This window comes from Ziziphus jujuba, chromosome 12, assembly GCF_031755915.1.
Source record: "Ziziphus jujuba cultivar Dongzao chromosome 12, ASM3175591v1".
Taxonomy (NCBI): domain Eukaryota; kingdom Viridiplantae; phylum Streptophyta; class Magnoliopsida; order Rosales; family Rhamnaceae; genus Ziziphus; species Ziziphus jujuba.
In genome coordinates this window covers 18,089,758-18,233,936 of record NC_083390.1, presented here as the reverse complement: position 1 = coordinate 18,233,936, position 144,179 = coordinate 18,089,758, and the positions used below count along the sequence as shown (strand labels likewise).

Sequence of the window (144,179 nt, the reverse complement as noted above, 5' to 3'; positions counted from 1 at the left end):
TTTCTTTAAGAAACTAAACGTAGAAAACTAAAAAAATAAGGATCAATTCTTTGCTTGTTTTGTTGTAAGCTATGAAATTATGAAATTACAAGTAATTATCGCTTTCATCATGTTAAAAAAAAAAAAAAAAAAAGAAAAAAAACTCAAACATACAACAAAGACAAATAAAGGATTTGGGTTCAAACTAAAAAACCGATGTTCCAATCACATCCAAGTTCATTCAAAAATATTGATACAAAGATTCTACGTTTGTCCAATTGAAGGCGAAACGATAATATAACATTCAATGTAATATAAAGAGATGAAGAAATATGCTTCAATATTGTAAACAAACTATGATGAAGGTTTCACTAGCTCGGAACCTTATATTGTCAGGTAATTGTGAGGAGAAATAACAACCCAGTTAGAGACGGAGGACAGAAGAAATAGCATTTGGGATTGTAAAAGGACTCATTTATTTGCATGCTTTTGCTAATTAATCAAAGCCATACAAAAACACCAACAAAAAATATAAGGGTATTTTGCAAGAAAAAATTGGGTTAACAAATAATGTAAGAAAAGAAATAAAAACAAATGAAAAAATAATTGAGTTTAGGTATATGTGGCACACACAAGTCAATATAAACTCAAAAAAATTTAAAGCAAAAAAATCGCTTTAAAGGTTCACACTTATTTTTTTAAATCTGTTTTGAATATAATTTGACTATTAAATTTTGGCTCAGAGGGTCAAAGTAATCCTTGATTGTTATATTATTTTCCAATTCTTAAAAAGTAAATATAGTACTTAAAATATACTAATCTTATTTAACAGAGATAAACCTTGATATTCTTGTCCCACATCCACCAAGACCATCCCTGAGAGATTGTTTAAATGAAGAAAGGCCATGGTTCACAAGCTGAGGGTGAATAAGGCATGGAATTTATCTCGTGGGCCATGGTGTTTTCCTCTGCTGCTCGAAAAATGAAACGCCGAGCCTTGCAGGTGAATATTTCCACGTTGATGAAAATGCCCTCCGAGAAGTTCGTAGGTAGAGCTGCCCCTCTTTGTCCAGGTGATCCAGCGGTCCTCGCTTCTCGGACACCCTCCTTTTCCCAAAAGTCAAAGTCAAGGTGGTCCGTGGCTGCGTGTTCTACGTTGTTGCTTTTTCAATTATTTAAATCTCTAATAATATCGATGCTGAAACTTTTCTGCTTTGATGTTTTTAACAAAATTAAAAAAAAAAAAATTGATTGTTCCAGTTAAGCCAAAAAAAAAAAAAAAAAAAATTCCAATTACAATTCACATTTAAAGTCGAATTGCGGTCCCATTTTCACCATGTATAGATATACATACAAGGTTAATAATTTTATCTTGGCCAATAAAGTCTAGGTTGTATTGGAACGCAATGCATATATTATATGTTGGATATGTGTTAAAGTAATTCCATTTTTATTTCATTTTCTAAATGATAATTAATAACTTAATATAATGCGTTCATAAAGGCATTCAATTTGATAATATTATTGATCATCTTTCAAATATATACATATACATATATATATATATATATATATATATATTCTTTTGTTCCTTTGAATTTTAATACGTATTCTATGCTAGATATGCATTAAAGTAGTTGCTTTTTCATTTCATTTTCTAAATGATAATTAATGTAATCTATGCACAGAGCCACTTAATTTAATAATATTATTAGTTATCTTCATTTTTTTTTCTCCCTTTTTCTTTGAATTTTAATTATTAAATTTCTAATAATATTGATGCTGAAACTTTTCTTCTTGATTGTTCTAGTTAAGCCAAAAAAAAGAAAAAAGAAAAAAAGAAAGAAATTCCAATTACAATTCAATTATAGTCACATTTTTCAACATGTATAACAAATCTGTTATATGATGAAAAAATTTCTCAGAACCGGCTAATGAGGAACAAAATTTATTAATGGGTCGTTTTCAATATATTATTATATTTGAAAAATTATATAATATATATTGTCTAATTTTATTTGATAAAAACACATTGTTTAATTATTTAATTGGACACCAAAAAAAAAAAAAAAAGAAGATACAATATGAGATGTAAAATTATACAATGAATTGGAGTATCTTTGACACTATGACACTAAAAAGAAAGGAAAAACGATATATATTATATTGAGTTAACCGAAAGTTTATCAGAGTAAGTCTTTATTTACAACCACATAAAGTACTTTTAAGTTTTTTATTTTTATTAATTGTTTAAATTAAGTTTTTAAATTGGCATAATATATAATAAATAATTAGTAAAACATATATACTTAAAAAAGAGTTTATCATAATGTACTTTAGAAAAAAAAAAATTATGTTGAAGAGAAGAAATGGAGAAATATACTCCATTGTAAACAAAGTATGATGAAGTTTCACTTATTTGGAACCTGTTGTCAGGTAATTGGCTAAAGCTTATGCTTATGAATCAAAGCCACAAAAAACCAACAAAAAATTAAGGCTATGTTGCAAAGTTAAAAACTTAAGATAACGAATAATTTCTCTTTTTCTTCAGGATTCTTAAGAAAGAAAAAAAAGCAAATGAAAAAAATGAGTTTGGGTTTAGGTGACTCACGCGAAGCAAAGAATATCAATATTTTCACATTGACAAAAATGCCAAAGTTGTTCAAAATGTCAAAATAATCCCTTGTTTTATAATATTTTACAACTCTTGAAGTAAATGATATGTTCAGTTTCTTATAAATTAAACAAGCACGAGGCAATATAACTCATTTACACTGGAACATTTCTTCTCAACACAGTCATAAACGAAAAAAGAAACGCCGTGCCTCTTTTTAGTCATTGCCAGTTTTCTAAACGATTAAATGTTAATAACTCAAATAAAAATGCCATAAAGTTTGATATTATTATTATTCATAACTAATCAAAAAGCCACAAAAAAAAACTAAGTCCAGCTTAATACAAATCAATAAAATGCGGTTTGATTTTTGCAACACGTTTACCAACTAAATACAAATCAATTAAATGCTTTTCCAACACGTATAAGTATAATTTCCAATCTTTTTGAATGTCCTTTTTCTCAAGTTCAACCAAATACAATTCAACTAAATGCCTCCATAAAATTTAAAAAAAAAAAAAAAAAAGGCAGATTGAATTTTTCAACATGTGTACGTATACCATATAAATTCCAGTTTTTTGCAATTTCTTTTTTTTTTTTTTTTTCTTAATAAAGTTCCCCATGCTGCAAATGATAAGCGAGTAGCTTTGTCCTTGAAATTCATTGACCATTAATGGCTATCCTTTTTCTTCTTCTTCTCCAACTTCCCCTTTCCGTTGTCGTTGCTCAAACCAACGGCAAAATAAATGTTCCAACTTCTCTGACTGCAGGAAGCAATAATTATTTTTGGCTTTCACCTTCTAAAGATTTTGCATTTGGATTCCACCAGCTTGACGATGATGCCTTCGTACTTGCCATTTGGTATTACAAACTATCCGCCCAATTCACCCCAGTTTGGTATGCAAATGCAAATAAAGGTAAACCGGTTCCAAGGAATTCCAAACTGGAGCTAACTTCTGACAGTGCTCTCGTGCTCAAAAACGGTGCTCAAACATTATGGAACTCTGGAAAAACGAGTTCTGCCGAAGTAAACTATGCTGTGATGAATGATACAGGCAACTTTATGCTGTTGGATATTTTTAATAGACCCATATGGGAGAGCTTCAACTATCCCACTGATACGCTGTTGCCTTCTCAGATCATGAAGTTAGGTGGTTCTCTTTCTGCCAGAACAAGTGACACCGACTTCACACCGAGAAGATTCCAGTTTCGTTTGGCTAATAATGGTATTGCTGAGCTTATTACCATAAATTTGCCAGGAAACCAATCTTATGATACATACGATTCCAAGGGTGATACATCGGATCCTGGTAACCAAGTTGAGCTTGATTCGTCGGGCTTGCATGTATTGACAGAAAATGGAAGCAAAATCTTTGTTTCGAAACTGGAAAATCCAATCTCAGATCCTTTGGACTACTATATGAGAGTCACTCTTAATTTTGATGGGGCTCTTACCATAAACTCTCACTCCAAAGATCCGTCTGCTGCGAATGAAACATGGAGAACCTTAAAATCAATACCGAACAATGTATGCTGGAAAGTAAATGGAGCTAGGGGAGGTGGAGTATGTGGGTTTAACAGTATATGCTCAACCCAATCTGATAGAAGGGCAAATTGCACATGCCCAAATGGTTATTCTTTGGTCAATACAGATGATGCATATAGTGGCTGCAGACCAAATTTCTTACTGGGTTGTGATGGTAGTTCGAGGCAAATCTACCCGGAGAACCACTTCATGCAGGAGAAATCAGATGTTAATTTTCCATTTACCGATTATGAGGTGCTTAGCTCTACTGATAGGGAGAGCTGCAAAAATGAATGTTTGCATGATTGTTTATGTGCAGCAGTCGTTTATAGCCCCTTTGCGAACTGTTGGAAGAAGAGGCCTCCACTTTCCAATGGGAGAGTTGAATCATATACCACAACTTATATCAAAACAGCTTATAATTCGTCTCATGTAATCCCACTTCCTCCTCCAAATCCAAAAGACCCAGCAAAGGACAAGAACACATTGGTTATTGTGGTGTTGTCTGTACTCTTAGGCAGTTCTGTGTTGGTCATATTTGTGGGGGCAGCACGTATGGGTTTCTTTTGCATCTTCAATAGGAAGCTCCTTGCAGTTGAAATTTCTACAAATGACACCTCTGTCGAAAGTAGATTGCGGCAATTTACCTACAAGGAGTTGACAGAGGCCACAAATGGATTTAAGGAAGAGCTAGGCAGGGGATCTTGTGGGATAGTTTACAAAGGCGAAACGAGATCAACTGGTCTGATTCCTGTCAAGATGTTAGACAGAGTTTTCGAAGACAGCGACAAAGAATTCAAAGCAGAAGTTAACATTATAAGCCAAACACATCACAAGAATCTTGTCCGCCTAGTCGGTTATTGTGATGAGAAACAACACAGGTTGCTGGTGTATGAGTTCTTGGGAAATGGCACTTTAGCAAGATTTCTATTTGGAGATCTAAAACCCAATTGGAAACAGAGGACACAAATTGCATGTGGGATCGCAAGAGGACTTGTTTACTTGCACGAGGAATGCAGGACGCAGATCATCCACTGCGACATAAAGCCTCAAAACATACTTCTGGATGAGTATTACAATGCTCAGATTTCTGACTTTGGGTTGGCAAAGTTTTTGCTAATCAATCAAAGCCATACAAAAACAAATATCAGAGGAACAAAAGGCTACGTTGCTCCTGAATGGTTCAGGTCTGCACCCGTGTCTGTGAAGGTCGATGTGTACAGTTTTGGTGTGTTGCTGCTAGAAATCATTTGCTGTAGGAGAAATGTAGATATGGAAATTGATGAGGAAGAGAAGAGAATTTTGACAGATTGGGTTTATGACCGTTATTTGGAAGGGAAATTAGATTATCTGGTTAAAAATGACAAAGAGGCCATGGAAGATATGAAAATCGTTGAGAGATTTGTGATCGTTGCCATTTGGTGCCTCCAAGAAAACCCCCATGTAAGACCCACCATGAAACAGGTTATGCTTATGCTTGAAGGAATACTTCAAGTTTCATCACCCCCAAGTCCTTGTCCCTTCAGTTCCATCAACTGATCAGACCAGAAGTTAGTCTCAAATCGACTTTTTGGTATGTCACAAAATTGTGTTCTGTTTTTGCTTTTGTTTTTGTTTTGTTTTTTGTTATTTTGTTTTTTTGTTATAGTTTTTTTTTTTTGTTTTTATTTTATTTTATGGAAAATACCAAATAAATGGTCCTAATTTCGTGATTGTTGTAGGAACTATTCTTTATGTTTTCGGTGCTTTCAAGTGTTGCATTAAGTATTGCTCCTACTCAGAGCAATTACCCACAAATAATAGCTCAAAAACCTTTCTCTATCTATTAGTTGTAAGGAATTTGAAATCATATGCAAGTAGATCTTGCAAAAACCCTTACCAAATAATAAATTATTGTCTGTTAACCGTTTGAATTCTCTATTTAAATTTTGTTGTTCATGTTGGAATACGTGTTGGATTGATGATATATACAGTTGGCACCATATCAACTATAAAAATTCTGTTTTAAGTGTTTTTAGAGCATTTCCAAATAACTCTTTAAAAATAAACAGCATCTTTCATATAATAAAAAACATATTTAAACATAAACAGTGGAATTTTTAAAACTTCTGCAACGATACATTTTGTATCACATTTTTTATTTTTATTTTTTCAATGGATATTTATTGTTATATTTATTTCCTTCCTTTTTTTTTGTTTTTAACAATAATATTTTTAAAATATATTAATATAATATAATGGTCTTGGAATTTGATAAACATTAAATAATATTAATATAATATTAAAAATAAAAAATGTTTCTGGCTCTCAAAATTTAAAGAGCCAAACCCATTCTATATTTTAAAAAATCAAAATACAGAGTGGGTTAGACTTATTTTTAGAAATTGGTTCTTTAAAATAAAGAATATATAATGGATGAAGAACCACTTGGGGACGCACTTATACATAAAAAATAGTGTTAGCTAATGGTTGTACTTTATTGTATATTGGTCAAGCTGTTTGTCTTAAACAAAAGTGCTAAAGAGGCAAACTTCCCTATCTACTTCCTTCAAACAAAAAGTAGCTGGTATGGTGCTAGAATATTGATATAAAAACCACTGTTTCAATCACATCCAAATTGTAACATCCCGTCCCGAACTATGTCGGAATTTTTGCACGTTGACCAAAGGGGTCAAAAGTTGACTTTTTGACCCGGTTGGAATTCTAGATTGACTGAGGTACCGTTACAAAGTACACGTTGGCACGAGTTCGTAGACTGGTAGCACGTCGAAAACGGAGCTACGGTTTGAAAGTTATGGGCGAAACAAGTTGAAGTGTAAATTGTCCAAAAGGTGCCGGGAGTTGACTTTTTCTTGTGATGTAATTTTGAGTTGACTCTTGTATGGTTGTAAAGTACTCGTCGATACGAGTTCATAGATTAGCGGCACGCTTAAATCGGACATTTGGTTAAAAAGTTACGGACGTTTGAAATTCGCCAGGTACCGTATTATTTTAATATATCTGGCTTAAGTGCACAGTAACGCCACGTGTCAGCTTTTGATTGGTCCACGTGGCATGAACAGTGTCACGCAGGGGTTTTATTTGTTAAAACTCTCGGGGAAGAGAGAGAAAGAGAGAGAGGAGAGAGAGAGAGAAAGAGAGAGTCACCGGCCGCCGGTAATTTTCAAACTTTCCGGTCGAGTTACTGTACAAGCGCCGGCCAGCCAGGTTGCCCATCTCATTTCCGGCGAGTACCCGAATTTCCGGCCAGCTCCAGTCCGCTATGTTCGACCTCCTGAACCCGAATCCAGCATCCGTTTCCGCCAATTCGCGACGATTTGGGAGAATTGCAGAGCCAAAACCCGAAAAGCTTCCCGGCGAAATTCCGACCCCGTCGGGTACGATCCTTGGAAATTGAGACCGAATCTGTGATCAGCATCACTCGAGCTTCGATTCGGTATATAACTCGTAAATTCTAGATAACGTTTGTATTTGACCCCCCGGGTACCGGGTATTATTTACCCGAATAAAATATTAATTTATTTGACTGTCTGTGAATTTTGTTCTAGGAGCACCGGTGAGTCGTGAAATTGATCCCGTGGTGGATCATAGTTTAATTGCGTGCTCCAGGTGAGTGACCCACCTTCAATTTAATTTTGGGAAATTTAATTGGTGAATATATTATGTGTGATTTAAATATTTGGAATTTAATTTCTATGTGCCAAATATTTATTCAATTTATTGTGGAATTATTTATGAATTTATTGGATTTAAGAAAATGTGCATTTTGATGCCATGTGAAATTATTTTATGGTTTTGAGGATTTTGAAATTGGTGTGGTTTTAATGGTAAATTGGGCACGATTTGATTTTCAAATATTTCAAGGAAAATATTTGGTTATGTTGGTGATTTCAATTTTTATAAAATATGCCCATAAAATATTATGGGATTTGATTATGATATTTCGAGAAATTATTTATGCTTGGAAAAAATGTGGATATTTGAATTGATGGATTTGGGAGTTGGTGGATTTGAAAATCATGGGATTTATGGCATTGATTACAAAGAAATTGTGGGGAATTTTCCGGTTCAAGCGGATGGATTATGCCCGCTATGTTTATGAAAAATGTGAAATTGTTTTATAATTTAAATTGTGGATTTTACGATTTTTAGATGCACCGTGCACGTACTGGTGTTCTGATTATGTGATATGGTATATGTGATATGGATAGTGTGCACACGGATATGATTAGCGCGCAGGTGGATGTGAGTAGCGCGCAGGTGATATTATGAGGGTGTCCTGTGGATGCCATCGGAGAGGGTGGCCACCCCCCATGGCCGGGACACCAGGTTAGCAGCGGTGCAGTGGGACGCCACGCGACCGTATGCCGGTTTCTTTCTATAACCTCCTGTCTGGCGGTACCTTGGGACGCTGGGTACTATTGGCGCCACTGGTATATAGTGGGTGCATCAAATGATTTTCAGAACTGTGTTTTAAAAAAATAAAATGTTTGGAAACTGTATTGGAATTAAAAATATAATTATTACTGTTCTGGTATTTAATTGATGTCTTGGTTTTCGGAAAAATTCGAACAAAGGGTTTTGTGAAAAGGTTTAAAAGGAGAACTTTTCCAACTGAGAGAATTGTAAGGGTTTTGAGATAAATTATTATTTTCAATTAATTATTATCTATCTACTTATTACTGTGGTATTATATTGTATAGTAGATAGGGTCACTCACTGAGATGATTAGCATCTCACACTCTTAAATTCCGTTCCTCTAGGTACCAGGTTGTCGGTGTTCATCCAGAGCGGACTTGATCTTCATCGCTGTTTTACTTCGTGAAGTACCCTGTTCTTCTTTATTGCAGTTGTACTATTTCTTTCACTCTTGTTGTATTTATTTTGCACTGGATTACTGTATTTTTATTGAAGTGCTGAAATTTGTGGAACCAACTTGTAGTACCGTGGGAGGAATAAGGGGATGTTTTTAGAAGTGTGTTTTCAGTGCAGGTAATTTGTGGTAAGTAAATCCCTTAGGGGAGGCTCTGTCGGATTTTCCGTTGGAGGGTTCGGTAGGGTTTCCCTGGGATCAGGGCTTGTCTAGGGTTCCGGGGAAGGAATTCTGGACGGGTCCTGACACAAATTTATTCTAAAATATTGATATTCAGATTCTGCTTTTGTCCAATTGGAGGCGAAACGATAATATACTAGTACATTCAATGTAATATAAAGAGATAGAGAAATATGCTTCAATATTGTAAACAAAGTATGATGAAGGTTTCACTTGCATGGAACCTTATATTGTCAAGTAATTGTGAGGAGAAACAATAACCCAATTGAAAACAGAGGACAGAAATAATAGCATTGGGATTGTAAAAGGACTCATTTACTTGCACGCTTTTGCTAATCAATCAAAGCCATACAAAAGACCAACAAAAATATGTAAGGGTATGTTGCAAGTTAAAATTGGGTTAACAAATAATTCCCTCTTTTTTTCTTGAGGATTCCAAAAGCAAACCTAAATTCATTATGTAAGAAAAGAAATAAAAACAAACGAAATAAGAACTGAGTTTGGATTCATGAGGCACACACAAGTCCATTTGAACTCAAAAGAATTCAAAGCCAGAAAAAAAAAAATCACTTTAAAGGTTCACACTTATTATTATTATTTTTATATGTTTTGAATATATTTGACTACTAAATTTGATTCAAAATGTCAAAGTAATCCTTGATTTTTATACTATTTTCTAACTCTTAAAAATAAATATATTACTTCAAACATACTAATCTTATTTAACACAGATGAACTTTGGTATTTTGAGTAGTTCTAGTTCCACTACCATGTGGAGTCTATACAGTTTCATTATTGATTTACATTTTTATCTCCATTTAAAATTACTATTAAGGACATTTGTTAACTAAATCTATTTAAATAATTTCTTTATATAGTCTCATTCTTCCTCTCAAGTAATACGTTAAATATATCCATTTAATTTATACTCCATTAAAAATTATGATTGTAGATACAAAAATTATTTGTAAATTATGAAAGCTCAAAACTATGAAACAGTAAGATGAATTTAGTTTGTTTCTTTATTTTTTTTTCATATTGTGATGATTGCTTTAGTTTGGATTTTTTTTCCTATCTCTTACCAACGAATAGGTCGGAACAACACTCTTATATTTGATTTTGATATATTAAAATTCATCTTTTATTTGAAAGTTTAAATCTGAATATTTTTTAATTGTTCAGAAGCGTTAATCTAAATATTATTAAAATGTTTAGAATTCATTTTTTATGCAAAGTTTAAATATGAACACTTTTTAATTGTTAAGAAGCATCTATCTAAATATTATTAAGATGTTTAGCTTTTATCTATCGAATATTGTATGTATATACAAATATGCCAAATTTTTTTGAATCATTGATAATTTATATATAATTAAATGTAAAAAAATATGCAGGATGAAAAAGATGTAGATAATAAAATTGTCTTGAAAAATGAGATAGAAAAATAATAATAAAACTTTTTGGTCTTGAAAAAAGAAATTATCTTGAAAAATGAGATGGTCATGTCAATTCCAATCTCCAATACCCTCCATTGTTAGTTAATTTTTTGTTTTCAAATAAATAATTTTTTATGTCATTAAAAAAATAATAAAAATAAACAAAAATCAATCCTAATTCAAAATAAAAAATAAAAAAGAAGAAAATAAAAATATTTTAGTAAAATTTATTTTTATGAAACTATATATAGTTATTTTATAATTACAAAAAAATATTTTTATTTATAAAAATATATAATTTTAAAATAATATAAATTAAAAATATTTTAAAAATAAATAATATAATATTAAATAATTTTTTATTTTTTATATATTTAAATAATAATATATAAAGCCATTTTAAAATTGTAAAACGAACCGCTCATTCTTTTCCCACACCGACCAAACCCATCCCTCAGAAAAATAAAAGAATGCCCATGGCCCACGAGTTGACCAGGGTGTAAATAAGGTATGGAAATAATCACGCGCGAAAATAAATGGCTGAACGTTGAACGCTGTCGTTTCGAACAGAGAAAAGTGGGGTTGTAATCCGGTGTTTTCTCCTGCGGCCCAAAAAATGAAACGCCGGGCTTTGCGCATGAATATTTCCACGTTGACAAAAATGCCCTCCGAGAAGTTTGAAGGTAGGGTTGCCTCACTTTGTCAAGTCCAGCGGCTTTGGTTACTGCTCGCTTCTCGGACAGCCTTTTTTTTCCAAATGTCAAAGTCAAGGTGGTCCTTCGTAGTGTGTTCTACGTTGTCGCTTTTCCATTTATTAAATCTCTAATAGTCAAAGTCATGGTGGTCTGTGGCTATATGTTCTGCATTGCCGCTATTCCATTTATTAAATCTTTAGTAATATTGGTACTGAAAATTTTCTGCTTGATGCTTCTTAAATAAAAAAAATAAAAAAAAAAGTTAGATTGTTCCAGTTAAGCAAAAAGGAGGAAAAAAAACAAAAAAGTCCAATTTCAATTCACATTTGAAGTCCAATTGCAACTTTTTCCGCTTGATGCTTCTTAAGCCACAAAAAAAACCAAAAAAAAAAAAAAAATAAAAAATGAAAGAAATGATTATTCAAATCCAATTACGATTCACATTTAAAGTCCAATTGCAACTTTTTCTGCTTGATGCTTCTTCAACCAAAATAAAATAAAATAAAATAAAATAAAATAAAATAAAATTGTTCAAGCCCAATTACGATTCACATTTAAGGTGAATTGCTAGATTATAATGGATGAAAATATCCATATTAATGAAGTGAGTGGTTCTAATGGTAAACATCCTTGTCTGTACCCTCGAATGCACATGTTCGAGTCATTTGGGTGGGGAGGGCTTAGAGGATAGGGAAAACCCCCCCCCCCCCCCCCCCCCCCCCCCCCAAAAAAAAAAAAAAAAAAAAAAGAGAACACCAGTATTTTTTATTTATTTCTTAAGTGATAATTAATATAATGCGTATATATTTTCCTTTCCTTTGAACTTTAGTTATTAAATCTTTAATAATATTGATGCTAAAACTTATATGCTTGATTGTTCCAATTAAGCAAAAGATAATAGTAATAATAAAAAAAATCCAATTACAATCCAATTGCAATCATATTTTTCAACATGTATAGCTATATATATTGGGATGATAATTTTATCTTGGTGATATATATACTTGTGTTGGATACATGTTAAAGCAATCCCTTTTTGTTTTGTTTTCTATATGATAATTAATATAATCCATATACAAAGCAACTCAATTAGATAATATTATTAATTATCTTAAAAGATATATACATATACATATATACATATATACATATACACATATACATATATACATATACACATATACATATATACATATACATATATACGTATATATATATACATATATATATATATATATTTTCCTTTTCCTTTGAATTTAAACTATTATATCTAATAATATTGATGCTGAAACTTTTCTACTTGATTGTTCCAATATTTTGGTGGATAAAGCCTAGTTTAAGTTGGACAGCAGCATACAAATCCTGTGCTGGATACGCATTAAAGCAGTTGCTTTTTTAATTCATTTCCTAGATGATAATTAGCGTAATCTATACATTGAGCGATTCAATTTGATAATTTTATTGGTCATCTTCAAAGATATTTTTTTTCCCTTTTCCTTTGAATTTTAATTATTAAATATTTAATAATATTCGTGCTGAAACTTTTCTGCTTAATTGTTCCTGTTAAGCAAAAAACAAAAAAACTTTAATTACAATTCACTTGTAGTCACATTTTTCATCATCTGTAGCTATATATATTGGGATAGTAATTTTATCTCGACGGATGGACTTCAACGTATATTGGACGGTAATTTAGGATATATATATATCCTTTAGTCTATACTATAAGCGAGAAGGGCTTCTAAGTTTTGGTCATGTTTTATTGTTTAAAATGGTTAAAAAACGACTGCTTTTAGTGCGTTTTGGCTTTTCTTTTTCTTTTTATTTTTTTATTTTATTTTTTTATTTTTTTTACAATTTCATTTATCCAAATCTACATTTTTTTGTTTCTTCTACAATAGTATGCCAAGGATAAAATAGATATTTCATTTCTATTAAATACAAAATTCCTAACTGATGACTTTGAGATCACACTGACACGGTATGGCTTCTATGCAATATATTTCAAGCAAAAAAAAAAAAAAAATTTTTGAAGCAATTTTGGCAGCAAGACCAAACACTAAAAATAAAAAAATATTTAAATTTTGGTATTACAATATGCTTTCATTAGTTTCTTATAAAATTGGTATTTCTCTACTAAAATTGTATTAATTGAAATGATCTTTTGTTTTAGGTAAATTAAAAAAATAATTTTTAATTTTGATTTATTTCTCTATAATATTAGCAATGTAATTTTAAAAATTAAATGCAATATATTTCAAGCAAAAAAAAATTAAATATTTTTAAGCATTTTTGGCAGCAAAAACAAAATGTAAAAATAAAAATAAAAATAAAAAGATAAAAATAGATTTTAATTTTTTTAAAAAAAAATTATCGCCAAAAGGGAGAAAAATCGACGCTTTTCTTAAAAATAATAACTATTATAAACATTTTTAGCGATACTTTTTAAAAAAACTTCGATAAAAATCTATACATAATAAGTGACGCTTTTACAAAAAAGGATGGCCATAGCTGAAAACCTATTTTTTATTTTTTATTTTTATTTTTTCGTTTTTTATTTTTAGTTCTTGCTGCCAAAACAAAGAGCAAATTGGAAATCTGAGAAGAGAAAAGGAGGGGCAAATGAAAGAACGAGATAGGTCATGATTATTTCCAGGTAAATTCTCACATTTATTTATTTATTTATATATTTATTTGTAAATATTATGAATTTTGATTATAAATTATCTATTTTGAAAATAATAATCATACTAATTAATATAAAACAATCTATGATCATACTAATTAATATAAAACAATGATTAATAACACTAACATATTACACATCAATACACGTGCAAAGCACGTGGGCCAAACCTAGTATATATATATATATATGCGCTACCATGGCGGGCTCCATCGCTTAAAATATATATATATATATATATATACACTAGGAAGTTATAAGGCGTATGAAAAAGTTACTTTAATTTTCAGTTTAAGCTCTTGGATTTTCAATTTGCAACCTTAGCTTTCCTTTGTGATGGCTTTAAGCGCTTTAATAATAATAATAATAATAATAAACTTGTAGAGCAGTATCATATATATATATATATATATTAGTATATATATATATATATATTAGTAGAAACACGTACAGCCTATAATTCCAATCTTTTGCAATCTTTTTTCTTCTTGTAGTTCCCCATACTAGAAATGATCAGGTAGTAGCTTTGTCTATGAATTTCATTGACCATTAATGGCTACATTTTTCTCTTCTTTTCCTTCTTCTCCATCTTCCCCTTTTCCTTGTTGTTGCTCAACCCAAGGGCAAAATAACTGTTGGAACTTCTCTGATTGCAGGAAGAAATAATAATTTATGGCTTTCACCTTTGAAAGATTTTGCATTTGGATTCCAGCAGCTTGATAATGATGCCTTCATACTTGCTATTTGGTATTACAAACTATCCGGTCAACTCACCACAGTTTGGTATGCAATTGAAGGTAAACCAGCTCGAAGGAATTCCAAACTGGAGCTAACTTCTGACAGTGCTCTCGTGCTAAAAAACGATGCTCAAACATTACGGAACTCTGGAAAAACAGGTTCTACTGAAGTAGCCTATGATGTGATGAATGATACAGGCAACTTTATACTCCTACATACTAGTTCTAAACCCATATGGGAGAGCTTCAATCATCCCACTGACACGCTGATGCCTTCTCAGATCATGAAGTTAGGAGGTTTTCTTTATGCCAGAACAAGTAACAACGACTTCACATCGAGAAGATTCCTGTTTCGTTTGGATATTGATGGTATTGCTAAGCTTATTACCATAATTTTGCATGGAAACCAATCTTATCATACATACTATTCCGCTGGCGATACATCGAATCCTGGTTACCAAGTAGTGTTTGATTTGTCGGGCTTGTATGTATTGACAAAATCTGAAAGCAAAATCTTTTATTACGAAACCGGAAGTTCCGGTCTCAAATCCTTTGGACTACTATTTAAATGATTGTGATTTGTGAATGCTATTTAAGTAATTGTGATTTGTGAATGATGTGATATTTTTTTATCAATTTATTTTGAATTTAACTTATCACTACGCGAAAATTAAGCTCTAGCGACACACTATTAGCGACACTACGAAATAAATGCGTTTAAAAAAAAAAAACCGCGAGTCTGAGGTTAATGCGTCAGTAAAATTCGACCAATAGACGACGCATACAAAAAATGTCAGCGTCAAGAAGTCGCGAGAAACAACAACACGCCACGCATCCGTTAAGAGTAGCTGAATATTCAGTACAACAGAGTCGCCTTTAAGAGAGTGTGTATATTTTATATCAATTGTATTGTTTAAATGCTACACTAAAGAAAATTGTTAATCAATCTGATTTTCTTTCAACTTTACAAATAGGTGAAAATATTTAAGAAAACTTACAGAGCTATATTTTAAATTATTTTTCGTTCCACATTATAAATATCCGGCGACGCATAACAAACTCTACGCGTCGTCTATTAAATTATTATTTTTTTTGAATTTTTATAAATATTAATCAGTTGATTTTCTTTCAACTTTAAATAACAAGTGAAAATATTTAAGCAGCAATAGAAAGATAATTTTTTTTTTCCAAAAACATATACATTCGGCGACACATAGGCATATTGTGAGTCGCCTGATGCCTTTACATTTATTTATTTTCATTTTTCATAAAATATTAATCAATATGATTTTCTTTCAACTTTAAAAACCAGTGAAAATATTTAAGAAAAATAATAGTGCTGGATTTTTAATTTTTTGGAAGACACATTATTGATATCAGGCGATGCGTAAATAGAATTCTGCGTCGCCTATTAATTAATTATTTTTTTTTGGTTTTTTGTAAGTATTAAACAGTTGATTTTCTTTCAACTTTAAATAACAAGTGAAAATATTTAAGCAGTATCATAGAGCTTTTTTTTGTTTTTTCCAAGAAATATTTGTATCAAGCGACGCATGGGTATATTTTGCGTCGCCTTATTCACATATAAATATATTTTTTTTTTCATAAAATATAAATCAATTTGATTTTCTTTCAACTTTGAAAACCAGTGAAAATATTTAAGAAAAATAACAGTGCTGCATTTTTAATCTTTTGGAAGACATATTATTGATATCAGGCAACTCATAAACAATATTATGAGTCGCCTATTAGTTTATTATTATTTGTTTTTTGGTTTTTGTAAGTATTAAACAATTGATTTTCTTTCAACTTTAAATAACAAGTGAAAATATTTAAGCAGCAATAGAAAGATAATTTTTTTTTTCCAAAAACATATACATTCGATGACACATAGGCATATTGTGAGTCGCCTGATGCCTTTATATTTATTTATTTTCATTTTTCATACAATATTAATCAATCTGATTTTCTTTCAACTTTAAAAACCAGTGAAAATATTTAAGAAAATAATAGTACTGGATTTTTAATTTTTTGGAAGACACATTATTGATATCAGGCGATGCATAAATAGAATTCTGCGTCGCCTATTAATTAATTATTTTTTTTGGTTTTTTGTAAGTATTAAACAGTTGATTTTCTTTTAACTTTAAATAACAAGTGAAAATGTTTAAGCAGCATCGTAGAGCTTTTTTTTTGTTTTTTCCAAGAAATATTTGTATCAGGTGACGCATAAGTATATTTTGCGTCGCCTTATTCACATATAAATATATATTTTTTTTTCATAAAATATAAATCAATTTGATTTTCTTTCAACTTTGAAAACCAGTGAAAATATTTAAGAAAAATAACAGTGCTGCATTTTTAATCTTTTGGAAGACATATTATTGATATCAAGCAACGCATAAACAATATTATGAGTCGCCTATTAGTTTATTATTATTTGTTTTTTGGTTTTTTGTAAGTATTAAACAATTGATTTTCTTTCAACTTTAAATAACAAGTGAAAATATTTAAGCAGCATCAGACAGCTTTTTTTTTTTTGTTTTTTTCAAAAAATATTTGTATCAGGCGACGCATAGGTGTATTTTGCGTCACCTTATTCCCATATATATATATATATATATATATATTTTTGTTTTTCTCATAAAATATAAATCAATCTGATTTTCTTCAAACTTTAAAAACCAGTGAAAATATTTAAGAAAAATAACAGTGCTGGATTTTTAATTTTTTGGAAGACACATTATTGATATCAGGCGACGCGTAACTAGAATTCTGGGTCACCTATTTATTAATTATTTTTTTTTATTTTTTGTAAGTATTAAACAGTTGGTTTTCTTTCAACTTTAAATAACAAGTGAAAATGTTTAAGCAGCATCACAGAGCTTTTTTTTTTTTTTGTTATTTCCAAAAATATTTGTATCAGGCGACGCATATGTATATTTTGCGTTGCCTTATTCCCATATAAATATTTATTTATTTTTCATAAAATATAAATCAATCTGATTTTCTTTCAACTTTAAAAACCAGTGAAAATATTTAAGAAAAATAACAATGCTGCATTTTAAATTTTTTGGAAGACATATTATTGATATCAGGCGACGCATAAGCAATATTATGCGTCGCCTATTAGTGTATTATTTTTTTTTTGGGTTTTTTGTAAGTATTAAATAGTTGATTTTCTTTCAACTTTAAATAACAAGTGAAAATGTTTAAGCAGCATCACGCTGCTTTTTTTTTTTTTTTTGTTTTTTCCAAAAAATATTTGTATCAGGCGACGCATAGGTGTATTTTGCATCGCCTTATTCCCTTATATATATATATTTATTTGTTTTTTTTGTTTTTCTCATAAAATATAAATCAATCTGATTTTCTTTCAACTTTAAATAACAAGTAAAAATGTTTAAGTAGCATCACAAAGCTTTTTTTTTTTCCCAAAAAGTATTTGTATCAGGCGACGCAAAAGTATTTTTTTGCGTCGCCTTATTCCCTTATATATATTTATTTATTTTTTCATAAAATATAAATCAATCTGATTTTCTTTCAACTTTAAAAACTAGTGAAAATATTTAAGAAAAATAACTGTTCTGGATTTTAATTTTTCTGGAAGACATATTATTGATATCAGGCGACGCATAAGTAATATTATGCGTCGCCTATTAGTGTATTAATTTTTTTTTTTTTATGTTTTTGTAAGTTTTAAACAGTTGATTTTCTTTCAACTTTAAATAACAAATGAAAATGTTTAAGCAGCATCACAGAGCTTTTTTTTTTTTTTTTTATTTGTATCAGGCAACCCTCAAGCATTTTGTGCGGCACCTGTTCACCTTTTATTTAAATATTTTTTTTTCTTTTGGTTTTATAAAAATATTAATCAATCTGTTTTACTTTTGGCATCAAATAATCTATTAAAATATTAAAGCACATAACTGTGATGGTTTTTGTTTTTTTTACATTATTTGTATCAGGCGACTCTCAAGCATATTTTGCGTCACCTGTTCACCGTTTATTTTAATTATTTTTAATATTGTTTGAAATTTTGTAAAATTGGTATGTTTAAAACCAAAGTTCATTCAAAACAAATATTACCTTATGAGCAATTTTCACAAATTTGTCTACGATATTTTATATGTACAAACAAAAGCTATTAACAAAAGCTAGCTATTTCACTACCATGCATAGATATTCATTGGTTTTAGATACTTGTGATCATCGCTGTTGCCCATTCATCTCTAAATTCGTTGACATTTTCAGCTTGTAACCAAGTGACACCTTCGTACTGAACATGAGAAACTTATGTTAATACATATACAAATAATCATGAATATTAATTATTACATAATAGAAATATGATGAAATCATTAAATTAATAATAATTAACCATTCCTCTTAAGTCCCGGGGAGGAACTTTGTGCCTAATGATATCTCACATTATCATCATAATATAATAACCGCATTCCATACTCCCGGGCTGCATCAGTGTCTAAATTTGGAAACAGTAAATTATGTGTAATATTAGATACGAATATATACAAGTATTTAAATTAACTAACAACTAATAATGCTAAGTTTATATATAATAATTACCTTAGTATTTTACCACCGAAGTTTCTTTTCAAATGTCTTTCCTTGGTTCCATGCAGCGAAGGAACTATATAGAAATATAAATATTGTATAAGATTATATAGTCGCTTCAAAAGTACAAATCCAATATAAGAACAATTAATTAAAAATATTAGAGTTATTAACTTACTCGTCGATCAAAGTTTTTAGATCCTTATCAATTAATATTCTTATGAGTCTTCAAAGAATCAAAAAACCATGCTACTGCTTTGTATAAATCAACAACACATAGCATCCAATGATTCCTAAAAACACCAATAAATATTTTAGTTAATATGATGTTTTTCGAAATTAATATTTTCATAACAAAATTCAATTAAAACTAACACAATATTACCTTGCATAGTAGGGAAAGAACCATAGTTGATTATTTCTTGCATCTTGCCATCTACTCAATATATTTATCATCCGTTCATGAGGGTTTGGATGACCAACCGAAGCAATAATATCCGGATGAACAAAGCAATAATTCCCTTCGAAGGAGCCCGTCAATCCCTTACATAAATCCCTACATAATCCGATTACAAGTTATTATAGTGTTTAATTAATTAAATTAAAGAATTAGTTATAAAGACATCCAAATTTAGTTTACCTTATGTAGAACAAGATGCATTTGGAAGATAATTCTTGCATGTAACAAAAATCATTTATATCGCTCCTCGCTATGCCTAACTGTTGTTGTTCCCCAAAGATCTCTTTTTTCATATTAAAAAACCATAAATGATCGCTATCGACGTCCTTGATCCAACGTAGCAACTCTCGGATCGTTGGGGTAACGACTACGGGATCAACATTATCATCTTGATCATTCTCAACATTTGACCTATTCGAGCTTCCCTACAAATATCAACAAACAACATTTAAAATAGACCAAAAATGAAATTATTTTAAACTTCATTAATATATATAGCTGCATCGAACAATACCTCCTCAGATGGCAAGATAACAAGATCTCTTGGCCATGCAACAAATGCACCTTCAGCATCACTGACACGTATGATGTCAAATGACGGAGTAGGCAAAGGTGCAAATCCATCAATAACGTCATCAACAGTGATCTTATAATTTGCTGCACCTAGCTTCACACCATGGCACATATCCGTTGGCAGCGAAGGTACCAAAGTGCCACGTGCTACTATATGGCCAACATTGCCTTGTGCAAGATTGCATTTTACACCCTACAAAGTTTAAAAAAAATAAAAAAAAATAAAAAAAAATAAATATATGTTCACATGACAATATTCCTTCAACTTAAAGACTCGATCCCATGACCTCATGGCGGTAGGTAAGACTCTTCAACCATGGGAGCTATATAGATAATAATAACCCATTTAAACATACATATATATATATATATATATGAAATAATTACCTCATGATAGATCCGAAGAGCATCAATCCAAGATGTAGATTGGGTCCCATGAGCAACAACATCATCGAATTGGGTCCCAGGAGCAGCAACATCATCGGCTGGGGGGGTCCCATGAGCAGCAACATCATCGGCTTAGGTCCCAGGAGCATTAACATCATCGACTGGGGGGGTCCCTTGACCAGCAACATCATTGACTTGGGTCCCAGGAGCAGCAACAGTATCGATTGGATGAGTGAGTGACGGAATGTCAATACCACATGCTGATATGAGCGCTTAAACTTAGGTAGCGCTGCTGCTGCTTGAATTTCTGACGATCGCCACCAGACCTTTGAGCAGCATCTCATAGATTGCATTGTTTCCACTTCCCTCCGACTTGGTCTTTTTTTGTGAACTCGGCTTAGGAGTATGGAAAAAGTTATTCACCGTGTATCCTTTGCCTCAACCCCTAAGCCTGCCTCCATACTCCTCTTTTTCCAAAGCTTGTGTGAGGATATCCACCGGAGGTGAAGGCCGAATTTCTCCTTCTGTTGCCTTCTTCTTTAAGTCATTCTACAATATATTGTTTAAATGATTGAATATATCTGTTTATATAATAATGAACTAAATAATAATATATGCAACAAATATTCATAAAAAATACAATACTCATAATTTTTTCCGCTCCATGTTCAGTTTCTTCATTTGCATATTTTCCATCCTTCCCCATACGTGCCTATATCCAAAGGTCATCTCGGTCTACATAATCTTTAGTGCCTCTTTCAAGTTGCTTCCAAATTACAAATAAATTAATTTTAATAATGCAAGTGATCAAGTAACAATGACAAAATTAATATGGTTAAATGTAAATAAAAATAAATTGCATACAATGGCTCTTTCTAATCTCGCATAGCCCATGGAACCCATCCTATGTGGATACTTGTTTAATTGCTGTTTTTCCGAATATTTTTGACTTAATGCCTACAAAAGTTATAAACATACATATTAGAAAACCCAAATAACATAAGTCACCATAACAAATTTTAATTTTTATATAAATAATGGCAGCGCAATTTAATACAACATTAACATGCAGTAAATAAAACTATACCTGGAATTTATCCGACAACCTTTGTTGTACAAAATCATCCCACACCTCTTGGCTTATGAATTCATAAATTGATGGTCGATGCTTCAACTTTTCGGGTGTGTCAATATATGGTCGAACAAAATATCTATATAAGTAATTCTTGAATTTTCTCCATTTGTCACAACAATCTTTCAAAGTTGCCTTCCTAAAACTATCATCCTTACCCGTATATTGCTGCAAAATTAAAATATATATATATATATATATTTAGTAACATTGATTGACAAGTAAATGTGGTAAGTTAGAAATGCAAGTAAAATGCATATACAAGCTACAAATGCAAAAAAGGAATTATAAAATCTTCATCAATTAAATATTATTCATAATAAACAATATTTAACAATAATGCACTCCGTACCTTTATTGATGCCCATAGGTTATCTTTTAACCTATCGGACACATCTCTCCAATTAGGTATATTAATTGGTATTGTGCTCCTAGCCAACGAGCCCTCCAAATTGTTTAGTCGAACGGCCTCAGAGTTGATAGCAACTCCAACCTCATTATATTGAGGTTCCAAGCTTTTGTTTCCGGCAAATACTTCCTAAGGCCTTTCATTGTTGTAGCCCTCATTTTCTACGCCTTGTGGATGACGTATTCAGCCTTTCCATATCACTGGATGGTGATCCAGCACCATCCCCATCTGAGAGGACATGTTCATTAAAAGGATCCATAATTCTACAAACAAAAAACATAAACACAAATTAATATTACTAACAATATGAACATAGGGTGTAGTATAATGAATAAACCATTAATAACAATAATAAATGATAAATTCATGTAATTTATTTATCAAGTGATGCCGTAATAGTATCTTCTCTTAACATCTATCCTCTTTAACAGTCATTAACATTTTCAAACTTTGCATCCGGCGACTAAATCACTAATGGATTTTGAGCCGTACAAACGACGTCGTTTTAAGACCCGTAACAGAGCACCATCTCTGACATTTCCCACGCAATTTATAAAGGCTATATCTTGAATTTAACCATATAAACACATAATACAAATATTAGCATATCATTTTGCTTTACATACAATCGAACCCCACTCAATAAATATAGCTATTTTTCCAGCAAACACATATACCACCGAACCCCAAAAGGGATGAAAAACAGCACACCTTAACAAATCCAGCAATCAAGAGGAACTTCAAGCCACCACAGCAGCCGACGGCGACGGCACGACAGAAACCCAGCAACCCAATCCCGGTGACGAGACGGCAAAAATCCCAGCCACCCACCTCGACGGTGAAGTACACAACCCACCGAACATGGCGACGGTGACGGCGACGGCAAAAGGATGAAGTGCTTCCAACCCAACCACCGATAAGAAGAAGAAGCAGAGGAAGAAGAAACTTTGAAATTTACTAAAGAAACCCACAAAATCCTTCAAACCCTTGAAAGAAACAAGAATGCCTAATGAGAGTGTGATCCTTCAAAATCTTCTCATACCTCCTAGATTGCTTCCAACTCTCAAGTTTTCATACTTGGGGTTAATTGTTGAAAAGAAAGCCCATCGATTAATGTGCCATTTTATTTCTAATATTTCCTGAATATTGGGGAATAAAAAATGGTTATTAAAAACATTTTAGGGGCAAATAAAAATACTCAAAGACACAGACAAAAGAAAAAATGGAAATACAAAAAAAAAAACAAAAAGAAAAAGAAATTAGAACGCGCGACGTATAAAGAAGAAACTACGTTGCCTATAAAAATTAAAAAGCATATAAATTTTAAGTGTTTTGAAATGTTAAATAAAAAATAAATATACTTGAAAGAAAATCAGATTGATTAAAAAAATAAAAAAAAAAACTCATTCATATTGTTTAAATATTTTCACTGGTGATTTGATGCTGAGAGAAAATCAGATTGATTAAATAGAAAGATCACACACCAAAAAATATTATTTGCTAACATTAATTTAAAAAAATAAATTGTTAATTTAATAAGTTGTTTAAATATTTTAACAGGATATTTGATTTTATAAAGAAAATCAAATTGAGTTAAAAAAAAGAACCAAAACAAATTTATATTTGATTATAGGCGACGCATAAGAGTGATTATGCGTCGCCTATTACTTATAATTTAAAAAAAAAAAAACTATTTTATCTTGTTTAAATATTTTCACTGCTTATTTGATGCTGAAAGAAAATCAAATTGATTAAACAGGAAGATAATACAAAAAAAAAATTATTATTTTCTAACAAGCGACGCCTGTTAACATGAATTTAAAAATAGAATTTGTTAATTTAATAACTTGCTTCAATATTTCCACAGGATATTTGATGTTGTAAAGAAAATCAAATTGAGTTAAAAAAAAGAGATAAAAAAAAACTATACTTGATTATAGGCAACGCATAATAGTAATTATGCGTCGCCTATTATTTATAATTTAAAAAAAAAACTACTTTATCTTGTTTAAATACTTTTCGCTGGTTATTTGATGCTAAAAGAAAATCAAATTGATTAAATAGGAACATAACACAAAAAAAAAATTTATTATTTTCTAACAAGCGACGCATAAGTACTTTTATGCGTCGCCTGTAAACATTAATTTAAAAAAAAAATTGTTAATTTAATAAGTTGCTTAAATATTTTCACAGGATATTTGATTTTGTAAAGAAAATTAAATTGAGTTAAAAAAAAGAACCAAAAAAAAAAAATTTATATTCGATTATAGGCGACGCATAAGAGGGATTCTGCGTCGCCCAATACTTATAATTAATAAAAAAAAAACTAGTTTATGGTGTTTAAATATTTTCACTAGTGATTTGATGCTGAACAAAAATCAGATTAATTAAACAGAAAGATCACACAAAAAAAAAATATTAATTTTGCCAACAAGCGAAGCACAAATTCTTTTATGAGTCGCCTGTTAGAATGATTTAAAAAAAAAAAGATTGTTAATTTAATAAGTTGCTTAAATATTTTCACAGGATATTTGATGTTGTAAAGAAAATCAAATTGAGTAAAAAAAAAAAGAGACAAAAAAAAACTATATTTCATTATAGGCGACGGATAATAGTGATTATGCGTCGCCTATTATTTATAATTTAAAAAAAAAACCCTACTTTATCTTGTTTAAATATTTTCATTGGTTATTTCATGCTGAAAGAAAATCAAATTGATTAAACAGGAACATAACACAAAAAACAATTTATTATTTTCTAACATGCGATGCATAAGTACTTTTATGCGTCGCCTGTTAACATTAATTTAAAAAACAAATTTGTTAATTTAATAAGTTGCTTAAATATTTTCACAGGATATTTGATTTTGTAAAAAAAATCAAATTGAGTTAAAAAAAAAGAAGCAAAAAAAAAAATATATTTGATTATAGGCGACGCATAAGAGGGATTCTGCGTCACCTAATACTTATAATTAATAAAAAAAAAATTAGTTTATGTTGTTTAAATATTTTCACTGGTGATTTAATGCTAAATGAAAATCAGATTGATTAAAAAGAAAGATCACACACAAAAAAAAAAATAATATTAATTTTGCCAACAAGCGAAGCATAAATGCTTTTATGAGTCACCTGTTAGAATGATTTAAAAAAAAAATTGTTAATTTAATAAGTTGCTTAAATATTTCCATAGGATATTTGATGTTGTAAAGAAAATGAAATTTAGTAAAAAAAAAGAGACAAAAAAAAAAAACTATATTTCATTATAGGTGACGTATAATCACTCTTATGCGTCGCCTATTACTTATAATTTAAAAAAAAAAAACCCCTACTTTATCTTATTTAAATATTTTCACTGGTTATTTGATGTTGAAAGAAAATCAAATTGATTAAACAGGAAGATAACACAAAAAATAAAAAAATTTATTATTTTCTAATAAGTGACGCAGAAATAATTTTATGCGTCGCTTGTTAACAATAATTTAAAAAAAAAAATGTTAATTTCATAAGTTGCTTAAATATTTTCACAGAATATTTGATTTTGTAAAGAAAATCAAATTGAGTTAAAAAGAAGAACCAAAAACGAAAATATTTGATTATAGGCGACGCATAAGAGTGATTATGCGTCGCCTATTACTTATAATTTAAAAAAAAAATCCTATTTTATCTTGTTTTAATATTTTCACTGATTATTTAAACGCTGAAAGAAAATTAAATTGATTAGACAGGAAGATAACACAAAAAAAATTTTATTATTTTCTAACAAGCGACGCATAAATACATTTATGCGTTGCCTGTTAACATTAATTTAAAAAAAGAATTTGTTAATTTAATAAGTTGCTTAAATATCTTCGCAGGATATTTGATTTTGTAAAAAAAATCAAACTGAGTTAAAAAAAAGAACAAGAAAAAAATTTATATTTGATTATAGGCGACGCATAAGAGGGATTCTACGTCGCCTAATACTCATAAGTAATAAAAAAAATAAAATAGTTTATGTTGTTTAAATATTTTCACTGGTGATTTGATGTTGAACGAAAATTAAATTGATTAAACAGAAAGATCACACACAAAAAAAAAAAAAATCATATTAATTTTCCCAACATGCGAAGCATAAATTCTTGTATGAGTCGCCTGTTAGAATGATTGAAAAAAAAAAATTGTTAATGTAATAAGTTGCTTAAATATTTTTACAGGATATTTGTTGTCGTAAAGAAAATCAAATTGAGTAAAAAAAAAGAGACAAAAAAAAAACTATATTTCATTATAGGCGACGCATAAGAGTGATTATGCGTCGCCTATTACTTATAATTTAAAAAAAAAAATCCTACTTTATCTTGTTTAAATATTTTCACTAGTTATTTGATGCTGAAAGAAAATCAAATTGATCAAACAGAAAGATAACACAAAAAAAAAAAAGAATTTATTATTTTCTAAGAAGCGACGCATAAAATTATTTATGCGTCGCCTGTTAACATTAATTTAAAAAAAAATTTGTTAATTTAATAAGTTGCTTAAATAATTTCACAGGATATTTGATTTTGTAAAGAAAATCAAATTGAGTTAAAAAAAAGAACAAAAAAAAAAATAATATATTTGATTATAGGCGATGCATAAGAGTGATTATGCGTTGCCTATTACTTATAATTTAAAAAAAAAAACCCTACTTTATCTTGTTTAAATATTTTCACTGGTTATTTGATGCTGAAAGAAAATCAAATTGATTAAACAGGAAGATAACACAAAAAACAATTTATGATTTGATTATAGGCGACGCATAAGAGTGATTCTGCGTCGCCTATTACTTATAATTAAAAAAAAAAATAACCCTACTTTATCTTGTTTAAATATTTTCACTGGTTATCTGATGTTGAAAGAAAATCAAATTGATTAAATATGAAGATAACACAAAAAAAAAATTATTATTTTCTAACAAGCGACACATAAATTTTTTTATGAGTCACCTGTTACCGTGAATTTAAAAAAAAAAATTTGTTAATTTAATAATTTGCTTCAATATTTTCACAGGATATTTGATGTTGTAAAGAAAATCAAATTGAGTTTAAAAAAAGAGACCCAAAAAAATAAATTATATTTTATTATAGGTGACGCATAAGAGTGGTTATGCGTCGCCTATTACTTATAATTAAAAAAAAAAAAAAAACCTACGTTATCTTGTTTAAATATTTTCACTGGTTATTTGATGCTGAAAGAATATCAGATTGATTAAACAGAAAGATCACAAACCCACAAAAACAAATTATTTGCTCATAAGCGACTCATAAATATTTTAATGCGTTGCTTGTTATTTGAAATGTCCTTCCCCAAATGTAATCTATTAGTTTATTTGAGTTCAAATAAACTATCACTGATAGCCAAAAACATGAAAGTGCAACTCGTTGAACATACTTACTTCGAGCAATTGGACTATGGGTCTTTGCTTTAGACCAATTTACAATTGTTATATCCTATTTCAAATTATGTCGTGAGATGTGTTTTTGTGTTTGTGTATACTCATATATGTGAATAATTGAAAAAGGCATTGATAGAACTGTTTTATATTTTTAGATTAATTGACTTGGTGTTCATTGGAATGCTATGTGGAAATATTTTTAGATGTAATTTTAAAAAAAGTAACTAAAATTAAAAAATAAATTTTAATTACTATTGGATAAGGCGACCCTTTTATATGTAAATGCATCGCCTGTTTATCTCAATGAGTTGCTAGATCATCTAGTTTTTTAAACGAAAAATTACAATTTTAGAGTTATTGTCAAAAGTTTAAGAAGGAAATAAACAGTACTTGGAGAAACTTTTTTGTTTTAAAAGAATTAAAAAAAGGGCGTCTATGAAACTATTTATCCTTTAGCGACACAGTTTGTCTAAATACGTCGCCTGTTTATCCATTTTCTTAAAATTTTTGGCTCGTTTTCAAAATTTAAGTGGGATTTTGAATACCATTTCTTTTCACAAAATATGTGTTAGTACACTTCATAATAGGTGTTAGAATTGGAAGCAATCTAAAAGAGACTTGAAGAGTGGGATATTTCATGTTTAATTTTCCATTTGCTTACGTTGCTATTTGGAAGTTGGATTTCTCTGTGTCGCCCTCGTGGTTAGCTTGGCTTCTTCTTTCTTCGTCTCCATGGTTTCAATGAGTTTCTTTTGCTTTATGATTGGTGGTGACATGTGGTGGATTGGGTTATTTTTTATTTATTTATTCATTATAACCGAAGGTTAGGTTCGCTGGGTTTTCTAATCTTGTTTTTGTGGATAATTTGTTTGCGATGGGTTTTCTTAATTTTGCTATTGTCGATAATTTGTTTGCAATAGGTTTTCTTAATCTTGCTTTTGTCGATAATTTGTTTGTGATGGGTTTTCTTAATCTTGCTTTTGTCGATAATTTGTTTGCGATGAGTTTTCTTAATCTTGCTTTTGTCGATAATTTTTTTTGTGATATTGTTTGATATTGTTTTGCTTAGATTGGTAAGGAAATGGATAAATCGTGGATAACGAAGGATAGAACCTCAAGCAATTTTGCTAAGGGGGTGAGTGAATTTTTGAAATTTAGCATGGAAAATGCCAATGATTGTAATGCCATACGGTGTCCTTGCATGCAATGTGGGAATATGAAAATCCATACTATTAGGGATATTAAAGGCCATATATATTGGAATGGGTTTGATGTTAACTATCGGCGATGGATTTGGCATGGTGAGTCATGTGCTGATGGTATTGGACCATCTTCTCATTCTGGGAATATTAATGTAGAATATAATGAAAATGATAGTAGTAGTAAGGAAGACGTGGCTTTCAATAGCTTAGACATGACCCGTGCTGCATTAGAAACTTTTGATAATGATCCTAATGAATTTGCTACCTTATTGGAGGATGCGGAGAAACCTTTGTACCTAGGTTGTACCAAATTTTCCAAGTTGTCGGCCTTGGTTAAATTGTACAACTTAAAGGTAAGATATGGATATTCTGATAAGAGCTTTGATGTACTGTTGCAATTGTTATCCGAGATGATGCCAAATGATAATGTGTTGCCAACCTCCATGTACAATGTTAAGAAGACTTTGAGTGCTTTGGGAATGGAGTCATCAAGATTCATGCCTGTCCTAAAAGTTGTATTCTGTTTAGGAAGGAATATGTGGTGTCAGGACCCGTCTAGAATTCCTTCCCCGGAACCCTAGACAGCCCTGATCCCAGGGAAACCCTACCGAACCCTCCAACGGAAAATCCGACAGAGCCTCCCCTAAGGGATTTACTTACCACAAACTACCTGCACTGAAAACACACTTCTAAAATTCATCCCCTTATTCCTCCCGCAAACTACAAATTGATTCCACAAATTGCAGCACTTCAAAATAAAACAACAGCAGCAACCCAGTGCATAAATAACCACCACACGTCCAATACAGTATTCAGAGCATTATACAGATACATGCGGAATTTATAAAATGACAGATAAAGAAATAATACAAGATTAAGAGGAAAAAGGGAAGAAAAACTTCTTGAACTTCGGCAACGAACTGAGACGTTGGGCTCGCCCCGGACAATCAACGTCTCCAACCTGGACCTAGGGGAACGGAATTTAAGAGTGTGAGATGCTAATCATCTCAGTGAGTGACCCTATCTACTATACAATATAATACCACAGTAATACAGTAGATAGATAATAATTAATTGGAAAATAATAATTTCTCTTAAAACCCTTACAATTCTCTCAGTTGGAAAAGTTTCCCTTTTAAAACATTTTCACAAAACCCTTGTACGTACTTCCCAAAAACCAAGGAATCAAACAAATTAATAAACAACAAATAAACAAATAAATAAATAAACACCCCAAATATAAATAAACTGCAATAAATTATAATAAATAATTTCAGAACACCTTTGGGGTTTAAAACATTATTTGCAATTTACACCGACGCACCACACCATATACCGGTGATGCCCTCCGATACCCAGCGTCCTGAGCACCGACTGGCGGGGGGTTAAAGAGAGAAACCTGCAACGGTCACTTCGGCGTCCCGACAGTACCGCTGCTAAAACCATCAACCCGGCCAAGGAGGGGGGCGGCTGTGCACAACAATAACCTTGCCTGCCCACGGTCCAATGGCAACTCACGGGTGAAGTAATAACCGTGCGCTAAACCACATAATAACCGCGCACTACCACGTGTCCATACACCATACACCAGAACACCAATACTGTATGAGTGCGTCTAAAAATAAACATTAACAACCAACCGTACCGTTTTACAAAATTACCGTGGGAAGTATACCAAATTTTCACAAAACACCATCCCACATATTTTTATTCAACAACCTGGTATGAAAACATCGATAACAGATAAAACCATATCCTTTCTCGTAATACGAGATTCAACAATTGAAATACCGCGGGCATAATTTATAAAATTAAACCACCAACTTAAACAAATATTTTCATAAAATATTTAACCCAATTATGCCCGAAATTTATATAAAATCCAAACACAACGAATTACTGAAAATACTTACTCATGTGTAATAAATATCATTTAATCACAATAAAATAATAATCGGGAATTTCTTAATGACCCCAAAATTTCATTTAGCACCAATGGGTAATTATATATATAAAATAATATTTTTCCCGATTGTATTTAAAATACACCACATGAGCACAAATTTCAGATATCAATTTAATACCACATAAATACAATTAATTGCCCCAAAAATATTTTTAAAGGTGGGTCACTCACCTGGAGCACGCAATTAAACCATGATCCACCGTGGGATCAATTTCACGACTCACCGGTGCTCCTAAAACAAAATTCACAGACAGTCAAATAAATTAATATTTTATTCGGGTAAATAATACCCGGTACCCGGGGGTCAAAACACAAACGTTAACCAAAATAGGCGAATAATATACCGAATCGAAGCTCGTGGAACGAGAATTACCAATCCGGTCTCCATCGACCCCAATTCCGCCGGAGGTGGCCGGAATTTGGCCGGAAAGCTTCGGCCGGTTTTGATCTTGAGGGATCTTTCAAACGGTGGGGATTTTGGGCAATCTAACCCCGGAAATGGACTCAGAGGGGTCGAAAATAGTGGGATAGAGGTATGGGATGGGCTGGGTTGGTCGGAAACGGCGAGAATCGCCGGAAAATTTCAAGTCGCCGCCGCGACTTCGCCGGCCCGATCTGGGCGCGTCCGGCGGCGGCTGGCAGGGAAACTTGGTGGCCGAGGTCTCGAGGTGGCGGCTTCCTTGGTGGCCGGCGCGTGAGGACTATGGGTGGCCGGAAAAAGTGCAGCAAGGAGAGAGAGAGGGACGGCCGGTGGGAGAAAAAACTGTGTTTTTGTGTTTTTGGTCTCTCGGGCTCGGGGAAGAAGAAAGGAAAAAAAAAAGAAAAAAAAGAAAAAAGGAAAAAGAATGGTGTTTTCCCACGTGGGGAAAAGAAAAAGAAAAAGAAAAGGAAAAAGAAATAAAATAAAATAAAATAAAATATATAAAAATAATTAAATACTAATATTATTATTTAAAATAATAATAAAAATAATTTGATTTTACACATGGTTGACATGTGGCATTTCACCATGGTGACACATGGTCACCTTCAGTAAGTCACACGTGGCACATCGTTACGCGTTTAAAAATAATATTAAAATAATACGGTATTTGAAAAACTTTACAGGTCCATAACTTTCAAACCACATGTCCAAATCGGACGTGCCGCTAGTCTACGGACTCGTATCGATGAGCACTTCACAACCATGCATGAGTCAATGCTCAACCTTGCATGAATAAAAAGTCAATTCCGGCACCCCTTGGACAGTTTGGACCTCAACTTGTTTTGCTCATAACTTTCAAAACCGTAGCTCCGTTTTCAACGTGCTACCAGTCTACGAACTCGTGCCAATGTGTACTTTGTAACGGTACCTCAATCAACCTAGAATTCGAACCGGGTCAAAAAGTCAACTTTTGACCCCTTGGGTCAACGGTCAACAGTCAACCTCGGTCAACGTGCAAAAATTCCGACATGGTTCGGGACGGGGTGTTACATGTGGACCTTACTGAATGTCCTAAATGTGGATCCGCTAGATGGAAAATTGATAAGAATGGAGTTGCTAGCAATATTCCAAATAAAGTTTTATGGTATTTTCCTATTATTCCGTGTTTCAAACGAATGTTTCGTAGTGTTGAAATGGCTAAGAATTTGACATGGCATGCCAATGGGAAAAAGGTTAAGATAGGATAGGGGAAATGCAACACCCTGCGAATTCTCCATCTTAGAAGTTGGTTGATCGTTTATGGCCAAACTTTGCATCCGAAGATAGGAATTTGAGACTTGGGACCGCGGCCGATGGAGTTAATCCACATAATATGTTGAGTAGTAGGTATAGTTGTTGGCCTGTGATGACGGTTGTGTATAATATTTCTCCTTGGTTGTGTATGAAGCGGAAATTTATGATGTTAAGTCTTCTAATTTCTGGACCGAAGCAACCCGGAAATCAAATTGATGTATACATGGAGCCATTAGTTGAAGACCTGTAGCGGTTGTGGAATAAGGGTGTTACGATCTTTGATGCTTACCGTCAAGAGAAATTCACTTTGAAGGCAGTGTTGCTATGGACAATAAATGATTTTCCAGCTTATGGTAACTTGTCCGGTCATGCGGTGAAGGGATATTATGCTTGTCTAATTTGCAGTGAAAATACTTTTGCTACAAGGCTAAAGCATGGAAAAAAAATGAGTTTTACCGAGCATAGAAGATTTCTTCCTCCAATGGATTTCAAGAATTTGGAGTGCCTCCAAAACCATTGATTGGAGAAGAAATCTTAGATAAGCTTAATGCAATGAGATTTGATAACTCAAACAAGAGGAAAATGACTGTTGATTCTGAAGAATGTTGGAAGAGGAAGTCCATTTTTTTTTTAAATTGGAATATTGGAAATTTCTCCATGTGCGACATAATTTAGATGTCATGCATATTGAGAAAAATGTTTGTGAGAGCATATATGGTACATTGCTCAATATTCCTGGTAAGACGAAGGATGGAGTTAATGCTTGCTTAGATTTACAAGAAATGGGTTTGCGGAAAAACTTGGCCCCTAAGCCTCAAGGAAATCGAACTTTCCTAACACCGGCCTGCTATACATTATCAAAGCATGAGAAGAAACTGTTTTGTAAGTGTTTAGCGCACTTAAAGGTTCTAGATGGTTATTCTTCAAACTTGAGGAATCTTGTTTCAATGGAGGACTTAAAGATGGTAGGATTGAAATCTCATGATTGTCATACATTGATGTAACAACTCTTGCCTCTTGCAATTCATGCAATCCTTCCTAAACATGTGAGACATGCAATTGCAAGACTTTGTTTTTTCTTCAATGCAATTTGCAAGAAGTCTATCTTTGTTGCTGAATTGGAAAATATTCAAAATGATCTTGTTACAACTTTGTGCCTTTTAGAGAAATTCTTTCCACCATCGTTTTTTGATGTAATGGTTCATCTAACTGTACATTTGGTTCGAGAGGTAAGATTGTGTGGACCAATACATTTCAGGTGGATGTACCCGTTTGAGAGGTACATGAAAGTATTGAAAAGTTATCTTCGAAACAAAAATCAGCCAGAAGGTTGTATTGCTGAGGGTTACATATGTGAAGAAGTGATTGAGTTTTGTAGTGAATTTCAGAGAGGATTAGATGCAGTTGGAAACCCAATTGGTAGATATCAAAAGTTAAATGATAAGGATGATGTTGGTGCCCCCATTAAAGGTGGAAAAAATCAATCAATTGATCAACAACTTTGGGAGCAAGTCCATAGATGTGTACTTTCGAATACACCAGAAGTAGAACCGTATGTCAGGTGTGTATATACATGTTAATGTATAAATTAGTTGATAATTTTTAATACATATATATATATATATATATATATATATGAACATGTATAATTTAGTTGATATTTTGAATATATCAATATGCATCAATAAGTTGATATGTTGGATATTTTTATTAATTACAACAACTTTTATTTATTTTAGTATTCATTTTGAAGTCTTGAAGTCAAGCAAAAAAAATCGAGGAAAAAAAGCAAAATGGTTTCAAGACGAACACAAACGTACATTTATGTACTGGTTACGTGATAAGGTATGGGAAAGTTAAATATTCAATATATAATATCGTTGTTTTAGCTTTAATTTTTCATATTTTTTTCAATTGACTAGATTGTACAAGAGCGAAGTCAACCTAATCACACAGTTTCTGAAACATTACGATAGTTAGCCCATGGTCCGCAATGGGTGGTAACGAAACATGAAGGATATGTCATTAGAGGGGTTAGATTCAACACTATAAATATGGATAATAAGAGGGTCACCCAGAATAGTGGTGTCAAAGTTATTGCCAAAAGTGAGCATTTTGCTAGTGCTAAGGATAATAATCTAAGTTTAGCTGAGATGGCATACTGTGGGATCATAAGAGAGATTTGGGACGTCGATTACACTATGTTTCGAATTCCAGTGTTCAAGTGTGATTGGGTTGACAGCAGTGGTGTGAAAGTTGATGAGATGGGGTTTACATGTGTCAACTTTAGTAAAATTGGATATAAATCTGACCCATTCATCATGGCTTCACAAGTTCAACAAATATTTTATGTTGAAGATCAACTTGATTCGAGATGGTCTGTTGTTTTAACTCCACCACGACATTGTACTTTTGTTGAAGAAGAATTGGTTAAAGAAGATGTTCTTGGCGATACTACAATGGCTCACAATCCATTTGCCATAAAATTGCCAAGTGTTGATGAAAATGATCATGAGGATGAATGTGAGAGTGGCTATGTTCGTAATGAATGTGAGGGGATATGGATAAACAATATCTTCTAAATAAATTGGTACGTATATTTATTAACTTATGTTTTAAGTAATATTTATTTATTCATTATGTGTTTTTTTCTTATGTGTTTTCCACTTTAATTAGGAGAAATGTGTCACACCAAACCTTAAGAAGGTAAATATTCATTAAATTTTCATTTACCAAATTACAAATTAATTTATTAATGATTAAGTTTTTATTAATTTATTTTGCGTCAATGTTAATAAATTATTTTATTTTTCCATATGCAGTATGAGGGTGTAATATTGTCAACACGAGGACATCAACTTCCATCTTAATGAGTATGCATATGTAAAAATATGTCAATGAGATGATATTTAATTATATTGATAATTGTTTTGTTATGAACAAATATTTATTTTAAATTTTTATATTCTAATTATTTTGGACGAAGGTAGTTTGGGTTTTTTGGTATTATAATTACTTTTATATTTTAATAAATTTTTAAAAATTAAAAAATATAAATCTAAAAAAATATAAAAGAAATGGCGCTCATTAAGATAACTAAAAGTTGCCTAAATGTCGCTAAAAGTATTTTTCCAATTTTAGCGACATAAATATATAGCGATCCTAAACGAAAAAGTCGCTAATAAATTTTTAACGACTTTTCCGTAAAGCGTCGCTAAATCAATGTGTCGCTTTAAGTTAATTGCTGCATATGTCGCTAAATGGGTAAATGCGTCGCTAAAAATTCATAAATATGCGACTCTTATAATTTGTCGCTAAAACACGAACGAGTCGCTAATTTGGAGACACTAAAAAATAGTCGCTAAAAATATATGGGTTGCTAAAAAAGAGACCCATACGATTCGTTGCTAAAACATAATGCGTCACTAAATAGGCGACAAAAAAATGTATCGCTAAAAATGCATGAGTGGCTAATTTGGAGACACTAAAAAATAGTTGCTAAAAATATATGGGTCGCTAAAAAAGAGACTCACATAATTCGTCGCTAAAACATAATGCGTCGCTAAATAGGCTATGAAAAATGTGTCGGTAAAAATGAATGAGTTGCTATTCAGAATGAATTTTTAGCAACACAAATATTTAGCAACGTATTAAGGTAATGTCACTAAAACGTTTTAGCGACAATATTCTAAAGCGTTGCTATTTTATGCGTTGCTATAAGTACATTATTGTATGCGTCGTTAAAAATTAAATGTGCGTCGCTAAAAATTGTGAATAGGCAACTGTTATGATACGTCGCCTGTTATCTTACATATTTCGCAATAGGATATTTGGCGACTCCGTCGAATGCGTCTCTATTTATTTAGTGCGACGCAGTACTTGTATCGTGTATCAGCTCGATTCTAGTAGTGTATCTTTTAGTTTCTCTATATGTAGTTCATATTTATTTTTGAATCAAAAAATTAATGTCTTGGTTTGATGCTTCGTAACATTACTTTTTATACAAATATGTATAAATGTACTTATTAGATCAATCAAGCTAACAAACAAATAAATATTAACGCTTAAGGGGAAATAGGGTAGTCTTGGATTTGATTAGGATGTGGCAGACAAAAAGGAGTTTGATTAAAGATTTTTATAATTCTTTTGGTTCAAAAGCTTATAAAATTGATGACTTTTAAGGCTATATTTCCAGGCTATAATTCAGGAATTTTGTGTAGTAGCTAGTCCTAAGCTTCCAATTATCTATATACTCTTCCAATTCCTAGACTTCCAGTTATTGTTTTATCTCATCTTTATTGTTTCCTTCTCTTATTTGTTACCCTTTCAAGTTGATAATGATTGATGAACATACAGGATATAGAATCCACCTCAAGTATTTCAATAAATTCTGGCATGAAATTAGGAATAAGTTTTTTTTATTATATAATTTATTCATTTATTTTTTTTTAGAGATCACAAACCCCTCCCTCACATGCTTCACATTACACCAAATCTTTTGGGAAATTGCTTTCCATGCTTTCCTATACATTACGAAAGCCTAAAAACAGTGAATGTGTGAGTATTATATGAAATATATTTACGTGCAAACCAAGATTGTGTACCAATCTAGCTTCCCCAAACACTAATCAAAATTTGTTATTAATTTTTTTTTTTTTTTTTTTGGCGGGTGGGGGGTGGGCCGGCGGGGAGCAAAACAAAATTTCATTTCAAATGCAAAATTAGAACAAATTATACAAACAAGTCAATAAAACAAAAGGATATGCGGATTGAAGGAAATTGAAGAGACCAAAAAAGAGACTATTGATAGATTGGTGCAATTATCGACATCAAGCTGTTATATATGCTGATGATTAGAGAGCTTAAAAAGGGAAAATTCTTATCTTGACAACCACAACCCACTATATAACATTATGATTTCTTGTAACTACAAATTATATAAAAATATTTATTTATGATGAAAAAACCCGTAGAAAAACTTTGAAAGCAAAATGCTTGCATAATGACAGCAAATTCCATTGCCTTTTATTTTTTTCCCCCCTTCTTATTTTTGTAGTTATTTCCTCCATTACCTACGGGGTTTTTGAGGTCCAAGTAGAGGGTTGAGGGAAGAAGAAGCAGCCGGAAATGTGAAATATTTATGAGTGACTTTGCAGCAAGGTCTGTGGGTGTCTAATAGTAGTGCATTCAAGCTCATGAACATGATGACTAGCCCTTTCCTTTTTTCTGTGAAAAGAGGGTCCAAATGGAATGATGAATATTTTCCCTAATCATGATTTTTGCCTCTTAATGTCCAAATGAGTACTCTCAAGATGAAGCTACTTCTAGGCTTTGGTTCAGTTTTATGCATATATATGATATGCGTCCGTGGTTTCCTCCAAAGGTTCACACTTTATTTTTGTTTTGATTTTGAATATATAATTTGGTGACTAAAATTTGATTCAAAATGTCAAAGTAGTCCCTTATTTTGCATTATATTCCTATTCTTAAATGTAAATATAATACTTTAAAATATATGTTTTATAATGAGCCCAAGGTACAATATAATATAATTTATACTTAGAACATTATTTTCAAACAGAGTCATAAGCTTAGAATGAACCTTGATATCTTTGTCCACATCGAGAAAGACCAACCTCAAAATATTGCTCAAATAAAGAATGTCCATGGCCCACAAGCCTATCCAACAACTTTGTCTCGTTTTAATATATCGTTGTTTTGAAAAAAGATGGAAAATGAAGAAAAAGAAAGTTGAAGAAGTTAGGAAATTGCCTGATCAGAAAAAATGAACTGAATGTGATTATAGGCTCAATTAGATTTATAGAGAAAGTTGTCAATTAGATTCTTGAAAATGAAGGGTATTTGAAGATTTAGGAATTAAGGTTGTAGATATCAAAATTTGTTGACGGGTGAATGTGATTATAAGTTCAGATATTTTTAATTGTAAAATTGTTGAAAATGAAGGGTATTTGGAGAGTTAGAAATTAATATTGTAGATATTAAATTTGTAATGTGATTTATAATGTGAATAGAACCATCATTTGCACATTTCACATGAAGTGTCCTTAGCTTGTACACCTTTATTTGAGAGGTTAAGCGGGGATTTTCCATTCCTATCCTTGTCTCATTTCTCATGTATTGGAGAATCAGGATTGGCCTCATTTTTTATTTTATTTTTATAAAAAATAATAAAATTTTAAAAATTTTAATTTTTTTAACAAACATATTTAAAACTTAGTTAACATTTTTATATTCTTTTTAAAATATATAAAAATAAATAATATATATATATATCTCATCCCTAATTAAATCCTCTAGTAGTCAAGAGACACGTGAACGTTTGCCCTTTCTAACATTAATCTCATCCTTGGTAACTTTTTTCATATACTATTATTTAAAAAAAAAAAATTGAAAGTAAAAGTAATTGGAAAGAGAGACTCTGTGAATAAGAGAATGAAGAGAGTGTGGGCTTTATTTCATGTAAAATATGTAGTGGTATTGGCAAAATGTAGAGGATACGTGTAACGTACAGACACAAAAGAATGCACAAGTGAGTGCTAGAAAATATTCTTAGCACTGCTCAAACTTGTCAAAATAGATTGCATGTAGAATTCCTATATAAAAATAAATAAATAAAAACATTTTTTATTTTTATGTTTAGCCGTTGGATCTATGTTTTATCCCACATTGACGAAGACTGGGAACGTTGCCGTTTCGAACTCCGAGACCGGGAGGTCTTAATCTTGGCCACAAGTCAACCATAACGTTATGATTTCTTTCGACGAAGCCTGCCCATTGACCACAAGTCAACCTTAACGTGTGGAAATATCACGTGCTAGAAGGTCTTAGTATTGGCATTCCCCCCTGAGGCACAAAATGAATATGAACATGCATATCTCCACATTGACGAAAATGCCAAATTTGTTCAAAATCTCAAAACAATCCCAACTATTTTTATTGGAACATTTTTAGGCCTGACACATTGTCAGGTCTTTTTTTTTTTTTTTCTTAAGTAAATATTAATAACTCAAATAAAAGTGCCATAAAGTTTGATAATGCCTCCACCTAAAAAAAAAAAAAAATCAAATGCAGATTGTATTTTTCAACATGTACGTATAGCATACAAATTCCAGTTTTTTGCAATTTTTTTTTTTCTTATTAAAGTTCCCCATGCTAGAAATGATCAGCTAGTAGCTTTGTCCTTGAAATTCATTGACCATTAATGGCTATCCTTTTCTTCTTCTTCTCCAACTTCCCCTTTCCGTTGTCGTTGCTCAAACCAACCGCAAAATAAATGTTCCAACTTCTCTGACTGCAGGAAGCAATAATAATTTATGGCTTTCACCTTCTAAAGATTTTGCATTTGGATTCCACCAGCTTGACGATGATGCCTTCATACTTGCCATTTGGTATTACAAACTATCCCGCCAATTCACCCCAGTTTGGTATCCAAATGCAAATAAAGGTAAACCAGTTCCAAGGAATTCCAAACTGGAGCTAACTCCTGACAGTGCTCTAGTGCTCAAAAACGGTGCTGAAACAATATGGAACTCTGGAAAAACGAGTTCTGCTGACGTAAACTATGCTGTGATGAATGATACAGGCAACTTTATGCTGTTGGATGGTAGTTCTAAACCCCTATGGGAGAGCTTCAACCATCCCACTGATACGCTACTGCCTTCTCAGATCATGAAGTTTGGTGGTTTTCTTTCTGCAAGAACAAGTAACAACAACTTCACACCGAGAAGATTCCAGTTTTGTTTGGATATTGATGGTATTGCTAAGCTTATCACCATAAATTTGCCTGGTAACTTTTCTTATTATAATTACTTTTCCACTGGCGATACATCGGATCCTGGTGACGAAGTAGTGTTTGATTCGTCAGGCTTGTATGTATTGACAAAAAATGAAAGCAAAATCTTTATTATGAAACCGGAAGTTCCGGTCTCAAATCCTTTGGACTACTATATGAGAGTGAGTCTTAATTTTGATGGGGCTTTTACCCTAAACGCTCACTCCAAAGATCCGTCTGCTGCAAATGAAACATGCACAACCATAACATCAATACCGGAGGACGTATGCTGGTCGATAAAAGGAGAAATGGGAAGTGGAGTATGTGGGTTTAACAGTATCTGCTCAATCCAATCTGATGGAAGGACAAATTGCATATGCCCAGATGGTTATTGTTTGTTCAATCCAGCTGATGCATATGGTGGCCGTAGACCAAATTTCTTACTGGGTTGCGATAATAGTTCGGGGCAAATCCACCCAGAGAACCACTTCATGCAGGAGAAATTAAATGTTAATTTTGGATTTTCGGATTACGAAGTGCTTAGCTCTATTAATAGGGAGAGCTGCAAAACCGCTTGTTTACATGATTGTTTATGTGCAGCAGTCGTTTTTAAACCCTTTAAATTTCGCTGTTGGAAGAAGAGGTCTCCACTTTCCAATGGGAGAGTTGAATTATATACCACAGCTCATATCAAAACAGCTTATAATTCGTCTCCTGATATCCCACTTCTTCCTCCAAAAGTCCCAGCTAAGGACCAGAACATATTGATGATTGTGGTGTTGTCTGTTCTCTTAGGCAGTTCTGTGATGGTCAATTTTGTATTTGTGGGTGCAACATGTATGGGTTTCTTGATGTTCTTGAAGAGAAATCTCCTTGGACCTGAAATTTCTCCAAATGAAAGTTCTATCGAAAACAGATTGCAGCAATTTACCTACAAGGAGCTGATAGAGGCCACAAATGGATTCAAGGAAGAGCTAGGAAGAGGATCTTGTGGGATAGTTTACAAAGGTGAAACGAGATCAACTGGTCTTATTGCCATCAAGATGTTAGACAGAGTGTTTGAAGACATTGACAGAGAATTCAAAGCAGAAGTTAACATTATAGGCCAAACACATCACAAGAATCTTGTCCGGCTAGTTGGTTATTGTGATGAGAAACAGCACAGACTGCTAGTTTATGAGTTCCTGAGAAATGGAACTTTAGCAAAGTTTCTATATGTAGATCCCAAACCCAGTTGGAAACAGAGGACTGAAATAGCATTTGGGATAGCGAGAGGACTTGCTTACTTGCACGATGAATGCACCAAACAGATCATACACTGCGACATAAAGCCTCAAAACATACTTCTGGATGAGTATTACAATGCCCGCATCTCTGACTTTGGGTTGGCAAAGCTTTTGCTCATCAACCAAAGTCATACGAAAACAAACATCAGAGGAACAAAAGGGTACGTTGCTCCTGATTGGTTCAGGTCTGCACCGGTGTCTGTGAAGGTTGATGTGTACAGTTTTGGAGTGGTGCTGCTAGAAATCATTTGCTGTAGAAGAAATGTCTTAGATACGCAGGCTGATGAGGAACATAAAATAATTTTAACTGATTATGCTTTCGACTGCTACTTGGAAGGGAAGCTGGATGCTCTAATTGAAAATGACATGGAGGCCATGGATGATATGAAGATGGTTGAGAGGTTTGTGATGGTTGCCATTTGGTGCCTCCAAGAAGACCCTAACATAAGACCCACCATGAAGAAGGTATCGCTTATGCTTGAAGGAGTACTTCAGGTTTCAACTCCGCCTGCTCCGTTTTCGTTTACTTCCGTAAAAATTGAGCATTAAATATGCACCTTAGTAATAGTATATAATAGAATGCATATTTTCGTTTACCTTATTAATAGTATATGATAGAATCCATATTTTCGTTTACTTTATACAAGCTGGTCTTAAATAAAATAAAAATACATGTACTGCACTGCTTGCCAGGGTAACTATAGTTTGTGAAAATAAAATGTTTTGTTATTTAAGCCGGTTACTGAGCATGGACATCTATGCCAAATTATTTTCTATTTTCTCTGATAGTATACAGCAAAGTGAGAAGAATTTCATTCCAACCAAACATAAAAGACATCCATTTCTAAATAAACGAAGTAGATACTATTTTTGAGCTAAAGCCCACGAGCGTTGCAAGCACTTTTTGCCTTTGCGACAGAGGAATGCGTGCTCAGATTTATGATTTTAAAAAAAAGGATACAAATCAAAGATCTTCCGATTCTTCAAACACTATCATTTTAACCTGTTTGAGCTACAATCATATGGCCAAGCAAACTTCAATGCAAATTTTGCCATATGCGCACAAACTGGGAATTCGTGAATATTTTGTTCCTACAGTCAACCACACCAGAATTAGGAATTTGTGACTGTTTTTATCCAATGGTCATAATCACAACAGAATTATGTGGAAGTGATTTAGAAAAAGAGAGGGAGAGATAGTGAAAGTAATTTAGTTTAATTGTTAGGAAGCTGGAATTTAAACATGTAATTTATTAATACTTAATTTGTCATTGTACATATTTATACCTCATAAAATCAAGATGAAAAGAAAGCTAAGAATTTGTCTCTAATTGGGGAATGCGAAGCCTGTAGAAATGTGAAAACATTGAAATGCATGCCAAGTTTGATAATGAAAAACATTTGAGAAGTAAATTAGATGTTAAGATAACTTCATGGTAATTAAGAACTTGTAGTCCTATATGGTTCGGTGGAGAAGGGTATGATTTTTTGTTTAGGATGTACCTTCAATGATATCACATCCCTTCTGTCATTGATTTTTCAATGAGTGGTCCCTATTCCAATAAGGTTTATGCAAGAGGAAAAAAACGGTTGTATGCAGAGCTCGTGAATTTTTACGAGAGACATGACAATGTTGTTGGACTTGTATATAACACAGTCAGAAAGCCAACCAATTGTTTTTAGCCAAAGATCTTGAATAAGAATCTCCTTATGTAAAATATAAATACATCTGGCGGCCTATCCTGATTACTTAATTTCATCTGGCAGCCTTAACTTTTCTTTCTAATGGCTTTAAGCATTTTGATACTAATAATAATAATAACAGTATCAGTCATATATTTTGATAAGCCTTCTCATTCCCTTTTCTGGTTCTTTAATCATAAGTTTAGTATATTAAAATGATACCTTTACCTCGAGTCCAATATCCACATTCTTCGTTTTCCAGTAACTTTACTAGTTTACTACAGGCAGTTCATGCTTTTTGCAAGTCTATGGTATTGCATATGTCAGCATCTTTAATAAATTCCTTCCCTTTTTAATTAACTATAATCTTTAACAAATTCCTTCCCTATTTGTGGTTTATGCTTTTTGCAATATTTTGATTTGATAAAATTCCTTTCCTATTTGTGGTTTATGCTTTTTGCTGCATTTTTAATTTAATTTTTTGGTCTAATTTTCATTTTGTTTTTTGTTTGGGCATAAGAAAATTATTTTTAATTTTTGGCCTAATAAAACTACTTTTATTAGACCAAAAATTCTAATTTTATTTTAATTTTAATTTTTGGTCTAATTTTAGATTAAAAAATATTTAATTATGATTTGGGTATTTTAATTTTAAAAAAAGGAATTGATACATTTTTTCAAATAAAAAAAATCATATATATAAAATGGTAAAATAATAATTGTATTTTTTTTTTCAATTTGTTTTATTTTTTAAACTGTTAGTTCTGAACTAATTTGTAATGATTTTGAAACTTTAGAACTAAAATTGTTGAAATTGAAGCTTTCAAGGCCAAATTATATAAACTTTAAACTTTAGGGTACTAAAGTGTAACTTTTTTTCTTATTCGTGCGGAGCAAAACCAAATTACATTTCAAAGACAAAATTAGAAGAAGTTACACAAGATAATTATACAAGCAAATCATTAGAACAAAAAAGATATGGAGATCATAAGGAAATTGAAGACAGCCAAAAAAAATAAATAAATAAATAAATGGAGATTATTGACCGATTTGGTGCAATTGTCTGCATAAAGTATTATACATGCTGCTGATAGAGAGCTCAAGAAAAAGAAAATTCTTATCTTGATAACCACAAACCATAATATAACGTTATGATTTCTTTTGGCTAAAAATTATATAAAAAATATTTAGTAATGATGACAAAACTCATGGAAAAACTTTGAAAACAAAATGCTTGCAAAATAATAGCAAATTCCATTTCCATTTTTTTTTTTGGTTGCATTTTGTAGTTATTTCCTCCATTACCTAGGGGTTTTTTGAGGTCCCTGTAGAGTGTGGTTGGGGCAGAAGAAGCAGCCGTAAATTTGAGGATATAAATGAGTGACTTTGAAGAGTGGTCCTGGAGGATAGTACCAGCGCATTCAAGCTCATGAACATGATGACTAGCCCTTTCCTTTTTCTATGAAAAGAGGGTCCATGTAGAATAATGAACATTTCCTTAATCATGTTCTTTTATTTTTATTTTTTTTTATTTTATAAATTTGTTCCCCTTAATGTTCAAATGAGTAGTCTCATGAACGAAGCTACTGCTAGGTTTTGGTTCAGTTTCATTCATTTATGACATATGTCAATGGTTTCCGCGAAACGTTTATTTTTTACATTGTTTCCTCAAAGTTTTGGCCCAACACCTTATTTGAAGACCCTATCTAGCCATTCGACTCCAAATTTTTTTATTTTGTCCTCTTATTTTTTTAATAGTCCTAAATTATCCTTTTCAAATGTTAAAAGAAAAATTAAAATGAAAAGGGTATTCCATGTTTTTACCCAAACCTAAACAAAGTATGAAGAAAAGAGGAAGATCAACTGAGCCAAATAATTCATAGATATTTAGACAACCATGGCAGATGGACAATGCTTAGTAGCATAATTTGATTTGTTGGATTTTATATAGTTTCTACAAGGGAATAAATGAAGTTCAAGTGGTATAATGCAGTTCAAGAGCTAGTTCAAGCAAAAAAACCCCAAAAAAAAAAAAAAAACAAAAGGTTCGAAAGCCATTTATGTACCACAAACATGGGTAGGCACACATTATAAACACATGATCTTTCATGTTTCCATAATTATTTTAGGTGAACTTTCAGGTTTTTCAATTAGATCAAAAGCACACCGAAGTAGGGATGTCAACGGGGCGGGGAGGGGCCGGTTTTTAAAATCCCAGTCCCCGTCCCCACGGGGAATTTTACATCCCATCCCCGCGATTTTCCCCGTTTCTTTAGGTGCGGGGCGGGATCGGGGATTTTGCGGGGCGGGGACAGGGCGGGACGGTTTTTCCCATTTTGTTTTTTAATTGATATTGTTTTTAAAAAAATTTATATAAAAAGTTATTGTATGATTAAAATATAAAGAAAATGACTACAATGCAATAAAAATATAATAAAATACATCAAGGAACAAATTTACAATTATAATAAAATACATATTAGAAAAATAAATAAATAAAAAAAGAAGAAAATGATTTTACATAAATAAAATTTTATAAAAAAAATAATAAATAAATATATATATATATCGGGGCGGGTTCGGGGCGGAGTTATTATTCCCCGTCCCCGGCCCGTCCCCGACTCGGTTTTTAGGCATTTGCCCCGAGCCCACCCTGCATCCCCGAATTTTCGGGGAAAAACAGCCCTGTTAAGGGCGGTGCACCGCGGTTTTGGGGATGGGCGGGGCAAATTGACATCCCTACACCGAAGCCATTATCAATCTATGTGCATAAGATAGGAATTAATCAAGGGCTGCTAGCCATGTAATCACTGCTAGTCCTTCCTATTCTCAATCTCACTTTTGACGTCGTCGTACTCCTTCAACTGCTCCAAACGGTATGCCCTCCTCCACATAAACTCATCCACTTCATGCGAGCCCTGCACTGATCTTTGAAAGACATTGTTGTTGTTGCAGTCACTGCTTTTTCTTTATTGCTTCCTTTTTGCCTTGGTTCTCCTGCTCTGTTTGTTTTCCGTCTTCCTCCTCCAAAATTACGAGGGATATTGAGTTGAAGAAGATGAAATTTAGGATCTAGGGTTTGAGAAAAAACGAAGAGCAAAAAAAAATCAAAAGGGATTTTCGCATTAGTTTAAATTTTTATTAAGGGTAGAATAGGTACAGGAGGGCAAAAACTAGGGCGGGTAGTTTTTGGGGGAATTTGGCCCAATACCCTCATAGGGATGAGGTTAATGATTTTTGCCCCCTCACTTGATATCTTTTTTGTTCTACCCTCATTATCTATTGTAACCTTCAAACAAAAAAAAAAATTACTTACATATCCTATTATATTTTAAACAAAACAAAAATCAACTTTTTCTAAACAGAGTTGTCTTTACACGAATACACACAAATACAAAAAACCAAAGTTGTCGTGGAAAAGACAAACAAAAGTGCATCTCATCTCAGCACTGTCCAAGGTAATTGGTTGAATATTTTTGTTTATTTGTTGCCGTGGGACCGGTGTGGGTTTGTTTTTGTGTTTATTTGTTGCCTTGCCGTGGAGTGTGCGTTTTTATTTTTATTTTTTGTGTTTATTTGTTGCCTTACCGTTAAATACTTACAAATTTAGTACAATGAGACATTGAAACTTGTGATTTGTGTTTAGTATTTACAACCGGTTAAAAATGTGGAATTTTTGAAGATTTAGGTTTTCGTATGGAAGTGATTATAACCTAGGTTTTAGGATAGATTGATATTGGGTATTAGTAGGAAATGAAGAGAGGAAAAAAATGGGACCGGTTTGGCCTTGAACGGTGGCCGGAGGTGGAAGAAATAACCAGGTCAAGAATTGGATCGGGACTGGTTTAGGCGGGTTCGGGTCTACCCGGACATGGGTTGAAGATGGATTGAACGACATGTCGTCTGGGATGAACGACACCCAGACGACACGTCGTTTTTAATATTTTTAAATTTTTTAAAAATTTTTATAAATTTTTTTTTTCCGGTTCCATTGACATCCCTAAGCATGGAAAATACATAAAGGATGAAGGCAGGGAAATCAATGAATTTGATGAAGAATAATGTTAGTTTGTAATAAAAAAACATAATATATGTATATATATATATGTATTTGTTACAACTTAGGGATATAAGGATTTTTACCCTGATCGAAGTTTAAATCCTTAAGCTAAAGGTGTTATCTCACTAGTGCATGATACTCAAACTCTGTCTAGAAAACTGCTTTTGTGGGTTGAAAAGAAGAATTTTTTTAAAAACATACTTGACCCTTCGGAAACTAATTATATTTCTTTTTGGATTTGTATACAGATAAAATAAATATGAAGTGAATGATTTGTATAGCATATATAGGTGTCGGTAGGTCTGAGCTTTTATAACCAAATCAGGTTAAACACAAGCAGTATGGGGAAGAGATGTAGCTACATTAGTTGACATACTCATATAGAAGTGGTGGACATGTTGCAGTCCAGCTTAACCTATATGTTCAGATTATAGTCTGCAACTTTCTGTGCACATTTTTTAGACATATATTGTATGGTAAGAAATAATTAAATATAACATGAATATGATATGTATATATACAGTCTAAGGGCTGCTTTTAATTGGCTTATAACAATCTGTCTGTTGCGTCGCTTCTATCTAGTCTTCCACCTCCATACTTCACTTTCTTGTTTTTCTATTTTGGGTGAATTGACTACTTCCTCTCCAGTCATTTCAATATTTCACTTTATCTGCTTCTGCATGTAGCATCATAATTGGCCACAATTGTGGGTTGCTCTATTAAAACCCCACTTTAGACTATAGCTGCATTAGAAATCTTAGTTGCTTTTCAGACCTTCTTTTTTCTTTTAAGTTTTTTCTTCTTCCTTTTTGCTAGGGTTAGTACTTTCTAAAGGTATAGATACATATATATATATATATATATAGAGAAAGAGAGAGAGAGAGAAGATCGGTGCATAAAATTTTAGGTACATGGTTAGCTAGAAGCAAACACGCAAACACTTTATCCCCAAAAAAGAAAAAAATAAAAAATTAAAGAAGAAGAAGATAGAAAGATTTAGAAGTAAACACACTGCTATACAGTAAATGTTTAGTAAATGTTTTGTAGATGGCATACACAATATCCTTAGGAAGAGAGCGTATGAAATTGAGGATTGCGGATATTTATATATGTATGTATACATAGTTGACAATGTTGTTAAAGGTAGATAAAAGTTTATTAATGTTGTCAATGTACATTTGTAGGTTGTACTTTATAATGGCACCAAAGAGGAACTTGCGACGTCAACCAAAGAAGGGAGTTAAGAAGGTGGAAAGTAAGAGATGTGGTGGTAGCACAGCAGCACCCGACTCTAAGCGTCGACGAACTACTAGGGAGAAATCCAAAGTTGAGACGGAAAGCACCAAACTTCGAGGGCACGTTCCACTTTCCTCTCCCCCATATGATATGGTAAGTTTTATATTCATTTATGTTGTTTTGTGCGGTAAATGATAAGACATCTGTCAGTATTTATTCATGAATGTGAAAACTCAAGAAAAACTTCACCCGATGGCCATCAGGCTTTTTTTTAGTTCATTGTAGGTTGATTACCGATGGTTACATTGATAATTACCACTTGTGCAAAAATGTGAACCCATATGTCTTAAGATTTAGTTGGAAATTATTATTATCAAGTTAGGGTGGAAAAATAGGGTATGATTAAATCGTTGATGTCAGTTCCATTTATGTAATTCATTTTGCAGCCCATCGATGCTCCAAAGGAACGGATCTTGCAGGATGCCGATATAATTAAAGTTAGCGCACATCCATTCGGGAATCCAATAGAAGCGAACAAAGTAATTACAAGTGTCCTCACAAGTGAGCAGCTGGAAAAGTATAGACAAACATGTTTTGGACACTTACTTGACATGAAGAACCTCCGGTTCTCTAGTCAGGTAGTGCATCACCTGCTTTGCAGACAAGTTGTGTCCAACAATCCAGAAGTACTGGAGTTTAACTTTGGTGGATCTGCAGTGCGGTTTACGAAGTGGGAATTCGCACTCATTAGTGGCTTAAAGTTTTGTAGATACCCTTCAATGTATGATATGCAAATTTTCAAAGGAAATGAGCTGCGCATGAGGTTGCTAGATGACAGGACTGACTTGAAACCGCCCGAACTGGAATGACTATTCAAGGATACACTTTTTGTGGATGATTGGGATGCTGTAAGAATTGCGTTACTATATTTCTTAGTTCATGGTGTACTCGGAATGGATCCAAAGGTTCAAATAAATAAAAAATTCATTGATTTGGTTGCTGATCTCGAGGTATTTAATTCCTACCCTTAGGGCATTCTGAGCTACAAGGAGACGATCAACTCATTCCACAATGCATTCCAGCATAGAGGACGAGGACGTCCAGTAAAGAATAAATCACAGTATTATGACCTAAAAGGTTTTCCATTGGTGTTTCAGGTACGGTAATATATTTAATACATGTAGCGTTTACTTAAAAATTATATTTAATAACCTATAATTTATATTTTGTAGTTGTGGGGGCTTAAAGCAATCCCTGATTTTGGTAACCAATTTGCCGACCGGTTGGAAACCCGTTGTCCGAGGATCCTTGGATGGCATACTCCAAGGCAACCGAACCATTTTGCTGTCCATAATTGGTTCACCTCAAATAGCAATGTAAGGCAAATTTTTTTTAGACTACATGGTACGACTACATTCAAGTTACATTACCATAGTCAGTTTCCAAATTTACTTTTTTTTCCTTTCTTCATTTCATGTAGTATGTTGTGCACTGGAGGTTAGATGCTACCGATGAGGAGAAGACTATGAATTACTGGCGAACAATAGCAGTTGACATACATGAAGTTCACTACACGTCACCTCCACTTGTAGCACCAATAGTTGGCGCTAAAGATGCGTCCAAAGCTGAGGAGCATTCTAGTGGCCCTCCAGATGCTAATTTCAGGGTATGCAATTGTTACTTGCATGCAAATTTGTATTTCATATGTTGTACTAATATATGTTGACTTATGTTTTGGATATTGATATTGATTAGCTTGCTTTCTTGGAGGCAAAATTTGATGAATTAAATAAAGAGATGGCAGCGTTAAGGAAGATGCTTAGTTCTGTTATTGACCAACAAAAGCATCAGGTATCATTTAGACAACTTAGTATACTTTACTTTAGTGCTTCAGCATTATTAAATTATATATTGTAATTCAGCAATTATTTGTTGTTAGAGTTTGGGAACTGCAAAATAACCATTGTGTTTTGCAGGCCGAGCATCATATGCACAGCCATTCACCGTCATCTTCGGTTAGACCATCATCCCCTATGGCACTGTCTTTTGGAGAGCAAGCCGAAGAATTTGATGCACCCATAGACGGTTCCAATGGTAGGAAGGAGGATGATGATTGTACTACACCGTTTGAGCCTATCGTACCTAGAGGACCCTATGTCGAGGATTCCTAGGCTTTGGTGCCATATCGGCCTTTGCATTTTAGGTGGGATATTGGTGCTTCAGCTGACAGTCCACATCATGACCAATCAGCTGAGATTGAGGTGGAAGATTGTACGCATAAAGTTGGTGATACAAGCCGATTCGGTAGAGTTTACCACCAGTCACATCACGTCATCTCTCCTTACATCGACCCCGTGTAAAAAGAAGGTCAAATTTAATCTTAATCGACATATTGATGCATCAAAGGAGAGGGCGTTCAATGAGTGGTATAGGGTGGCACCGAAGGAAGCAACCGTGTGTACATCTTATATGACGGTGTGAAAGAAATTTTTTGCTGAGCTACTTACCTCTGAAGGATGGTTTAATTATGATGTAAGTTATATGCTTTATGTTCATGTAAAATCATTGTGTTCCTACGTTTGGAATGATGTTTTATTTATCACCTCGCACTTGTTACTTATTTCCTTTAATGTGGTTTTGCAACATATTGACACTATTTTGTATTTCATACGAAAAAGGCGGTTTGAGAATGAGAAGATGTTCACCAACACCTGTGCCATATTAGACGTGTTATTTTGGGTAAGATGATGGGATGTTACTGCGTTGCTTAATGTTATATTGATGATATTTTATATTGTATATATTTCATTATTTGGCAATCATCCATCAAAGGGCGTTATCCCATATGGAGGGCATCTCGTAGCACATATTCATGTGATGCGACCCTTTGTAGCTATGTGCGTGGGAAGTCACCCAAACCTAGAGTGTCGTGGCTGTTATGTGATTATGTAAGTCCCTACATATATTTAAAAAAATTCTCACTAAGTTTCCCATTTTGTGGATAATGAGGTTATGTTCTAATTTACAGGTGTACATCCCTATCAACAATGGAGGCGCGCATTGGTTGGCAGCATGTGTGGACTTGAAGGCCCGACATATTGATTTATACGATCCAAATATGGGAAATAAATATGTCCAGAATAAAGAGTTGAAGAATGCGGAATGCCTTACGTATATGCTGCCTTGCCTCTTGAGGGATGGGGGATATTACGAGAAGAATCCGGACGTGCCTCCCACTTTAGATCCATTCACGATGACCATGATCAAAGATGCACCCCGCCAAGATAATGGGTATGAATGTGTTGTCATTTCAAACAACTTCTATTGCTGCTGTTTTATTGTGGTTATGTGTGAAAATACACGTGGTTGGTTTTCATTAATGCTATTCTGCAGGGGTGATTGTGGCGTCTACGCTTTGAAATTTATTGAATACAAGAGTAGTGAGGAGAATCCTTCATTTGGTCCACAAGACATTATGTTTTTTAGAAAAAAATATGCTGTTGATTTGTACTTTAATAAACTTTCAATGTAGATCGTATGTTTAATGTCATGACACCCTATACTAATGTTATCTTAATATACTGAACCTATCTTTACTAATGATAACCGTTGAAAAAAAAAAAAAAAAGAGAAAAGAAGACCCTCGGTTGTGGTAAAAATTAAAGCAAAGATGATTACCAATGGTTCATCGATAATTCCCAATTCACCATCGGTAATTATGAAAACGCTTTTGGTAATATGAATTAACATTTTTTTTTTCTCCAAATCCTCAGCTAATGGAGTGTTTCCGGCAATAACATGCAAATTATACATTCATCAATGCCCCCAAATGTTCCGAAAACGTTCTCCAATTGGCAAAAATATTTAATTACCCAAGGTTTCATCGGTAATTACCGAAACCCTATGGTAATCACATTTTACCAATTTTTTAGGCCCCACAAGTCCCATAATGTGTGTTGAATGCAAAAACATGCAAAATATGGATTCTAAAATTATCCTAAGGAGAGAAAATCCCAAAATTGCTTAAAAATTTCTCAAATTTTCCAAAAAAATACGACGACTATACACTTTCGGTAATTCCCGACGAAACCGTCAGTAACCAACACATACCCTCTGGAAAAATTACCGAAGGTGTCGTCGGTAATTATCGAAACCCTATGGTAATCACATTTTACCAATTTTTTAGGCTCCACAAGTCCCCTAATGTGTGTTGACTGCAAAAACATGAAAAATATGGATTCTAAAATTATCCTAAGGAGAGAAAATCCCAAAATTTCTCAAATTTTCCAAAAAAATACGACGACTATACACTTTCAGTAATTCCCGACGAAACTGTCGGTAACCAATATTTACCCTCTGGAAAAATTACCGAAGGTTTCGTCGGTAATTACCGATACCCTATGGTAATCACATTTTACCAATTTTTTGGGTCCCACAAGTCCCATAATGTGTGTTGAATGCAAAAACATGTAAAATATGGATTCTAAAATAATTCTAGGGAGAGAAAAATCCCAAAATTACTTAAAAATTTCTCAAATTTTCCAAAAAACTACGACGACTGTACACTTTCGGTAATTCCCAACGAAACCGTCGGTAACCAACACATACCCTCTGGAAAAATTACCAAAGGTTTCGTCGGTAATTACCGAAACCCTATGGTAATCACATTTTACCAATTTTTTGGGCCCCACAAGTCCCCTAATGTGTGTTGAATGCAAAAACATGAAAAATATGGATTCTAAAATTATCCTAAGGAGAGAAAATCCTAAAATTTCTCAAATTTTCAAAAAAAAATACGATGATTATACACTTTCGTAATTCCCGACTAAACCGTCAGTAACCAACATTTACCCTCTGGAAAAATTAACGAAGGTTTCGTCGGTAATTACCGAAACCCTATGGCAATCACATTTTACCAATTTTTTGGGCCCCACAAGTCCCATAATGTGTGTTGAATGCAAAAACATGCAAAATATGGATTCTAAAATTATCCTAAGGAGAGAAAATCCCAAAATTGCTTAAAAAGTTCTCAAATTGGCCAAAAAAATACGATGACTGTAGACTTTCGGTAATTCCCGAGGAAACCATCGGTAACCAACACATACCCTCTGGACAAATTATCGACAGATTCGTCGGTAGTTACCGAAACCCTATGGCAACCATAGTTTACCAATCTTTTGGGCCCACAAGTCCCATAATGTGTGTTGAATGCAAAAACATGCAAAATATGGATTCTAAAATTATCCTAAGGAGAGAAAATCCCAAAATTGCTTAAAAAATTCTCAAATTTTCCAAAAAAATACCACGACTATACATGTTCGGTACTTCCTGATGAAACCGTCGATAACCAACACATACCCTCTGGAAACATTACCATTGGTTTCGTCGGTAATTACCAAAACCCCTATGGCAATTACATTTTACCAATTTTTTGGGCCCCACAAGTCCCATAATGTGTGTTGAATGCAAAAACATGCAAAATATGGATTCGAATATTATCCTAAGGAGAGAAAATCTCAAAATTGCATAAAAATGTCTCAAATTTTCCAAAAAAATACGATGACTGTACACTATCACTAATTCCCGATGAAACCGTTGGTAATTTTTCCAGAGGGTAAATGTTGGTTACTGACGGTTGCGTCGGGAATTACCGAAAGTGTATAGTCATCGTATTTTTTTGGAAATTTTGAGAAATTTTTATGCAATTTTGGGATTTTCTCTCCTTAGGATAATTTTAGAATCCATATTTTGCCTGTTTTTACATTCAACACATATTATGGGACTTGTGAGGCCCAAAAAATTGGTAAAATGTGATTGCCATAGGGTTTCGGTAATTACCGATGAAACCTTCGGTAATTGTTCCAGAGGGTATGTGTTGATTACCGACGGTTTCCTTGGGAATTACCGAAAGTGTACAGTCATCGTATTTTTTTGGAAACTTTGAGAACTTTTTAAGCAATTTTGGGATTTTCTCTCCTTAGGATAATTTTAGAATCCATATTTTGCATGTTTTTGCATTCAACACACATTATAGGACTTGTGGGGCCGAAAAAATTGGTAAAATGTGATTGCCATAGGGTTTCGGTAATTACCGACGAAATCTTCGGTAATTTTTCCAGAGGGTATGTGTTAGTTACCGATGGTTTCCTCGGGAATTACCGAAAGTGTACAGTCATCGTATTTTTTTGGAAAATTTGAGAACTTTTTAAGCTAGTTTTGGGATTTTCTCTCCTTAGGATAATTTTAGAATCCATATTTTGCATGTTTTTGCATTCAACACACATTATGGGACTTGTGGGGCCGAAAAAATTGGTAAAACGTGATTGCCATAGGGTTTTGGTAATTACCGAGGAAACCTTCGGTAATTTTTCCAAAGGGTAAATGTTGGTTACCGACGGTTTCATCAGGAATTACCGAAAGTGTACAGTCATCGTATTTTTTTGGAAAATTTGAGAACTTTTAAGCAATTTTGGGATTTTCTCTCCTTAGGATAATTTTAGAATCCATATTTTGCATGTTTTTGCATTCAACACACATTATGGGACTTGTGGGGCCCAAAAAATTAGTAAAATGTGATTGCCATAGGGTTTCGGTAATTACCAACTAAACCTTCGGTAATTTTTCCGGATGGTAAATGTTGGTTACCGACGGTTTCATCGGGAATTACCGAAAGTGTACAGTCATCGTATTTTTTTGGAAAATTTGTGAAATTTTGGGATTTTTTCTCCTTAGGATAATTTTAGAATCCATATTTTTCATGTTTTTGCATTCAACACACATTAGGGGACTTGTGGGGCCCAAAAAATTGGTAAAATATGACTGCCATAGGGTTTCGGTAATTACCGACGAATCCTTCGGTAATTTTTGAATAAAAAACAAATTGATCGTTGTCATTTTTTAATGCCGTTTGATCACTTACTTTGTCAGAATTTATCATTAATAATGCTATATGTAGCATGTTATTGGTTGGAACACACATGATTGAAGTTGCCGGATGGAATTGTGGTGATTTTTTTACGATGGTGTACAAATGTCAATTACCGATGATGCATTGGTCATTACCATTAAGGCAGTAATATCATCCATGCAATAGTAAGAAACATACAAACAACTGAACACGGAATGATATGTTATCAAAACAATACAACAGATGAATTTGACAACAAAAGAACACATAAAGCCAACGTCTATTATGCCAAAACACATGTTACGTGGTTGAGCAACTAATTGTATTCCTGACTACATTGCATACACACGCATACCGCATAACATGGCCCCATTGTCTGAATATAGCATCATGCGATTGATGGGCCTTCATTTCAGTGGTGCTGTTGGTTGGTAGTGCTATCAAGAGGTACGGTGGCGGAGCATGATCGGCTGCTGTGACCAACCTGTTTGCACCTCCCGCATCTATATTGATGACACTCCTCTCCTTGAGATTGAATCCTTTTCTTTCTCGGTCTTCCTGACTGTTTGCCAATTTGAGGTGGAAGTACAACCTGATTTTCTCTCCAAGTGGATATATGGTTTCTGAATATGCATCACGGAGTGAGTCAACCGAGTAATGCACCGAGCAAAGGAAATATGGAGAAATATGTCGATGCTTACATGCTGCAATTGCATGGACACAAGGAAATCCATCAATGTCAAATTCCTTGCATGAGCATGTCTTATTTACTAAGTTAACAACTCCAACGAACATGCCATGGCCAACAACTTGAAACTCATATAAGTTCATTGGCATAACACGTAAGCCTCTGCCATTATTTGAGCGCTCCTGCATGATTTTTTCCAACCAATTAGTAACAGGAGTTTGCATTGCAGCTGCGTTAGTTCGACGTTCATACCACCACCTTTGCAAGACATCACGAATGTGATATAGTAATGGCAAAACACGTTTATCGCTACCATCAATAAGCACAGAGTTCATGCTCTCTGCAATGTTAGTTGTCATTATGTTGTATCTATTGCCCGGAAAACGTGATCTAGCCCATTTTGAAGGACTTGCATCCTTGAGATATTGTACAGCTTCAATACTAACCCCTTCTAAAAGCTGCATGGCCTTATAAAAATCCTCAACAATATATGCTCTAGCTGCATCATTAAAAGTTGATATAATCGTGTTGACATTACCTTTAAACTTCTTAGCACGTAAATTTGTACCAAGATGATATGTGTAGTGGCCATGGTGATTATTAGGGAAAACTGTACGTATTGCTTTTGCAATGCTCTTGTGTCTATCAGATATAAAAGCTATATTCAGATCATCCCCAAACGCTTCTTTAAAGCTCTCAAAAAACCACATGTAAGCCGCATCTATCTCCCCAGGGCCTATTCCATAAGCAAGTGGATAAATTTGATTGTTCCCATCCAAACATGATGCAATATATAACAAACCTCTATATCTATTCTTCAGTGTAGTTCCATCGACAGCTACGACTCTCCGCATATGCTGGAACCCTCTAATGCTAGCTCCAAGTGCCATGAAAAAATATAAAAATCTGTTTTGATCATTAGTTTCAATTCGAGTAAACGTGCCCGGATTTTTGCTCTTCAAAACGTGACTCCATAAAGGAAGTTTTGCATATGAATCTTCTGGTGTGCCTCACAAACCTGATAGTGCAACTTCCTTAGCGGCCCATGCTTTGTTGTAGCTTATGTTTACTCCGTAATTAGAGCTAATGTCATGCACGATATCTCGAGGTTTGTATTGCCTTGAAATCCCATCAAACATTGGCTGGATGATGTCTCCGATAACTGAACTTGTTGCTTGACAATGATCCCTTTTCATGATATTTAAAGAGCAAATATGCTCATCCTTAAAGGCCCTAATCATGAAGGCCTCTGTATTGTCACCATGTAGTTTGGTAGCACACATTCGCCACATGCAATTGTCGTTTGCACATACAACCTCATATCGGACTCTATCTGACTTCTTGACCTTGAATTCAAAATTTCTCCTTAGTGCATAAAGACTAATCTTCTTCTGTAGTGCATTCTTACTCGCAAAGATTTGGTTGATTCGAATGATTTCATGGGCATTGATGGATGAGAAGCGATGGTTAACCCTAAGTTCAGCCATGGTTGCGGTAGAATCCTATCGAATGTCCAAATGGTTTTCGGTACAAGGAGAGGCAAGCACATCATCATTCACATTATCAATTGGACTACTACCATAAGGAGACTCACCATGTTGACTAGCACCAGCTGAAAGTCCCGAATGATGGGTCCAATAAATGTCTCGTAACCCATCTTCACTATGATCAATGTTGACCTCAACCTCAAATTGTTCATCTTGATCATAATCATGTCCATGATATTCATTCATATCATTAATGTCGAAGCGCTCATTATCATGATCATGTTCCACAGATTGCACATTGTTTTCACAAATTTGATTTTCAGAGAATCCAAGTTGAGTTTCCGGCACATGAAGTTCGGTCGCTGGGGACTACATGTCAGCATCAGAGGTACAAATAGCTGTCTCGGGAACTACAGATAGTGGGGCGGTAGTCATAAATCCTGAACTTGTAGGTATCCTATTCACAACACATCCAGCAGTATTAATACTCTTTGGAACCCTGGATAACACATCAACGATAAGTGGAAATCTGTCTTGAGGTCTGTGTGAACTATACTCTTCTATAAAACTTTGTAGGTCTTCATCATTTTCCACAACGTACGGCTCACATGACAAACACACATGGTATATGAACTTGAAGATTAATTGATGTTGTGTAGAATCTAAGTTGAGAGCGTTGTAGACAACATCTTCAAGTTCGGCCAATGTACAATTCCTTTTGATACGTATAATCTTCGTTCTTTGATGTTGGTATCTCCAGGTACCTTCAGAACATACACTCCATGTTCCATCGTAGAACAGTAAAACTGAAATTTGTGACATTGAGCACAAAGAGTTTACCAATTCAAAACATACTAAGTATCTACTTCTGCAATCGTAGAATCTTTGCTGGAAGGTTTAACTATAATCCTGCAAAAGTAATGAAAAAATACAAATACATTTTCAGTAAATGAGTACAAAAAATAAGCCAAACAATTATGTTATTAACGCCTAGTGGAATAGCATTTTAAATACAAATACAAATGCATTTTCAGTAAATGAGTAAAGATAAAATACAAATGCATTTTATGTAATGAGTACAAATGCTGTTTAAATGTTGCATATTAACACCTAGTAGAATAGCTACTCTTGACAGACATAGTGGATCAAGTAGATTAAGATGTCAAATCTGTGGCACATGTGCTAAATCATAACATAACGTTAGCTTGAATGTATGCAATGTTGACAATGTGGTGTTCTGTGGATTATTTTGTTAAACATCATAAATATAGTTACATTTAGCATGTCATTCGTTTACAATAACATTAGAGAAGTGGACAAATTCGATTGTCCACTCTGTTTGCTTTTAGAAAATGGAAAAATTAACTATTCCGATGGAACCGCAGTTAAATTTTCCAACAAGCAAGTGTTTCATAATTACTGATGGATCGTATGTAACAAACAAAGGTTGTAATTTTCAAATGGAAATTTCCAAACCATTTATGGATTGTTTTACATAAAATAGCACCAACATAGAACTTGCACTTATATATCATGTCAAAACGTGACAAACGATGAATCCAATATAAGGGAAAAATGTATACATATATGTACACATATTTATATTTATAACACACCCTGTGAAAGATAATAGAAGGTACTAGCTGCTGGATAGAAAAGACAAACAAGTTTTCATATTTGGTCAATGTTTTCCCTTTCTGACCATGTAAAGGTTATTTTTTTAATACAGTATTGACTAATTAAATTCTTATTCTTAGGCTAATATATATATATATATATATATTTATTAATTAAATCGATCCATTGAAAGGTCTAATGCTCTAAATTTGACCTCGATATCATCTTTCTGTGAATTCAAACAAAACATTTTTGATTCATTTTTATATTATTATATTTAATTTTTTGTTTATAGTTTATAACACATCCTTTGTTCGTACCAATTCATACTTTTTCCTCACTGCTAGTATTGTGCTAAGGCTAAGTCATTATTTGATTTTGACTTTATCTATCAGCTATACATAAAGTATATTTTAGGAAATTTTTTTCGTAAAATCAATTAACAAAATTAATATGAAGTATATTGTATTTATTTTTTGGCTTAGTTATTAAGCCATTTATGTTTACTATTGGGAGTTCATGATTTCAAAACATTAAGATGGAAAAAAATTATTATAAATGATAAAAAAAATTATGTAGAGAAGTAGCATAAAGCCAAATTATGTATATATATATATATATGTATATATATCCACATATTAGGTAATCTTTAACTCCGATCTGCAGAAACGTACAATTTAATTACATCCTTTCGAAGTGTATGGGCTCCACAATGAAGATTTTCAGATGATGCAGGGAGAGTGAACTAAATTGAACAGATTTTGGGATTTTCTGCAATGTTCGTCAATGCAAAGAAAGGCTGAAAGGTACCTAACCAACAAAAGAGAAAGAGAGAGGAAGACACAGTATTCATTTAATGTGGTAGCAGGAAGAGTAAGAGAGAGGGATAGAAGTTAATGAGGGTAGATGAGAAATGAGAGATGGTCAAAAAAATTGTTTTAATATTTTCACCTGTATTCGAGATAGTCAATGAGAAATGAGGGTAGAGGAGAAATGGAAAACTGTTATATTTATTTTACACTTTCATATCCATGTATTTAAATAGTTTCCACAAGTGCACAATTAATTCCCTCCTAACAAGTCTCATTTGGACATACTACCATGGAGCCGTTCATGTAAAAGTGATTGGAAGAAGCTTGCAAGCTGGGAATCACATTTTACAATCTAAAACTAACTACATTTCAATGCATACCATTCAAACAAGTTCTAATGGTCGGAAACTAGAGAGCCAATATTTGAGAACTCAATTACCATCCATTTAAATTATCATCCTTCTTATTTATTGCTTTTCCACATATCAAATAATATGGAGAATTTAATAATGAAATTGGATCCTTACACATCATATTGATACGAGAATCATGTACAAAAACTAAAAACAAAATCTGAATTAGCAAGAGGAAATTGTACAAGTGTTTTATGAATAAAAACAAGAGAATATTACAGCTCCTACAAAAGCCTCTGTTGGTATCAATCCCGAATTGACCCAATGTTCCCCATCAATGTCAAAATCTCGAATACCAACTGGCACCACAATTGGTATAATGCCAAACTATAGTAACAGCATTAAAAGCATATGGGGCACCTCCACTAAAACGGAGATAGATTTGATACCTAGATGGAATCAAACGAAATATCTGCAGTTAGTTACAATATTTAGCATACAAGTTTCAAAGAAAATAATTTTTGTAAATAATCAAGGAAAATTACTAAAGCATTTTGTTTTAAATCTCAACCTAAAAAAATGACTAACTTTTTTTAATACTTGACAAAAAAGCATCTCTGATTTAATAAAATAAGGGATTCCCTAAAAAAAATTTTAAATAAATATAATGAGAACTGAAGCTGTCCTCATATGCGATAAATGCTATATGCAAATTGTGAAGAGTAGAATTATTGGTCTAGACATCAACAAAGGAAGAAAAATATCACAAAGCGAGTCATTATCAAACTGTCTTGTAAGTAGTAAGTATGCAAGTGGATATGTTATCTCGAAGATTGAATTGGATAATCAAAATAATTAAGTCTTCCATCTAAATATCCTATTTCCATTCACTGACTTCATATCAGAAATTCTAAGGAAATTTCAAAAATCATGAAAGCAACAAAGTATCTAAAATGTCTATAAAACAGATGAAATGAGAAATGGAAAGGCTTGAAATTGTCACAGCAATTAAACATCAGCCATGGTAGTCAAGGATCACCTGCTGACAACACGATTAACTGTTGGTTGAACAAATATATGAACCCTGCAGAAAGCAAGTAGTTGTCAATAAGCAAAAAATACTATCTAGTTTACATGAAAAGAATCATGAAAAGGAAACTCCATATGAATGATAAACTTTCTATGTACTTTTATGATTTTCTTCATTTGGAAAATTCTCCTTTCCTGTATCAGACTTCTTATCTGCAGAAACCTATATGAACAACATAGAATAAAAGTGAAAAATATAATGAGCACTGGGAAATAAAAACCACCATAGCTGAATATATTACCCTCGGTAGAAATGGAGGTTTCTGTTAACATATAGAATGTGCAACCATGGAGTTTAAACAGTAAATTTCCCTTATGATTCTCATGTTGATAATGAAGTAAATGCAATAACTGACAGTTTGCATTAAACATTAAGGAAAACAAGAATTATACATGACAACAATAACTGATAACAACGAAAGCAGCTATATTTAATCACCAACAGCAATTATAGTAATAAAATAACTATAACTACAATTATATTAAAACACAAATAAGCGTGCAGACAATTAAATTTAATAAATAAGCAGCATTCAATAATGGAAAATACACAAGACCCAAAAAAATAATAATAATATAAAACACACAATTATCATCTTTAGAATAACCTCCACAGCATCTTTGCCATCACCAAGAGCTCCAGCTATTTCATCAATCACCTAGAGAAAAAGTAGCAACTTGTTTCTTCTGCATACATTCTAGAATAAGAAGGGTAACAATAAAAAATAATGCCAACCAAGCACTTTGGCCTCGAGTCAACAGTGACAGAGTTCATCTGCACTACATCAAGAAACTAAACTGTTGTATAAAGTAACCTATAACACAAAGCAATACATTGTAATAGCTAGGGAAAAAAAAAGAAAAAACAAAACACAAAGTAACTTTATACAAAATTTCCAATCTTGAAATAATCTAATAGTCAGCAGATAAGAATTAATGCAGATCCATGTGAAAAAAAAAAAAAAGAAAAAAGAAGAAGAAGCATATATATACAAATACATACATCAGGGACCAAACCCATGGATTTATTTTGGTCAGAAAAGTAGAAAGCGTCCTGCAAGCAAGAGCTTTTCATGGTTCCAACGATGACAGAATGGAATGTATCCCTAGTTGGCTGTACTCCATCCAGCATCATATCATCATACACATCTCTCAGCAAGAAATGCCTACCACCACCATTATTAAAACAAAAAAAAAAAAGAACACAACTTTCACAATTTCTCCCAAAAAAAAAAATCCCAAAACCATAAAAAGAAAATCAAAATTAGAATCTACCTTCTCTGCGCGGTGAGAGAACCGATAACAGTGTTATACTCAGAGACATTGCTTGCGTAGCTCCTCCGTCCCACCTCTCGCAGCAGTGAATTACGTTGCTCTGAATTATAACAATCTAAAATATATTATTTATTTAAAAAAAACTATTTCATTATTAGCGAAACAAGTAAGAAAATGTCTGGGGAAAAGCTTAAGAATTTGAAAATGGAGAGGAGAAGATTACCAGTGATTGATCGAATGAGCCTCATGCTTTCCTACTTCGGTGTTGCCTACCTGTTGCTTCTGCTTCTGCTCCTAGGGCTCTCTAAAACCCTGCAGTTTTCTCTCTGAGTCGCCTCTTCACCATCTCCTTCAAAACGCACAGTCTCCAAGCTTACAATCCGGGCAATGCGAAAGGAAACAGAGGGCTCCTAATGGTCTGGATATTGATTATAAGGAGGAGAAAAGTCGGATGAAGAAAGGAAAGAAAAAAACATATAAAAAAAAACATAAGGGTATTTTGGGATTATAAAGGATATTGAGGGGTAGAACAAAAAAGATATCAAGTGAGGGGGCAAAAATCATTAAACTCGCCCTTATGAGGGTATTGGGCCAAATTCCCCTAGTTTTTGTTAAGGACTTTCAAATATGGGTGTCGGGCCAAATTCCCCTAATAATTTCCCACACCATCCAAACAATTGGTTTGATCCAAATTTAGGGTAGAATTAGAGCCCATAGGTCTAGCCCAGATGTATTTATTTTCTTGATATATTTTAGCTCAATTTAAATAATGGGTCATATTGACTACTTCCTAGAAATCATATATGTGTTTTATTTTTTTAACTAAGAAATCATTCATGCATTATTTATCATCATCAATAATAAAGTATTTATGGTATGTATATATTGCATGAAAATTTTATTGATTATTAATAAAGAGTTTATTTTTTCAAATTAGATTTTTAGTATAAAAAATAAACAAAATTAAATACAACGAATTAATATTTACCAAATCAACATGCATCTCACTGGTATGATAAAGAACAAAATTGTATAATGTATAGGTTATATTATTTTTTATATTTCTTCTATTCTTAATCAAGTTGTCCTATAATTATTAATGAAAAGATTGTAGTTTTTCATTAATTTTTTCAATAACAAATGTTCTGCCAAATTGGCATTGTCTTGGCTATTTGTAAGGTGCCACCTAGAGTTAGGGATGGGCATTACTCGATTTGAACCAACGAAACTAAATTTGTTTAGCTTCATTTGGTTTGTGCCTCATGCTTGGTTTGATACAATTTGAACAAATTTTTATCCAAATCAAATTGAATTGAATCATTCACACACACACACACACACACATACATATATATATATATAAGTATATTTTTTTAAATATAATTTTTATTATAATTAATCATATTTTATGATTTTTAATTATTTAGTTTAAAATATTAATAATATTAAATTCTAATTATTAAAAAATTAATAATTAAAAAAATAATAATAGGGTATTGCGCCAAAGTCCAAATCGACCAAACTGAATCGATGATGATTGGTTCGATTTGGCTTAGCTTTTTTATTGTTTTGGTTTGACTTGGTTCTACCATCTCAAAAAAAAAAAATAATAATAATAATAATAATAATAATAAATAATAAATAATAAATAAAAAGAAAAAGCAAAAAGCCAACCAAATTGAATCGACGCCATCCCTACCTAAAGCTTTTAAGGTTGATTACAAATTCTATTGAGCAAGCCTTAAAAATTAGTTTGGAATACCATGTCCGAGGATTTGCCACTTAAATCATACGATGAGCTCAAATGTGACACATATAGGTGGAATTCACTCAAAGGTCAGGTCATGTAGGAACATTGGTATCTCCGCGTTTCAAGTTTAGCTTGGTCAGCCATTTCAATAGTTGAGATGATTTGTTAAAAATATTGGTATATAGAATATACCCCTATATATATATATATATATATAGAGCCATTTTGTTTACGATTTAAAGTAAGATAAAGAGTTTCTCTGTATTGGTTATCAAATTGTTACATAACAATTTTTCAATTTCTTTGGAGCTGTGGTAATCCCCATCCCCGTTTTCCTATTTAATTATTTTAATTTTATTTTAAAAAAATAAAACTAAAATATTTAAAACCTAGTTAACATTTTTAATATTCATATTTAAAACAAATAAAAAAAATACAATAAAAATAAATAATAATAATATTTTTTATTATATATACATAAGTCGGGAGAAACACAGAATAGAGATTATATTCTTGGCCTCACCCTAAAATGGAACCCGACTTAAGGCCAAAAAAAAAAAAAAATAAATAAAAATTATCCCTAATTATATCCTCTAGTAGTCAAGATACACGTGGACGTTTGACCTTTCCAACATTAATTTCATCCTTAGCAACTTTGCACATATATTATTGTTATTAAAAAAAAATTTAAAAATAAACGAAATTGAAAAAGAAAGGACTTTGTCAATAAGAGCACTTACTATAATTAAAATGAAGAAGTTTGGCCTATATTTCATGTAAAATATGTATTGGTTTTCGCAAAATATAGAGGAAATGTGTAACGTACAGACACAAAAGAATGCACAAGCGAGTGTTAGAAAGTATTGGCAGCACTACTACTCAAACACAAGCGGGTGTTCATAATATTTCTATATAAAAATAAACAAACAAATACATTTTTATTTTTATTTTCAGCCGTTTGATTTCCGTTTTCTAAAGGATAAGAGAGGGGTAAAAGAAAGGATTCTACCCAATGAGTCCCTTCTTTCTTTTCATATACAATAATTTCATGATATTCTATATTTTCTAAACAATTAAATGCAATTCAAATTGGCAAAAGTCATAAAATATCCAAAGTTTCCATGAATTTTAATCTAACGGTGATGAATAAGCTTATCAGGCACTGCTGGCTGATGTCCCAGTCAAGGCGTTTGTCCAAATAAGTCCAAAATGCAATTCAATATAAATCTTTCTGCATGTGTATAGTTAGAAATTTCATTGTTTAATTTGACTTCAATATAAATCTTGTTCTATGTGTATGATGAAGAAATTTCCCAGAACCGGATGACGAAGAAAAAAATTTGTTAATGGGTCGTTTTAAATATATTATCATATTTGAAAAACTATATAATATATATTGTTTAATTTTATTTGATAAAAAATTATATTGTTTAATTATTTGATTGGACCAAAAAAAAAAAAAAAAGATATCATATGAGATTCAAAATCATAAAATGAATTGGAGTATCTATAACACTATAACATTAAAAAAAAAAAATGCATATATATTATATTGAGTTGACCGAAAGTTTATCAAAATAGTTTTTTATTTACAAAACTTAAAGTACTTTTAGTTTTTCATTTTTATTAATTGTTTAAATAAAGTTTTTAAACTGGCATAATATATAATAAATAGTTAGTAAGACGTATATGATTAAAAAAAAAAAAAAGTTTATCGCAATGTACTTTAAAAAAAAAAATTATGATGAAGAAAAGAAATGGAGAAATATGTTTCATTGTAAACAAAGTATGATGAAATTTCACTTGCTTGGAACCTATTATCAGGTAATTAGCAATAAGCTTTTGCTTATAAATCAGAGCCAAACAAAAAAACCAACAAAAAATTAAGGGTATGTTGCACAGTAAAAAATTAGGTTGACAAATAATTTCTCTTTTTCTTGAAGAGTCCGATCATAACCTAAATTTTAATGTAAGAAAGAAATGAAAACAAATGAAAAAGCTGAGTTTGGGTTTATGTGACACAGAAAGCAAAGAATCACTTTTAAAATTCACAGTTATTTTTATTTTGAATATAATTTGATTCAAAATGTCAAAAATAATCCCTGTTTTTTTTTTCTTTTAATATTACATTTCAATTCTTAAAAGTAAATATATGTTTATAATATGTCCGAGGTACTATGTAATCTAATTTATACTTGGACCATTTTTCTCAAACAGAGTCATAAACACTGAATGATCCTTGATTATCCTTAGACTGCCCATTGGCCATAAGTCAACCTTAACGTGTGGAAATATCACGTGTTAGAATAAGCCCTAAACTTGGAACGTTGCCGTTTCGACCCCGGAGACTGGAAGGTCTTAGTCTTGGCTTCCCCCCCACGGCACAAAAAGAATATTACTATTTCTACATTGACGAAAATGCCATATTTGTTCAAAATGTCAATAAAATCCCAACTATTTACACTGTCAGGTCTAAAAATTTTTTCCTCAACAGCCATAAACGTAAAAGAAATGCCGAGCCTCTTTTTAGTCATTTTCATTTTTCTAAACAATTAAATGTTAATAACTCAAATGAAAATGCTGCAAAGTTTGATATATTATTATTCATGACTAATCAAAAAGCCAAAAAAAAAAAAAAAAAAAAAGGTCCAACCAAATAAGAATCAATAAAATGCGGTCTGATTTTTCCAATACATATAACTATAATTTCCAGTCTTTTTCAATTTTCCTTTTTCTCAAGCTCAATCAAATATAATTCAACACGTATGTATAGCCTTAAGTTTCAATTTTTTGCAATTTGTTTTTCTTAATAAAGTTCCCCATGCTAGAAATGATCAGCTAGTAGCTTTGTCCTTGAAATTCATTGACCATTAATGGCTATCCTTTTTCTTCTTCTTCTCCAACTTCCCCTTTTCGTTGTCGTTGCTCAAACCAACGGCAAAATAAATGTTGGAACTTCTCTGACTGCAGGAAGCAATAATTCTTTATGGCTTTCACCTTCGGAAGATTTTGCATTTGGATTCCACGAGCTTGACAATGATGCCTTCATACTTGCCATTTGGTATTACAAACTATCCGGCCAATTCACCACAGTTTGGTATGCAAATGGAGGTAAACCTGCTCCAACGATTTCTAAACTGGAGCTAACTTCTGACAGTGCTCTCGTGCTCAAAAACGGTGCTCAAACATTATGGAGCTCTGGAAAAACAAGTTCTGCTGAAGTAGCCTATGCTGTGATGAATGATACAGGCAACTTTATACTCCTGGATACTAGTGTTAGAAATTTTATGGATCTAAATATACATAATAAATTCCATAGATCATAAATTACTAACCTCCAAACGCAGCCATTGATAAATTAGATCTTTAATCCTGCAAAATAGAAACAACGTAAAGTAGTGCCTATGCACACACTACTCTCAAACCACTCTCAGATTTCTGAAAACCCTAATATCAAAATACCGTATGGCATATGTTTGTTTGCTTGCCCTAGACCTTTAAATAGTCTCTGCAAGTCAGACTTATCCATTAATTTTGACACACATAAAATAATAATAATTTGATAATATAATTATACTAGGAAAAATATGGATAAGTCATTGGGTTTATAAAGAGAGTTGGTCCTCCAGTCCAATGGGCCAACTGGAGTCTTATAGAGAGTGTGTGACCAAGGGCCCTACTTCAAAATAATAAAATAAGCCAGTCCCATTAATGGCATAAATAGGCCCTGTAAGTGAGTAATTGATTATGCCAAGTCCACAAATATTAATTTAATTCAACATTCTCCCACTTGGACTGCATAATCATCATCATATAAAATCCAAACTCACTTACTATAGAATCTCCCGAACCATAATGCCATTTCATCCAAATATATAGTATACCGACAGGGCACAACAATATACTAGACTAGGCACTAGAGACTCTCTCAGTAAATCTCCCAAAACATGTTACCATTTCAACTGAGCACTTTGCATGCCATAAACTCAGTCTAGGTAGTAGAGATTTACCTAACCATGTGCAATCCCCCAACACACAAAACCATTTCATTCAAGCACATTGCGTATCGACAGGATACAACAATATACCCAAACTAGGTAGTAGGGATTCACCATGACACCAGTGGATCAACATACACATATACATAGACTAATAGTCTCAACAGGCCTGTAAATATAAGGAGTAATAATATGTGTAATAAATCATCTCATAAATAAATAATGATCCACATACATCAATGTATTAAAATATTCAAAGAAATAAATAATTCTCAACATGGATATTACTACAGAAAACATAACAAACTCCCACTGACCCACAGCAGTCTCAACTGCCTAACAATCCCATACGGGACACATGCTCCTCAAATATGCCTACCGGTAAAGCCTTGGTCAGTGGATCTGCCACCATGCTATAAGTCGGCGTGTGAACAACAGTAATGAGGCCCTCTTCAACTTTCTCCTTTACCACAAAATATTTCACATCAATGTACTTCGCACCAGGAGTACCTTTTAAATTATTGGAGAAAGACACCGCTGCAGTATTATCACAATACATCATAATAGGCCTTTTAATGGAGTCAACTACTCCTAAATCACGGATAAAATTCCGTAGCCAAACTGCATGACGAGTAGCCTCATAACACGCCACATATTCTGCCTCCATAGTCGAGGATGCTGTCACTAACTGCTTGGCACTCCGCCAAAACACAGCACCTCCTGCCATGATAAATATAAAACCAGTGGTAGATTTCTTATCATCCACACAACCTTTATAGTCTGCATCACTATAACCCACTACTTCAAGAGAGTTGGTGCGATGATATGTCAACATATGATCTTTAGTACCCTGAAGATACCTAAAGACTTTCTTAACTGCTTGGTAATGAATAGGACCAGGATTGCTCATAAATCTACCAAGCACACCCACAGCAAAGGCTATATCAGGCCGTGTACAAACTTGAGCATACATCAAACTACCTACTGTTGAAGAATAGCGAACATTCTTCATTGTCATCCTTTCTCTATCATTCTTGGGACACTGATCCTTAGAAAACTTTTCACCTTTCGTAACCGGTACACTTCCAGGAGAACAATTATGCATATCAAACCTCTTAAGAATTCTATCAATATAAGCTCTCTGAGACAATTGCACTACATAATTAGTCCTATCTCGAACAATCTTGATGCCCAAAACAAAAGAAGCCTCATCAAGATCTTTCATATCAAAATGGTTGCACAACATTTGCTTTGTCTCAGCTAATAGGTCAGTGTCATTAGTAGCCAAAAGTATGTCATCAACATACAACACCAGAAATATAAAACTGCTCCCACTGACCTTCATATATATGCATCTATCAACAACATTCTCCTTAAAGCCATTTTGGATGACAACCTCATCAAACTTAAGATACCATTGTCTTGAAGCTTGCTTAAGACCATAAATAGATTTCTTAAGCTTACAAACCAAATTACCATTCCCCGTTTGTTGGAAACCAACTGGTTGAACCATATATACATCTTCATATAAATCACCATTCAGAAAAGCAGTTCTGACATCCATCTGATGCAACTCCAGGTCATAATGCGCCACAATCGCCATAATGATTCTAAAAGAATCCTTTGTGGATACGGGAGAAAAAGTCTCTGTATAATCAATTCCTTCCTTCTGGCTAAACCCTTTAGCTACAAGTCTAGCCTTATACCTCTCCACTTGACCATTGGAGTCCTTTTTAGTCTTAAAGACCCATTTGCTCCCAATAGGATTGCTACCCTCTGGTAACTCAACCAAATCCCATACTCCATTTGATTCCATGGATTTCATTTCATCTTCCATTGCATCCAACCAAAAATTTGAATTTGAACTGCTTATGGCTTCCTTATAAGTGACTGGATCTGAATCATCACTTATGTCAAACTCATGCTCCTGCAAGTAAACCTCATAGTCATCAGGAATAGCTGATCTCCTAGTCCTTTGTGACCTCCTCAAAGGTACATCAGCATCTACAATAGCTGGAATATCCTGCTCTTCAACAATGAGTTCATTCTGACCAACTACTAGTTCATCAACTACTGGATCAACAATATCTCTATCAGGAACAACTATACTGGGAATGAAAACACTTTCTTCTCTAAATTGAGATTCCCTTGAACCATTACTATCATCAAACCCAAAATCATCTTCAAAATAAATGGCCCTGTCTGATTCCATGATCCTGGTGGTGTGAGAAGGACAAGAGAATCTTGAACCTCTAGATCCTATACAATAGCCAACAAAATATCCACTAATGGTTTTAGGATCCAACTTCTTAATTTGGGGATTATAAATCCTTACTTCAGCTTTGCAACCCCATATTCGAAAATGATGCAAATTAGGCTTTCTTCCTGACCACAACTCAAAAGGTGTCTTAGGAACGGACTTACTTGGAACTTGATTCAAAATATAAGCCGCCGTCTTTAAAGCCTCTCCCCACAAATAATCTGGCAATCTAGAATTTACCAACATAGACCGCACCATATCCAACAAAGTTCTATTCCTTCTCTTAGCTATGCCATTTTGCTGAGGTGTACCAGGCATCGTATATTGCGCATTAATGCCACACTCACGCAAATAAATAGCAAAAGGCCCTGGGTTCCTTCCAGTCTCATCATATCTACCATAAAACTCACCACCTCTATCAGACCTTACAGCTTTTATTTTCTTATTCTTTTGAAGCTCCATCTTTACCTTAAACTCTTTAAAGGCAACTAAAGAATCTGACTTCTAACGAATAAGCTCAACATGTCCATAACGAGAGTAATCATCAATGAAGGTAATAAAATATCTATAACCACCCAAAGCAGTTGGTGTAAAAGGTCCACATATGTCAGTGTGGATTAACTTCAAAACATCTCTACACCTAGCTAACTTATCCTTTCTTACCTTGGCAGTTAACTTTTCTTTCACACATTCAACACAAGTCAAAAGATCAGAGAAATCAAGATTAGGAAGTATCCCATCCTTCACTAACCTTTCCATTCTGTGCCTAGAAATATGTCCCAAACGTTTATGCCATAACATTGAGGAATTGTCATTAACTCTTGGGCGTTTGGAAGCAACAATAGAATTAACAAAGAAATTAAGACCATTATTAAATAAATCAAGCTTATATAAATTGCCACATAAAGTTCCAAAACCAACAACTTTACCATCCTTAAATAATTCAACTTTGTTATTTCCAAACAAAAAACTATAACCTTGACTATCCAAAATAGAAATAGATAACAAGTTTCTTCTTATTGAAGGTACATAAGAAACTTCTTGCAATTCCAAAACATATCCAGTGGCAAGCTTCAACTTGATTGTTCCCACAATGTCCACCTTCACTCTTGAGCTATCTCCCATATAAACATGCTGCTCAAGATTGGTTGGGCCCCTTCGGCTTATCATCCCCTGCAATGAATTAGTAACATGAATTGTAGCTCCAGTATCTAACCACCAAGAATTCATAGGCACATCAATAATATTGGTCTCAATCATTAAAATATTACATTTCTTCTCTTACTTTCCCTTTAAGGTCCAACAGTCTATCTTCTTGTGTCCAACTTTATTGCAGTATCCACACCTTCCATTGAAGTACTCTTTCCTTTCTCTAATCTGAAAACCACCATCCCTCGGCCCTTTAGGCTTCATACCAGAAAACTTCTTCCTATTGGGTTAAAACCCTGCCCAGGCTTGAAACCTTGTCCTGGCTTAAATCCTTGTCCCTTCTTTTGGAAAAACTTCTTGGACTTATCTACCTGATGTGAAACCATAGCAACAGACCTAGACTTACTTAATTTAATATCATCATCTTCCTTGACAAGGATAGTAGTCAATTCCTCCAAACTACAACCTTCTTTCTTAGTATTCAAACTCGACCTTATATTATCAAACTGTGATGGAAGACTGCTCATTATAGAATAGGTCAAGAACTCCTCTCCAATGTCCATCTTAAGATTCTTCAGCTTATTATAATAGGAAGAAAGTAGCATAATATGGTCCCTTACTCCTTTAATACCATCATACTTGGTATTGTTCAATAGGTCCAAATAATGATGCTTCTCATTCATATCAAACTTGATAAACTTCTTTCCTATCTCCTCAAGAAGTCCCTTTGCAGTATCCACTTTAGGAATACTAGCATATATGGCCTCATCCATGTAATTCTTCATCATCATCATAAAGCACTTATTAGAGTGCTTCCAATCCTCATAAAGTTTCTTAGCTGCTACAGTACTCTCATCAGTCGGAATCTCTGGTGGATCTATCTCCAAAGCCAAATCCAATTTCATGAAGGTCAAATTCATAACTAAGGTTTTCTTCCATTTCTGATAATTTGTCCCATCCAATTTCATCATGGCAGTCATAGGCATAAGATTTGGGGTGCAACTAGCTGTAAAAATAGTAAACAACAAGACATTTAAAAAATTTAAGACAATTCAATTACTATTTTCCAGCCCCTCAACACAAAAACACAAACATAAATATCGCTTAGGGTCTTTGTAGCACTAAAGATACCCTTACGCGGGCCAGGGACAGTCAACCAAATAACCACAATCAAATGCATTGAACTGAATCACCGACAGGGCAACTCAGAACCTGCAATACATGGCATTTAATTAACTTCCACTGCCATTCCAGGCGTCATACAAAGCAACTAAAACTATCGACAGGGTAGCTTAATTACCCGCATAGACCCTGGTTAATAAATGGGAGAAAAATAACATATTGGCAATTTCATGAAATAGGCAAATATAAAACATCCCATCCACTATGCCAATATACATTACATTGGTACACATAATGCAGATAAAATAAGTCTCACGACAGGTGAGTACCTAAAATCCCACACTACTATACCAACTAGGAACAAAGCCTCTTTGGGTAAGCTCACACAATCCAATTTTCCAATCATAAATATTTAATTTAATTTAATAAAATTGGAATGTGATAATGAAACAAATAAACAAACAATAAATAAATAAATTGAACAATTGAATCACTAAATTAATTAATAAATAAACAACAAATAAATCAATAAAAAATAAATAAATTTTTTTTTCCTGCTGACATCATCTGCTGACGTCAGCAAACGACGTGTCGTGCTGACGTCAACATATGACGTCAGCAGTAACCCCAAACGACACGTCGTTTCTCTCATCTTTTTCACCCAACCGGGTCACGGGTGACCCGGTTCCAGTCCAAACAGGTCACGCGACCCGCTATCTTACCCGGCCAAATCTCACCGTATCTTTTGATGATTACTATTCCGCTGGCAATTCATCGGATCCTGGTTACCAAGTAGAGTTTGATTTGTTAGGCCTGTATGTATTGACAAAAAATGAAAGCAAAATCTTTATTATGAAACCGCTCTCAAATCCTTTGGACTACTATATGAAAGTGAGTCTTAATATTGATGGGGCTTTTACCATAAACTCTCACTCCCAAGATCCGTCTGCTGCAAATGAAACATCAACAACCGTAGACAATGTATGCAAGATAAATGGAGTATAGCGAAGTGGAGTATGTGGGTTTAACAGTATCTGCTCAATCCAACCTGATAGAACGACAAATTGCTAATGTCCAGATGGTTATTCTTTGTTCAATCAAGCTGATGCATATAGTGGCTGCAGACCAAATTTCTTACTGGGTTGTGATAATAGTTCAGGAAAAATCTACCAGGAGAACTACTTCATGCAGGAGAAATCAAATGTTAATTTTCTATTTTCGGATTACGACGCGCTTAGCTCTAGTAGTAGGGAGAGCTGCAAAAATGCTTGTTTACATGATTGTTTATGTGCAGGAGTGACTTTTAGTCCCGGTACCAAGATTTGTTGGAAGAAGAGGCCTCCACTTACCAATGGACAAGTTGAAGGAAATGGAGATGCCATAAGTTATATAAAAACAGCTAATAATTCGTCGCCTGCAATCCCACTTCCTCCTCCAAAAGTCCTAGCAAAGGACCAGAATACATTGGTTATTGTGGTGTTGTCTGTACTCTTAGGCAGCTCTGTGCTGGTCATACTTGTGGGAGCTGCATTCATGGGTTTCTTTTGGTTCTTCAATAAGAAGCTCCCTGGAGTTAAAATTTCTCCAAATGAAACTTCTTTCGAAAGCAGATTGCGGCAATTTTCCTACAAGGAGCTGACAGAAGCCACAAATGGATTTAAGGAAGAGCTAGGTAGAGGATCTTGTGGGATGGTTTACAAAGGCAAAATGAGATCAACTGGTCTGATTGCTGTCAAGATGTTAGATAGAGTTTTCGAAGACAACTACAAAGAATTCAAAGCAGAAGTTAACATCATAGACCAAACACATCAAAAGAATCTTGTCCGCTTAGTTGGTTATTGTGATGAGAAACAACACAGGTTACTGGTGTATGAGTTCTTGAGAAATGGTACTTTAGTAAGATTTCTATTTGGAGATCTAAAACCTAGTTGGAAGCAGAGGACAAAAGTTGCATTTGGGATTGCGAGAGGACTTGTTTACTTGCACGAAGACTGCAGCACGCAGATCATTCACTGCAACGTAAAGCCTCAAAACATACTTTTGGATGAGTATTACAATACTCGGATTTCTGACTTTGGATTGGCAAAGCTTTTGCTTATCAACCAAAGCCATACAAAAACAAACATCAGAGGAACAAAAGGGTATGTTGCCCCTGATTGGTTCAGGTATGCACCGGTTTTAGTGAAGGTTGATTTCTATAGTTTTGGAGTGGTGCTGCTAGAAATCATTTGCTGTAGAAGAAATGTCTAAGATATGGAGGTTAATGAGGAACATAAAAGAATTTTAGCTGAATATGCTTTTGACTTCTATTTGGAAGGGAAGCTGGATGCTCTGATTGAAAATGAGATGGAGGCCATGGATGATATGAAGATGGTTGAGAGGTTTGTGATGGTTGCCATTTGGTGCCTCCAAGAAGACCCTAACGTAAGAACCACCATGAAGAAGGTATTGCTTATGCTTGAAGGAATACTTCAGGTTTCAGCTCCGCCTGCTCCATTTTCGTTTACTTCCATAAAAATTGAGCATTAAATATGCACCTTAGTAATAATGTATAATAGAGTGCACCTCAGTAATAGCATATAATAGAATGCATATTTTTGTTTACCTTATTAATAGTATATGATAGAATGCATATTTTCGTTTGCCAGGGTAACTATAGTTTGTGATAATAAAATGTTTTGTTATTTAAGCCAGTCACTGAGCATGGACATCTATGCCAAATTATTCTCTATTTACTGTCATAGTACACAGCAAAGTGAGAAGAATTTCATTCCAACCAAACATAAAAAGACATCCATATTCTAAATAAACGAAGTAGATATTATTTTTGAGCTAAAGCCCACAAGCGTTTTGGAAGTTTATGCCTTGCTTTTGCTACAGATGAATGCTTGCTCAGATTTATGATTTTAAAAAGGATACAAATCAAAGATCTTCCGATTCTTCAAACACTATCATTTTAAACTGTTTGAGCTACAATCATATGGCCAAGCAAACTTCAACGCAAATTTTACCATATGCGCACAAACTGGGAATTTGTGAATATTTTGTTCCTACAGTCAACCACACCAGAATTAGGAATTTGTGACTGTTTTTATCCAATGGTCATAATCACACCAGAATTGTGTGGATATGATTTAGGAAAAGAGAGGGAGAGATAGTGAAAGTAATTTAGTTTAATTGTTAGGAAGCTGGAATTTAAACATGTAATTTATTAATACTTAATTTGTCATTGTACATATTTATACCTCATAAAATCAAGATGAAAAGAAAGCTAAGAATTTTTCTCTAATTGGGGAATGCGAAGCCTGTAGAAATGTAAAAACATTGAAATGCATGCCAAGTTTGATAATGAAAAACATTTGAGAAGTAAATTAGATGTTCAGGTAACTTCATGATAATTAAGAACTTGTAGTCCTATATGGTTTGATGGAGGAGGGTATGATTTTTTGTTTAGGATGTACCTTCAATGATATCACATCCCTTCTGTCATTGATTTTTCAATGAGTGGTGCCTATTCCAATAAGGTTTATGCAAGAGGAAAAAAACGGTTGTATGCAGAGCTCGTGAATTTTTACGAGAGACATGACAATGTTGTTGGACTTGTATATATTACACTGTCAGAAAGCCAACCAAGTATTTTTAGCCCAAGATCTTGCATAAGAATCTCCTTATATATAATATGAATATATTGGGACATCACAAGGGCTATGAAAAAATTACTTTTAACTTGCAGTTTGTAAGGCTTGGAGTTTCAATTAGCCTATCTTGATTACTTAATTTCATCTGGCAGCCTTAACTTTTCTTTCTAATGGCTTTAAGCATTTTAATAATAATAATAATAATAATAACAACAGTATCATGATACTGGTATGTGGTGTATATTTTGATAAGCCTTCTCATTCCCTTTTCTGGTTCTTTAATCATAAGTTTAGTATATTAAAATGATACTTTTACCTCTTGAATCCAATATCCATATTCTTCGTTCACCAGTAACTTTATTTATTTACTACAGGAAGTTCATGCTTTTTGCAAGTCTCTATGGTATTACATATATGTCAGCATCTTTAATAAATTCCTTCCCTTTGTAATTAACTATAATCTTTAACAAATTCCTTCCCTATTTGTGGTTTTTGCTTTTTGCTATATTTTTATTTGATAAAATTCCTTTCCTATTTGTGGCTTATGCCTTTTGTTGCATTTTTAATTTAAATTTTTGGTCTAATTTTTTTTTTTTTTGGTTCGCCACAATAAAATTATTTTTAATTTTTGGCCTAATAAATTTACTTTTATTAGACCAAAAATTCTAATTTAGTTTTCATTTTCAATTTGTAGTCTAATTTTAGATTAAAAAATAGTTAATTATGATTTGGGTATTTTAATTAAAAAAAAAGAATTCATACATTTTTTCAAATAAAAAAAATCCTATAGATAAAACAGAAAAATAATAATTGTATTTTTTTTTCAATTTGTTTTATTTTTAAATTGTTAGTTTTGAACCAATTTGTAATGATTTTGAAACTGTAGAACTAAAATTGTTGAAATTGAAACTTTCAAGCCCAAATCTTATAAACTTTAAACTCTAGATACTAAAGTGTAATTTTATTTTATTTTATTTTTAATTCGTGCGGAGCAAAATCAAATTACATTTCAAAGACAATTAGAAGAAATTACACAAGAAAATTATGCAAGCAAATCATTGGAACAAAAAAGACATGGGGATCATAAGGAAATTGAAGAGAGCCAAAAATAATTTTTTAAAAAAAAAAAGGGGATTATTGACCGATTTGGTGCAATTGTCTGCATCAAGTAGTTATGCATGCTGCTGATTAGAGAGCTCAAGAAAAAGAAAATTCTTATCTTGACAACCACAAACCACAATATAACGTTATGATTTCGTTTGACTAAAAATTATATAAAAAATATTTAGAAATGATGACAAAACTCATGGAAAAACTTTGAAAACAACATGCTTGCAAAATGATAGCAAATTCCATTTCCTTTTTTTTTTTTTTTTTTTTTTCATTTTTGTGGTTATTTCCTCCATTACCTAGGGGTTTTTTGAGGTCCAAGTAGAGGGTTGACGGCAGAAGCAGCAGCAGTAAATTTGAGGATATAAATGAGGGACTTGGAAGCGTTGTGCTGGAGGTGTCCATAGGTCTGCCCAGATGTGTTCATTTTCTTGACAGAGTTACAGTTTAGCCCAATTAAAATAATGGGTCATATTGACTAGTTCCCAAAAATCATATATGTGTTTTATTTTTTATAAGAAAGAAATCGTACATGCATTATTATGTAGAGAAATGCTATTTATCATCACCAATAATAAAGTATTTATAGCATGTATATGTTGTATGGGAATTTAATTAATTACTATAAATAGTTTATTTTTACAAATTACGTTTTAATTATAAAAAATAAACAAAATTAAATACAACCAATTAATATTTACTAAATAAACATGCATCTCATGCTATGATAAAGAGAAATACTTTATTATGTATAAATTTTATTATTTTTTGTATTTCTTCTTTTCTTAATCAAGTTGTCCTATAATTGTTAATGAAAAGTTGTAGTTTTTCATTAACTTTTTCAATAACAAATGTTCTACCAAATTGGCATTGTCTTGGCTATTTGTAGGGTGCCACCTAGAGTTAGGGATGAGCATAAATTGATTCGAACCAACCAACCTAAATGGGTTTAGTTTCATTTGGTTTGTGTCTCTTGGTTGGTTCGATAAAGTTTGAACAAATTTTTATTCAAATCAATTAAATTGAATAGATGCCACCCCTACCTAGAGCTCTTAGGGTGGATTACAAATTCTATTGAGCAAAGCTTAAATATTAGTTTGGAATATCATGTTCGAAGATTTGCCACTTGGATAAAATGTAATGCATATAGGAAGTAAGATTGTATCGAATCCTCATCTCTTCAATAAGTACTTTAGCTTTTTACAAAGTATTAAGACCCATCCAGAATACCTTATCCGAACACTAGATAAGCTTTGATCCTACGGAAACTCTATTGGAACGTCTTATGAAAAATCCAATAGCATCTCTCTTAAAGATTGAGTATACCCTAAAAATTTTCTGCATAAAAACACACTCCTATATCATACCATCTTATCCCTCCTACCTACTACAAGATTTTCCACAAAAGACAGTATTTCAATAATAAAGTATGAGAATATATATACTAGAAATAATTTAATAAATGAAGAATACATTTAAATACTCATGTTCATTCACATCATCCACTTAGTGCAGCACTATAATTTATATCATTTTACAGACAAACCAGATGCATAAATGTAGATTAAAAGGTAATAAAACAAAATTAATAATAGTAATACAATTTGTTCGAGGGCTACCACACTTGCTTGAAAGCTTTTATATTTGCTCGAAGGTGATAATAGTAATACAACTTGTTCGAGGGCTACCACACTTGCTTGAAAGCTATTATATTTGCTTGAAGGCTATAATACTATCCTAAAGCTGTAATACGTGTCTGAAGGCTGTCGTACAATAATAGTAATAGTAATAATACATGATAATAACAATAAAAATAATCATAAATAATAATAATAATAATAATAAATACAATGGTTTTTGCAATAATGATGATGATGATAATAATAATAATAATAACAATAAGAAGAAGAAGAAGACGCAGAATAATGACAAATAATTATGATAATAATAATAATAATAAATAATAATAATAACAATATTAGTAACAATAATAATAATCACAATAATTAAAAATAACAATTACTATAATAATTAACAATAATATCAATGATAAATGATGATAATAATAATAATAAAAATAGTAACAATAATAATAACAACAATGATATTAATAACAATAACAATGATAAATAGTAATAATAATAAAAGTTCATTGATGACAGATAATAATAATCCCATGACAATTAATAATTTCAATAATAATAATAGTAATAATAATAACAACAACAACAAATAAGAATAATAATAGAAATTATAATCACAAATAGATAAGATAAAATAAAATAAAGTAAAACAACATTTTAAAATTTATAAATATACTACGAAATATGTACACTTGTAGTGGAGACACATACGATATTATATAACGTACCAATACACAATCCTATATATCAGCTGTCGCAAGTACATTGCAACTAATACGGTCGAGGTGGTTGTCTAAAATGGTCATCCTACCCCTTGGACTTGTAGGTAGTAGAGTTACGATGCACCATACGATATACTAATGGTGCCAGACAGTACTCGACATTCTACTTATGTTGTTAAAAAATGCATTGACAACATGCATTTAGCTATTTAGCTACAAAATTAGTGTGTTGCTAAATGTTTTGAGAACATATATTGTGTATTATTAGAAGCTAATAATTTTAACCACGTGTTGATAGAAAACATACTCAAGGATGTTGTTAAATCCTATTAGCAACATCCAAGGCATGTTGTTGATTTATATTTTTGTTGTATTGTAAGTGACATGAGATTTTAACATTTTTAAAAAAAATTTAGATTAAAATTTTAATATTTCTTAAAAATGAATAAGTAAATCTTTTAATTAATACATGTGACTGAATATAAGCAAATAATATAATGATAAATATCGCTTGGTAAAGCTCTTTGTTGAGTCATTTGTAACAGCCCAGACCACCCGCATGAGATAATATCCGCTTTGGGCCCAGCTCGCACGGTTTTGCTCTGCGACCCCGTTACACTGTGAGTCCACAAAACGCGTATCAAGGGAAAGGTATCCACAGCCTTATAAAAACCGCTTCGTGCCCCTCTCCAACCGATGTGGGATGTTACAATCCTTCCCCCTTGGGGCCCAGCGTCCTCGCTGGCACACCGATGCGGGTACTGACTCTGATACCACTGTAACGGCCCAGTCCACCCGCATCAAGATATTGTCCTCTTTGGCCCAGGGTTTACTCCCTCTCTCCCCTCTGGCCTCAAGGTTTTGTCAAAACGCGTTTTGAAGGGAGAGGTATCCACAGCCTTATAAAAACCGCTTCGTGCCCCTCTCCAACCGATGTGGGATGTTACAATCCTTCCCCCTTGGGGCCCAGCGTCCTCGCTGGCACACCGATCCGGGTACTGACTCTGATACCACTGTAACGGCCCAATCCACCCGCATCAAGATATTGTCCTCTTTGGCCCAGGGTTCACTCCCTCTCTCCCTTCTGGCCTCAAGGTTTTGTCAAAACGCGTCTTGAAGGGAGAGGTATCCACAGCCTTATAAAAACCGCTTCGTGCCCCTCTCCAACTGATGTGGGATGTTACAATCCTTCCCCCTTGGGGCCTAGTGTCCTCGCTGGCACACCGATCCAGATACTGGCTCTGATACCATTGTAACATACCATATCGGTTGGAAAGTGGAAAGAAGCACACCTTATAAGGTGGTGTGGATACCTTTCCCTTGAGACGTGTTTTGTGGACCCACAGTGTAACGGGGTTGCAGAGCAAAACCATACGGGCTGGGCCCAAAACAGACAATATCTCATGCGGATGGTCTAGACTGTTACAATTAATTTATTAGTCAAATTAATGGTTAACTTTAACGGCACCCACGTCCTTGGCCTTGGGGAGGGGCAAGTGTGTAATTAAGAGAAAATGGGCATGGAGATAGATAGATTTCATGATAAATTCATACATTATTATAACTTTTCTTATTAATTTTTAAATTTTTTTAAATTTGAAATTTAGAGATATATTTAAAATTTATGAATCTTAATAGAATTCACTTTAAAATTAGTATTTTATATTAGACTAATATTAATATCAAATATATCTTTAAATTTTAACTTTTTTTAAAATCTAGAAGGTTAATAATCCATCAGATTGACTGAAGTATTTATGTGTATATATATATATATATATACATACCTGTTGATGAATGGAATTACCCATCCAATCATCCATGATCAATCCATCCCAATTTCATAATAAATTAATTTGTAGCAAGCACAGGCAATAACTAGAAATGCCTAATCAGTTCGTTTTTCTCCAAGGTGAAGAGCTGCGGCGTCTGGCAAAGTTGGTTTACTACCAGGAAGTAGAGAACGTTAAAAACATCCATTTCAAGTCGGAAGATGAACGGCGAAAGTACCTAAACGAAAGCAAAGCTTGCTACACATCCGCACAGGGGCTATTGGACAGTGGTGAGAAAATAAAAAGGGATTATGAAAAGGATGAAACTCGATCTTCCATTGCCCATAAGATCTTCTCCGGTATGGAATGGACAATCAACACTTCCTTCCAGTGCGTCCGCAACTACACCCTTCGAAAGAACTGCCTTACCAAAGTCGCTGAATATTCCAAAACTCTCATCCACAAACTGCAAAACTTGGATCCTGCAGACACTTCAGGTGTTCTAAAACTACTTGCTGATGCAACGGAATACGAGAAAGCTATGGTGGAGTATGCCACCAAGCATTCAAATACTATTCTTTCCTCTTTTTCCAACTGGATCAAGAGCGAACGCATCACCTTCGAGAGCTTACTCATAAGGTTGGTAGATATGTTTGTTTGTTTTTGAATATATATATATATATATACACATATCAACACGTTGATATATACTAGTATGTTTATGTTAAAGCAGCTTGATATTCATATACAGTTGGACTCACTTCTTATTAATGTAACTTCATCGCTGCTCTCAGGTTTAAGAATAAGCTCAGGTTTGAAGGGCCTTTCAAGAATCTTGAAAATGCGCAAAAGGTGCAGGTAAATTAATAATTAATGAAAGCTATTGTGTATATTACGATAGAATATGTAGTTGATGAATTATTACCCTGGCTAATTTGCACCAACAATTCTGATATTCTCTAACTTTACAATTATCCTGATATGTAATTTTCAATGTCAATCCAATTTATGTATGTTATAAAATGAATGACTTATTACAATATAAGGTATACGAGGAAATCTTGGAGGCATCAGGGAGGGGAAGAGGTCTATCAATAGGGTTCTCAAAAATTGTTGGGGCCGCAGGGGTTGCCGTACTCCTGCTGACGGCAGGCATTATGGTATGGGATGTATATACCTCGGAACACAAGTTTCAAACGGCGACACACGATGCTGTGGTAGCGACGGCATTGGTGGGGGGTTCGATGCTGGGGAATATCGTCGGAGCAGCCCTGACCACGGAGTTAGTGGGCGCCGAGGCAGCTGTATTGGGGCGAGTCTGGTTGCAGTGGGAGGATTCGTTATTGGCATTGCCGGGGCCTTCATTCTGAGCTTGGCTGCCGGGTGGCTGATTGATAAGCTTTTTAGCACAGGGGAATTGTCCCACGTCACCAAGCATACCACCCAATCTGAACATTGCTACGTTGCCCCTATGCCCGATGGCAAGGCCCTCGCTCATCAAATTGCTTATCAAAGGCAAGCTTATAAGTGATTAGACAAGTCTCTCGTGCAGCATCCCCAATCTCTCTCCGCATCTACTATATATATATATATATATATAGTCCGGCTATTGTTGCGGGACGTCATTCCGCACTGAATTTTAAATTTAAACATATGATATGAGTCTGATTTTATATCATAACATAAAATTGATGGTATATGTGTTGGTTTGGTGTGGCATGATATGTATAACAAAAATAAATTAATAAATTAAATAAATAATTCCATGCATATTGTTTCCACTGCCAATTAAGTGATCATGGTTATGAATAAATCCATTCTGTTTTTGCTTATTTTTGGAGAATCCACACTAGGAAAAAAGAAAATATGATAAATTATGAAGAAAATAAAACCGAATTGACATGCAGGGTTTCATGCATATTAATCAATAGCTTGCTACATGCACAGTGTTTATATTTCCTGCCAATTATATAGGAGAAACAAGCAAAATTCAACCTCAAAAGGAGAGATCGAATGTGCTCCATCGGTTGAGTCATCGGTTGATTTCTGATTTCTCACAAAATAAAGTCACCGATCCATTATATGGGCTTTATTATTAATTGAAAATAATAGTAATAAAATATTCATATTATGGTACAGTATGGTTGAAGATTTTACGTCTCCTAGGATCAGTGATAATAATATATATAATCCCACGTCATTTAAAAATATATTTATTTATTTTTTTTTAATTGTAATTTATTTTATTTTATTTTTTTTATTTTAAAGAAAATGACATCAGTATCAATAATGGAGCTTGAGACAGCACATCTGCATCCTCAAAATGTAAATGTTAAAGATTATCAAGTGGCATTGTCACTAAATTAGACCTTCGGCCAGCAATGTCATCCAAAATATAAAAATCTATTCCCTGGGCCATGCGCACCAATTGTTGAATATATATGTACCAATTTGCAAAATTTCTCATTTTTTTAAAAACCGGTAAGTATAAGATAATGAGATGGTAGTTTTTAATTGGATGAGCATATATCTATATGGTAAGCCTATTCTATTGAATAATTTCCTGCAAAACTAAGAAGTATATATATGTTTAATTTGGAGCCCAATCTATCAATGATTGTATATCATATTCAACAGAACAGCTTGCTACATATGATATAAGCCCATCCAATTAAAAACTATCACCTCATTAATAACTCCAAATCAACTTTATACACTATTCAACAGGACAAACTTGCTTCAAGTTTTTCAGTTACTTTTTTGCTTTAGCTGGCATGTTGCTGGCATTAACTGATAACCGGCAGTGTATTCTTGATTAAGTCTGTAATGTTTATATATTTGGATTTTCCAAACTGAGAATACCATGTTCCTTAAATTACTGTTGCAAAATAATCATAATTTTTTAGGAAGTCCTAAGTTTAACTAGAAAATCATAGGTTAACAAAATTACTTTAAGAGAACATAGTATAATTTGAGAATTTAAGTATCAATTGTAACGTCCTTTGGAAATTTCTGGTAATTTCATGCTACCATAAGTTTACTTTGATGAAAAATTGTAGCCAGCACGATATTGAACTACAATTACCTCAGATTTAGTTATTGATCTTGTATTCAAAATTAACTATACAATCTTCTTCTTAAAGTTCTACTTTGTTTTTACTTGTTTTATCATGATTCGGGTGCTTGATCCTCTTTCAATAAATTCTAGTTTCCGTGGCTTTATATATTCTTTAATCTTTATGATAATGTCTCATATTTGATGAGGCAGTATAGTGGCATTTTCAGTTATTTTTAAGTACGATGTTTCTACCATTACCCTTTGTAAGTTCAGTATCCAAATTTTTCATGTTTTATTTATTTTTTGCAGATATGACTCAAGGAATTCAATCTTGCAGTGGTCCATACTTCTTTTTGATAACTCAAACCGCAGCTCTGTGATTATTGGACTTCTTTTAATATTTTTTTCTTTTATTTATTCTAGTGCAAAGATGTTTTTATATTTTTATTTGAACCTATGGCAGTGGATTGATGGAGTTAGTTTGTTCATCCTGCATCAGATTCGTCTGTATTTTTCCAAATTTTGTTTATAAATTAGAATATAATAGCCCTGTATTTACTTTGCAGTATCAAATTACTGCCAAGATTTCATTGCTCGAACATAACAGTAGCACTTCTAATGATTCCTTTGGAATTAGATTTCTTATATGTATTGCATGAATCTTTGGCCTACTTATGCATTATAACTAGGCCATATCTCAAGCTTAGAGGAAAGATGGTTTATAATGTTCTTACACCCTAAAAGCCTTTGATCTTGATCCCCCATTACCAACCATGGTCAAATGTGGACATGATATCCTGTGATAATTTTAATTTGATCTTTTTTTGCCTTGTTACCTTGACTTTTATTTATCATTCCCTAGTTTTGTTATGTGATTTTGACTCATATCGAATCGTCCAATCTATAAAGATTTTGTTAATATTGTCAATGTACTCCTTGTGCAGTTTGTAATAGTCCGTCCCCACAAAGGTGGAGCTCCTCCCAAGTTTGCCCATAGAACACAGTTGGTTACAGAGTATTAACTTCGGTGACATTATTCTTTTTTTTTTTTTTTTTTTGGGATACAACATAAAGTTTTGGACAAGTTTTTTGATTTTGTAATTGTTTCCAATTCCACTTCGAAGTTAATGATGCTGTTGCATATATTATCAGATAATTCGTACTCTCACTTTTCTTTTAAGAATGCTTAACATTTGATTATTCATTATTAGTTGCTACCTTTTTGTCAAGAGCAGTGTTAAATCAGAGCAGCACCTGTGATTTTCTTGGTTCATTGCTGTGTGCTTCTTTATTGTAGAGATGATTTCTATTGGCAGTGTGTAACAGAGGAGGCATCTTTATCTCCTTCTTTATCTCTATTAGTGTTTATAAAATAAAGATCACTTTTGTGGAAAGGAAATGGAATGGATTTGGATCTTTGGCTTTTAATCTAAATCATTCATTGCATTATACTTTTTTTTTTGTCACTTAAAATCTACTGGGTATCGCAAAAACAAATAATGCAATCTATTAAACCCTATGATGGCACATTTTTCTAATAATAATAATAATAATAAGTTTATTAAAATTTGCATGGCGATTAAAATATAATATTTACAACTATTCCTACAAAAATAAATAGAAATTAGTTTAATTAATTCAAATTATTATATATATTATTTCAAGACAATGGGTGGTTTTTCTTTTTCTAGAAAAAAAAAAAAATAGAAAACAACTGTCCAAGTAGAACACAATATATTTGCCCCAAAAAGAAAAAAGAAAAAGGAGAATACATATTTCCAGAAAGAATTAAAAAAAATGATACTTGAATTATAAAATTTATTTAAATGTATGATACCGAATGATTTGGAATTATTCTATTGGACTCACTAGAAAACTAATTTTTCACCAAAAAAAAAAAAAAAAAAAAAAAAAAGAAGGTAACAAGTTAATATATATATATATATATATTTTTTTTTTTACTTTTTAAATTACAATTCAGAATATTTACAAGCACCATAAAACCCTTGCATTTTTTTTTTTGGCTAAAATATAAAACCCTTGCATTATTACCATACAACTGTTCTTTCAGCATGAACGCAGTTGGGTTGGGCTGCAACTTTCCGATCAATCTCCACAGCTACTAAACTGTTGGAAGCCGAAAATTTGTGGCGAAGCAAATCTATCTTCTATCACCGTTGCTATTGGAGTTGGCAGCTAAACACTGGTTTACCCATCATTTTCCCATGATCATTTCGAATTATTATCCCAACTCCCGCTAACTCAAAGAATAAACCCAGTTTTTCCATTGCTGGGTTTTCTCTTTCTTTTTCTTTTTTTGGTCGAAACTGCTTCTCATTTCTCTTCTATGTCTTCTTGGTTCTCTATGCCAACAAAGGGTAGAATATTTTGCGCCAGAATCAATATTCAACGAGCTTTGAGTGCAAGATGTTTGTAGTAATGCCAAAGAGAAAGGGACTTCTCCTTGTAGAGGTGGCACTTCGTAATTCTACTTCTAGCTGGTTAAGGTGGGATAGCTTCAGTATTGATAGCAATGGCAAGTTGTTGTGTCACAAATGATGTTTGAGAGCTGCTTGTGGATATGCTTCACCCAAATTGCAAAACATGGAAAACCACAATCAGAAGCTATTGTTTTGATGCCGGAAGGGTTGAAAGTTTGTCCCTTTTTGTTCAAAATTTAGGATCTTTATTTGGGCGTGAACCCAATCATCGAGTACTTGGACCCATTCTCAAGGCATGTTCTGCCCTCTCTGCCATCAGCTTGGGGAAGGCTCTTCATGGTTATGTTGTGAAACAGGGCCATTTTTCCTGTCAGGCTGTATCCAAAGCAGTGCTTAACATGTATGCCAAATGTGGCAAGCTTGATGATTGCAAACAAATGTTTGACCAGATGGGCTACTATGACACTGTCATATGGAACATCATTCTATCTGGGTTTTCTGGTTCTCGAATGCACAATGACGAAGTAATGAACTTGTTTTATGCAATGTATACAGTTGGTGATACGAAGCCCAACCCTATTACCGTTGCTATCATTTTGCCAGTGTGTGCTCGATTAGGATTCATAGATGCAGGAAAATGCATTCATTCTTATGTGATTAAATCTGGATTGGAGACAAATAACCTTGTAGGAAATTCTCTTGTATCAATGTATGCAAAATGTGGCCTAGTTTACTACGATGCGTATACTGCATTTAATAGCATTAGCCACAAGGATGCTGTTTCATGGAATGCTATTATTGCAGGGTTTGCTGAGAATAGGTTCATCAATGATGCGTTCAATTTATTTGGCCGGATGCTGAAAGGTCCAATAAAACCCAACTATGCAACTATTGCAACTATTTTGCCTGTTTGTGCTTCTTTAGATGAAAGTTTTGCCTACCGGTGTGGAAGAGAAATCCATTGTTATGTAATACACAGGAATGAATTGGAAGCAGATGTTTCTGTGTGCAATTCTTTAGTAAGCTTCTATTTAAGACTTGGACATACAGAACAAGCTGAATCCTTGTTCGAAAGGATGAACTCTAGAGACTTGGTTTCGTGGAATGCTATTATTGCAGGGTATACATCAAATAGTGAATGGTTGAAAGCGTTGGATTTATTTCATAGGTTACTTTCAGTGGATAAAATTATGCCTGATTCTGTAACTATTCTCAGCATTCTTCCTGCTTGTGGATGCTTACAGAACTTGCTGGTAGGCAAAAGCATACATGGGTATATTTTTCGACATCCTAGCTTGTCTGAAGATGTGGCTGTCGGAAATGCCATGATAAGTTTCTATGCAAAATGCAACAATGTAGAGGCAGCATCCAAAACATTTTTTACCATGTCCAGGACAGATTTAATATCATGGAATTCTATGCTTGATGCCTTTGCAGAAAGTGGGTATAATGCTGAGTTTCTGAACCTATTAGTAAGGATGTTTGCTGAAGGATTAAGGCCCGACTCTGTTACCATGTTGATCATTATTCATTTTTGTGCTACATTTTTGACAGTACACAAGGTTAAGGAAACTCAAGGTTATTCTATTAGGGCTGGTTATTTATTAGGTGATATCGTACCCACCATTGGAAATGCATTACTTGATGCATATGCGAAATTTGGTGACATGGAATATGCATACAAGATTTTTCAAACTTTATCAGACAAAAAGAACTTGGTCACTTGCAATTCAATGATCTCGGGTTATGTAAATTGTGGAGCATATGATGGTGCACGTATTTTATTTAACAAGATGTTTGAAACAGATCTCACAACTTGGAATCTGTTGGTTCGTGTTTATGCTGAAAATGATTGTCCTGATCAAGCTCTTGATTTCTTCCAGCAGTTAAAAGCTCAAGGATTGAAGCCTGACGCTGTGACTATCATGAGCCTCCTTCCAGTATGTTCTCAGATGGCCTCAGTCAATCTTCTGAAGCAGTGTCATGGATATGTTGTCAGAGCTTGTCTTGATGATATTCATTTGAAGGGAGCTCTGTTAGATGTATATGCAAAATGTGGTGCTATAGCCTGCGCTTATAAGCTCTTTCAGTCAAGCCCATACAAGGATCTGGTTATGTTCACAGCTATGGTGGGTGGGTTTGCAATGCATGGTATGGGGAAACAGGCATTGAGGGTCTTTGCTCATATGCTTGAGATGGGTATGAAGCCTGATCATGTTATCATCACTGCTGCTTTATCTGCTTGCAGTCATGGTGGCCTTGTGAATGAAGGGTTGGAGATATTTTATTCAATAGAAGAGGCTCATGGGATGAATCCAACCATGGAACAGTATGCTTGTGTGGTGGATCTTCTTGCTCGAGGTGGCCAAGTTGATGATGCTTTTTCCTTTGTTACAAGGATGCCAATTAAACCTAATCCAAACATTTGGGGGACATTGCTAGGTGCCTGTAGGACATATCACAAGGTGGAATTGGGCTGTCTTGTGGCTGATCACCTGTTTGAAGTTGAAGCTGATAATATTGGCAACTACGTAGTGATGTCAAACCTATATGCGGCAGGGGCTAGATGGGATCAGGTTGCAGAAGTAAGAAGACTGATGAAGACTAGAGATTTGAAAAAGCCAGCAGGATGCAGCTGGATTGAAGTAGAGAGGGAGAAGAACACTTTCATAGCAGGAGATTCTTCTCATCCAAAAAGAGGCATTATTTATAGTATACTAAGTACATTGGATCAACAAATAAAAGAACCCGTACAGTTATGACTTGGTCAATGCTTATATTTACATGGCCTTTGCAAATTGATAACTTGCTGCCGGTGCGTTACTTGGATTATAATTTTGGACTTCACTGTCTAATGGCTAAAAGTTTGAAGACAGAATGCTTCGATCAACGAGGACAGAAATAAAGCATTGGGTCGAACTCTTCTTTGGTGTCAAGGTAATAGCTATGAATAGTCATCGACTCCCGGGAAAGGGTAGAAGAATGGGACCTATTATGGGACATACAATGCATTACAGATATATGATCTGATTGCTTTGGCATGTAGATTTCACCATTATCAATGAGTGGATCCACTGAATTGACAAACATGGTTGATTTATTCATAGTCAGATCTGTATTTTTTCATGCCCAGCATCTTTGGTCCAAGTATTGAATGATTCCTGTTTCGTCAGTGGTATTTTTACGACTCTCTCTCTCTCTCACACACACACACACGCAAAAAAAAAAAAAAAAAAAAAAAAAAAAAAAAAAAAAATGCAAGTCGCAAAAGGGCCAGGCTCTGCTTTTCTAAACGTAGAATGAAGTGTGACATATACTCTTGGTTTTATTCTTTGATAGAATAGGGCTTTAACAATTTATCTATTACCTCTTTTATATGCAGGTATTCATTGTATGGTAGATCAAGATGGAGATGTGACAGAGTGTCTAGTTCCCTGGTAGCTCGTGCAAAATAATTGTATATAACAAAAGCCCTGGTCTGGCCTGCTACCATTTTAAAGTGTAAGTTCCAGAAGATCAATTTCTTTCACGTATTCCTACTAGACCCTCTATAATTTTATCTTCTTTCACCTTTTTTTTTTTTTTTTTTTTTTTTTTTTCTCCTTCCTAGCTTAATAATTTGTTCAGAAAATTTGTTTTTTTTAACTATTTTGTAGGACTCCAAAAGAATTGTTTCCTTCATTTCCAATTTAAAACTTTTCAAAGCTGTATTTTTTTGAAAAAATAATTTCCATTGTAAGATAGAGGCAAAAATAGATAATAGATAATAGATACTAACAAAACTGGCTGCAATATCACAAGTCCAAAGGAGAAGTTGAACAAGACCTCAAATTTATTTGATAATTTCTATTTTGGATCAGAAATAATTGAAGAGATGGTAATAAATACACCATATTTGAGTTATAAGTGTATTTTATTTCACTGGGGCCTCAACAACACTAATAATCATCTCGAGGCGGGATGATAGAGAGGCTTATACAAACTGCAAAAAGAGAGATCAAGAGGCCAGTAAAGTTGAACAATAAGAGCTTCTTGGCTGCACCCCAAGAAGTAGCCAACTCGAGACAACCCTGTCTCAGCTGTGCATATTCCCAAGAGGAAGATGACCATGCCCACAAATTTATGCAATGGTTTCTACGTTGGTTTTGTTTATTTCTCTGCACCTGGGAACTAGTAGGTGAAAAAACTAAACAGCCACTGTGGAAAAGAAGACAATGATTTTAAGCAACAGAACATACTGGAAATTTATCTGTATGTTATTGAAGCAAATTACCTGCAAACCAAATGCACAGATGGTGACGATACTCATCCAGGAATGTAAAGTAAACATGTTTTAAAGCCCTATCTCATTGTGAAACTTTGAAAGCTGCATAAGTCCCCAAAACACCAACCACAAGAGCAATGAAGTGGAATAGTAAGTGCACTCCTTTCTGAGACCTCTTTCTAGCATAGACTGTCTGGTATGCCATGATTGCTGCTACAATGAGACTCATTTAGATTGTTATTAATATCGTTCTTCAATTTTTCTTTAGACAAGAGAGGAGATCATATATGAAACAACCTTACAAGTTGTAAGTTTTGCTATAAAAATAAGATTTATTTTTGTAGAGACAGGTTGTGCTATCAATGATACAACTGCATCAAACCCAGGTTCTAAATTTGAAAGGAGTGTCTATTTTTGTGATTTAAATTAAAAAAAAATAAAAATAAAATAAAAATAAAAATAAAAAAAAAATAAAAAAAAAAACAAAGAAAGAAAGAAAGATGAAAATCATTAGAATTATATGCATCTGTAGAAGGGGAAAATCATTGAGAAATAAAGAAAGATCAGAAAAAGAAAAATTGTAATTGCAAAGTGAGGGGTTATAAGGAAGAGTTTGCGTTTAGAATTTTCTGCTTCTTGACAGATTCGAAAGCAAGGCCCGGTCGAAAGTGTATGAGCCAAATACGCACAAGGATTATCACTGCCATCACTAACAAATGAGCAAAAATGGTAACTGGAGTTGCACTCAGCTGGTAGCTGCGACTTGTTAGTGCCATTTCGCATTCTGCCTAGCAGTCACAGGTAAAATGTTATATATGCTTAGTTTCTGATTATCCTTAATATAGAATAAAATAATCTTAGTTTCTGATTATAGGTTATTGTTCTTGTAATATATATATATATATATATTGATTCTATTGCACAGTATATTGTTAAAGTAGGTGAATGTAAAATGAAGAAAACTGAAGGATTAGTAAAAAAGAAAATTAAGATTGGAAGCACAAAAAGAAAGTAATAATAATAAAGATGAGATCACCTTGGAACTGAATATGGCGTTTAGGCAGGAGTTCTTGAGATAATAGTTATTTACCTTCTGTGTTGTTAGCTACTACAATTCTAGTCTTAGAAATATTATTGCTTTTGAAACATTGTAATTGCTAATTGTATTATATATGAATATATAGGATAAGTGGTTTATACATAAGCATATTCACAGCTAAAATACAGATAAAAAAAGCCAAATATTGAAGTCGATTCTTATAATTAAGTTTGTTACATCCCTGATTCGTTATACAAGCAAAACCCCACATAGCATCAAAAAGACAAATGTGCAACAAAATAGCAACATCATCGGCTGCATGAAAAGCACAAGAAAATCTGTAAAGTAAAATTCAAGAAAAAGTTAGGATGAGGGGCAAGGTATATGCTTATTATTAATTAAGGTATGTTTTAATTATTTCAAAACTTTATTTTTTGCTTACAGAAGAGTCTCTAGTCTTTTTATTTATTTATTTATTTTGTTTTTAATGAATTGAGCATTTTAAATAATTAATTTTTTATTTATCTCCGAAATCTAATTGTTATTGTTGTTCATAATTCTATATATATATATATATTAATATGATGGCATCGCGTTCAATTAAAAAAATATACGTGTATATATGTTTTTTTTTCTTTTTTTTTTTTTTTTAACTTTTCCTTCTTTAAAAAGTTAAGATTTGTTGGAAAGAAATTGATTAATGCAAATTAATTAACTCTATATGTTCTGAGAATATTTTCTATTCCACAAGTTAAAAATTATACGGATATCTGTTTCACAGAAAAGCTATTTATATAAATAGTAATGCTACAAAAAATGTATGTCCTATTCAATATGTGCATGTATTCTTTAGTATCTTTAAAAGGATGGGTATGTCAAAAAAAATTTACATCTCTTTTTTTTCATATACTCATGTAAATTTTTTAGGTATCCACGAAAATACATTTTTTATAACAGAAATATATATATATATATATTTATATATAAAATTAGATTCCTGTGAGGATGCTAAATTAAGAATATCCTATGGATGTGCATTCCACAATATATTGTAGGATAAATTTTGTCCCATATAATATGTTGTGGATAAATTTTATCCCATAATATATTATAGGATGTGAATCTGCATAATGTCCTTAATTTAGCATTCTTATTGAAGTCATACTACATAGATATTAATGAATTACCATGATATGTTATACAACTTTCATATTTGGTCCAAGGAAAGCAATAATAATGATATATGGTAATGGAAATTGCATTTAGACCTCTTAGCGAGACTAGTTAACTATTAAGAATGACCAACAACCACTTAAGAATGACTAACAACTTTTACCCCCCAAAAAAACAATGCCAACCAAAAAAAAATATTCATTGTCCAATGACCAACAACTTTTACCAACAAAAAAATAAAAATAAAAAATGAAAAATAAAACAAAAAAACACTCATTGTCCTTTCCTTACCATAGAGATATGAGAAAATTGAAGTGGTCTACCTTCCCGAAGCAACTATAGATATTTCAACACTATAATTCTTTTCTTTTAACTCTTAATGGTTAATTTTTCAAACAACATATAACATTTTGCAGGAGTTGTTAAAACTAATGCACTTAAGGTCCCGTCGAGAATAGTCTAGTGACAAAACTTTCTATTTACTTTGAGAGTAATCATAAGTTTGAATCCCCTGATTGCTTTCGAGAACAAAAGAAGCAGAAGAAGAAAAAAATAATGTGTTTAAGTATATCCATTCATCAAACACAATCATCCGTGTCATCAATAATGCCCTAAATTCGTTGTCCAAAAAATTAAGATTACCACACTCAAGTGCTGATCTTTAAACTTAATAGACTAAACAATCAGACTCTCACAATAAAATTTTAGGACAAATTGAATCCAGTTTTTCAAGTGGTGTGCCAAGATGATGACAAATGAAATTCAATGAAAGCTAATAAAATAATGATATGTTATCATTTGATAAATAATTTGGTATCCATTAGTATTATTGTTAGATTATTTAAAACTTTTTTTTGGACATATATCTACCTTAAGAGATTATTTAGCTACTAGAATTTCTAACCTAGAGACTTACAGTATCTTCAAACTATTAATACTTAAAAATTTATTTATTTATATATATTATATTAATTATTAAACGTATGTACATGTTGGTTGAGCAACCTAGCTGGGGTAAGGATTTGCCTTGAATGCATAAATCAATACACACATACATACATACATTTATATATTTTTATATATTACTAGTTTATATTGATTCATGAACTTCTCAGCTGTTAAACGTTTAAGGGAGTTTTCGATGCCTGCATGCAGGTGGTTTCTTATTTAATATAGTTATATAGACATTTCAATTTTGGAATTTTTCAAATTGTTTGATTTTTATTGTTATTTAAAATAATAGTCAAAGTCTATAGTCTTCCATATGCGTGATGCATAGTAACTTTTGTCCAGATGTTAGAAAATTCAATCGCTGTCAAAAACACCTATTACTTTTCGTATGGGGGCCAAAACAGTTATCAATCTTTGATCTATATATATTATGGATTTTGTTATAAAAAGCGTGTATTACATTGAGCCAGCATTTTGGCTACTTTTTCTCTTCCCTATTTCCTTTTATTGCTTCTCCAACTTCCATTTTTTGCCGTCACTGCTCAAACCAATGGCAATATAAGTTTCGGATCTTTTCTCACTGCAGGGGATGACTCTGCGTGGCTTCCATCACCTTCTGAAGATTTTGCATTTGGGTTTCACCAACTTGGTGATAATTCCTTCTTGCTTCCATTTGGTATCACAAACTATGTCCAAAATGACCACGGTTTGGCATGCAAGTGGAGATATTCCTGCCCCAAGAAATTCCAGACTTGAGCTAACTGCTGATCGTGGACTTGTCCTCACAGACCCTCAAGGTTCTCAATTATGGAGTTCAGGAAAACAGAATCCTCTGCTCCAGTTTCCTACACTGTTATGAACAATACCGGAAACTTTGTACTCATGGATCAGAAATCCAAACCCATTTGGGAGAGCTTCAGCCATCCCAATGATACATTACTGCCTACTCAGACCATGGAAATAGGTGGTTTTCTTTCTTTCAGAAAAAAGCCACTACAATTTCTCCCGATGTAGATACCAGTTCCAAGTGCTTGAAGATGGTAATGCTGTGCTCAATACCATAGTTTTGCCAAGCAACAATACTATTTTCAAAAAATACTATGACCATAACTTCAATTATGGATTGAACGTGTTGAATCCTGGCTACAAAGTGATCTTTGATCAATCGGGCTACTTGTATTTATTGCATAGAAATGGAGACTAATCCGATGTTTTAATTCCGGAAGATAAGAGTTAAAGCTTCCAACTCTTATCAAAGAGTGTGTCTAAATTTTGATGGAGTTCTCACTTTAAGTTATCACCCAAAGGAACCCTCCGCCGCCAATCAAAGCTGGTTGATTGTATTATCTACCTGAAAATATATGTGACATGTTTTGGCATGGAACTGGACAATGTGGTTATAAATAGTATCTGCACAACTCAATTTGATGGAAGACCCAGCTGCAATTGTCCTGATGGGTACTCTTTAGTTGATCCTACCGATGCGTATAATGGCTGCAAAAAGAAATTCTTAGTGGGTTGTGATAGTGTTAGGGAAAGCCAACATGATGAGTACTTCATGCAGGAGATCCCCAATGCTGATTGGTCAATGAATGATTATGAGATGCTTGGCCTTTTTAGTATGGAGAGCTGCAGAAGTGCTTGTATGCATGACTATCTATGTGCAGGAGCCATTTCTGGGGCAACAGTTGTTGAAAGAAGAAACTACCATTTCCAATGGGAGAGGGAGGCAATTTTGGGCGAGTTAATTTTTCATCTACAGCGAATTTAAACCCTCCAGATGGATCGGATGGAAAAGACCAAGAGACTTTGGTTATTGTGGTGTCAGCACTCTTAGGCAGTTCTTTGTTGGTCAATTTCATGTTTGTTGGTGGAATATTAATGGAAGAAGCTGTTGGAATTTTTCCAAATGAAATTTCCGTCCAAAGTAACTTGCAGAAGTTTACCTATAAAGAGCTATCAGAGGCAACAAATGGGTTCTAAGAAGAGCTAGGAAGGGGATCTTGTGGTATAGTTTACAAAGGCGAATCATGTTCTCAGCTGGTCTCATTGCTGTCAAGATGTTAGACAGAGTTTTTGAAGACAATAACAAAGAATTCAAAGCAGAAGTTAATGCTATTGGCCAAACACGTCACAAGAATCTTGTCCAACTAGTTAGATACTGTGATGAGAAACAGCATAGAAAGCTGGTGTACGAGTTCTATTTCCTCTTTGGACATCCAAAACCCAGTTGTAAACAGAGGACGAAAATAGCATTCGGGGATTGCAAGAGGACTCGTTTACTTGCATGAGCAATGCAGCACCCAGGTAATCCACTGTGACATAAAGCCTCACAACGTACTTCTCGATGACTATTACAATGCTTGGATTTCTGACTTTGGGTTGGGTAAATCTTTGCTCATGAATCAAAGCCATACAAAAAAGAACATCAGAGGAACAAAAGGGCTATGTTGCCCCTGATTGGTTCAGGTCTGCACCGGTGTCTGTGAAGGTCGATGTGTATAGCTTCGGTGTGGTTCTGCTAGAAATCATTTGCTGTAGGAGAAATGTAGAGATGGAGGTTGATGAGGAAAAGAGAATTTTAACTGATTGGGTTTATGAGTGCTATATGGATGGGAAATTAGATGGTCTGGTTGAAAATGATGTGGAGGCCATGGGTGATGTAAAAATGGTTGAGAGGTTTGTGATGGTTGCCATTTGGTGTCTCCAGGAAGACCCAAATATAAGTCCCACCATGAAGAAAGTTTTGCTTGTACTTGAAGGAATGCTTCAGGTTTCTGTTCCCCCCAACTCCGTTCTCGTTTACTTCCATCAACTGATTAAGACAATACACCTGTCTTCCAATCAAAACCATGCTCCTTTTTATTTATTTTATTTATTTTTCTTATTATTTAACCAATAAGAATTCTTGCAGTATTTAATTTACTCGTACATGTTGGAAACTGAAGAGAATTCTTGATTTGGAATGTCAAGATCAGGTGGACGTGCATTTGTTTTCTATCTTTGTTTTTCTTTTTGGTTTTGTTTTGTTTTGGTTTGGTTTTTGTTTTTTTTTTTTTTTGTTTTTTTGTTTTTTTGGTTTTTTTTTGGTTTTTTAAATGTTAATTAAGCTTCTCACACCTGATAATAAGTTTGATGAAGAAAATGAAAAATTCTATTTTGCTTCAATTCACCATTATTATTGTACAGAGTTCGTTTCTTTAGTTGTCTGTGAACTCGTTTCCATGTTATTCTCTCTAGAAAAGCAGAGGGAGAAAAAAATAATAATAATTGTTTTTCTCTTTGAAACATTTTTCAATTTTAACGATACAAAATAAGAAAACTTGCTTTCATGCTCAATTAAGATCTAAAATTTTCCTGCAAATTTAAAAGAGAGTTCAAAAGAGATAGAGAGAGAGGGAAAAATTAGAAGAGAGAGAAAGGTGGCACCCTTCACTGCAGTTAGTGTTTATCTTCTTCTTTTTTATTTGTTTTTTATTTTATATCCATTTTTATATATATCTCTAATTTGTTTTAAGAAATATTTCATTCATACATTTTTAATTTTGTCATAATTACAATTAAATCTATATATTTGAAAAATTACCATATGTTCTAAAATTTAAAATTATATTTTTATAATATTATTCAATTATATATTAATTTTTAACCTCTTTATTTTTAACAATTGAAATTAATAGATAAAAAGTATTCAATTGATAGAAACTAACAAATGAGTTTGCTTTAATAGATATAGATATCTAAAACAAGTAATAATGATTTTTAAAAAATATTAATTTAAATATAATTATGATAAAATTGAAAAAATTAAAATAAAATTTGTTCATCGGTCGATTTCAGTTAGTATAAGAATTTTTGTCCGTTAATCGGTTAATGGACCGAAACTGTTTTTTTATTTTTTATTATTTATGATAGTTTTCCTTTTTATCCCAGTGCCTCGTATCCACGCCTCTAAACTATAAATGTGAGACTTAACAGTTGAACCCGATTGAAACTTAATTTTCTGACATAAATACTGAGCAGTCGGTCGTAGTTGGTTTTCGTTCACTTCCTTTTTTTGGTTTTGGATCGGGGTTGTATTGGGCTTTAAATTTATAAGAATGAAATATGGGAAATTTGGCCTTTTATCCCCCGTGCGCAGGATCTTAACAAAATATATTTTTTTCTTATATTTTTTGTTTTATCTTTTAATATCAATTATATTTTTTAAAAAAATTCAAAAAATATCCGTATCCTTATTTCATTTTACTTCAATCAATTTCCACGAAAAATCCTTATTTCACCACATCCCACACCATGTTTTAACTTTTCAACTAAAAAAACAAAAATCTACTTTTTTCTATTTTTTCATCCAGTTATAATCCTTATAAAAAGTTTGGAAAAATTTAGAAAATTTCAGAATTTATTGATTACCAACGGCTCATCGGTGATTACCGATGCAAACATCGGTAATTAATATTTCGAGCAAAGTAAATTGCTGGAAAAATGACCAACGGTTCCATCGGTAATTACTGAAAGCCCATCGGTAATTACCGAAAGCCCATCGGTAATTTTATTTTGACCAATTTTTCGAATCAAATCACCACAATTTAATTCCAAAACTTGGATAATAGTTGTTTCCATCATGAACATGCTAAATAGAACTTTATTAAGGTGAAAAAATTTAAAAATATTTGAAAATTTCATATAAAGTTGATTATCGATAGTGTATCGGTAATTACCGATGAAACTGTTGGCATCGGTAATTACCGATACACCATCGGTAATTTCACTTCGCATATTTTTTTCCAATCCTACAACTTCAATAATGTTTGTTTCCACAAAAAATATGCTAACTATAACTTTATTAAGGTGGCGAAATGGGAAAATGTTTTTAAATCTCAAAGAAAGTTGATTACATACGGTGCATCTGCAATTACCGATACCAACTATTTCATCGGTAATTACCGAAACTCCGTCGGTAATTTAATTTTCCATATTTTTTCAATCTGAAAATTTCGCTAATGTGTGTTTCGACCAAGGAAATATTAAATACAACTTTATTAATGATCCTAAACTTTAGAATCCAAAAACAGATGAAAAAAGGTGGTAGAATTTCAAATAAATATGATTACCAACGGGTCATCGGTAATTACGGATAAGAACGACGGTAATCCTTATTAGCAGCCAATATCGTTGCTGGAAAATTTACCAACGGTACCATCGGTATTTACCGAATCCCCATCAGTAATTAAAATTTTGACATATTTTCCAAACCAAATCAAAACAATCAAATCCGAAAACTTCTATAATGTGTGTATCCACCAAGAAAATGCTAAATCTAAATTTATTAACTATCCTTAACTAAAGAATCCAAAAAAAGACAAGGAAAAAATTGTAAGATTTCAAAAAAATACGATTACCAACTTGGCATTGATAATTACATTACCGATGCCGATAGTTTCATTGGTAATAAATGAAACACCGTTGGTAATTACCGACGGTGATTTGGTAATTACCGATGGTCACATTGGTAATTTTTCCAACCAGGATTTTTTCTCCTAGTATTTATTATCGAAGTTTGTAACGGTAATTACCGATGACCCATCGGTATCATTTTTATTTGAAATTCTACTTTTTCTCTCGATCTTTTTGTTTGGATTCTAAAGTTGAGGATCTTTAATAAAGTTTTATTTAGTATGTCCTTAGTGGAAACACACATTAGCGAAGTTTTCAGATTGAAAAAAGATGCAAAATTAAATTACCGATGGGGTTTCGATATTTACCGATGAAACAGTTGGTATCGGTAATTACCAATGCACCGTATGTAATAAACTTTCTTTGAACTTTTCAAGCATTTTCCCATTTCCCCACCGGAGTAAAGTTGTATTTAGCATATTTTTGGCCAAAAAAACATTATTGAGGTTTTCAAATTAAATTGTGGTGATTTGTTTCAAAAAAGCAGTAAATTTTTAATTACCGATGGATGTTGGTAATTACCAATGGAACCTTTGGTAATTTTTTCAGCAAGTTTATTTGCTTGTGATATTGGTTACCGATGGTTCCATCGGTAATTACTGATGATCAGTCGGTAATAATTGAATTTTGAATTTGTATAATTTTCTCCAAACGTTTTGAGGATTGTATTGTTGAGGATCATGGATAATGTTAGTTTTTGCATGTTCATGGTGGAAATACACATTACCGAAGTTGTCGGACTGGAAAAATATGCAAAATTGAAATTACCGACGGGGTTTTGTTAATTACTGATCAAACTGTCGTCATCGGTAATTACCGATGCACCATTAGTAATCATCTTTATTTGAAAGTTTCCCACTTTTTTAAAATCTTTTTTGTATTCTTTAGTTGAGGATCATTAAAAAAGTTGAGTTTTGGCATGCTTTTTTGTGGAAACACATATTATCAAAGCTCAAAGGATGGAATTGTGGTGATTTTCTTTGAAACAATGGACAAATGTCAATTATCGACGGTGTATCATTATCACTAGAATAGATCTCCGAAATAGTAAAAAACATACAACATGCTGAACACACAATGCTATTTTACCAACACATTACGACAAATGACTAAGTCAACAAAACATTACATGAAACCAAACGCTTTTTTACCAAAGCACACATTAAGCAATTGAGCTACTAATTACATTCATACGACATTGCATAACACAAGCAAACCACAAGTAAACAGATAACAAAACTACACATACATAGTAAGATATACCGAATAACATACCCCTAGGGGCTTAGCATAGCATGGAGAGATTTATGGTCCAGATGTTGAATGGTGCTTTTGATTGGTAGTGATATGAAGCGGTATGGCTGTTGAGCAAGATCGTTTGTTGTGACCAATCTGTTTATACCTCCCGCATTTATATTGAAGACGCTCCTCTCCTTGAGATTGAATCTGTTTCTTTCTTGGTCTTCCTGACTGTTTGCCAATCTCAGGTGGAAGTACAAGCTGATTGATGACATCATCTGGAGCATGCCATTGACATTTATTGCCAAGTGGATATATGGTATCCGAATATGCGTCACAGAGAGACTCAACTGAGTAATGCGGCAAGCAAAGGGTATATGGAGAGATATGTCGATACTTACATGTTGCCATCGATGCCAAATTCCTTGCATGAGCATGTCTTACTTTCTAAGTTGACTACTCCAACCAACAAACCATGGCTAACAACCTGAAACTTGTATAAGTTTAATGGAATAACATGGAAGCCTCTGCCATAATTTAAGCGCTCTTGCATGATCTTTTCCAACCAGTTAACAACAGGAGTTTGCATTGCAGTTGCATTATTTTGACGTTCATACCACCACTTTTGCAAGACATCATGAATGTGATCTAGTAGTGGCAAAATGGGTTTATCCCTAGCATTAAGAAGCACAGATTCATGCTCTATACGATGTTAGTGGTCATGATGTTGTATCTATTGCCCAGAAAATGTGATCTAGCCCACTTAGCAGGATTTGCATCCTTGAGATATTGTACAGCTTCAATACTAACACCTTCTAAAATATGCATGGCCTTATCAAATTCCTCAACAATATATGCTCTAGCTGCATCATTAAAATTTGATAGAATCGCATTGACATTACCTTTAAACTTCGTAGCACGTAAGTTTGTACCAAGATGATATGTGTAGTGGCCATGGTGATTATTAGGGAAAACTGTCCATATTGCTTTTGCAATACTCTTATGTTTATCCGATATAAAAGCTATATTAGGATCATCACCAAATGCTTCTTTGAGTCTCTCAAAAAACCATGTGTAGGCCGCATCTGTCTCCCCAGGGCCTATTCCATAGACAAGTGGATAAATTTGATTATTCCCATCCAAACATGATGCAATATATAACAAACCTCTGTATATATTCTTTAACGTAGTTCCATCGATAGCTACGACTCTCCGCATATAATAAAATCCTCTGATGCTAGCTCTAAGTGCCATGAAAAAAATATGAAAATTTGTTTTGATCATTAGTTTCAATTCGAGTGAATGTGTCCGGATTCTTGCTCTTTAAAATGTAACTCCATAAAGGGAGTTTTGCATATGACTCTTCAGGCGTACGCACAAACTTGATAGTGTAGCTTCCTTAGCAGCCTATGCTTTATTGTAGCTTATGTTTACTCCCTAATTAAAGCAAATGTCATGCACAATATCACGGGGTTTGTATTGACGTGAAATCCCTTCAAACTTTGGCTGGATGGTGTCTCCAACAACTGAACTTATTGCCTGATGACGATCCCTTTTCATGATATTTAAAGAGCAAATATGCTCATCCTGGAAGACCCTAATCATGAAAGCGTCTGTATTCTCATGGTAGCACGCAATTGACACTTGTAATTGTCATTTATACATACAACCTCATAACGGACACTATCTGATTTCTTGACCTTGAATTCAAAATTCCTCTGCAGTGCATATAGACAAAGCTTCTTTTGTAGCTCATTCTTACTCGAAAAGAGTTGGTTCCTTCGAATGATTTCATAGTCATTGACAGATGTGAAGCTATGGTTAGTCCTATGTACAGATATAATGTGTGCATACATATTTTGGGATTTAAGTATAACGTGTGTTTCTAGTCAACCAACTATAATATTTATAATTTGGGAGATATTTTGGGAGTAATTTTTGGGATTTGACTATGATATTATAATTCATTTAATTCATTATTTCATTTAATGAGCATATATAATGTGTGTTTCCAGTCAACCAACAAAGCTCAATTATACAAAAGATAGCATATGATTACTCTCACAATACAAATAGTTTTCAGTATGAATTGGACACTCAATTCCACTATTACAGGTGAAACAGCACCGGAAAAGGATAACTTGTTCTAAAATAAATATTTGCTAAACAATTGAGTCGGAAACTAGTGACAACCAATCCATCTTTTGCATCCCATCCCTACCGTGATTTATGCCTAAGGCTGGTTCTGGAAGCTCAGAAGGCACCTCTTCAATAGGTAGATTAACTTTCCATATCTCATTTGGAAGTCCATAGAGAAAGGACTTCCATCTGGAAGGAAAATACATAAATTGGAGAAGTATCAATAAAGAAAGGAGTAAAATTGTAAATTTCAGGTACAAATGAACCAGGATTTATTGTTGCATCAATTTCAATGCCCAACAAATCGGATGACCCATGAGCATATGATGTTACCTAATCAGAAAAAATTTTATAAGAAACTTGATATTTTAAGTTTTTAGCTAGCATAAAATCTTATTTAAAGACATGAAAATGAATATGAGTAGCAATTCCAAATAAGATAATGACATATTATAGAATTGATAAATCATATGATTGTGTGCTAGTACGAAGAATCACACCTCTCTACGTGAAACGACACCTTTTTTACTGAAATGGTGTCTCCTCTAAGGGGATATCCTACAACAGTAACCAAATCCTGCTCATAAGAAAGCCATGTAGTTCAGATTTCAAACAAGTGATTTACTGACAGGAGTAGTCAAATAGATATACCAATCCACATACTTTAACCTCTGTATTTAACAATCACGTAATAAGTAAATTAATTCTAGATTTACACATTAGTGGAAATTGTATAGCTACATTAAGTTGATACAGCTGGTATTATAAAAAATGAGATAGGAAATGGGAGGAATTCAATTCAATATGATGACATTACGTCAGTCATATACCAATATTAATAGATTTGCAATCAGATATGAACTAAGAAATGACATCATGATCCAGAAGTTAAGGATACTAAATTGCCTATAGGTTTTTATGCCTTTGGCAATTCATCTTTGTTATTAGTCAACAAGCAACTAATAATTTAACCAAGGCATCAAAAAGATCATCTGCTGACGATTTGTTACATCCTTATATAACATATTTTAGCTTCTGCACATAGATGAAAGGGATAATGCGAAAGGACAAAATCCATACACAGTGAATAGAATAAACAACAGATTCCACCAAAGAAAGACAGCAATTTAAACCTAAAGACGTGGTAAATGTCCTAAATAGGGAGGTTCAGCTTCTGTCCAAAATTCCTTGCTTTCTACTGATAGCTAAGCTATATGACAATCAATGCCTCTGGCTATTAATGTGGTAAAGGAAAGAAGTAAGGTATCAATTTATAGAAACCACCTCAGAAAATCTCACCAAAATTTAAAGAGTGATATCATAATAAGAGTCTCACAAATTGTTTTGCAAATGTGAAATGCAAATTGAAATTCAAAGAGGCCATAACATCAAGCCCTTGTTTTTCATTTCCAATATCTACAACCTACTAATACTATGAAATAACTCTAACTATCCCACTTTACCTTTAAAAAAAAAAAAAAAAAGTCCAACTATCCCACTAATGCCTGTCAACAGTTTCATTCACATCTCACGATGCTCATTTTTGTTACACTTGTCCCACATATGGTTTATGACTCTGAGTGCTCAAATGCTAAAGAGTATATATTAAAGAACATAATTTTTGGCTGTTCAACTACTTCAAGAAGATAAAGGAAGCCATCTCAGACCTATGAGGGGCAACGAGAACATACTGAGATAACACAAATAATTATGATAGAGATATACCTTGGTAACGTATTTGGTATCATCTCCCCTTCTTTTCACCTTAACCTGAAATCATACCAAGAAGGGGGAATAATTTAATGGCACTCATTTATTGGGAACATGCCATAACACGGTTTTGCAACATCATCTAAAGACAATCAAAACTTAAATTAAATCTAAAAGATGTGCTATCAAAACATGGTAAGATTAATACATCCTATTTGTTTTTTGAGTTGAATACTTTAATAAAAAAACAAAATTAAGCATCCAGACAAAATCAATAAATAGTGGTTTTTATATGACAAGGAACTATGAAGTTGCTATGACATTTAGTCTTATAGTTGTCACATATGTATTAGGCTATAGATGGCACAGTATATTACTTGTGTATCATGTTCAACACAATGTGCATTTGCCAATAGTTTCCCATCCCCAATCATAAATGCACTGCAATAAGGAAAATACAGTTATCTCCATTTAAGAAAGAAGTAGAATTCCAAATTTTTTAGGGGAAAAGATAATAGGAGAAGATTTTCAGACCTTGCCTGCCAGTACTTGCATATTGTCTTTGTTTTTGCCAAGGAAGAGAATATTTAGGTACAGTATGGGTGCAGTAAACCTAAAATTATTTAAGAAATAAAGCGGTTGGATGTAATAGATTCTGCAAATATTTTTCCATTTAAAAGATAGAATTCATGATCACTAAACACCAAACAGAAAATATATGTGTTCAATGCTCGTGAATCCTACCACTGAAAAATTAAATATGAGAGTTTACTTTACCTTTACGATAGCATTAAGAAAAGCTGCATCTTGAAGATTTCCTAATTCAACTTGAAATTGAGAACAAAGCACCTAAAACAATCAAAATAAGGTTAAAAGTAGAATTCGTCGATATCCTCTTTTCTTCACTATGAAAAAAAAGGGGTAGAATATCACTTTTATTTTTGATATGGTACCTTCCAATTCAAACATTGCCTTTCATTTTTCTTATCATAATAAACCATCTTAAAACACTTGCTCCTTCCTACCTATCTATGGCACCACAAAATAGCTTGAGCCTGACCAAATTATCTTCATATTTTGCATTAAAAAGAGCGAATTCCAAACTAATATTTCACTTCTGCACAATCTTATCCAACCTAAACAAATAAGAAATTAAATTCTTAATAGAAAAAAAATGCTGAACTTTTCAATACTTGCAGGTCCTTCAAATCATACTGCAACTTTTTCTTGTCCTTCCTTTGCATTCCAAATTTATAACTTGCTAGTTAAGTTTTTCCCATATCGGCACTGCCTTTGTAGCTTTCTGCATACAAATAAGACCTTCCATCCATTGATTAATGGCTGGCTCAGAACAAAAAATAAATAAATAAATAAATAAAACATAAAAACGAAGAGAGGAGAAGACAAAGAAAGGAAGAAAAAAAAAAAAAGACGTAACATGTCTTGATGAAGGAGAAGAGAAGAAGTGAGGAAAAGACAAAAGAAAGGAATAAAAAAAAAAAAAAACTGGATTTTAACAGGGGAAAAAAATTACAGAGAGGTGGTGGAAAAGAAAGGAAAAATAAAATAAAATCTGAAAGGAAGTGACCAAAAGACGAAAGAAAGGAAGTGAGAAAAAGACGAAATAAAGGAAGAAAAAAAAAAGTTGGGTTTTGACAAGGGAAAAAAAAATGCAGAGATGTGGTGGAAAAGAAAGGAAAAAAAAAATGAAAGGAAGTGAGCAAAAGATGAAAGAAAGGAAGAAAAAATAAAAAATAAAAAAGCTAGGTTTTGACAGGAGAAAAAAAAATTGCAGAGATGTGGTGGAAAAGAAACAAAAAAAAAATGACAGGAAGTAAGCAAAAGACGAAAGAAAGGAAGAAAAAGTTAAAAAAGAAAAGCTGGGTTTTGACAGGGGAAAAAAATTGCAGAGATGTGGTAGAAAAGAAAGAAAGAAAAAAAAAAAGTGAGCAAAAGACAAAAGAAAAGAAGAAAAAACAAACAAGAAACCAAAAAAGAAGTAAAACGTCTTGATGAAGGAGAAGATAAAAGCTAGTTTGTAGAAGTATACTTTGCAAGAGTTTTTAGAAGACTGAAGAATTTTTCAAGAAATAAAGAAAAAACAAACAAAAAATACAAATAAAAAATAAATTTAATTTTGACATAAGGATATTTTAGGATTTTTAAAAAATAAAAGGATAAAACAAAAAATATAGAGAAGGAAATGATATATTTCATTAAAGCCCTGCCCATGGGGCAAATGGCCAAATTCCCTATGAAATATTTGTTTTGGGTTTTACTTGTTTAAACTTAATATGGGCCTTTAAATGCTCAAAACCCAATACTATTGTCACTTAGCGTTTTAATTTGGGGAATTTGGTCCAATACCCCTATTGGAAGACCTTTAAAGAAATTTACCCACTCGGTTCTCAATCTTTTTCTTTTGTCCTCTCATTTTTCAATATTCCTAAAGTATCCTTTTCAAATATCAAAAGAAAAATAGAAAGAAATGGTCCATTTTTTCCTTGAACTAGAACGAACTATGAAGAAAAGAGGAAGACAAAAGAGCTCTAAGATCTCTTCTCTCTCTCTCTCTCTCTCTCTGGGTGCGATCCCATCTCTCTCTCTCTCTCAATCATTGGTAAGTTTATCTTGTTGAAATTTTTGGGTTTTAGTTCAAGGGTTAGGTTTATTCGAGATTATTTGTTGGGTTTGTTCACGTTCTTCATTTTTCATTTATCACAAACTTTTATCCTTCTAATAATCCTTTTCTATTTTTAATTCTTCTTTTGGTAATCATTTCTCTATTTCTCTTTTCAAACCCACCTATTATTTGTTTGTATGCATCTATCAAAATCAGATTTGAAGTTTTTATTGGGTTTCTCCTTTTTTTGTTTTTAATTTTTTTTAGTGAAATCCATTGGTGAGTACATAGAAAGAGGAATTTAAGGCAAATAACCTTGAAGAATTGCACAAGATAATTCATGCTGTTGTTTGTGCTGATCTCACAGTGAAGAAATCTGATAAGGAACCACCCCAGGACACTATAAAAGTTTATGGTACACCTCCCTGCACTTTTTTGATCAAAAATTCAAAACCCACCACTTATTGGTCGAACATTTTCTCAAGGCTTTACAATTTTTGTTTCAATCTTTAGTTGTTATTTCATTTTTTGATTGCAGACCCCATTTTAAGTCATTTCCCCTCCCCCCCCCCCCCCCCTCTTTTTTTTTTTCTTTTTTTTTTTTTTTGTGAGCAAAAACTAAAAGAATGATAATAATGGTAGTGAACAGAGAAATGATAAAAATAAACAACAAGCGTCCCATTTACTATTGAATGTTATCTGGTCTTGTGTTTGAATGTCTTAACATTACATAATGTTGTCTAGCAGAGAAGATATTTAGTTTAAATCCTAAGCAAATACCTGCATATTTAATTTTGCCTAACACATATGTTGGAAGTGGAGTGAGAAGATGGAAGTGAGGAAGAGATTGAGAGACTTAGAAGTGAAAAAGGATCCTGAGCACAGTTGGATCGAGCTTAACAATAGAGTTCATGGATTTTCTGTTGGAGATAAAACTCATCCTCATTGTACCATGATAGATGCAATTTTGGAGTCCCATGGAGATTTCCCCCTGGTCTTATTCCATGCCTTATGATGAAAGGGGAGTTGGCGTGGTATAAAGTGAAGATTGAGGGAAGTAAAGCAAAATTCCCTTTTGGGGTATTCCGTAGCTACCGTTTCATTGGCTCTAGTATCCACTGGCTTTCAAGGAATGGAATATTATCAAGCACTCTTCATTATTTTGGATAGTATTTATGGTTCTACATTTTTCTTAGCAACTGGCTTTCATGGTTTTCACGTGTTTATAGGTACTCTTTTCTTGATCGTATGTGGTCTTCTCCAATATCTTGATCAACTATGAACTAGTGAGTCAAAATTACTTGTGTCTGTTAAGCTACCATGTAGCTGCATTGTCAAAGTTTTCTAGATCGATCTTTGTTCTCTTTTTACGGAAAGAATAATATATAGATATGTGTAGGATGTAAACCTCACCAGATGCATGTGGGACATGAAAGACTCTTGTATGGTCAAACTTTCTCACTCACATTTGTACATATCTTTTAAATATTAATATATAGATATATGTAGGAGTAAATGTGTTTACATTACAATTGTTGCTTGTTCAATGCATCTTGCTTTCCGTAAAGAGCTTCATCTCTCAGCTAAAATATACTGTTATGTCTGGCTAGGACAAGCTATGATTTTTTGTTTCCCTCTCAAACCTTTGCAAAACAAAACATGTACATATTACCTTGTTTTTATTCTATACGTGTGAGTTGGTTCAACTTTACATTTTCTTACATTAGATTACTATATCATATGCATATATATCTATACACACACTTGAAGTAGCTAGGCATATATGTATATATTAACTCTATTGTCCAATCTGATTATGTTCTATGCCAATAATGGATACTCATTCTAATATTATCTTATCATAATCTCTTTGACCATGTGTTTAATCATAATCTCATTAACCATATTTTATTAGCTCTTAATCTATCTTTAGTGTGCTTGGAAATTTACTGTTATATAGATGCTAGCAGAATATATACGACAAGTAGAGAACTTTTTACTACAACTACTACTTAAAAGGCTTACCTTCAAATGCCTTACAATCAAAACCAAGATATTCTTATTTTTATTTGTCATGTTTATATATATATATATATATATGTAGGTATAGATAGGAGACAGTGTGTGTTTCTTGATCAAAGAAATGGAATTGTCTCCTTTGAAAGTCGAATTCTTATTGAACATGGGCATGGAAGGCCATTGGAGAATGCCATGCATGTTTTTTTGTTACTGGTGAAGTTTAACATCAATATTAGATTTGTTACATGTGTTGATGGTGTGATGAATGATTATGGGGGTCTAATCCCCCTCATTTTATTCTTCTTTCTTTGATATAGAAACAATGAGCTCCAACTTACTTTTTTGTGCCAATATCTGTGAACTTGGAATTAATACAATGTCTTTAATAAATGCATTTTATGTATAACTTAACATGTAGATAACGAGCATGTTAGAGAGAATTTGGTTATATATGCTAAATACTGAGTTATACTGATAATATGCAATTTTGGTTATATATACTATGTATATTATAACTATTCTGTTTTGTTCTAATTTGATATTAAACTTGTAACATCCCACATCGGTTGGAGAGGGGCACGAAGCGGTCTTTATAAGGGTGTGGATACCTCTCCCTTCAAGACGCATTTTGACAAAACCTTGAGGCTAGGGGGGAGAGAGGGAGTGAACCCTGGGCCAAAGAGGACAATATCTTGATGCGGGTGGTACCTGGCTGTTACAAAACTACCTTTAGTTTCTCTTTGTAGCTAGGTTTAATCATATAACGTTAGAAAAAAAAAAAGTTAGTTACTTGGTTACATGAATGACTTTCTTTCTTTGTTTTTCCTTTTATAAACAAAGAATTTGACGATAGTTGCTCTCTTTCTTTGTTTGACAGGTTCAACTTAAAGAAGCTCACATATGAAGAAAGGAAGAACCAGTTAATTGAAGGATTGACTAAATTTGGGCAGTGGCATAAATTTTCAAAGGTATATAGCCTAAATTTTTCTCCCTAATTTTGTCTTTATTTTTGATGAAATATGGAAGAATGTGAATTTTTTATGCTGAGGAATGTGGATTTTGTATGCTGGAAGAATTATATGTTATGTGTTTTTTTGTATGCTAGAAGTATGGAGATTGAAGATTGAAGATTGTACATTATCAGTGTTTGATTTGTTTACCTAAAGAGCTTTTCTTTTATGTTGTCTAACCTTTTTGGATAAACTTTTCTTTGGGAACATGGATACAACCTTTTCTCTTTGGGGACATGTTTACAACCTTTCTTTATCATAGTGTTGGGAATGAGGAGTGTACTTGATTAGGCTGGTAAAATTTCTGCCTGAAAGTCTTTGCACACTTTTCAATTTATTAGAGTTGATTTTCTCTAGATTGCATCATTCATTTCATAAGCACCCTTATTTGGTAGTCAGTGAAGCATATTATTCATTTAAATTTGACAAATAATGCACATGCCGTATAGAGAAACCTGGCTTTCCTTGTGTCCATGCATTTGCAGCATGTAAGCATCGACATATTTCTCCATATATCCTTTGCTCGGCACATTACTCAGTTGACTCACTCCGTAACGCATATTCGGAAACCATATATCCACTTGGATATAAATATCAGTGGCATGCTCCAAATGATGTCATAAACCAGCTTGTACTTCCACCTAAGATTGGCAAACAGGCAGGAAGACCAAGAAAGAAGAGGATTCAATCTCAAGGAGAGGAGCGTCATCAATATAGATGTGGGAGGTGCAAACAGATTGGTCACAGCAGCCGATCATGCTCGGCCGCCGTACCTCTTTATAGCACTACCAACCAACAGCACCATTCAACTGAAGGACCATAAATCGCTCTACGCTATATTAAGACAATGGGGGCATGTTATATGGTATGCGTGTGTTATGCAATGTAGTAAGGAATGCAATTAGTAGTTCCACCACATAACATGTGTGTTGGCATAATAGATGTTGGTTTTATGTGTTGTTTTGTTGGAAAAGTTATCTGTCGTATTGTGTTGATAAAATATCAATGACCCTAACAGAAAAAACCCTAAAAGTTCAGAAAAAGTTCTCAAATTGGCAAAAATATTTGATTACCGTAGGTTTCATCGGTAATTACCGAAACCCTTGTGGTAATCATATTTTACCAATTTTTTTGGCTCCCACAAGCCCCCTAATGTGTGTTAAATGCAACAACATGCAAAATATACATTCTTTAATATTCTTAAGGAGAAAAAATCCCAAAAGTTCTGAAAAAGTTCTCAAATTGGCACAAAAATTTGATAACCGTAAGGCCTTCGGTAATTACCGATGAAACCCGATAATCAATTTATACTTGTTGGAAAAATTACTGTGGAAATAATCGGTAATTACTGAAACCCCTACGGTAATCACATTCAACAACTTTTTTGGCCTCCATAAGTCCCCTAATATGTGTTAAATGCAACAACATGCAAAATATACATTCTTCAATGATACTATGGAGAAAAAATCCCAAAAGTTCTGAAAAAATTCTCAAATTGGCAAAAAAATTTGATTACCTTAGGGCCTTTGGTAATTATCGATGAAACCTTTGGTAATTTTTGCAGCAACTATGAATTGATTACTGTAGGTTTCATCGGTAATTACCAAAGGCCTATGGTAATCAAATTTTTATGCCAATTTGAGAACTTTTTCAGAACTTTTGGGGTTTTTTCTCCTTAGGATCATTGAAGAATGTATATTTTGTATGTTGTTGCATTTAACACACTTTAAGGGACTTGTGGGTTACCAAAATCTTTAAAAAAAAAACAACAGCTCAATTATGTTGCTTTAATATTTTCACTTGTTATTTGTAGTTGAAATAAAATTAGAGTGATTAAAAGGAAAAAAAAAAAAAAAGGAGAACAGGCGATGCACAATGAAGATTGTGCATCGCCTGTTACCAAAATCTTAAAAAAAAAAAAAAAATCAGCTCAGCTATGTTGCTCTGATATTTTCACTGGTTATTTGTAGTTAAAATAAAATTAGATTGACTAAAAGAACCAACAAAAAAAAAAGGAGAACAGGCAATGCACAATCTTCATTGTGCGTCGCCTGTTACCAAAATCCAAAAAAAAAAAAAAAAAAAAAACGAAGAACAGGCATCACACAATCTTCATTGTGTGTCGCTTGTTACCAAAATATTAAAAAAAAAAAGAAAAAAAAACTAGCTCAGTTATGTTGCTCTGATATTTTCACTAATTATTTGTAGTTGAAATAAAATTAGATTAACTAAAACAAGCACAAAAAAAAGGAGAACAGGCGACGCACAATCTTCATTATGTGTCACCTGTTAACAAAATTAAAAAAAAGAAAAAAAAAACCCTAAACAGAAAAAACCCCATACATTCATTAATGACCCTAAACAGAAAAAACCCCAAAAATTTTGAAAAAGTTCTCAAATTGGCAAAAATATTTGATTACCGTAGGTTTCATCGATAATTACCGAAACCCCTGTGGTAATCACATTTTATCAATTTTTTGGCCCCCACAAGTCTCCTAATGTGTGCTAAATGCAAAAACATGCAAAATATATATTCTTCAATGATCCTAAGGAGAAAAAACCCCAAAGGTTCAGAAAAAATTCTCAAATTGGCATAAAAATTTGATTACCATAGGGCTTTCGGTAATTACTGATGAAACCTACGGTAATCAATTTTATACTTGCTGGAAAAATTACCGAAGATTTCATCGGTAATTACCGAAATCCATGTGGTAATCACATTTTACCATTTTTTTGGCCCCCACAAGTCCCCTAATGTGTGTTAAATGCAAAAACATGCAAAATATACAATCTTCAATGATCCTAAGGAGAAAAAACCCTAAAAGTTCGAAAAAAGTTCTCAAATAGACAAAAACAATTTGATTACGGTAGGGCCTTCGGTAATTCCCGATGAAACCTTTGGTAATTTTTCCAGCAATTGATTACCATAGATTTCGTCGGTAATTACCGAATGTCCTACGGTAATCAAATTTTTGTGCCAATTTGAGAACTTTTTCAGAACTTTGGGAGTTTTTTCTCCTTAGGATCATTGAAGAATGTATATTTTGCATGTTTTTGCATTTAACACACATTAGGGGACTTGTGGGGGCCAAAAAATGGGTAAAATGTGATAACCATAGCAGTTTCGGTAATTACCGATGAAATCTACGGTAATTTTTTCAGCAACTACAAATTGATTACCCTAGGTTTCATCGGTAATTACCGAAGGCCCTATGGTAATCCAGAACCAATGGACGTTGCTCGCCATTAAAATAGCAATTGAAGATACCAAAACCATCAAGTGGACCAAAATTGAAATCCAGAACCAAATGACTAATTAGGAAGCAAACCATGTTCCCAGCTATGGCTCCCAAAGCCCCAAAGAGAACATTCAATTGCTTCTCCGACCTCCTCGATACAGATTTTCAAAAGAAACCTTGGAGAGCAAAGTCAAAAACTTAAAAACACCCACAAATCCTGGTAGAATCAAAACAAAACCGCCATTTGCTAAAGATCCAGATTCTTCCAATCCACCATTCAAGTATTTCTGAACCAGCAAAGGCGAGATTGAAGATGGGCATCGTCGTCGAGCATTAACCTAAAGATCTGAGCATTGCTTTCATCGAACTTAAACTTGTTGTCCTTGGATTTGGTTCTCTTTCTAATCTCAGCATTGGTTTTGGATGAGAACCCAGAAGCCGATTCGAAGGAGCCACAAAATGTTTCCTTGTATTAGATCTAAAATAAAGGACATTCAGATCTTTTAAAATTTTTTTAACGGTGTAATGGATATTAAAGGGCAAAATAAAAAAGTTCACAAATGCAATGGTATATATTGTCATAGCCTTTCTAAAGAGGGTATTGGGCCAAATTCCACTTTTAATTTTTGCCCTTCTCATTTTCTTCTTCTTCTTCTTCAAGGAAAAAAAAAAAAAAAAAAACTCTCCTCTTTCTTTGTCTGCATTCAGCTAAAAACTAAAGGCAAATGGATCAATGAAATTCTCAAACCAAATCGTGATGCGAAACTTTGGCTCGACATTTTCGCACTTCCCAACAAGCTGTCATGGCTTATGGTTGTTGCTACAACAGAACTCTATAGCTTCGATGCCAAGATCAACTTTCCTGAATTACCACCCACTACTCAATACTACAATCACCATGCCTCTTCTATTGCAAATATTAAAAAACCCAACCTCCTCAAATTTTGTAACAAAACTCATCAAGTATAAATATAAACAATATTAGTATAAACGAGGTTGTTGTATGAGAAAAGAGAGAGATCAGTGACAGATTTGAGATCACCGTTTGTGCGGGGTTTGCGATGATAGATATGTGAGAGTGAGAAAGAGGGGATGAGATGTGATCAATGAGAGAGGATCAAAGAAATACTAAAAAAAATAGGTATATTCATTGGGTTTTGGTCACTGACGGTTTTCGAACCATGGGAAACGCCATCGACTGACAATCACCGGCAACAGTCGATTGGTCTTGTTGGTTTTTTTTTTTTTTTTTTTGGTTCCTCCCCCCTAAAAGTTGTCATTTATTTTAGTGGATGTTGAGCCTAAGGTTTTATTACTGGTAATAGGACCTTTATAAGTTCATTCCAAGTTGCCAACAAATAAAGCAATTTTCCATTGTATGTTATGTGTTATGGCCATACAAGTTTGCAATGGAAATAGACCATGCGTTGCTGAGCAATGGAAATAGACCATGCGTTGCTGATAAAATGGCATCCCTTCTACCATTTGAGTTTATGCACATAGCGTATATGCGATAAATTAAATGGTGCAATTTTAGCATTCCAAAATTTAAATAAGTTGGAAATAATTATTGAAAATCATTCAATTTAATTAGTTTTAATTTTGCAAATAAACGGATTTAATATAAAAAAAAATTCCATCTTAGTTTATAAATCTTATTAATTATGTAATTTTGGTTATTTTTTATTTTTGGTTTTTTATTAATTTATCTACTAGGGTTTTTATTTTAGTGCCTATAAATACATAATATTGGACGTTGTAATGTTTAATTGTTGATTAGTAATATTTTGAGTTTTTTTTTTCAGCTTTTGTCAATTTTTGATGTTTTGCAGAATCAACAAGATTTTAAACATTTAATTCTGGATTATTTATGAGCATATAGATTTATTAGATTATCTATATGTATTTGTAAGGTTGTATAATTTTTTACGTTGTCACACTGTATTTGGTATCAGAGCTTGACTAGCGCTGCTTGCAACATAAAGAGATACCACCTCAGAAGCATCTTGATGCTTATGTTATACTTATGATGAACATATGGGGAGTATGAACCCAAAAATTAAAAAAGAAAAAAAAAAGAAAAAGGAAAAAAGAAGACAAACAAACCAAGTAGCAGCAATGACAAACAAATATAAGTTCAACAAGATTTTGAACATCTAATTTTGGATTTTTTGTGAGCAAATCAACATATTACATTGTGTTGTATATATTTGTGAGATTTTATCATCTTTCACACTTCATGCTGCATCAGTTAGTATAGAACCTATTTGCGGTTGCCCATAGCATAAAAAGAACAAAAATATTAAAATATAATTAATAATTAATCATAAGTTGATAATTATAACGACAACGCTTGTCCATTTTAAACATATTCATTAGCTAAGACAAATAATGATAAAACAAATCTTATCCTTTCCTTTATTTTTACTGTTGCCAAAGCTATAACAATTATAACACTTATTTTCTTATGACCCAGTGAAGCTGCATGCATTTTTTTCCCCTAAAAAAAAAAAAAAAAAAAAAAGGCTCATCCTCTTCTAGCTTGAAGGTTCCCGTACAGATCTTGTATCTGTATTGTACCGTCTCTGTACGGATACTTATTTGATTTTGGAGAGTCCAAGCAACATAGCTAATATAATGTTAAATTATCATTTTTTAAAAAAATTAAACTATGGAAATGGGTAATTATTACATTTATATATTCCTTTTTTTTTTTTTTTTTTTGGTGGGCCAAACATTGCATTTATAATTTTTGCCATAAATTAAACTAGCCAATGGTTCATGACAGATGCCATAACTCAAAACCACAAGCAAGCTAGACATGTCCCTTACATCAACTATACTTGATGGGATTGCAAATGCATGTACGGAACCTTAGTCACTGCCTCCTACCATTACTTTTCTCAAGTTCGTGTCACTTACAGATACAAGACCACCTTTGATTGCCTTTTTCCCACTGTTTTTGTCCAGGAGGAAACATCGTGATGGTGTTTGAGCTAGCGAGAGCAAGTAAAGCAAAAAGAGTTGAAAAGCAATGATATCAGCGACTCTGTTGAGGAGCAGATGTGTAAAATAAAGCCGTGTGGAGTATTAGAAATTTTTCCATTCATAAGATGGACATTTCAACGTTGGAATTTTCAAATTGCTTTTTTTTTTTTTCCCCCCGGTTTAATCTCACATATGAATGGTCAAATGTCTCTTATTATATCATTACTTGATTGAGTAGGAATAGAGATAGAAAAATAGAAAGAAAATTTGAATTGTTCTGCATCCAATTTCCCAATCAACTTGTCACATTTTTATTCTTGTTTTATCTTATATAATGGTCAAAAATTCTTATATGCATTATTAACTTACGTGCTGATATTAGAACCCAAAGTTTTCTTGTCAAATTCAATCTCTACCTGCCTACCAACTCTCTCGCGGATACTGTACAACAGCTTTTACTTTTCCAATTGAGTACCTAATAAGATATTATATATATGTACTTACCACTTTTCCGAAAGCTCCCATATATACTAAAAATTAGTTAGTTAGCATTAATGGCTAATTTTGCTCTTCCCTATCTACTCTCCTTTCTTCTCCTACTTCATCCACTTTTCAATATTGTCGCTGCTCAAACCAATGGCAATATAAGTGTGACATCTTCTCTAACTGCAGGTGACAATTCTGCTTGGCTTTCATCACCTTCTGAAGATTTTGCATTTGGGTTTCACCGGCTTGGTGATAATTCCTTCTTACCCGCGATTTGGTACCACAAACTACGTCCAGAAACCACCACAGTTTGGTATGCAAATGGAAGTAGCCCAGCTCCAAGAAATTCCAAACTGGAGTTAACCGCAGATCTTGGACTTGTCCTTAAAGACCCTCAAGGTTCTGTATTATGGAAGTCAGGGAAAACAGCTGCTGATCCAGTAGCCTATGCTGTAATGAATGATACAGGCAACTTTGTACTCATAGGTGGGAATTCTAAACCCATCTGGGAAAGCTTCCACCATCCCACTGACACATTGTTGCCTTCTCAGATCATGGAGTTAGGTGGTTTTCTTTCTTCCAGAACAAGTGATGACAACTTCTCGCCGAGAAGATTCCAGTTCCTCTTCGAAGAAGGTAGTGCTAAGCTTATTACCAAAAATTTGCCTGGAAACTTTACTTATGGTACATACTATACCACCGAGACTGGTGATAATGTGTCGAATCCTGGTTACCGAGTACTGTTTGATTCGTTAGGCTTGTATGTATTGAGAAGAAATGGAAGCAGGTTCTTTATTACAGATCCCGAAGATACAGACTCAATTCCTTCGAACTACTATAAAAGGGTGAGTCTTAATTCTGATGGAGTTCTCACCTTGAGCTCTCGCTCCAACGATCCATCGGCTGCAAATGAAACATGGAGAACCATAAGCTCAATACCAGACAATATATGCAACAAGATTCAAGGAAAAGACCAAACTGCAAGTGGGGCATGTGGGTTTAACAGTATCTGCTCAATCCAATCTGATGGACGGCCAAAATGCGAATGCCCAGAGGGGTATTCTTTGCACGATCCTACTGATGCATATAGTGGCTGCAGACCAAATTTCTTGCAGGGATGTGATAGTAATTTGGGGCAAAGCCACCAGGTGGACTACTTCATGATAGAGATCAAATATGCTAATTGGCCAAATTCGGATTATGAGGTGCTTAGCTCTTCCAGTATGGAGAGCTGCAAAAATGCTTGTTTACATGACTGCTTATGTACAGCGGCCATTTTAGGCGGTGACGGTCGTACCTGTTGGAAGAAGAAGCCACCACTTACCAATGGGAGAGCTGAACTTAGTGCCACAGCTTATCTCAAAATAGCTAATAATTCATCTCCTAACCCAAATCCTCCTACACAGGTCCCGGAAAAGGACCAGAACATATTGGTTATTGTTGTGTTATCTGTACTCTTAGGCAGTTCTGTGTTGGTCATATTTGTGGGTGCAGCATGTATGGGTTTCTTTTGGTTTTTCAATAGGAAGCTCCTTGCAGTTGAAATTTCTCCAAATGCAACTTCCGTTGAAAGTAGATTGCGGCAATTTACCTACAAGGAGATGACAGAGGCCACAAATGGATTTAAGGAAGAGCTAGGCAGGGGATCTTGTGGGATAGTTTACAAAGGCGAAACGAGATCAACTGGTCTGATTGCTGTCAAGATGTTAGACAGAGTTTTTGAAGACAACGACAAAGAATTCAAAGCAGAAGTTAACATTATAGGCCAAACACATCACAAGAATCTTGTCCGGCTAGTTGGATATTGTGATGAGAAACAACACAGGTTGCTGGTGTTGGAGTTCTTGAGAAATGGAACTTTAGCAAGATTTCTATTCGGAGATCTAAAACCCAGTTGGAAACAGAGGACACAAATTGCATTTGGGATTGCGAGAGGACTTGTTTACTTGCATGAGGAATGCAGCACGCAGATCATCCACTGCGACATAAAGCCTCAAAACATACTTCTGGATGAGTATTACAATGCTCGCATTTCTGACTTTGGATTGGCAAAGCTTTTGCTAATCAATCAAAGCTATACAAAAACAAACATCAGAGGAACCAAAGGGTACGTTGCTCCTGAATGGTTCAGGTCTGCGCCAGTGTCTGTGAAGGTCGATGTGTACAGCTTTGGTGTGTTGCTGCTAGAAATCATTTGCTGTAGGAGAAATGTAGACATGGAAGTTGATGAGGAAGAGAATAGAATTTTGACAGATTGGGTTTATGACTGCTATGTGGAAGGGAAATTAGATGTTCTGGTTGAGAATGATAAGGAAGCCATGGATGATATAGAGATGGTTGAGAGATTTGTGATGGTTGCAATTTGGTGCATCCAGGAAAACCCCAATGTAAGACCCACCATGAAGCAGGTTATGCTTATGCTTGAAGGAATCCTTCAAATTTCATTGCCCCCTAGTCCTAGTCCCTTTAGTTCCATCTGCTGATCAAACCAGAACTTAGTTTTAAGTCCACTTTTTGGTATGTGATAAACTTGTGTTCTGCTTTATATTTTTACTAGGAATTTTTCTTCATATATTCTTGGAGTGTTTTAAGTGTAGCAATAAGTACCGCGTATAATCAAAGATGTACAATAAATAAATAAATAAATAAATCGAAAGCAGCTACTCACAAACAACAAATGAAAAACCTCTCATCTTTCAATTGTACGAAAGTTGACATCCCGTACATGTGTACTGTCTGTTAACCAGTTGAATTCTCCATATTTTATTATTATTTCGCTGGATTTAATTACAGTTACTGTTACTTGTTATTAAATGAAGAGAATTCGTAATTGAAGTTTTTGTATGGTGAATGGTTACCCAAAAAAAAAAAAACACAAGAGCACTTTGCTCTGCTTGATTGGTATTATCTCTTTGCTCGATTTTAAAAAGTATGTAAGGATTCGAACTCGGATCATTGTTTGAGGTAGCTATTACGAGGGGCTGTCCGACAAAGACGATATAAGACTTCTTATACGCTACAAGTAGTGCTAACCGGAAGTAGTATTGCAAAGGCAAACCTCCCAAGTGGGGTGCCACTGTAGCTTACAAAAGATATAAAGTAAATCCATCACATATATACTAAATACTACAAAAGATAAATGCATTAAAACTCAATCCCAATCTATATATATATATATATGTGTGTGTGTGTGTGTGTGTGTGTGTGTGTGTGTGTGTGTGTGTGTGTGTTAAATCATTCATATGAGCCTTCCATGCCAAAACGATTAAACAATTTAAATTTTCACACAAAAACAGAACTCCCCGTGATCCTGAAGCTCAATCACCAAAAAAAAAAAAAAAAAAAAAAATGAAAAGACAAACAAACGTCGATATATTTGTATATTAATGAATGAGAGAAATGAAGTCAGACGTACAGGGCAAGAACAGCAGAGAGATACAAAAAAATGCCGAAGAGGAGGATTAATAGTCCAGTAATGTTCATCTAGCGTGTTTTGTTATGATGCTGAAGTTTTAGGAATAAGGCTTTCTCCATCTACCCTGTAAGAGCTGCACATATTGCCATATACGCTGGTTTGTCCATTGCCGATTTTTTTGGGTCAGAATTACTATCTCATTTCTCTTCCTGGTCCTCTATGCCAACAAAAGGTAGAATCCTTTGCGCTTGAATCTATATTCAGTGAGCTTTGAATGCTAGGTGTTTGTAATAATACCAAAAAGAAGTGACTTCTTTTGTAGAACTGGCACTTTGAAATTCTACTTCTAGTTGGTTAAGACAGAGAGCTTTAAGTAATTGATAACAATGGCAAGCTGTTCTGTCACAAATGACGTATGAGAGCTGTTTGTGGATATGTCTCACCCAAATTGCAAATCTAGGAAAACCACAATCAGAAGCTATTGTTTTGATGCCGGGAAAATTGAAAGTTTGTCCCTTTTCGTTCAAAATTTACGATCTTTATTTGGGCATGAACCCAGTCATCGAGTACTTGGACCCGTTCTGAAGACATGTTCTTCCCTCTATGCCATCAGCATGGGGAAGGCTTTTCATGTGTATGCTGTGAAACAAGGCCATGTTTCCTGTCAGGCTGTATCCAGAGCACTGCGTAACATGTATGCCAAATGTGGTGAGCTTGATGATTGCAAAAAAAATGTTTGACCAGCGGACCTACTATGACACTATCATATGCAACATCATTCTATCTGGGTTTTCTGGTTCTTTAATGCTCAATGACAAAGTAATGAACTAGTTTTATGCAATGTATACTGGTGGTGAGGTGAAGCCCAACCCTATTACAGTTGCTATCATTTTGCCAGTGTGTGCTTAACCAGGATTCATAGATGCAGGAAAAATACATTCATTTTTATGCGATTAAATCTGGATTGCACACAAATAATGTTTTAGGAAGTTCTCTTGTATCAATATATGCAAAATGTGGTCCAGTTTACTAGAATGCATATACTGCATTTAAAGCATTAGCCACTGAGATGCTGTTTAATGCTATAATCACAAGGTTTGCTGGGAATAGATTCATCAATAGCATTAAACTTATTTGGCAGGATGCTGAAAGATCCAACAAAACCCAACTATGCAACCATCGCAACTATCCTTGTTCCAAAGTATGAACTATAGAGACTTGTTTCATGGAATGCTATTATTTCAGGGTATACATCAAATGGTGAATGGTTGAAAGCATTGAGTTTATTTCATAGTCACTTTCAGTGGATAAAATTACCAGATTCTCTAACTATTCTCAGCATTCTTCCTGCTTGTGAATTATAATAGCTAACAGAACTTGCAGGCAGGCAAAAGTATGCATGCGTATATTTTTCGAAATCCTAGCCTGTGTGAAGACATAGCAGTGGGAAATGCCATGGTAAATTTCGATGCAAATTGCAACAATGTAGAGACAGCATCCAAAACATTTTCGAGGATGTCCCGGACAGATTTAATATCATGGATTTCTCTGCTTTATACCTCTGCTGAGAGTAAAGTTGACAATAAGAGCTTCTTGGCCCCGCCCCAAGAAGTAGCTAACTTGAGCCAACCCTATCTCAGCTGTGCATATTCCCAAGAGGAAGATGACCATGCCCACAAATTCATGCCATGGTTTAAAGTCTTGCTTTTGTTGACTTCTCTGCACCCGGGAACTAATAGGTGAAAAAACTAAACGGCCATTGTGAAAAAGAAGACAATGATTTTAAGCAACAGAACATACTGGAAATTTATCTATGTGTTATAGAAGCAAAGTATTACCTGCAGACAAAATGCAGAGATGGAGGTGATAGCCAGCCAGGAATGTAAATTAAACATGTCGTAAAGCTCTATCTCATTGTGAAACTTAAAAACTGCATAGAATAGTAAGTGCAATGCTTTCTGAGACCTCTTTCCAGCATAGACTGTCTAGTACGCCATGATTGTGGCTTCAATGAGACTCATTTAGATTGTTATTATAATCATTCTTCAATTTTTCTTTAGACAAGAGAGGAGATCATAGTTGAAACAACCTTACAAATTACAAGTCTTGCTATAAAAATAAGATTTATTTTTGTCGAAACAGGTTATGCTATGAATGATGCAACAGCATCAAAACCTAGGTTCTAGCTTTGAAAGGAGTGTATATTTTTGCTATTTAAATTGAAAACCTTACGCTTTTCTCTTCTCGTGCAGCTAAAACAGGCCCAAGTATCATTAGAAGTATATGCATCTGTTAAAGAGGAAAATATTGAGAACTAAAGAAAGATCAGAAAATGAAAATTTGTAATTGCAAAGGGAGTGGTTGGTTATTAGGAAGAGTTCACATTTATAATTTTCTGCTTCTTGACAGATTCGTAAGCAAGGCCTTATCGTAAATGTAGGAGCCAAATAAGCACAGGGATTATCACAGCCATCACAAGCAAATGTGCAAAAATGGTAACTGGGGTTTCTCTCAGCTTGTAGGTGCGACTTGTTAGTGCCATTTTACACCCTGCCCACCAGTCACAGGTAAAATGTTATATATTCTTAGTTTCTGATTATCATTAATATAAAATAAAATAATCCTTGCTGAATTAAATACTGACTGCTTTTAGTCTTTGAAATCCACAAAAAACACAATTACTTCAGTTTAGTGCTGATATTGACAAAATAATAATAATAATAAAGTTTACTTTTTGAGTCTTTGAATGTAAAAAGAGAAAGATAAAATTCAGAGAAAAATCAGTCAAAATTTCTTTTTACATTATATTTATTGAAATATATATATATATATATATATTGATTCCATTGCACAATATATTGTTAAAGTAGGAGGATGTAAAATGAGAAAAAAAAAATTAAAAAAGCTGAAGGATTAGTAAGAAGAAAATGAATATTGGAGGCACAAAAAGAAAGTAACAATACTAATAAGATGAGAGATTACCTTGGAATTGAATATGGCGTTAAGGCAGGAGTTCTTGAGATAATATTTATTTACCTTCTGTGTTGTTGGCTACTAAAATTTTAGTGTTAATTGTATTCATATATAAACATATACTATCACTGCCCATTTATGGGATTGTAAAAAAATTCTTAATATTTAATATATTTTATTATTAAAATTGTCAAACGATATGACAAATGATATATTATTATTTTATTAGTTTATTTTTTAATTTAAAAATTCTTTATATTTAATAACATTTTAACATAGTATTATTGGATAGATAAATTTAATAAATATTTTGATATATATATATATATATAATATTACTGTAGCATTAAAAGGACAAATATGCAACAAATAGCAACATTAACAGTGCATGAAAAGTATACAAGAAAATCTATAAATTAATTAAGGAAAAGTTAGGATGAGGAGCAAGGTATATATGGATTATTAATTTCGGTATGTTTTAATTAATTCAAAACTTTATCTTTTGCGTTCAGAAGAGTTTTCTCTTGTCTTTTTATTTATTTATTTATTCATTTTTTAGTGAATTGAGCATTTTAAATAATTAATTTTTTTTATTTATCTTCGAAATTTAATTGTTGTTGTTGTTCATAATTATATACTTATATTTTATGTATATATCATATATGCATCATAATTCACAATACGTCTAACATCAAATAATTTATTACTTGCCACATATATTTGTTGTTTAATTGAACATGACATATATAACAAATATTTTGTTTACACAAATATATGTTGTATATAACTTTTTTTGTTTAAACTTTTCCTTCTTTAAAAGGTTAACATTTGTTGGAAAGAAATTGATGCATGCAAAAAATATAACTCTTATATATTCTGTTCTAATAACATTTCATGTATCTATTAATTAAAAATTTATGAATATTTGCATTATAGAAAAACCATATATATATAAAATTATATATATATATATATACCAAAAGTGATGTTATAAATAGTACATGTCCAACTTCATAATGTGCATATGATCCTTCGTATCCTTAGAATGATGGGTATTTAAAAAAATTTTACTTGCATCCCCTTTTAAGTATACACATATTAAACTTTTATATTTTTATAATAAAATTATATATATATATATATATATATGCAGTCAATTATTTTCGCTTAGGACACCTTTATAAAATTTGGTGCAAAACTTATAGTCATGCAATACGTTGCATGCAATACGTTGCAGAAGATGATCCTCCTACAACATATTGCGTGATATTAGAATCTGCATCAATTTCCATCAAAATGTGTGTGTATATATATATATATATAGTCAGATTCAAATAATGATTTTAACATGAGGACTAATATGAGGTATTTTATTTTTAACATTTGAATTACATCAAAAATTGAGTTTTATAATTGCATTTATTAATTATTGGATCTCGACAATGTTCATTTTAATTGTGTAGGATTTTAATTTGTTACTAAATTCATATTTAATTATTTTTAAATTTTAAATCTTAACTCTTTATGCTAGTGAATTGTAATAAAAATAGATGATTTATATCCAAGATGAATTTTAATTTAATAAAATAAAATAAACTTTAATTTGGATTGATTGTATAAATATATATATATATATATATACACATATAATTTTTATAAATATCAATGAATTAAAATAATATGTTATACAACTATCAGTAAATGATCCAAAGAAAGCAATAAGAATGATACATATGGTGTAAAGATGTGCATTAGACCTTTTCGCGTGACTGGTTAACTATTTACTATGACCCACAACTTTTGGCCAAAATACAAAATACAAAAAATAAAAATAAATTTAAAAAAGAAAAAATAACATTGCGCTTTCCCTATCACGATGCATCTGAGAAAATTGAAGTGGTCAACCTTCCCGAGACAACCATAGATTGATTCAGAACCATCTTTTCTTTAACTTTTAAATTATTATATGTTCAAGCACAGTCCCGTTGAGAACTTGAGAACAGTCTAGTCACAAGTAAAAATAAGTAGTGCCCTTTTTTAATTTTAGGCCTTTCTTATTAAATGGTAATTAATATCTTTTGTAATTTTCCAATTACAATCCCTAATTATCTTTTATTGGAATGTTTGTCTCTTGCATAAATCACTCATTTTGATCATTTACACGAATTACTATTTTTGCATAAATCACTCTTGGGCAATAAAAAAAAAAAAAAAAATCTCTCAGGCTCTCACTCTTCTAATTGTTTATAATTTAAATCTTTCTAACACCAACTTCCACATTTTTCCATTTGAATCCAGCTTTCCTCTTTTGAAATTACAAATTTTTTGGATGAATATTAAGATCATCATTTACATATGGTCTGTATGAACAAATCACTCTTTTGTTTTTTAAAATAGTTTTATTGAAACTAAATATTATAATGGTTTTTAATATTTTTGCATCTCAAAGAAAAATATTTGTCTATTTGATTAGGAAGCTTTACAAAATTAATCAAGTTTCATCGTTGATCAATTGCTTAATATTTAAACCTTCAAATTTTTTTTTTATTAATTTTATTATGACTACACGAAAGTATATATCTAGACATGAAAAAAAAAGCTAGAATAGCTAATCTATAAAATTGGCCTAAAGCTCCCAAAATCCTAGGGTCGGCCCTAGTCAAATGAACTTGGGTCAATCTGTTCCTCACATCCACATTCATTAGGTAGTAAATTTGAAACACACCGCCTCTTTATTATAATTAGAAATTTTCGTAATAAAAAAAAAAAATCAAACCTCTCTTTGAAAAATTTAATGGACTTTTAAATTAAAAAATTAAAATAAAAAAGTGGAGATTGACTTTTCAAGTGTAGGGAACCCAACGTGCTCTCTATATAAAGCTCTCTAGTTTTATATGCACAATTTTAATTGTATTTATTAACTTTAATTTCATATTTAATTTTTTTAAATTTCATAAAAAAAAAATATTTCATTTCCTTAATACTACTGTATTGTAGGGAGGGAAAAAAAAAAAAAAGTGATTCATAATTGTTCATGGGTACATGCAAAATAAGATATTTCTCTAGATCTTTTTATTTTTCAAAATTTCTTACATACTTTTTATTTTAAAAATTATAATATTTAAAATAAAAAAGTACCATAGAAAATACTCTAAAACCAGGGCCGGGTTTACAGTGAGGGCAACAAGGACAACTTTCCAATACTTTCATAAGCACAATTCTCCTCTCTCACAAAGGGTGGGTTCCATACTGCCCCAAGCTAAAAATGGGATTTCCTTTTATATTGCCAGCATTTAATAAGATAAATTAACATTTGCACATTTTTGTCCCCATATTAAGTAGTTTATGTTCTTTATAATTAATGTTAACGGCGTCAAAGAAGTTTTACTAGTTTGAATTATTTCTAAATTATGAGTCTTATTAAGAGTAAATTCCATCGATTCCCTTTTTTTCTTTTTTGTTTTAAGCAAATTTTATATTCACCATAAATGATATCTAATAAATGTTAAAAAAAGCTAGATAATAGTATTCAATCTTTTTCATTATCTCTTGGTATTGTTAAAAAAAAGAAAAAAAAATCTCTTTTATTATTAATTTTATACAAAATTTTTTTAACTAAAAGTAAATTTTGGAATTATTTTATTAGGATTATCTACATTCTGAAGTAAATTTAAACCATATTTTTATCATTATATGTCTAAATAATTTTTTAAAAAAATTTCTTCCATATTAAGTATATTTTATCGTATAGTCTTATTTATTTAATGAAGAATTGGCTTTTATATTGCCATTTTTTCAAAAAAGTTTTTTATATTGGTATTAAGTATCTAGTTACGCACATTAACTTATATAGTTTTTCTTTTTCTTTTTTTTTTCATAAACTAAATTATAATTAGTCTTTAATTTATTTTTTTTAATAACAATTACTATGAGTGCTGACATAGTCAAATTGTTTTTGAGGTTCTAAACCTTCACTTGTATACCATGTTTAGGATATAGTTTATGGCCAATGTGGAATTTTATCCTTGATGATAACCCTGCACCGGGTTCTACAAATTCTATATTTGTTACTATTGAGGGAAATAAAAAAGAAATAAAAAATAAAAAATAAAAAAAGTCATCCCATAAAGTCTTTTTCTTTTTTAAATCTTTGCCCCCATAAGTCAAACCCATATATTTGTCAATATCTACAAACGTTGTTTATATATATATATATATATATATATATGTCTATAAATACTAAAAACTAAATACATATTATTCATAAAAATAAGTAAGTACTAAAAAATAATAGCAAAATTAAATCATATTTATGGTTTAGTTTCATATTCGTATTAATAAACACATCTCTTATTTTCTTTGAACCAAAAACATTAAAATCATTGTTATCATAGGCTAACAAGAATGATGTTAATTTGTTTGTTTTTTATTTTTTATTTTTATTTTATCATTATGACAAGCTGTACAAATCCATATGTTAGAAGTGGTTTAGATTATTTAGGGATTTTTTTTGTTTTTTATGAACATTTCTCATGGTTAGACTAAGAGATTATTTATAAAGACAAAAAAAAGTAAGAGATTTATATTTGTACTGAAATTTCTAATTAGGCAAGAGACTTGCAATATAATATTTCTGAGTTATAAAAGGTGGGGAAAGTTTGGGGGCTTTCATTCGTCAAAATAAAACTCACATAAGTCATCAGGACGCGGGAGATAACAAAACTTTCGTCCTCCAATTTCCTTTGCTTAAATAATAGTCAAAAGTTTCTAATCTTCCAAATGTAAAGGATAAATAAATAAATAAAAAATAAAAAGATAAAAAAATATGTATGATGTTTAGAAATCAAAAACTTTTCTCAAATTCAATTCCAGTCTTCCACTAAATATTCTAGGCTGATGTCCAAAGTGGCAAACGCAATATTCATATTCATGCCAAATAAATTAAAAAAGATCAATTAAATATTGTCATATTTTTATCATATTATTTGATAAATATTTTAATAATTGTATTGAATTTATTCATAATGCATAAATTATTAACTACACTATATTCTACTCATATCCACATAAAATTTTTATTTTTTACACTACAAGAATTTATCTATTTTATCCTTAATGAAATAAAATAACTTCAAATACACTACATCTTTAATTTTCCCAAAAAAAAAAAAAAAAGCTCTTAATAAGTTGGTGGTGAAAATTAATCATTATCAATGAAACTGATTAATGGCAATTATCGATTTCCATCATATCAATATCAAAAATAAAAAATCAGATGTTTATCAGTTTAAAAATATTTTAAATTTTTGTGGCTATATTTGTCCGTCATTGGATATAAGGTAGGGAAAATGATAAATAAAGCAAAGGAGAGGCAGAGGAACATGGATCTCTGCCAAATCCAAAAACATAATCAAAAATAAACTTTGACAAAATACTTGAAAATGAAGAAGGTTATGGAAAATAACGAAATACCCATATTTTTCCATGGCTACACAGTAAGAGCTCTATTGCAGTGAGGAAAGTGGAGATGACAATGAAAAATAACTTCTTTTTTTTAATATTTGATTAATATGTGGCATTTTGTGGTTGGATGTCCCATTCAAGTTTTTCTCGTAATACAGAATATAGTGTATGAAAAATTTGATTTTTATTTTGTTTAACTATTTAAAAGTACTACTTTTGACCTTTTAGTAATAAACATTTTTAGAATATAAACATATGATTAAAATTGTAGTGGAATTAACCATTCTTGTAGTATGAAGAGGATTACCCTTATTAAAATACAAGAATTTCAAGGTTGGATTTCCAAATTGCTTAATTCTTTTCTTCAATATTACATAATAGTCAAAAGTCTTAGTCTTCCATATGCACGATGTAGTATAGCTTACGTCCAGATCATGTTTGTGACCAGACTTTTCTCAAATTCAAACTCTATCTTCGTATTTTCTTTTATATAGTTGCAATTGTACCCTCTAGTTTAGAGGAATTGCATTTTTAATTTTAAAAAAAAATTAAATTAAATCAAATTGGATTTTAAAATTGATAAAGTGGGATGAACCGTTAGCCACCTTAATAAAAAGTACAATTGAATCAAAAAGCAATAAAATGAAATCTAAAGGCTTAATTAAAACATTTTAAACTTGGAGGGTCAAAAATGCAATTTCTCCCAAACTAATGGGTTCCAAGTAGCAATTAAAAAGTTAGTTAGCCTTTGTCCTATGATTTCATTTTTCCCAAAGCTCCCGTAGCCATTAGCTAGCATCTTGCTTTAACATTAATTGGCTACTTATGCTCGTTCCTATCTCCTCTTATTGCTTCTCAAACTTCCATTTTTCATTATCACAGCTCAAACCAATGGCAATATTATAAATGTGACTTCTTCTCTCATCGAAGGAGATGCTAACTCTTCTTGGCTCTCATCACCTTCTCAAGATTTTGCATTTGGGTTTCACCAACTTGATGATAATTCCTTCTTACTCGCCATATGGTATCACAAACTACGTTCTGAAATCACCACAGTTTGGTATGCAAATGGAGAGATTCCTGCACCAAGAAATTCCAAACTTGAGCTTACCGCTGACCGTGGACTCGTCCTCATAGACCCTCAAGGTTCTCAACTATGGAGTTCAGAAAAACAGAATCCTCTGCTTCAGTTTCCTACGCTGTTATGAACGATACAGGCAACCTTGTACTCATGGATGGGAATTCCAAGCCCATTTGGGAAAGCTTCAACCATCCTACTGATACATTGTTGCCTACTCAGATCATGAAAATAGGTGATCTTCTTTATTCAAGAAAAAGCAACACCAACTTCTCCGAGGAAGATTCCAGCTCTGTTTGCTCAAAGAGGGTAATGTTGTACTCAATACCAAGCTTACTAACGATGTATACTTTGAGGTTCCAAGTAATGAAACATTTTATAAGCTGAATCCTGTCACTCAAGTGATCTTTAATCAATTGGGCTACTTGTACGCATTGCATAAAATTGGAGACAGATCCAATATTATAATTCCAGGAGATAGAGTTCCAGATTTGAACACTACCTATCAAAGGGTAAGTCTCAGTTACGATGGAGTTCTCATCTCAAGCTATCACTACAAAGATCCCTCCACTGCAGATCAAAGCTGGTACAATGTAACATCAAAACCTAATGACATATGTGACACTGAATTCCCAGAAGGTAGAGGAACCAGACCGTGTGGGTACAATAGCATCTGCACAACTCAATCTGATGGAAGCCCAGACTGCAAATGCCCAACTGGGTATTCTTATATCGATCCTACTTATGTATACAGTGGCTGCAAAACAAATTACTTAGACGGTTGCGAAAGCCACCACGACTACTTGATGTACGAAATACCCAATACTGATTGGCCACTATCTGATTATGAATTCTTTCAACCTATTACGAAGGAGAACTGCACGAATGCTTGTTTACATAATTGTGTATGTGCAGCAGTTATTTTTGCCGGAGACAAATGTTGGAAGAAGAAGCTACCACTTTCCAATGGCAAAGAGAGGTATGGGACCACAGTTTTTCTCAAATTAAGAGATGATTATTCATCTACACCAACACCACCAACAACACCAAACCTTTCAGATAGAGCGGATCCAAAAGACCATGATGGCAATTCGGATATTGTGTTGTCCACGCTCTTAGGTCGTTCTGTGTTTGTCAATTTCATGCTTGTTGGTGGGATATTTATGGCTTTATTCTTCTACAAGAAAAAGCTCGTCATTGATTTTGCAAATGAATCTTCTGTAAAAAACAACTTCCAAACGTTTACCTATAAAGAGCTGACCCAGGCAACGAACGGATTCAAAGAAGAGCTTGGAAGGGGATCGTGTGGGATAGTTTACAAAGGCGAAACGAAATCAGATGGACTCATCGCAGTCAAGATGTTAGACAGAGTGTTCGAGGACTGTGATAGAGAATTCAAAGCAGAAGTTAACGTTATAGGCCAAACACATCGCAGGAATCTTGTCCGACTAGTTGGATATTGTGAGGAGAAACGACACAGATTGCTGGTATACGAGTTCTTGAGAAACGGGACATTAGCAAAGTTCCTCTTTGGAGATCCAAAACCAAGTTGGAAACAGAGGATAGAAATTGCATTTGGGATTGCGAGAGGAATCGTGTACTTGCATGAGGAGTGCAGCACGCAGCAGATCATACACTGCGACATAAAGCCTCAAAACATACTTTTGGATGAGTATTACAACGCTCGGATTTCTGATTTTGGGTTGGCGAAGCTTTTGTTTATCAATCAAAGCCATACTAAAACAAACATCAGAGGAACAAAAGGGTATGTTGCCCCTGATTGGTTCAGGTCTGCACCGGTGTCTGTGAAGGTGGATGTGTATAGTTTCGGTGTGGTTTTGCTAGAAATCATTTGCTGTAGAAGAAATGTAAATATGGAGGAGGTTGATGATGAGGGACAGAAAAGAGTTTTAACTGATTATGCCTACGATTGCCTTACGGAAGGGAAGTTGGATGCTCTGATTGAAAATGATATGGAGGCCTTGGATGATATAAAGATGGTTGAGAGGTTTGTATTGATTGCCTTTTGGTGCCTCCAAGAAGATCCTAATGTAAGACCCACCATGAAGAAGGTATTGCTTATGCTTGAAGGAATACTTCAGGTTTCTGTTCCCCCAACTCCATTCTCCTTTACTTCCATCAGCTATTAAAAACCATGCCCAGTTTTCATTTTATTTATTTATTTATTATTATTATTATTATTTTTTCCAATAAGATTCTTGGACTGTCTTAATTTACATGTACATGTTGGAAACTGAAGATGTTACGAAAAGTAGAACAAAAATAATAACAATAAAATAAAACAAAGCATACACAGATTTATGTGGAAAATTTTTTACGAAAAAAAATTACGGATAAAAAAAGATAAAACTTTTTATTTATGAAGATTAGTATAAAAAGTGAACAAATAGAGATGCAAAACTATTACATCCTAAAAATTCTCCTAATATATATATATATATATATTGTACGGAAGGAATAAACTTATAAATATTGAAAATGTCCGTACTACAGAAGCAGTCGGGCTCAATGATGGGCTACGGTCTTGAGCCTATTAGCTCTCGATCCTCCGCTACTACCACAGAATTCTATTTTTTCTTTCAAAATAAATTCACCAAATGAGTCGCAATACAAGTTTTTTGGGTTGGATCAACAAAAATTCGGATCACCAACTCTAACAGGTGCATGTGCTTTAGTTTTTTTTTTTTTTTTTTTTTTTTGATTTTTTATTAGAGGTTTTATTTCAGTAGAAATACTCTTTTTTTTTTTCAATGTTACTTGAGATTCGTGCACCTGATAATAAGTTTGATGAAGAAAATGCAAATAGTCTAATTTGAAAAAGGGGAAGCCCTCCAAATACGAATGTTTTTAACAAAAATATTTGACTAATGTTCTTAAATTTTAAATTTATCTAATCTAATCTAATAGTGTAAATTTATTCTACTTTAATACCTTTTAAATTTTTATACATTCAAACACTTTTTATTTTAAATTAAAAATAAATAGCATTTAATTTTCTATACAGCATAAATTTCCAATTATGTTTCTCCCTCCGAAATGACGAGTAATTTAAATTATCTCCGTTGTTTGGGTCAAATTTCAATTCTCTGTAACATTTTTTGAGAAAATTTAGAATTAGCATAGGTTCATTATTTTCAAAAGACACATAATCACCAAACTACAAATGGATGAAACCTTATATCATCTGTACAAAGGGAAATTATGGTCATTGTCTAGTAGAACCACCGATCTTAATATTACATATATATATATATATATATATTTCTTGTCAGAACCACCGAATTTCTTGATAGTAAAAAGAATTTTTTTTTCAAAGTAAAAATAATGCAAGAACTTAAAAAAAAGAAAAAAGAAAAACAAGATTCAACTTCCATTCAATAACAAACTGAAGAATAAAAATATCTTTGACAACAGTTTAGATAGCCGTGGTGGTCCCTCTTTGGCACAAGAACTTTAAACATGAAATATTCTTGGGCACATGGCTTCTCAATCTTAACCATCATACCCACAAAACCAATAATATTAATTTTCACCATCATTATTTATCTATGAAAATTAATTCGCTAGGTCTTCATATATTTGAAACATTTGAAAGCTATATCACCTAATTGAAAGAAAATTGAAACTGTTTTTCTTTTCTTTTTCTTTCGTTTTTTTCCTTTTTTCGGATAAGAAGAGAGAAATGTGATTTTAATTTGGAATGTTTAAAGATAAGTAAATAAATAAGGAGATAGAAACATGATTAAAGATGTACTGTATGTATAGAAAATTAAATGTCACCTAAATTTTTAATTAAAATAAAAATATTTAGATATAAATATAAAAATTGAAATAGCATTAAAAGAGAACAAACTTACACCATTAAAATAAATTTAAAGATCAAGATCAAGATCAATTGTCAAAAACATTATATGGGAAATGCTCGTCATTGAAAGTTTGAAAAATTAGTTAGTCTGTTTAAATAATCAAACTTCTTTATTTGTTATGCTTGTTTAAAATTTTCTTTAAAAATATTAAAGGGTTAATTGCAATTTAATATGTGTATTTTGGTCAAATTACAGAAGGTTTACACATTGAGAAAATTGACAAGAAGATGAAAATATATATATTTATATATATATATATATATACACATTAATTGTTTAATGAGAAAACTAATCAATTTTCTAGATTTTTAAATTTTCTTTTAATCATTTTCAAATCAATTTGGAAATTGGACTAATGTAGAAGAAATTATAACTTAAAGATCTAATGTAAAATATTTTAATTTAAGGATCCAATATGTAATCTAGTTAAAATGTAAATATTAAAATGCAATTAATCCAATATCAAAAATGAAAAACCAAATAACATTTTAGGCTGTTTTCACTTTGTAAAGATACATGCTTGTTTTCATAACAGTCATCAAAAGAGAAATAAACAGAGCTTTTACTTATTAACTTGTAGATCCAAGCTCACTCCATGGCATAGGCCGCCAACCTCCTTATTTATGTAGACATAATGCAACCATTTTTTATTTTTTGTTTGTTAAAGTTGCAATAGATGGGATGGACCCAATCAATTAAGAGCTAGGCAGAGGACCTTGCGGGGAGATAGTTTGCAAAGGCGAAGTGAGATCAACAGATCTCACTGCTGTCAAGATGATAACAGAGTGTTCAAAGGTTGCGACAGAGCATTCAAAACAAAAGTTAACATTATAGGCCAAACATATCACAAGAATATTGTCCGGCTGGTAAGGCTAGTTGGTTATGTTGGAGACACATGACAAAGAATAAAAAAATTGGTTTTTATTAGTTAATAGAAAATTAGTACTCTCTCACACATACAAAGAGAGCAACTCACACTAACACGCTCACTTGACCTTTAATGGCTCACACTAGGACACGACATAAACCACTTATTACACTCATCTCCCTTTTTCTATTATTGTTGGACAAGACACAAAAGCACCCAAGTTGGTTGACTTAGATGCTTCTCGATTTAATATATTAATATTTTAACTATAGATTTTTGTTTTTTTGGACCTTTTCATCAGTTCCTAGCTCCATTTTAGAGAAAAAACAAGACAACTGTAGATTATTCTAGAGAGTAATTATGAGTTGGCATTAATATTTATCGATGCTCCCCTCAATGTTGACTCTTTTGATTCACTTTCTATTTACCATATTGAGCATTTTTCTTAAATTTGTAAGCTTGGTAATATTAAATCCTTTAGCAAATAAGTCTGCTGCTTGATCATCTGTTTTAATATGCTGTATTTTAATTTCTTCTAGCAGTATTTTTTTTTTGATAAATGATAATGTACCTCCACATGTTTTGATTTTGCATGAAATACTGGATTCTTTGCCAGTATTGCTGATTGATTATCACAATGGAGGAGTATTGCATAGTAAACTTGTTAATGTAAATCTTCAAGTAGTTGGCTTAACCGCATATCTTCTTAGGCTACCATAGCAGCTACTCTATATTTTTTCTCTGTAGTTGATAGAGATACAGTTGGTTGACTTTTCTTACACCAAGAAACTGCTCCTAAACCAAGGTTAAATATATATCCAGTAGTTGATCGCCATGTATCATGATCTTTGGCATAGTTGGCATCACATTAACCAAACAACTTGCATTCTTCTTCTCTTTTATATAGAAGCCTCAAGTTTATATTTTCTTTAACATACCTTAGTATTCGTTGGACTGCCACCAAATGAGGTTTTTTTGGACTTTGCATATACCAACTTACAACTCGAACTACAAATGAAATATTCATATGCAAAGAGCTTAGTATTCACCTCCATTGGAGTTGATATTGGCTTACAGTCCAACATTCCAAATTTTTGTAATAGATTCTTTGCATACTTTTGTTTACCAAGAAATAAACCTTTCTTTATTTAGTTAACTTCAATCCCAAGAAAGTGCTTTAACTCCCCAAGTTCCTTCATTTGGAAGCGAACTGATAAATTTTTCTTTATTTGAGAGATTTCTTTTTCATGATCTCTAGTGATAATTAAATCAACCATGTATACTAGGACTATTACTAGTTTTGTTCCTTCAGTTTTCACAAATAAATTGGAATCTGTAAAAGATATTATATATTCACTTTGAAGAAAGAACTCTGCAATCTTATCACACCATGTCCGCAAAGCTTATTTTAGACGTAAAGTGCCTTCCTTAGCTTGCACACGTACTCTAGATTAGTTTTGCTTTCAAAACCTTTTGGCTACATCATATAAATTTCTCTACCTAGCTCTCCATTCAAGAAGGCATTCTTTATGTCCATCTGCCTCAACTTTTAATCTTTACTAGCTGCAAGTGCTAGTAGAACACGTATGATAGTAATCTTTGCTACTGGACTAAACATGTCCTCATAATCTAGTCCATATTGCTGTGAGAATCCTTGTGCAACTAAAAAAACTTTGTGTCTTTCAACTGATATGTTATGATGAGTTTTTATCTTGTAAACTCATTTACAGGATATTTGTTTTACATTTTTAGGCTTAGGCACCAAATCCCAAGTTTGATTTTGATTAAGTGCAGAAATTTCTTCTTCCATAGCTTTTCTCTATTCATGCCAATTTCATGCTTCTTCATATGATGTAGGCTCTTTTATATCCTCCATTTCTATTATTACTACATTAGCATACTTAGGATTTGGTCTTCGTTATCTACTTGATCTTCTTGATTATGGAGTTGTATCTTTATCATCTTGTTGAAGACTTGATCTGATGTTCTCCAATGTTCCTTGATGTACACCAGAATGCCAAGGACTTTGAGATGCTATAATAGGCTTGTTTGCTATAATTGTTTAGTCTTCTCCTTCATTTGTTGGCTTTTGTACCTCTTCAACTATATGTGGCTCCTGGGATGCTTCATTTTCTTGCTCCCCCATCTTTTGTTGCAGCTTGACCTCAGTTTCATTTGAATTTGGCAACTCTGTACTCTAAGGTGCCTCCCAAGAAGATGCTTCATCAAATACTACATTTCATATAGTATAACATCGTCCAGTGTTTGGATCACAATATCTCCACCTTTTTCTTTGGTTGTCATATCTGAAAAAAATGCATCATATTGCCTTCTTATCAAACTTCGTGTGCAAGTGAGAAAGCATGAATACATAGCAAACATAGCCAAAGATTTGAAAGTGATTTATTGTGAGTTTATGTTCCATAGTTTTTCAAAGGGTGAGAGAAATCTTAACTTCATTTGAGGGAGTCTGTTAATTACATGGGCTACTGTTTTAATACACTCAGCCCAAAATCTTCTTGGAACATTTTTTGCATGCGGCATGCTCCCACATGTTTCTGCAAAATGTTGGTTCTTTCTTTCTGCAATGCCATTTGTTATAGAGTATTTAGGCACGTCAATTGATGTCTTAGTTTATATTCTCTTAAACATTATATGAACTCTCTTGATGTATATTCTCCCCCATTATCTGTGCATAGGCATTGTTTTTTTTGCCTACTTCTCTTTCTACCTTTTCCTTAAATTGCTTAAATTTTAAAAGGGTCTCAAATTTTTCTTTCATAAAGAAAACCCATACGTACCTTGAAAAGTCATCAATGAATGTCACCATATAATGCGTGTCTCCAACTGATGATTGCTTGATATGTCCAAAGACATCAGAGTGAATGAATTGCGGAGGTTCTTTTACTTGGAACTATAAATCTTCAAATGGTAGTTTATGTGCTTTACCATATTGACACACTGCACAGATTGTTTCTACACTGACATTGAGTTGGGGAAAACCTTTGAGCATTGACTTTTGCATCATCACCTTCAACTTTTTATAGCTGACGTGTCCTAATCGTGCATGCCAAAGGTCTTATGTCTCATTCCTTCTAGTCTTGTTTACTTAGGCAGACTTTGCTGACATCACATAGATAGATTCCAATCACCAACCATTCACTATTGGTGTACCAGAGATTTTAAGGTCTCGATACTTTTTAACATCATTGGGTCCAAACAATACATAATTTCCTAAGGATGTTAGTTGAGCAACTGATTCTTTTTCATTCCTGGCATATGAATGACATCTTGTAATTGAACTTGATTGTAGCTGAAATGAGGCACGATCGCTGCCTTATCAATATGAGCTGTCAGCAATCACGAGTCATTTGTTGTCACCACCATACGCCCTCCTTTTTACTCTATCATGCTTTGTAGTTTCTCTTTATCTCCAATCATATGATTTGAACTTCATGAGTCTATAATCCAATTGTTTTTTATAATCAATGCATCTAGGGATAACCATTGTCAGTGTCGTTTCCCTTATTGCATTGAACTTGAGCTATCCATGAGCTCAGCAGTAGCCAAAGATGCTTTAACATCCCATTCATCTTCATTTATATTATTTTGACGCTTTGGGATAACTATATTATTTTTTGTAAATTTTTTCCTTAGTTTACATTTTTTAATATAATGTCATTTTCTTCCACGGTTAAAGTATATTCCATCGTTTCTTTATTTTCTAAAAACTATTGTTTATTTCTATTATTCCTTTGTTCTCCTCTAAAACCTTCTCCATGTTAATTTAACTTATTATATTTTTGTTGTTTGCGATGTTTTCTTCTACCTCTAAAGAGCACTTCTTCATCGCTCTTTAGTGAGACCCTAGCCATTTTCTTGATCAATAAGAAAATTTTCCAATTCAATCAATGAATGTTTGACTGGCCAATTTTGAATGGATGAAATAAATCCTTTAAATTCAGATCTCAACCCATGTAAAATTATTTTCCTCGTTCTAGATTCTGTAATAGGAGAACTAGGATCTAATTCACTAATTTTGCGATTGAGAGTTTTTACCTTATTGAAATATTTATGGATTGTCATGTCATGCTGTGTTGTTGACAACAATTTACTTTCAAGAAGTTGCAACCTTGTGTCGTTCTTCCTTGAGAAGAGTCTTACAAAAGTGTCCCAAACCTCTTTTGGAACTTCTATATCCCATATATACTCCAACATCTTTTCTTTAATTGTAGATTTAAGGGCAAACATTGCCTTACTAGCTTTAATATTCCACTTCTTCAAAGCCTCATCATCCTATAATTGCTTGGCTTCCCTACCATCTATGATTTGCTAGAGATCTTGGCCCTTCAAATATGACCTCATGCATGTTGACCACGTGCCGTAGTTCTAATTATTGAGCTTCCCAATGCCTCCACCAACTTGAAGGTCTCCCATTGTGGTTGTTAAAAATTCCTGCAGCACTATGCAAACTTAGTGTTTAACTACGTGACCACAAACAATAAGCTCCCACAAAGTTGAACTTGGACCACCTTGCTCTGATACAAAAAATGTTGGGGACACAAAACTTAAGAATAAATCGAAAATTGATTTTTATTAATTAATAGAAAATTAGTACACTCTCACACACATACAAAGAGAGCAACTCACACTAACACACTCACTTGACTTTTAATGGCTCACACTAGGACACACCACAAACCACTAATTACACTATTCTCACTTAATAAAAGACACACATTAACATAATCATTCACTCTCCCTTTTTCTATTATTGTTAGACAAGACACAAAAGGACCCATCCATCACCTATTTATACTAGTTAAAGTCGGTTGACTTGGATTCTTCTAGATTTAATATATTAGTATTTTAATTATAGTATTTTTTTTTTCCTTTTCATTAATTCCTAGACATTAGCTGTTTAGCTCCACTCTTAAGAGAAAATAAGACAACTGTAGAATTATGAGTCAGCATTGATATTTATCAGGTTATTATGATGAGAAACAACAGAGGTTGATGGTATATGAGTTCTTAAGAAATGGCCCTTTATCAAGATTTCTATATGGAGATCTAAGACCCAATTGGAAATAGAGGACAAAAATTGCATTTGGGATTGCGCGAGGACTTGTTACGAGGAATGTGGCATACAGATTATCCACTGTAACATAAAGTCTTAAAAAATTACAATGCCCGGATTCTGACTTTGGACTAGGAACATCAGAGGAACAAAAGGGTATGTTGCCTTTAAGTGGTTCAGATCTGCTTAGGTGTTTGTGAAGGTCGATGTGTAGAGTTTCGGTGTGATGCTACTTGAAACCATTTGTTGTAGGAGAAATGTAGATATGGAAGTTGATGAGGAAGGGAAGAGAATTTTGAGAAATTGGGTTTATAACTGCTATTTGGGACAGAAATTAGACAGTTTGGTTGAAAATGATAAGGAGGCCATGCATGCATGATATAAAGATGGTTGACAGATTTGTGGTGGTTGCCATTTGGTACACCCATGAGGACCCCAATATAAGACCAACCATGAAGAAGGTTATGCTTATGCTTGAAGGAATACTTCAAGTTTCAGTACCCCAAGTCCTTGTCCCTTCAGCTCCATCCACCGGTGGAACCTGCATTTACTTTCAAATCCACTTTATAGTAGATGGCATAAAATTGTGTTTTGATTTTTATTTTTATGGCAAGTACCAAATAAAAATATTATAATTGTACTAGGAATTTTTCTTCATATATTATTGGAGTGTTTTTAAGTGTGGCAATAAGTATTGCTTCTAATAAAAGATATAAAGTAAATAAATAAATAAATCAAAAGCAGTTATTCACAAATAACAGATTAAAAACCTCTCATCCTTCAATTGTATGAAAGTTGACATCACATATATGTGAGTTGATCTTACAAAAACCCATTATCAAAGACGAATCTGCTGCCTTGAATTCTCTTTATTTTAAATCTATTTCGTTAGAGTTAATTACTTTTGCTTTTACATGCATAAGTCCCTAAAACAGCAACCACAAGACTAATGAAGTGGAATTCTGAGACCTCTTTCTGGCATATGCTGTCTGGTATGCCATGATTGCTGCTTTAATGAGACTCATTTAAATTTTTATTAACAATCGGTCTTCAATTTTTCTTTAGACAATAGAGGGGATCATAGATGAAGCAACCTTACGAATTGCAAGTTTTACTATAAAAATAAGGTTTATTTTTGTAGAAACAAGTTGTAGTATAAAGATAGCACCTCATCAAACTTAGGTTCTAAATTTGAAAGGAGTGTTTATTTTTGTGATTGAAATTGAAAAAAAGGGAAAAAAACAAACTAGCAAAGATGAAAATCATTAGACTTATATGCATATGTAAAAAAGGAAATCATTGCAAACTAAAGAAAGATCATTAAAAGAAAAATTGTAAGTGCAAAGTGAGGGGCTATAAGGAAGAGTTTACAATTAGAATTTTTTGCTTCTTGACAAATTCGAAAGTAAGGCCCTGTTGAAAGTGTATGAGCCAAATAAACACAAGGATTGTCATTGCCATCGCTAACAAATGTGCAAAAATGGCAACTGAAGTTGCACTCAGCTGGCAGCTGTGACTTGTTAGTGCCATTTTGCACTCTGCCCAGCAGTCACAGGTAAAATGTTATATGTGCTTCGTTTACGATTATCTTTAATATAAAATAAAATAATCCTTGCAGTATTTTAATTCTTTGAAATCCACAAAACACAATTACTTCACTTTAGTGTTGATATTGACGAAAAAAAGAAAAAAAGCTTGTTTTTTTTTTTAATGTAAACAGAGATGGATAAAATCCAGAGTTATACAAAAAAATCAGGGTCTTGCTTTTTTTTTTTTTTTTTTTTTTTAAATTATTTTCCTTGCAATACGTACATATACATATATATTGATTCTATTGCAGAATCTATTTTTAAAGTAGGTTATTACGAAAATAGAACAAAACAATAGTAAAAGAAGAATAAAAACAAAACACATATAGATTTACGTGGAAAACTCTTGACCCAAAAAAACCACGAACAAAGAGAGACAAAACTTTTATTGATCAAAATTGGTACAAGAAGTGAGCAAATAGAGCGGCTAAAAACTCAATACATCCGAATACCCCCCAAAAGCATAACAATATATTGTACGAATTAACCCTGAAAACTGAACAGGTCTGTACCGCGGGGGCCCCCAACCTCCATTACAACTACAAAGTACCAAATTTTTCCACAAAATAAATTCCACCAAATGGATCGCACCGTGAGATTTTTGGGTTGGATTAATAAGAATTAGGATCACAAACTCTAACAATCTCCACTTAACATGAATTTCATACAAAGAATGAAAAAACACAAAACTCCAATCTTTGATAGAAGTTGCCATTCTCTTCTCTAAAATCCCCTAAAGTGCAAAGCTTAACAACAAACACCAACCAAGTCCAAGCAATGCTCAAACTTGGCTATTGGAAGTGCCTTGGTCATCATGTCAGCAGGATTATCATGAGTACTTAGCTTGCTGACAGCAATATCACCACAAGCAATAACATCACACACAAAATGATATCGAACATCTATATGCTTTATCCTCTCATGAAATATCTGATCTTTTGTAAGAAATATTGCACTTTGACTGTCATAAAAGACTATGGTAATCTGCAAATCATCACTAAGCTCACCAAATAGTCCTTTCAACCAAATAGTTTTCTTATAAGCCTCAGTAATAGCTATGTACTCTGTCTCAGTAGTTGACAACGTAACTGTTTTCTGTAAAGTAGCTTTCCAACTGATAGTACACCTACCAATAGTAAACACATACCTTATGAGAGATCTTCTTTTATCCAAGTCTCTAGCAAAATCAAAATCTACATACCCAATGACTTCATCTAAATAGTAAACAAACATCAGAAGAGCCACGCAAGTATCTGAAAATCCATTGAACTGCTTTCCAATGTTCCTTGCCAAGGTTTGCCACGTATTTACTAACTGCATTCACTGCATATCCCAAATCTAGACGTGAACAAACCATAACATACATGAGAGATTCCACTGTACTAGAATATGGAACTCGAGACATACAGTTAACATTATCATCTGATTGTGGAGATAAAGCAGATGAAAGCCTGAAATAAGCGGCTAATGGTGTACTAACAGGTTTGGCATTCTGCATATTGAACCTACTAAGACCTTTTTCAATATACCCTTTCTGACTTAGATACAATTTGCTTACCTGTCTATCTCTAAGAATCTTCATTCCAAGAATCTTTTTTGCCGCTCCCAAATCTTTCATCTCAAACTCTCTACTAAGGTGTGCTTTATCTTTTCTTATTTCTATATTATGCTTGGCTGCTATTAATATATCATCCACATACAAGAGTAAGTAAACAAATGACCCATCATCACTCCTCTTAAAATAAACATAACTATCATAACTGCATCTTTTAAAACTGTTAGAGATCATAAATGAGTCAAACCTCTTGTACCATTGTCTGGGAGACTGTTTCAGGCCATAAAGGGACTTTTTCAACAAGTACACATAATCCTTTTTACCTGAAACTACAAAGCCCTCTAGTTATTGCATGTAGATGTCCTCCTTAAGTTCTCCATGTAAAAATACTATCTTCACATCTAATTGCTCAAGCTTAAAATCATCCATAGCCA

General features: G+C 33.0%; 6 protein-coding genes, 2 long non-coding RNA genes and 2 pseudogenes across 12 annotated transcripts; 9 read left to right on the top strand and 1 right to left on the bottom strand.

The window, feature by feature from the left end:
• Positions 1–3,266: 3,266 nt before the first annotated feature.
• Positions 3,267–5,657, top strand: LOC132800149 (G-type lectin S-receptor-like serine/threonine-protein kinase LECRK3). The gene has a single exon (XM_060813163.1). The coding sequence runs from the start codon at positions 3,267–3,269 to the stop codon at positions 5,655–5,657; it is 2,391 nt and encodes a 796-aa protein (XP_060669146.1).
• Positions 5,658–11,268: 5,611 nt separating this feature from the next.
• On the top strand, positions 11,269–42,339 carry LOC107429185 (G-type lectin S-receptor-like serine/threonine-protein kinase LECRK3). Its single transcript, XM_060813162.1, has 3 exons — positions 11,269–11,290; positions 14,645–15,094; positions 39,874–42,339. Exons 1-3 carry the CDS (start codon positions 11,269–11,271, stop codon positions 42,180–42,182), a joined length of 2,781 nt encoding a protein of 926 aa, XP_060669145.1. The 3' UTR covers positions 42,183–42,339.
• Positions 42,340–67,463: 25,124 nt separating this feature from the next.
• LOC132800148 (G-type lectin S-receptor-like serine/threonine-protein kinase LECRK1) lies at positions 67,464–75,648 on the top strand. Its single transcript, XM_060813161.1, is given in 2 exon segments — positions 67,464–67,839; positions 74,198–75,648. Coding segments are annotated over 2 exon segments (1,827 nt in total).
• Positions 75,649–82,116: 6,468 nt separating this feature from the next.
• LOC107429187 (uncharacterized) lies at positions 82,117–83,374 on the top strand. The gene is made up of 3 exons (XM_060813160.1): positions 82,117–82,643; positions 82,799–82,862; positions 83,051–83,374. The coding sequence occupies exons 1-3, from the start codon at positions 82,117–82,119 to the stop codon at positions 83,372–83,374; spliced, it is 915 nt and encodes a 304-aa protein (XP_060669143.1).
• Positions 83,375–87,077: 3,703 nt separating this feature from the next.
• Positions 87,078–95,655, top strand: LOC107429206 (putative pentatricopeptide repeat-containing protein At5g08490). 5 transcript variants are annotated; one of them, XM_060813475.1, is made up of 4 exons: positions 87,078–90,440; positions 90,886–91,004; positions 91,364–92,568; positions 95,517–95,655. In XM_060813475.1, exon 1 carries the CDS (start codon positions 87,644–87,646, stop codon positions 90,263–90,265), a length of 2,622 nt encoding a protein of 873 aa, XP_060669458.1. In that variant the 5' UTR covers positions 87,078–87,643; the 3' UTR covers positions 90,266–90,440; positions 90,886–91,004; positions 91,364–92,568; positions 95,517–95,655. The 5 variants fall into 5 exon arrangements, with proteins under 5 accessions (XP_060669458.1, XP_048318545.2, XP_060669456.1 ...); XM_048462588.2 differs by having other exon boundaries at positions 87,078–90,678; positions 92,411–92,568; XM_060813473.1 differs by having other exon boundaries at positions 87,078–90,678.
• On the top strand, positions 94,963–97,928 carry LOC107429188 (G-type lectin S-receptor-like serine/threonine-protein kinase RLK1; annotated as a pseudogene).
• A 5,772-nt stretch (positions 97,929–103,700) lies between these two features.
• LOC112493066 (uncharacterized) lies at positions 103,701–107,326 on the bottom strand. The gene is made up of 5 exons (XR_009635352.1): positions 106,253–107,326; positions 106,010–106,088; positions 105,853–105,916; positions 105,491–105,535; positions 103,701–104,342 (listed from the first exon to the last, which is right to left on the bottom strand). It is a non-coding gene; the product is annotated as an uncharacterized LOC112493066 (long non-coding RNA).
• Positions 107,327–107,994: 668 nt separating this feature from the next.
• LOC112493246 (uncharacterized) lies at positions 107,995–112,269 on the top strand. The gene is made up of 3 exons (XR_007237715.2): positions 107,995–108,095; positions 108,366–108,513; positions 110,995–112,269. It is a non-coding gene; the product is annotated as an uncharacterized LOC112493246 (long non-coding RNA).
• A 5,606-nt stretch (positions 112,270–117,875) lies between these two features.
• On the top strand, positions 117,876–120,414 carry LOC107429207 (G-type lectin S-receptor-like serine/threonine-protein kinase RLK1). Its single transcript, XM_016039859.4, has one exon. It carries the CDS (start codon positions 117,909–117,911, stop codon positions 120,321–120,323), a length of 2,415 nt encoding a protein of 804 aa, XP_015895345.3. The 5' UTR covers positions 117,876–117,908; the 3' UTR covers positions 120,324–120,414.
• A 10,092-nt stretch (positions 120,415–130,506) lies between these two features.
• On the top strand, positions 130,507–141,196 carry LOC107429190 (G-type lectin S-receptor-like serine/threonine-protein kinase LECRK3; annotated as a pseudogene).
• Positions 141,197–144,179: the final 2,983 nt, after the last annotated feature.

What these genes read in the sequence shown, in the direction of transcription:
- LOC132800149 (XM_060813163.1), top strand. Translation starts at nt 3,267, where the DNA reads ATGGCTATCCTTTTTCTTCTTCTTCTCCAACTTCCCCTTTCCGTTGTC.
- LOC107429185 (XM_060813162.1), top strand. Translation starts at nt 11,269, where the DNA reads ATGCCCTCCGAGAAGTTTGAAG. An exon ending in GCCCTCCGAGAAGTTTGAAG is followed by an intron (nt 11,291 to 14,644) that starts GTAGGGTTGCCT and finishes CTCTGATTGCAG; the next exon opens with GAAGAAATAATAATTTATGG. An exon ending in GTTTCGTTTGGATATTGATG is followed by an intron (nt 15,095 to 39,873) that starts GTATTGCTAAGC and finishes CTCTGACTGCAG; the next exon opens with GAAGCAATAATAATTTATGG.
- LOC107429187 (XM_060813160.1), top strand. Translation starts at nt 82,117, where the DNA reads ATGCCTAATCAGTTCGTTTTTCTCCAAGGTGAAGAGCTGCGGCGTCTG. An exon ending in TTCGAGAGCTTACTCATAAG is followed by an intron (nt 82,644 to 82,798) that starts GTTGGTAGATAT and finishes CGCTGCTCTCAG; the next exon opens with GTTTAAGAATAAGCTCAGGT. An exon ending in AAAATGCGCAAAAGGTGCAG is followed by an intron (nt 82,863 to 83,050) that starts GTAAATTAATAA and finishes TTACAATATAAG; the next exon opens with GTATACGAGGAAATCTTGGA.
- LOC107429206 (XM_060813475.1), top strand. Translation starts at nt 87,644, where the DNA reads ATGCTTCACCCAAATTGCAAAACATGGAAAACCACAATCAGAAGCTAT.
- LOC107429207 (XM_016039859.4), top strand. Translation starts at nt 117,909, where the DNA reads ATGGCTAATTTTGCTCTTCCCTATCTACTCTCCTTTCTTCTCCTACTT.